The 144,179-nt window shown below is 37.5% G+C and overlaps 1 protein-coding gene across 1 annotated transcript; it reads left to right on the top strand.

The window, feature by feature from the left end:
* Nucleotides 1–33,013: 33,013 nt before the first annotated feature.
* LOC149167713 (semialdehyde dehydrogenase family protein) lies at nucleotides 33,014–112,642 on the top strand. Its single transcript, XM_089433110.1, has 11 exons — nucleotides 33,014–33,688; nucleotides 33,771–33,856; nucleotides 34,028–34,127; nucleotides 34,355–34,477; nucleotides 95,960–96,046; nucleotides 96,159–96,203; nucleotides 96,369–96,464; nucleotides 96,613–96,714; nucleotides 111,496–111,582; nucleotides 111,883–111,950; nucleotides 112,056–112,642. The coding sequence occupies exons 1-11, from the start codon at nucleotides 33,371–33,373 to the stop codon at nucleotides 112,135–112,137; spliced, it is 1,194 nt and encodes a 397-aa protein (XP_089289236.1). The 5' UTR covers nucleotides 33,014–33,370; the 3' UTR covers nucleotides 112,138–112,642.
* Nucleotides 112,643–144,179: the final 31,537 nt, after the last annotated feature.

The raw sequence follows: 144,179 nt of genomic DNA on the forward strand, positions 1-144,179 counted from the left end.
ACTGTCAGGTTGAAATATAGGTGCAATCTGTGACAAAATTTAACCAAATCCAAGCTCTAAAAACCTGCAATTCAAATAGTGGCAATGAAAATAAGGGAGTCGTGCGAAAGGGATGCAGGGTTTATTTATAACAGCGTAGTGATTACAGTAAGATCTCACCATTATCCTACAGGATTAGTATGCATTTATGGACAACGGGAGGTGGGTAACGTCTAGGAGGAACATGTATGAGGACAGAGGATGGAGGAACGAGTATAAGTGTAACAGATAAGAACGGGTAGGGATACGTGGAGGAAAATGATTAGCGGGAGGAAGGCATGGGAAATGACGATAGCTGTTGGTGGAGTGACGTACAGATGAGATGGGATGAGCGGATCTTCGAGAGGGGGTGTGAAGTGATGAGGAGGCGACATGTTGTAATGGGCTCGCTGAAAATGAAACCACTTTTCAGACACCCCACCCCTTGTCGTTAACGTGAAACAGTAGAAGGGGGTGCGAAATGGCTTCCCCATCTTTGATCTGGGTTGGGAAGAGGATCACCGTGGAAAAGTATCCGTTTGATAACACTTCACGACAAAATGCTTTTGTTTTTTTATGACTTTAATCTAAACTTTATAAATCTTTGTTTATACAATATTAATCGCTTGTAAAAGGTAATTAACCCTAATTAAAGAAAAAATTATCTATGAATTGGCGCATTTGATCTAGTGGCCATTTATTTTCCCTAACCTTATTCTAAATCTATTATAATACATCATTGGCTATGTTTTGAGCATATCGGGCCAAATTTTATTCTATTCTATCCTATCTAATCATGTTCTACCAGGATTAAACGATTTGTGAACTTATTCACTAATCTAGAGACATAAATTTAAATGATTTTATCATGGTTAAACTATATGATTTAAATCAAAACATCAGGCTATGGCATTTTAAACAAGCTGCACACAAAACCCTAGTTTATTTGCAATGTAATTTTACTCTTTTCTAGTGGCATTTAAATTTGCTCGCTAATACAAATTTTTCTTTTCATGGGGTTTCATTTCATCATTTTTTTATATTGCATTTTCATTTGTTATTCTATTTTTATACCCTATTTTATAAACAAAAACTAACTTATCAAAACCAAATATGTTACAACATTGGCTCCAACTGGGGACTGCTTCCTCCTGTAGGATGCAGAGAACTTGCAGATCCATGTGCCTTCTCCTCGGACTAATGGAATCTCTGTTGAAAACAATTACACAATGCATGTAAAATAAAGCACTTTAGCGATGTACAAATGATGAATGAATGAGGAACTCCTCAATATTGAATATAATGCTTCAAGTATTTCCCGTTGACAGCAACGAGGAATATTGTCCTTCCAAGTTCTACAAGATGAAAGTATTGTTGCCTTTAACCTCTGCAATGCTAAAAGGTATGAACCAAAGATTATCAAATTTTTCATGTTTCCCTTTATCCTCTCTCCTAGCATTCAATCTTAACACTAAATATACTTCTTTAAAATTTCTTTCTCTAGCCTTTCTATCAAACAAAATTTTCGTTTTGTTTTGATATTTTCAAATCTTGTAATGAACTTCATCTCAGTTTTCATTAAGTTCTATAATCTGATTTATTCTTCCGGAAAAATCATCAGGTTCTTCTTTTGCTTCTTGTAAAAACCTCATGACAGGAAAAGCTAGATGTGTAGGAAATATTGCTTCCTTGGCATAAACAAGCTGAAAAGGAGACTTACCTATTGATCTCTTTAAAAAGATCATGTTTGCCCAAACTGCATATATGAGATGGTTGTCCCAACTCCTTTTCTCGTCCTTGAGTGTTTTCTTAATGACTTTAACCAAACTCTTGTTTGAGGACTCTACCAGTCCATTTCCTTGTGGATGGTAAGGGGTATAATGATGCAACAAAAATTGATATTTCTGACTAGGGACTGCTTCCTCCTGTAGGATGCAGAGAACTTACAGATCCATGTGCCTTCTCCTCAGACTAATGGAATCTCTGTTGAAAACAATTACACACTGCATGTAAAATAAAACACTCTGCAGGCGATGTACAAATGATGAATGAATGAGGAACTCCTCAATATTGAATATAATGCTTCAAGTATTTCCCGTTGACAAGCAACGAGGAATATTGTCCTTCCAAGTTCTGCAAGATGAAAGTATTGTTGCCTTTAACCTCTGCAATGCTAAAAGGTCTGAACCAAAGATTATCAAATTTTGCATGTTTCCCTTTATCCCCTCTCCTAGCATTCCATCTCAACACTAAATATCCTTCTTTAAAATTTCTTTCTCTAGCCTTTCTATCAAACAAACTTTTCATTTTGTTCTGATATTTCCGAATCTTATAATAAACTTCATCTCTGTTTTCATTAAGTTCTATAATCTGATTTATTCTTTTGGAAAAATCATCAGGTTCTTCATTTGCTTCTTGTAAAAACCTCATGACAGGAAAAGCTAGATGTGTAGGAAATATGGCTTCCTTGCCATAAACAAGTTGAAAAGGAGATTTACCTGTTGATCTCTTTGGAGAGATCATGTTTGCCCAAACTGCATATATGAGATGGTTGTCCCAACTCCTTTTGTGGTCCTCCAGTGTTTTCTTAATGACTTTAACCAAACTCTTGTTTGAGGACTCTACCAATCCATTTCCTTGTGGATAGTAAGGGGTAGAATGATGCAACAAAATTTGATATTTCTGACAAAATTGAATCATCTTGACACTGCTGAATGTTGCTACATTATCTGTAACTATCTGTTGGGGGCATCCAAACCTGGACAATATATTCTCTTCAATAAATTTAATAACTACAGTGTCAGTTGCATTTCTAACTGGAATTGCCTCTACCCATTTGGTAAAGTAATCTGTGGCAGTCAATATCCATCTATGTTGGCTACTTGATGGTGGATGAATTTCCCCAATGAAATCCAATCCCCATTGTAGGAAAGGTGCTTGAACTAGTATTGTAACTAGAGGAAGTGCTGCTAATCTCTGTTTTCCAGCAAACAATTGACATTGGGTACAGCTTCTAACCTTTGCTCCTACTTGTGCAAACAATGTGGACCAATAAAATCATGCTCTTAAAATATTGTATGTTGTAGCCCTCCAAGCATAGTGTCCTCCGCAAATTCTTGCATGAAATTGATCAATGATTCCTTTTGTCTCACTTTCTGTCAAGCAGAGTAAAAGGATGTTAAGTGGATCCTTCCAATACAGATTTGCATTGATAATACAATATTTTATGGCCTTCAACTTCATTTTTTTACATTTATTCTTTGTAAATTCATATGGACACTCAAAATCTCTAAGAAAATGCACATTATCAGTGTACCATTCAGATAACAGAAATTTCTCCTCAATGTGAATCGAAGTTGGTTGAATTGAAGAAGAAGTTTATTGTGGATTCTTCTCTATTGAAGATGAAGGTTCTTGTGGATTCTTCTCTGTTGAAATGAAAAGGTTCTTATGGATTTTTCTCTGATCGAATTTCAAAAACATAATTAATTCCCAAGACTTTACAATTTGACTCAGCTGATAGTTTAGCCAAGCCTTGACCTTTTACTAATTTTGTAGTTTTGATAATAAGATCAAACTCCAATATCTTGGTAATCCATCTCCCTCTCCTTCCATTAGTATTAGGTTGAGTTAACACAGTTTTAACAACACTATTAGGAATATAGGCAATAATGGAAGAGTGAAGGACATAGAATCTAAAAGCTTTCAGAGCTTGGACTAAGGAATAAGCCTGTTTTTCAATGATATCATATTTAAGTTCAACATCTCTCATGACTTTACTGAAAAAGGCAATAGGTTGGTCATCTCCATCCTCATTATTTTGCAAAAGAACAACAACTAAGGTAGTTTCAGAGGCAAAGGAAAAGATGCTAAATGGTTCAGAATAGTTTGGACTAGCCAGTATGGGGGCTTCTGAAATGGCCTTTTTAATATGATCAAAAGCATATCTTGCTGGAATGGTCCATTTAACTTCATGATTCTTTCTTAACATATCAGTGATATCCTTAACTATTTCAGCATAATTAGGTATAAACCTTCTTAAAAAAATTATTTTCCCAAGAAAAGCCTAAATTTCCTTCTTATTTCTTGGTAATGAAAGTGCTTGTATAGTTGAAACTCTTTTAGGATCAATGATTACTCCTTCCTTGGAAATAATATGGCCAAACAATTTTCCTTCCTTGAGTGCAAACAGGGACTTTTTGGGATTAAGAGAAATCCCAAACTTCCTGCACCTGTCAAAAACTTTCCTCAAGTGCTTTAAATGTTTTTTTATCAAAATTAGAAAAAACAGTCAGATCATCAAGATAAATGACAACAAATTTGTTTGTCTTACCTACAAATGCTAAATCCATAGCTCTTTGAAAGGTAGCTCCAGTGTTGGTTAATCCGAAAGGCATCCTTGCATACATAAATGTACCCCAAGGAGTTGTGAATGCAGTCTTTTCTCTATCTTTTGGGCTCACCATGAACTAATTGTATTCAGAAAAAACCATCTAACATATAAATTCTATTAGCACCTGAAACTTTTTGAAGCAATTGGGATGGGTAATGGATGATTATCTTTAAAAGAAGATTTATTCAAGTTCCTGAAATCCACACATAGTCTAATTTCACGATTTTTCTTTCTTACTGGAACTAAATTAGCTACCCAATCAGAATATCTTAATGGAACTATAATCTTGGTATCAAGTAACTTTTTAAGTTCTTTTTCAATGGTAGGAAGAAGGATGGGATTAATTCTCTTTAACTTTTGCTTAAAAGGTTTAGCTTCTGGTTTTAAAGGGATTTTATGCTCAATGAGAGATGTATCATATGTCTCCAACACTATAAGACCAAGCAAAAAGACCCTTATAAGCTTTAAGAAGAGCTAAATATTTATCTTTGACTTCCACTGGCAATGATGCTGAGATTTTAATATTTCTGATTTCTTCTAAAGTTCCAATGTTACATTATTCTATATCTCCTTCTCATGAATTTGATAATGGGTTTTTAGGGACATCATTTTGATCAAACAACTTTTCAAGTGGGACCAAACCCTTAGGAATGAAATTATTGGATAACTGAATAATACTGTGATCACCAATTTTTGAGTCAAATTGAGAAGTTTGACTTTCCTTATTCGACCCATTGTTATCTAGTTGTTCTTCTTCAATTTGCAAAGTTGAAAATTCATCAATTAATTGAAAAAAATATTTTAATTGATGATTATCATCAAATATTTGCCAATATTTAAGATTGTCAAGTATTAATGGTGTATACTTAACTTGAATTTTATATTGGACGAGCATTTGATCAGGAATTTAAAAGAACTGGGTGAAATAGCTAAATAATCTGCATGAATATTTTCATCTCTAGGAATAACAATGATGTTAAATGCTTTAAATAAATTATCAACTAAATCCTACACTTCATTCCTATAAGATCTAAGTCTAGGATTCTTGGTTTAACAAGGACTCCTTACTTGTTTGACAATGAGTTTTGAGTCACTGAATACACTTAGATTATGCACTTTAATACTTTTGGCTAATTCCAATCCTAGTAAGAAGGCTTCATACTCCGCAACATTATTTGTCACATCAAATTCAAGTTTATAGAATTGAGTAATATTCTCTTTGTCTAGTGAAATTAATACAATTCCAGCTCCAGCTCCTTCCTTTGAGCAAGAACCATCTAAGTATAATCTCCAAATATCAGTCTTGATGGTTTTTGGCTTGTCTATAATGTTTTCAATACTAATCTATGTGTTTTGTGAATTATTTGATGATAATTGAAAGCATACAAAGTCTTGATCCACTACATAAATGGGAAAATTCCTTGCTTGATCATATTTACAAATAGTATTCATGAATCTTACATCTCTGTATAATCTGAGATGTTCACCCCCATATACAGGAATAGTATCATAAGACATATCCATTTGAAGACTCCCTCCTAATTTGTCACAGCATGATCTTGATAATAATATGCCAAATTTAGGAGGGATATCAGTGACTACAATGTCTAAAACCACACTCTTAGCAAGGATCTAAGCTAAAGTGACCACTAGATCCTTTATAAGTCCAAGACAAGGTACTTTCTTGGAGTCAAAAGTGTAAAGATCGTGATAAGTTCTGGTAACCTCTAATTGAAGTTGGTCCATGATAACCTTTGGCATCAGATTATGGGAGGCTCCAGAATCTAACATGCAGTTATATAACAAGAAATCATGAACCTTTAGAGTCACATAGAAAGGTGGTACATTTTCATCAATCATATCTGAGCTGGGACCAAAGACTACTGAAGGCTTTTCATCTTGTAAACTTATTACATCTCCTTCAGCATCAACACTAGATGACTGGATCCATTTAGAAACTTGGTTTTTGTATCCTGGATTCTTTGAAAGTTCAGATAAAGGAATGGGTATTTTGACTCTTTCTAATTGCTTTTCAACATTGAAAGTGATTAAAGCAGTTTTATCAATTAAAGTTGCTTCACTTGATTGATTCAATGGTTGAATTGTTGTTGTTTGAGATTCAGAAGTTTTGATTTGTGGTTCATTTACAATGGGATTTTTGGGAGGTCTACCAGGCCCTGACCTAGGTCTTAAGTCATATCTCCTATTAAGTTCAACAATTAAAAACTCATAAAAGGCCTGATACTTTGAAACTTGTGAGTCTTCTTGATCTTATTGACAAGATTGATTTAAAGGAACAGAGACAATAACATTTTGTACAGATGAATGATCAAGATTATTTATATCCTCATTAATAAAAGGCCTAGTGTCTTGAGGTTGTTGATCATCAATCATCAATGGAGGTTGAATTTGTTGATCAGTATTTGGTCTTTGTAAGATTTGGGTTTGAGGAGCTTTCCTGAATTGAGTTTGAGGTCCAACAACAGTTTGTTGAATTGTCCTAGGCTGAGTTTCTATTTTTGAAATTCTATTTGAAAGGTTTCTAAGTAATGAAGTGATTTCATCTATCTTTTAATCTTCATTTTTAGTTTCTCAGGAAGAGCCTTCTTCCTTAGATTTCATCTTCCTTCCATCTTTTTCTGCCTTAGCTTTAAGTTTAATTGATGTTGACCTATTGGCTTCAACTTCTATAGCATTTGTTTGCATGTCTTATAGGGTATGAGATGTACTTTCCCTAAGCATAACTACAAAATCATCTTCAAATGCTTTAGAAAATCTAACTTTGGTTGCCGCTACTGGTGTTTTACAGTCAGGTGGCATCTTATGATAAAGTTTATTAAATATATTTATGAAATCTTCCACTGACACACCATGGTTTCTTTTTAGTTCTGCAAATGTTGTGAGATAGTAAACATGATCCTTATTAACCCCCCATTGATTCTTAAATATGGTAGTTAATTCATTCCAAGAACGAATTGAATTATCTCTCTATTGTCTAAACCAAATCCTAACATTCCCTTGTAGTGATTGAACAAACAATCTCATATATACATCTTCATGTTCTATGTTCATGTTATTAGCAAAATCCAAGAAGACAGCTAAATGATCTTCAACAGACAAACCAGTTTCTCCATTAAACCTTGGTAGGTGTTTTAAATACCCATAAGGAAAATTATTGAGTACATTAGGAAGCTGTAAAGCAACATAGCTTGCTTGAATAATAAATTGAAAAGCAACCATAGTTGAATATGAATATGAATCAGTATATGATGAGGTAGAGGACACTGAAACTGTAGGTGAAGATGGAGGTGTAAAAGTAGGAGGAGGAGGAAAAGAGGGTGGAGGATCTCTAAAAGTTTTAAAAGGTGTTTTAATAACTAACTTCTGAACCTTTGTTTCAACTTCTTCTTTATTTTCAAAAAAAAGGATTTGAATATACAAAAAAAGTTTCCTCGAGGTGGGCAGAAGTAGATGGAAATGCATAATGAGTGGGGGAGATAAAATCGGTAGGTTTTAACTCCGGTAAATGTACATCCAATTCTTCTTCTGACTTGGGTGAATCTAAAAATATTTCAGGGATTCTATATGATTCCAATGAATGGACTAAAAGAGCTGACTGCAAGTCAAATCCTTTAGATAGTAGTTCTAAAACCCTGGGTGTTAAGTTAGCCAAATCCAATGGATATGGAACAGACCTAAAGGGATCAGAAACTAAATATCTTCAGGTTGTAAGGGTACAAAAGAAGAAGTAGAATCCTCAAGTCTCCTTCTTGAAGAGGCTTCTCTTACTAGTCTCTCTGGATTAGATAATGGTGAGACAATTTCAGAGTCAGAATGAGCCCTGGTATGTCTTGAAGAAGCTAGTTTGTGTTTGTGAAGTCACCAGGTGAAATATTTTAATTTACTATTCCCTTATTCACCTTAAAGGAAAAGTTGTATCATTGTCCCACAGAAAAATACTTCAATTTTCGTTCCCCGGCAACGACGCCAATCTCATGTTGTTCTCTGAGATAATTCTAGGTTAATTAATCATGCGAGAGCATCTAAAATGTTTTGTTGTTTTAAGTTTTTTTTGATGACCAATGTTATAACAGTTGAAGACATGTACTTAAACGTTAACAATGTTGAATTTAATGAAAGGGTTGTTTGTTTATTTATGAACAGTTAGTTGATTTTTAGTTGAATGAATAACATAGTTGAAAGGGTTATAAATTACTAAAATTCAAACTGAATATTTAGTTAATTATAAGACAGATTGCAGGTAAACAATGCTTACTTGCTCCCAAAATGTATCTAATTCTATGAAGATGGGTGTGACAATTTATAGATATAGAGGAGTTTGTAATAACAAACAGTTCTATAAACTAATCTCTAATTATTGATTATAACTTCATTATGGATTTCAGACCAAATGACATTCAATTTAATCTTACCCAAGGCTCTTCATTAAAAATTAAATTCATGAAGAATAACAAAATGAAATGAAAATGTGAGAAAAAATCACAAGGCGACAAACTAATTGAGGCAAATCCAGAATCTTTTCATTAATTTGAAGCAAATCTCCAGTTTAATTACAATTATGCTTTGAAAGGCTCATCCAAGGGTTCAACCATAATAACTTGAAGGAAGAGTTATTTATACAAAATATTGATTTTCTAGAAAGATCCATTAACAAAATATAAAAATAGTACAAAAATATAGGAATCCAAAAACTGCTAAGTTGTTGGCACTATCTTCAAGGAATTTGTTGATGATATGGCCCCCAAAATGTGTTGCCTCGTTGTCTGTCAGTTGGTGATGAAAGTTACTCAATGATTTCACACAAGTGATCCCATCTATCTTCACTTGGTATAGAAAGATTAATTAATTTCTTGTAGACTTCATCCACCTCGATATACTTTTCAAAAGTAGGCTTATTGACAAAGATATGTTTAATTTCATGTTTGATCATTAAATCAAAGTTCAAAGCCTCTAAGAAATCCTTCCCTGTAAGATGACCTTTGATACTTGCAAATTTAGCTTTATCAGTTGCAATTGTGTAAAGCTTTTGGCAATACTCCTCCAAACTAATCAATTTGTCATTAGGTGCCACTAATCCTGGCAATCCTCTTTGGTTGAGCAAGTTGAACTTAAAATGAAACCTTTGGACAACAGTTTTCAAAGTTTGGCACTTTGTCTCCAACTGAGTCATGAGATTTTTCTTCTGCAAAACTTTCTTAATCTCAAGAATGTTTTTTGTCCTATCTGCAATCTAAATTTCTTCTAATTCAGCTCTGCTTTTTTAATTGAGCACCTTAATCACATTTGTGGCCTCGCTTGGTTTATCTTTAAGGGCTTCTCTGACCTCTTCAATAGTTGTCTGACATCTAGTAATAAGCTCTTCCTATTCAAAAATAATTTGTATAGAGGGCCAAACTTCAGTTATAGCTTGACTTATATCTTCCCAAATGTTTTCCTTGGCTTGGGCCAAGGTCTGAGCCATTAATGACTCATCTTCCAACTCTTGAATCTTCTTGGTCAATCTGTGGGTCTTCTGCATCTCTTCAACATAAAGAGTATCATTCTTTATCTTTTGTGTCTCCAGATTTTTGAATTTCTTTTGAAGCTTTTCATTTTCCTGTCTCTGGAGAGACAACTCATGTATAACTTTATTCAAATCACCTGTAGTTGATGTAGACTCTGTTGTTGCTGATGTCAATTCCCCTATTGTCCCTACCACTATGATTGGTATAGCTATAATTGGAGCTATGGAAAATTGTGCAGACTGTTTTTTTTCTTTGAGCAAAGTTTCTATTTGTTCCTCCATCTTCTTTATTTGTATATTCTGCTCAATGATTAGTTTGAGCATTTCTTCTTTATCTTGCTCACTTTCTTCAATCTCCTTGGTTTGGGGATCCTCTATATAAGGTAATTTTAGCTACTTCGTTAGTGTTGTGATGTATGCATTCTTCTTCTTGATAATGTCCTCAACAGCTTTAACATCAGTAGGATCATATCCAATCTTGATCACTAAATCTTCAAATGATTTCACCCTATTATCCTTTGCTAAGGAGGATATCTTTTCTATCTTCAACTGTGACTGTACATTTGAAACAGTGGTTCTCAACTTTGATAGTGCCATGGCAGTGTTATTCATGGTAGAGAAAAGCGTCTCCCCAGACTGTCTATGCATGTCCATTTGGTCAATAGGATGTATTTGATTTGCATCAAAAGAAAATATGGTTTTCTTATAGTCTAAAGAAGCCGTTGGGAAAGGTAATTGAGCCTGTAAGAATGCCATGTACATCCTTCCCTTTTCACTGTCAAATGTTGTCAACAATATTTGCTGTGAAGTAGATGTCTGCTTCCAGAATTAAGCATAGACATTGGCCTTCAAAGATTTATTCTTTTGCTTAATTTCAAGAATTAGTCAAAATGTTTGGTTCCTCTTGTTCACCTGCTCCTGTTGACTGTGTAATTTCCAATAAATTCTATGAAACTGAAGAGGGAGATGGAGTGTTAAGGACAATTTCCTTTGATCCTGTAGAAACCTGTGAATCATCCAGATTAATAACTATGGGCTATTTCTGACCCTGAATAGTAGCAACTTTAGAGTCAGTCTTACGTTTCTTCTGATAAATGAGAAACTCCTTTGCACCCTTTGTTGAAGATGATGATTCTTCTCTCAACCTCTTATCCTGCTTACTTTGAGAAGTGGGAGTCTAGAGGGTAGAAGGAGGTAAAATTTGCTCTTTTGCTTCCTGAAGTGTGTTCTCCTCCCAATGTTCTTGATTCCTGTATTTCTCAATCTCTGGTCTTGGAGTGTGATTATAAGGTGTGGTTTTAAGTTCCACCCTTAAATTAGTGATTATATTGAATGGGTCATAAGACCAGGTAAAGCTTGGTTGAAATCCCATCTACTTGAGAATTGAATTTGCTTCCATTCCTGCTGCTCTGGTATTACAAATAAAGGGTCCCACTTGGGACTTGATCTTGAACTGAGATTTTCTTTTCCCTGAAACAAAATGTAGCTCGTCCATGTTGATCATTTGCCTTATATATTCCAGAGAGAAAATTCTCATTGGAACATATTTGGGAAATTTGTATGGAGCTAACTCATAGCCATATACCCTAATCTCTGTGTAATTCTGGTAAAGATACCAGTCTCCAGTTTTAGCTTGGTCACTTAGGTGCAGGATTCTTTTTATCTCTGGGCTGATTCTTGGTTCACTTTGGCTGCTAAGAATTTGTGCAACTGGATAAATGAAACAGTGAATGAAATCTGAAAATTTAAACTCAGTTGAGTTTCTCCTGACCAATGAGGTCCACTATGTAACTGATTGATTTATTTGTTGATCATCCTGCTTGTGTAAGGTTATTGGTAGCATGTATCCTTGTTGAAAAAGGAACATATGAACTAACACAGAAGAATACTTGAATACACCCTCAGTAGTGATTTTCATTAACTGTTCATGCATATTTTCAGCCAAAAATTGACTATAATTATACATGAATGTTGGCTTGTGTTCTTTGGAGAAGATGGATAGATAACCCAGGATAGGTTCATCTACCCATTAGTTTGTCTGGTAACCTAATAGGCAAGAAACTAGAGAGATAATGTGTTTAGCTCTTTCTGGGAACATTGAGGCTGGATATGGAGGGTTCTTTTTGGGAAGCTCAGCATCTTCTAGAAGAAATATCTAAAAAAATTGAGCTCTTTGGGGGAATGTAAGCTTATGGTATAGATCCATGAGGACAGTAGCAGAAAAATGCCTAAGGGAACCATTCTAAAGAATCATAAGCATTATGTTTATGGTTTCAAGTGTGATAGATATCAGAATGTCTCCATTCTGAGCTACCACAACTCTTTGTAGGGGATTATACCTAGTCTGACACCACATAACTAAATCAAGAAATGGATGGGTTTGAGGGAACATGAACATGGGAAATAGGGATTCCCATAGGTTAATTTCATCCTCTGAGTCCTGATAGGTCTGTCTTAACCAATGGTGCAATTCGAAAATATCGAATTCGCACTCTGTGTCCACAATCTTAAAAAATTGGTCAACTAAGGGGATGTGGTCAAGATCTAGGGTATCAGTGGCTTTTGGATTTTCCTGAGCATGGGTTTTGCTACTAGAGGGCTGATCCTTTCTTTTTGGTGCCATATCCTAATAGATAAGGAAGAAGAGTAACAGGATGCTAATGAAATGGATACCTGAACAAAGAGTAGCCCCTATAAAAAACTGGTGAGTGCATTGTCAGCTTGAAATATAGGCGCAATTTGTGATAGAATTTAACCAAAGCCAAGCTTTAAAAACCTACAATTCAAATAGTGGCAATGAAAACAATGGAGTCATGCGAAAGGGATGGAGGGTTTATTTATAACAGCGTAGCGATTACCATTAAGATCTCACCGTTATCCTACAAGATTAGTATGCATTAATGGACAATGGGAGGCGGGTAACGGGTAGGAGGAACGGGTATGAGGAGCGGGGATGGAGGAACGAGTATGAGTGTAACGAATAGGGGAATGGGTAGGGATACGTGGAGGAAAATGATTAGCGGGAGGAAGGCGCGGGAAAAAACGATAGCCGTTGGCAGAGTGATGTATAGGTGAGATGGGATGAGCAAATTTCGGAGGGGGGTTAGTGGTAGGTGGTATTGCGGAGAGGTGAGAAGTGATGAGGAGGCAACATGTTGCAATAGGCCCACCAAAAAGGAAACCTCTTTTCAGACCGCCCCCACCACCCTCCCCCGGACCCACCCCCCCTCCCCTTGTCGTTAACGTGAAATGGTAGAAGGGGGTGCAAAATGGCTTCCTCGCCATTGATCTGGGCAAGGAAGATGATCACCAAGGAAAAGTATATGCTTGATAATGCTTCATGACAAAATGCTTTTGTCGTTTTATGACTTTAATCTAAACTTTATAAAGCTTTGTTTATACAATATTAATCACATATAAAAGGTAATTAACCCTAATTAAAGAAAAATTTATCTATGAATTGGCGCATTTGATCTAGTGGCCATTTATTTTCCCTAATCCTATTCTAACCCTATTCTAATACATCATTTGGCCATGTTTTGAGCATATCAGGCCAAATTTTATTCTATTCTATCCTATCTAATCATGTTCTACCAAGATTAAACAATTTGGTGAACTTATTCACTAATCTAGAGACATAAATTTAAATGATTTGATCATGGTTAAACTATATGATTCAAATCAAAACATCAAGTTGTGGCATTTTAAATAAGTTGCACACAAAACCCTAGTTTATTTGCAATGTAATTTTACTCTTTTGTAGTGGCATTCAAATTTGCTCACTAATACAAATTTTTCTTTTGATGGGGTTTCATTTCATTATTTTTTTTTAATATTGCATTTTCATTTTTTATTATATTTTTTATATCCTCTTTTATTAAAAAAAACTAACTTATCAAAACCAAATATGTTACAACATAATCAAATATCAGGACCATTTTTACTAGTGGGAGCTAGTTTGGCAAATTGGGGTTTGAAACCTTTCGGGAACGTTTTTAGGCATCAAACAATGTATTTTTGGGGGGTAAAACTTTGTTACTTTAGCCCCACACCTTTTTTTTTCCTATTCTACACACATAAACATTTCTAATGACACAAGAATCATGTCAATTGAAGATCATATGTGAAAGTTATGCCACTCGGGGTTGACCTTCCTATTTTCACCGCCATGATTTGAGAGGATGCCACATCAACCCCCATTATTCATGAAAAAAGGGCTAGCCACATGATTATGATGAAGAAGACTCTAGAAGAATATACATTATAACTCTATTTAAGAGTTGAGGTAGTCAAACATAACCACTAATAGGCTATCATGTTGTGTTATAACCAGGACACTAGGAGGAAAAGGTGTTCCATTCTTTCGAGTGCATTTATTCCACGGATGAGCCAAAATAACCGAGAGGGATAGGAGATAGAGAAAACATATATCATTTGTGCACTATAGTACCCCATGGTCCACATGCCATACTTCCTTATACTCACAACCATTTTTTGTTTAGAGAGAGAGAGTAGAGCATCCTCACCTTCTAGTTGGGTTTTTTTCCCGAAAGGGTTTCTCAGGTCATATCTTGTGTCAAATGTGTTTGTGAGCTTTTATTTAATTTTTCTCTATTTTCTGCATAATTTTAATTCACATTCTTACTCTAATAACAATAATCTATAGATCTGAAATTCTAAAGGGAAATAAAATTGTAATAGTGTAGATTTCATATTTATGAATATAATTTTATCAAATCTATTATGATGAACCATCTAGTGTAATATCCATGGAATTTTACTGATCATATTGGTAACAAAGCAAATTTATTTGGGTATATTGTGAATATTTGCAGGGGATCTAGATCGGTTGGGCCATAAGTCATAAAAGCCTAATCATGGTTGACGAATATGTGAGTAGCCCTCGTGATCCTACATAGGAGAGGTTTTTGTGTTTAGAACAACAAATAACATATATAAACGTAAGGTAAATCTCCTCACGATGACCAAGAGCAATAAGCTTGGCATATTCAGAGAAGATGGGGGTTCTAACGTAGAGGATAGATCGAAGGGAAGATCAGGAGATCAGGAAGAAACAAAGAACCAGCTGAAGAAAGGACCCAAAAAAGATCAACCCAATTCAAGTGTCGTGAATCATTCATAGTTCTTGTTCAAAATGGAAGTAATGGTCGATATTAAGTCGTACCAAGGCGAGATCGATGCTCTGAAGCTAAATCATTGGTTGCAACAACTAGAAGTGTATTTTAGTGTGGCTTTCCCTAACTTTGCGGGAAAGCCACACGAAGACCTTAAGGTTGGAAGGAGAGCCACGTATGACTAATTAGGAGAACTTCAAAACCCTCATAAAGTCATAGTTTTACCTTATTGGGTATGTAGAGGACCAGTGGATTCGGTGGCACTACTTTAGCCAAAAGAAAGGGAAAAGCGTGCAAGAGTACGCCATAGAGTTCAAAAATATGGCCATAATTTTGGATATCTTACCAAAGAACCCAAGTGTACTCCTCAAGTATTTGGGGGGTCTACACAACCATCTTCGAAAGAAAGTGATGTTGTTCAATCCCAAATCGGCGGAAAAGGCTTCTGTATAGGCACAGTACTTGGAGAACATAGACTTGAATAAAAGGCAATCAAATGGATCGAAGCAGAGGGAGCAACATGAGGCTTCTAGGGAGGGGAAGAATAAGCAAACAGGGGGAAAAGATAAAAATACAATAACCACAACACACCAGTGAAAAGGTCCCAACAACCACTACAACATTGATGGCCAAACAAAGGAGAAGTGTTGGAAGTGGCATATAGAGATTAGCCCAAAGAAAAAAAAGAAAGACAATAAGAAGAAGAAACTCACGACCACTAATTCAAGCAACCAAGTTGAAAGAAACTCAGACATGGATGATAATATCGTCTATACATCAATGTAGAAGGAGGTGAACCTAAGAAGCCTCCAACAATGAGAAGAGAAGGAAATGACCAAACTCTTCCATATAAAGAGACAGGTAAAAAGGACAAAGATTGATGCTCTATTTAACTTAGGATCATAGGCGAATTTCATTACAGTAGAGTTGGTCAAGAAGTTGGGGTTGGAAGTTCGTAATCATCAAAACCCTTTTTTCCCCAAGGAAAAATCGTAACTTTCATTATATAATATATTGAAAATTATATGTTGTAGATGCTTCAAAGGAGCATATCTCAAAAAGGGTGATCATGGTTGACCACACCAACTGTAACATAACCCAAAAAATATATGATGGGACAGTATCAGTCCAATAAACAGAAATATACAAAGAAATACATAAACTATCATCATAATAGTAACATATGTATAATCAAAATAATAATAAAAGTCCATAATATGTTGCGATGGATCATGAAAGAGTTGCATCTTGAGGTTGATTTTTGTTGAAAGGTCGATGATGATATTGATAGAATTCATGTCCATTCTGTCCAAAAATCATCCAAGAACCAAATACTTGTTGCGCTGCTTCTTTGGATAAACTGTCAGAAACTTGATTTCTTTCCCTGTAAATATGACAACATATCACAAAATCAAATTGGGATTTTAATGATAAAACTTCTTCTAATAGATTCCTGAGTGTGTGCACGTGACAATTTGACTATTGATTGAACCAGTTAATAATGATTTTAGTATCTCCAAACATTTGAAGTTGTTGGCAACGTTCTCAAGGGAAAAAAGGAGAAAAATCCTAAGTCTGTTTAGCTCTGCATAATTGTTTGTACCCCTTCCTAGTCCTATTTTCATTTTGAAGGAATGTTCTTCATTTAAGACAAAACTATACCACCTCCACAACCATCTTGTTGCGTTGACCCATCAAAATAAGCCTAGGGGAGATATTTTTCTATAATTTCAAAGCGAATATTACGAAACCTCTGATTTTGATCATCCTCAATGATCATATTATAGATAGCCACGGATTGTGCACTGATAATAGCCCAGGGTTTGATTTTCTCCTGATTTTTTTTTTGGTTCTTGCCTAACCAGATTCCCCAGTAGGCTAGAAGAGGGAGATTCCTGAGTTTTGTAGGATGTGCCTCTTCCCACCATGCTTCCCAAGCAGTGATAAAAGAATCTCCCTGCCATCTTATATTAATTGTGAGAGCTTGATATAACAGGTTCCAAATTTGAGCAGAGAACGAGCATTGAAGAAATAAATGATCTACTGATTCTTCACTATCTTTGCACATCACACACCATGACGGACCCTGAAAATCTCTGTGTTTCAAATTGTCCCCTATTGGGAATTTATTATTTAGAAGGCACTACATGAAAGGCTTTGATTTTGTTAGGCTTTTAAGCTTCCATAATGGATGCCACCACCAAGAAGAAATTTCAGGTTCATGATCTACATAAATAAATGGATAACCTTATTTTGGGGAATATCTACCATGGTTGGACAGGGTCCATATGAGCTCATCTTCGCGGTCCTGGATTCTAATGTGCAATGTAGAGAGAGTATTGGGATGGGTAAATAAGGATGCAAAGTTGAATGTAATAAAACAATGCAAAATTATTTTTGTTATTAGTGTTAATTTGATTGATGAAGTAAAATTAGATGTGGTTTCCCTTGATGTATGCGGAGTCATATTTGTGAGTCCCTACATGTATATGAGAGATGCAATATTGATACGAAGAGCCAACCAATATTGACTTATCAATGATGGAAAATTGTTCATCATCAATGCGCACAAAGGCAAGTCAAAAACTTTGTTGTTAAGTACCAAGATAATAAATTGATTACTTCCAAAAAGAAGTATGTTTTATCGTTTTTAAGAGAAAATCAGTCTGTAGAAGAGTCAGTAAGAGGCAATGCATCCTTGGAGGGGTGTACCAAGAAACATAAACAACAATTGGAAGAGTTGTAACAGACATATGTGGATGTGTTTCAGGAGCCTAAAGGGTTACCACCTAAGAGGGAAGTGGAGCACGAAATCCAACTATTGTTGGACTCCCCATTGCCAAACATTGGGTTATATAGACAATTTATTATAGAAGCAAGTCAGGTGAAGAAATAATTGCAACAAATACTGAAACAAGGTGTCATTTGACCAAGTACATTACCATGTGCGTCACCCATAATCATTGTGCCAAAGAAGGATGGGAATTGACGAATGTATATAGATTATAGGTCGTTGAACAAGATCACGCTCAAGAACTGTTATCCCCTACTCAGGATAGATAATCTACTATATTAGTTATAACAATAAAAAAGCTTCACCAAGTTGGACTTAAAGTTTGGATATCGCCACTTTCTAGTCAAAGAAGAAGACACTTGGAAGATTACCTTCAAAACTAGGCAAGGTTTGGATGAGTGGTTAGTCATGCCATTTGGCCTATGTAATGCACCAACTACGTTTATGAGATTAACGAATGATGTATTGTAGCCTTTTATAGATTCATTTGTTATTGCCTATTTGGATGGTATACCGGTATATAATGCCACCTGGGAGGAGCACATCTCACATTTGACACAGGTGTTGGAGACATTAAAGAAGCACCAACTACTAGAAAATCGCGAGAAGTGTGAGTTTGCACAACAACCTTTGGCGTATTTATGGTATGTGATAGGCAGAGGAGAGTTGAAGAGAGACCTTGCTAAGATGGAGGCCATCATGAAATGGTCGATGCCTACTAACATTTATTATGTCAGGAGTTCCATTGGGGTGACATAGTACTTGAGGAAATTCATAGCCTCATTTTCAGTGGTATTAGCACCACTCCACGCCATAATAACAAATGGAAAGATTTTTAAGTCGGGAAAGGGTCAATAGAGGGCCTTTGAGGAGCTAAAGAAGAAGATTAGTCAAGTACTAGATCTGGCATTACCAAACTTGTAACAACCCTTTGAAGTGGAGATAGATGCGAGTGATCTTGATGCAGGGAGGAAGGCCTATATGCTACCACTACATAGTATTTTATGGGGCAATTCTTAACTACACTACCTATGATAAGGAGCTTTATTCCCTAGTGAAAGCTATGAAGAAGTGGAAGCACTATCTAATGGGAAAGGAAACAATAATCCACACATATCACCTGCCAGTATAGTACCTTCAGGCGTAGAGTAAGCTACAGTAGACCATGCATTACAAGTGGATGGGGTTTCTACATCAATTTCATTTAGTGATTAAGTACAAGAAGGGCAACACAAACAAGTTGCCCAATATGCTTTGAAGGTCATCCACATAAAATATCACAACTTTGGGAACTCTAATGCACATGTATCCATTAACCCATGAAGCATACAAAGAGGCATATTTAGAGGATGAGGACTTCAAGGAGGTTTTCCAACAGTTGCAGAGTTAGAGTCATGTGCATGGTGGTGATAACATTGTTGAATACCATCTCCGAGATGCGTAGCTCTATAGGTTGAATAAACTATGTGTTCCTAAAGGTGAGCAATTGCAAATGTTTAGAGAGGCTCACACCTCTATGGTTGCAGGGCACTTTGGTGTAGGGAAGACAACCGCCAACTTGCAGAGGTATGTGTATTGGCCCAATATGTAAGAGCAGGTAGCTAGGTTCATAAGAGGATGCATGCTTTGTTGTATTAACAAGCATAGTAGCAAGAAACATGGTATATATCATCCCTTACATGTACCCACTCGTCCTTGGGAAATTATTTCCATGGACGTTGTGGGAGGTTTATCAACAACCAGGGAGGGCCATGACTACCTATTCATTGTAGTTGACAAGTTCAACAAGATATGTGTTATGATGCCCTATAACAAGACTATTAATGGGCAAGAAGCAATGAACTTGTTCTTTGGATAGGTTTGGGTGCACTTTGAGATACCTAGAAGCATCATTTAAGATAGGGACACAAGATTTCTCAGTGCATTTTGGACTATATTTGTGGGAGAAGACAAACACAAAGTTGAAGAGGTCTACAACATTACATCCACAGATAGACGTGTTAGAAAATTATATATTACGAAGCAATGGAACACATAAAATATTGCATAAATATAAACACACAGAAAACGCATAAAACAAGAGAGACACAGATATACGTGGTTCACCCAGTTTGGGTTACGTCCACGGAGAAACAACCAGTCCTTCCTTTTATATTATCCAGTAAACTGAAGAGATACAACCTACAGCAGATCCGCTGTAACACCCTCTTCGCTCTCAATTTCCTCTCTCTTCCTCACTCAGAATCCAGATATACATAGACGAAATACAATTCCCTCATATATAGTGAGGGGTTGCCTTCTAGGGCAAAAAACCCTAAATTAAACATAACTTCTACCGTCAGATCATTTGCCTAATGAATGGCCTAGATTGACTAGAAATTACTAGACTTTTACAAGGTAATTTTACATCTATATTTGGCTTCGGGGGCGCTGCCCCCGAACTCCTGCCGGGGGACCGCTGGCCCCCGAACCCCCTAGCTGGGGGGGATTTACCCCCCCGGACCACTGCGGGGGGAACAAGTCCCCCTCGCACCCCCCCACATGGAGGGGTGTACAGTTTTCCTGGGGTATACATCCGGCTGAAACCTTTGAATACAGAAGATAATCAGGCTCCACACCCAACAAGATGGACAAATAGAAGTAGTCAACATGGATTTGGTGCAACTACTGAGGGTATATAATCATAATCACCTGAAGACCTGGGATGAAAATCTGGTATTATACAACACTATTACAATAGAACTGTGCACACTTCTACTGGTAAGTCCCCATTTGAAACTTGTTTTGGATGTTTGTCACCTTCACCTTTGGACATTTCATATGAGCAACAAGGAGGAGTGAGGGAGGATATTATAAGGGATGCCTTGAGGGTTGAAAGTTTGTAGAAAATATCAGGCAGATCCATATACAGGCACAAGAGGCATCGCAAAAGTCATAGGAGAAATATAAGGCCAGGCATGATCAACACATAACAAATAAATTGTTCAAGGTGGGAGATAGAGTATGGCTACAGTTGAATAAGGAGAGGCAACAAGGTCCTAGTAAGAAAATAAAGGCTATGCGGTATGGTCCCTTTGAGATATTGGAAAAGGTGGGTGATAAAGCCTATCGACTTAGTTTGCCATCATACATGTGCATTTACTCAGTTGAGAATGTAGAAAATCTAAATCAGAAAGAGGAACATGGCATACCTTTTGTGGAGGATGTGGCACCAGATGCTCATGCAGAGTTGACAAAAGATATAGTTTTACAGAAGAATTCCAGAACTACGAGACAAGGGCAACATGTATTTTGGAAAATTGGGTTGAAAGGATAACTTCCATGTAAAGCTAAATGGTACACCCTAGAGAAGGTGGAGGAAAAGTTTCCTCACCTTATTCAATAGAAGATTTTAGGGACCAAAAGCTTCCCAAAATGGGGAGGTGTGATCCAGACTATATCATTATATTGTTTTTCATCCATCTCGATGCTTTCATGGGGGAAAAAGTGGAGAAACCATCTCTTAGGACCATTTTTATCGGGGATACCTAGTTTAGCAAATTGGGGTTTGAAACCTTCTAGGAACATTTCGAGACAACAAGCGATGTTTTTTGGGGGGTAAAACTTTGCCGATTTAGTGTAGCACCCTTTTTTTCTTATTATACACATAGAGACCTTCCAAACGACATAATAATTAAGTCGATAAGAGTCTGTATGCAAAAGTTATGCCACTAAAAAGTTGACCTTCCTGTTTTCACTACCATAATGCGAGAGGATGCCACATGAACTCCCATTATTCATGAAAAAGGGGCTAGCCACATGATTATGACGAAGAAGACTCTAGAATAATTTATATTGTAACTCTGGTTAAAAGTTGGGGTAGTCAAACCTAACCACTAGTATGCTTTGTATTCAAGCTTCTGTGATCCATGGCAAAGCCTTTGCCATGGTCTGCCTCTTCATTTGGTCCTGATTATGAACCACACTTGTTTGTTCGAAACGCGTAGGCCAAAAAAAAATTCTCTCATGTGATTTCTGCCGAAAGACTTTGTTTAATTCACTAGTAGGCTATCAGGTTTTGTTATAACCAGACCACTAGGAGGAAAAGGAGTTTCATTATTTCGAGTGCATTTTTTCCATAAATGAGCAAAAATAGCTGAGAGGGATAAGATATAGAGCACACAAAGAGGATTTATGCACTTTAGTAGCCCACTTGTCACATGTTATACTTCTTTGTACTTGCAATCATTTTTTATTCAGAGAAAGACAACAAAGAAGCCTCACCTTCCAACTAGGTTTTTATCTTGAAAGGGTTTCCCAGGTCATATCTTGTGTCAAATGTGTTTGTGAGCTTTTATATTGTTGTTCTCTATTTTATGCATAATTTTAATTCACATGCTTATGCTATTAACAATAATCTGCAAATCCATAATTCTAAAGGGAAATAAAATTATATTAATTTAGATTTCAGATTTATGAATATAATTTTATCAGATATATTGTGATGAACTATCTAGTGGAATATCCACGCAAGTTTATGAATCATTTGAACTTGGGTTCCTTGGGCTCATTGTATTTCATAGTCTTTTAAGGATGCTTAAGCTCTGCCACCTTGGTTAGGATGTTATCATCAAATGGAGCAAAGTTCAACATTTGGGTAACGACTTCAAACTTAGCCTTGGCCACCTTGTGCATGAGTGTTCAACAATAACAATTGATAACCAAATGCATGTAGAAATGCAATGTCTTGAATAATGAATTCATTCCACTTGAGCCTAGCTAGCAAGTTCCAAACCCTTAGCATGACTTAGATGTAGGGTGGGTTATGCAGATGAGACACATTAGGAGAACAATGACCTTGGCACTCTCATTTTGGTGCCCAACAACAACCCCCTCCAACACACACACACTCAAGAAATGGAATAATTAGCTAGTGGTTGGAGAGGGTTTCCTTCCCCAAAACTTTCATTCAACCATTGCCACCATGGTGAAGGAAAAATGAGTTTTGGTTATAGATCACGACTTTGTCTAGTTGTTTTATCCCTTGCTTGAGGGCAAGACCCAAATTGGACTAGGTAAAGTAGAGATTTATAGAGTCACCTTATCGACATTTATTAGGGTCGTACAACTCAAACATGATCTCAAGGGCACTCTAAATAAAAATTCTCAAAGGTATGCAAATAAGTTTGATCCTGAATTTGTTAGATTAGGATTCAATAGTATAAAAATCATCATAAAGAAGCCAACATATTTTTTTTTAATTATTGGGCCATGGCTAGGTTGGGGCTAGTTAACATGTTGGATGGAAGAAGAATCTCTCCAATAATGGAATGCTATGATAGAGCCTAGATTCCCCATGGAACGATGCAACCCCACAATTGACTCTTACCTTCAACCCCTCCCTATAAGATTTGACATCGAAACCTAAGATAAACTAAACCCCACACAAGGCACAAAGCGGATATTGACAATTGAAAGATATAGGCTTCTCATGACTTCTCCTCTTTTTCTTGTTGATGATAAGTATTTGATCATATCTTCTTTCATGATCTAGTTGTCCTTATTTTTTTATATCAACAATTGTCGATATAAGTCAGTTATTTAATGACTATAAGTATTCGTAGTTTTTGCAGAAAATCATGGTTTTTTTGGACAATGTTGATACAAATGTAGTCTCCCAATAAATTTTCTCCTCCCTACAATTTTTCTTTGATAATCTGTAGTCCTTCAATAAATCATAGACACTTTGTTGAAAGTCTGATAAGTCCTTCCAACATGTATTATCATAGCTTTATTTAATGGAAATGCAGGTTTTTTCCTCTCTCGAAAAAAGACTAAACCCTACACAAACTAATTATTGAGTTGAGAGGCTCATTCTACAACCCAATGTGTAGACGATGTGTAAGTATGTCCATGCTCAACTTGGAGTTAAGATGTGTCCCTCTTCAAATAAAAATAAAATATTCTCTAAATAAAAAAGCAATGTGAACGATAGTAAAAAAGAAACAAGAATATGCTATGCATCTTTAATTAGTCGTCCATATAACCTAATATAATTTCATGTAAAGTAATTAGAAGTAAACAAAAAAATATGTGAATAAGATGTTTAAACCTTATACTTCTCAAAAATATTTTAACACATTATTTAAATAAATTATTTGAAGATCTATGTTAACCAACTTATGTGAATACCAACTTCATATGTATCTATATATAGAAAAAAAATGTTAAAAGAAAATATTTTAATGTTGTATATAATAAAATATCCAATGTAAGTCATGAATATCCTTCCGCTTGGCTAAGAGCTCGTCTTCCTCGAATGTAAGGAAACGGGTTAACGACCCAAGACCCAAAGGCATCTGGCAAGAGTGAAAGCCTGCCCCCTTATGGACCACCAGCGGGTTATTCCAGGTGGCATGGTTTTCCTTGAATAACGATGATGAGTCAGCCTGTATTTGCGAATAGCAGCTAGAGATGGTTGTCCTCACTGTTGGTTTGACAACTAAGTTATGATAGGTTTTCCCACCCTAAAAAAAAGAATATATATATATACGAATTATATATATATATTATATATATATATATATATATATATATATATATAATTCATATATATATATATGAATTAATATTGACGTATACTTAAAAATATATATCATTCAAGAATACAATTTAAACAATGAAAAATTACGCATCGTTTTCTTTCACTTTAAAATAAGTTTGCACATGAAGAAATTTGATCCCTCTCGGCTCATATTAGATCCATACTTAAGATGAATCTATGCTAATTCTATACCTCATAAATATAAACACATACTCAATCAACCAATCGTCCACCATACCTTGTCACACAATAATCCATCATACCTTGTGGAAAGCTCATTAGTTTTACAATAAGCTTTACTTTGAAGTCTGTTCTATCTCAAAAGAGAGTAATCATCAATGGGAAAGAATTTGAGAGCTCTTTGGTGAACAATTGCTTACTTTATGTGGGGCTTTCAATTTAGTCATTTGTAATGGTTTGACTAGATGGGAAAAGTCCGATTATTTCACTTGTAATACTTACAATGGAGCAAGTATAGTAGATTATGTAATTTGCTCACATGGTTTCTGTGAGAAAAGGGAGGAAGTTTTGATTAGAGATCAGCTTTGGGACTTAAAATCAGATCACAACCCAGTTTATTTAAGTTTCTCTTAGACTGGAAAGAAGCAGTTAGGGTCAAAAACTCAATGTGTTCAACAAAATATCCCAAAGGGAAGAATTCTTTTGACTTCAAAAAATTGTAATACCTTCAAAATAATGCTAGGGAGGCTCTTCGAGAAGGAGAAAATCCCAATTCACAACCTTCATAGTCACGTATTAACACATTTAATTCAAAGCGCACTTGCAAAGTGCAAAATAGCAAAAATTAAGAAGTTTGAAATAAATTTCTTTCCAGTTAATGCTTGGTTTGACGAGGAATGCAAAAAGGAAAGCACAATGTGGAAAGAGTCAAACAAGGTTAACATAAAGCTAAAAGCTTACAAGCAGGTATTAAGAAAGAAAAAAGGTTTATTTCATCGTTTCAAGGAGGGGAGAACTAATCTTCCTTGGGAAAAATAACCCCAAATTATTTCGGAAGGAGCTCCAACAGAGAAAGATGCAAATTGAAAATAGCATTACAACTTCTAAATGGTTCAACTATGCAAGATAACTTGATGAGCATGATCCCAAGGTTGACCCTCCTCTCTTGGTCAACACTGATACTGAACTCTTCACAGTGCAAGAGGTAGATATGGGTATCAAGAAAGTGGGTGTTGGAAAAGCGAAAGACTTAGCTGAACTCCAAGCAGAGTATCTAAAGTGGGGCTTAAAATTTCTTGCACCTCACATTACAAAAATTTTCAACAACATCATACAACAGGGGTTCCCCACAGATTGGACAACTAGTCTGGCAATACCTCTTTTCAAGAGCGGTGATGTCAATAATCCCTCCAATTACAAGAGCATAATGATAAACCCCTTGTTTGCAAAGTTATTTGGAAGCATGTTAGAAAATAAAATCAGCAAATGGGCAGAAGAAAGAGATAAACATGCTAAAGGGAAAGCAAATTTTAGACCTAAACATTCCACAGTTGATCATGGTATAACTTTAAGGCACATCATTGTAAAAGTTTGGGAGAAAAATGAAGAAGCCTTTTATTGCTTTGTTGATTTCAGAAAATCCTTTGACACAATTCCTAGGGATAAGCTTTGACATAGAATAGAGGAACTTGGGGTTCCTAGGCAATTGAGAGAAGTTGTGCATAAGCTATATGAAGAGGTGAAAGTCAAAAATAGAACTTCAACACACATTTATGAAAGTTTTAGAAGCGATATCAGGGTCAAGCAAGGTTGCCCATTGTTTCCTACCCTTTTTGGTTTATATATCTACAAGCTTGAAGAGTGACTAAATTCGCAAGGGGGTGACATTATCCATTTGGGCAAGTTTGTTATAAGGCTTCTTTTGTATGCAAATGACCTTATTTTGATTGCTAAATCTACGCTCGGTTTGCAAGAGCACTTACTTTCCCTTGAGCATTTTTGTAGAAGAGTGGGGATGCTAGTTAATATTAGAAAAATGAAAGTAATGGTTTTTTCTAACAAAATAAAACATAACCGACATAAGTTCTACTTTGAAGACAACATTCTGGAAGAAGTTGAAGATTACAAATACCTTGGAATTGACTTCAACATAAATTGAAGCTAGGATGATTGTAGAAAGAAAAGAGTTTCGGGGGGTTGGAAAGCATTTTATGCTTTTCAAAATAGGTGTAGAGAGGCAAAGTTATGGGACTGGAAAAGCACTTAACTCTTTTTGGGCTTTAAGTGATTCCGGTGGTTCTCTGTGGTTGTGAAACGCTTGATTATAAACAAATTAAAAATTAAAAGTGCAGTTTTTTTATGCTATATTGCTAAGTGAAACAGGAGCTGCTCCTATTAAAGCAATTGCTATGGTGCGAGTCATAAGGTATTTAAATTTTTTTTGAACAAATGGAAGATGACAAATGGCCTAAGGTTGTCTTTAATGACATATTGTGCAAAAGAAAGAAGACTTGAATGCAACAAAATAACAAATAGTTTAGTAAATGGGGTATTTGCTTGAACATGTGTCCCACAAACAGTAAGGAGATAATTTTTTTTGTTATGGATAAGTTCCACAAGTGTACTTGGGATAAGGAGCTAGGGAGAAAGAAAAAGTACTATATTGAAGAGTTTAACTCCACTCATAATCATCAACAAAAAGCGTACATAGGGGCCAAATTTCTTGGAGAGTTAAAATCCTTATTTCTTAGTTAAGGACTAATTCTCATCAACTCCGTTGTGAAATAGGGCGCTAGAAAAGGCCAAAAGAAGTGTGGGAGGAAAGAGTTTGTATTTTTTGCTCTTTCAGAAAAGTAGAAACAAAAAAACATTTCATTTTAGAATGTGAGGCCTTCAAAGACAACAAGGAAAGTTATGCAAATATTATGGCAGCTAACTCTTGGGATAATTTTTTAGCGAGGGGTTTGTCGAGAAGCTGGAAGTGTTTATTGTAAGGCTTCATAGGAAAATCGCCACATACAAGAACCAGATGGAGAAGAAATTTGTCCCATAAGTCATCTTTAGACTCGTAGACCTTAAAATAGTTTATTTATTTCTTTCTTTCTATGTATGACAAAAAATCTTTCAGTGAAAATCACATAGGAGAAAATCTCGTCGACACGTTTCGAACCAACTAGATAAAAGCTAACCAACCGTTAGAATATAACAACTAGTTTGACTCAAGAACCATTATTAATATTAATAATATAAAAATTATTTTATAGTAAGAAATAAATAATAATTTATTTATTTATTAATAATCTTTTGTTTTGATTAACAAAGGTGAAAATGTCAAACTAAGTTGCTCCAAAATAAATTTATTATAAATAAATTTATTAATAAATAATTAGTATTATAATAAATTATTATTATTATAAATAATATTATTAATAAAATTGATTTTAATAATAATATTACCAAACAAAAGCAAGTTTTTCTAACAAGACACATAAAGTAAAGACACCAATAAAGAAATAATAGTTTTATTATTATAAATATTATCAGGGTGAGGCGGAAAAAAATGGCGAGCGAGAGTGCTAGGGTTTCACACGCAGGCATCACGGGTTTGGGAGTGGAGGCTATGGACAGGCCCAGGGCCAGAGGGAACGATGATTCCAGGTATGCAGAGTCTGAAACTTGGCGGTTTTTTTCCTCCAGATGGGCATTTGTTTTATTGTCTATGATGGGTCGACGACCAATACTCTGGATTGCAGAGTACCAGATGCAACCTGAGGCAGATGTACAGGAATCTGCGGCGGCCACTATGATAAGAGCCATCAATGCTAAAAAACTGTGGTTTCGGATAATACATCCCATTAGGAATGGTTTTGAGCAATGTGGGAAGGCGACGACTGAGTGGGTATATGCAGATCTAGATTGTACATTGATCCATTACAGTATGCTCCTACACGACCACAACAAATCTACACTAGTTGGAATGTCCACGATCAGAAACCCTCTATTTTTCTTAGACCCACAGTTTCCCCAGCCTGCCAGCAGTGGTATGGGGGAAATGGCTTTTATGCAAACATATTTGCACACTATTACAGATGGGGGTTTTCTTTGTGGCATTGGGCCTACCAGACATTAAGGTAATTGTTAAACTATGCTTGCTTCTGGATTACCATACATACACGTGATCTTCATTGACTGAAATAGAGCACTTGGCGAGTCTAGCGATCAAGGAGTTTTCTCCTGTCATGCATCCACACAACAATTTGCAAAAAAGAGTACTTGGAGCAGCATGACATTGCAAATCTCGAGTGGACACAGATTCCCCACACTTGGTAAATTTTTATCGATTTCAAGTTATTATTAAAACCCCTTCAGGGACGTCTTTTTTGGTTTGGGTTCTCACAACAGATTGTGTTTTTCATCTGAAGTATCTCATCTCCCAACATATTGGATATCCTATTGGATTACAACATCTGATATTTGGGGGTAGAGCACTACAGGACACTAGACTCCTGAAGGACTACAATATTATGTCAGTGTCCACCATAACACTCAACCTGAGGCTGCGAGGTGGAGCCGCGACCTCTAGTAAAACAAAACATTCAGGAGGAGGCATTGGAAGTAGTACAACAAAAAACAACGAAACACAACAGAAGCACAAAAATGGAGGACTTTCTTTCAAGAATATCCTACAAGGAAAAAACACACCTACAACAACATCAAAGCAAGCTGGAACTGAACCCAGTCCATATATTGTGGAGCAACTGAATTATATTCCAGAATTAAACATAGATATACTAGAAACAAATATTCACTGTAATACTTTTGAATCACAAGCCCTAATTTATCGATTCCACTGTTTTTGGCCAAAACATGTTGAAACTGGACTGCTCACTGTGAAATACACCTATGCTCAAAGGGGTTTTTCATTGTCAAATCCCATTCATATGAGGCAAGAGACATTATACTACAACAAGGACCATGGTTATGGGGATCCATGGGCCTCTTCATCACACCTTGGTTTCTGGAATTCAATGCTAATACTATGGTTGTTTCCAGGATGCCAGTATGGGTTCGGTTGCATAATCTCCCATTACATTTTTGGGATCAACAGGTCCTTGCTGGTATTGGAAACTCCATTGGGCGATATATCAAAATGGACACACAAAGACTGGAGGAAAGAGTGTTTACTTTCACTCATATATGTGTGGAAGTAGATCTCAGCAAAGGCTTATCGGATCGCATACTGCTGAAACACCAACAATGGAGCTGGACACAGATACTAGACTATGAAAACACAACATTTAGATGCAGAATTTGTAGGCAAATAGGACACCTACAAAACTCATGCCCGGAAGCCAAAAAAGATATACGAAGAAAAAAGAAAACAGGGAAACAACCCAAGGGTTGGCAATTTCCCCCCATGACTCTGATGAGGAGGAGGAAGTGGTTGTGGAAGACCCCATACCCAATGAGAATAACCAAGCGGACAAAGAACCAAAAGCACAGGAGATAACTCCACAAGATCCTATGGAATTACAACTGGAAAAGATGCCAGATGCAATGGACTCCAGTGGAACAAAATGACTACATACACCAGACAATTCAGATTCTGATAAGGACAATCCTCGACCTGATGCTGACAATTCACTTGCACTCGTATCTTCGATGTCGACTCAAGGGGAGTGGCGCAAGGTTGAGAAGAAGAAAGGGAGAAAAACATGATTCTCCCATTTTGTACATTAGTCTGCTTATTTGTACATTAGTTTGCTTTCATTGAACTTCTGATCAACAGTCTTTTGACTTGCCTGATGTAATGCGTTTCAGCATCTGCAACATGTAATTTTGTTTTCACTAATAAAATTACGATTTTTCCATGGAAAAAAAATTATAAATATTATCATTAACAAAGAAATAAGAAAATAAATTAAAATATTATAAAATAAAAAGGAAGGTCTTTTGATCAAAATTAATAACAAAGTCTATTAATCAAAATTTGATAATATAGTCAGACCTTAAAAAAAAAAACCTAGGAAGATAGAGCAGGGATCCAACACTTGTTGATACTCCAACCAAAGTCTCTATTCAAATTAATAGGCATTTTTTCAATTTTCAAGGCCTCCCTAAATTTACGATGATGAAAATGGTCAATCCTTGCAATGACCCTAGCCTCTTTGATGTAGATGTGATGATTTGTCTTTTCCGCATGTTCTCTCAAAGTGGAGGAGAGAGACGTTCCATGCTTGATGTCAGCAGCGTGCCATAAATCCTTTGATTTATTGATTGACTAGTTTCACCAATGTATGGAGTCCCACAGGAGCAAGGAATGATGTAAACACCTTTCACATCATTGGGGTTCAGAGGGTCCTTAACCGACCTTAGAGAGCTTGGAATAGTGATAAGGGGCCTAAATGTTGAAGGAATCTTATGCTTTTTCAGGACCCTTGCAATCTTATCCGTGGTCCCTTGAATAAACGAAAGATGCACTCTAGAAAACCGATCCTTGGGATCATTCTTATTCCTAGGACCTCTTTCAGCCTTAAGGAAGGCTCTAAGACATTGGGACCTGCTATAACCATTCTTATTAAAAACCTTAAGGAGGTGGGTTTTTTCATCTTTGAGGTGATTTTCATCATAAACTCGTAACGCCCGAGTGGCTAAGGTGTTGAGAACACCGAGCTTTTGAGCAGGGAAATGATGTGAACTCGCATGAAGATATTGCTCCGTGTGAGTTTTCTTTCGAAACACTTGATGAGAGAAAGAACCATCATCCATTTTTGAAATAAGAACATCGAGAAAAGGTAAGTTATCATCAACTTCACATTCCATAGTGAACTTTATGGAATTAAATTCGCTGTTAAGATGTTGGAAAATTAGCTCCAACTTTTCTTTACCATGAGACTAGACGACACAAGTGTCATCCACAACCCTTTTCCAAAGTTTGGGTTGGAATAGAGATGATGACAAGGCGTTGGATTCAAAGTCCTCCATGAAAAGATTAGCCACCACGGGGGAAATGGGTGAACCCATGACAACGCCACAAATTTGTTCATAAAATCCCCTTGAAAACTAAAGAACGTAGAGGTGAGACAAACTAAATAAGCAGTATCTAGATCCGTAATGCGATCGATTACTTCAATGGCCTCATTAATGGGCATATTAGTGTATAAAGAGACCACATCAAAACTCACTAGATTATCATCCAGATCTATTATAATACTCTTTAACTCATTAACAAATGAAGATGAATCTTTGACAAAGGATTCAATTCAACCAACGAAAGGTTTAAGCTTATTTGCTACAAATTTAGCAAGAAGATAAGTTAGCCCTCCTATGGTGTTGACTATGGGGCGTAGGGGGACCCCTTTGTTATGGATCTTTGGAAGACCATAAATCCTAGGCGTGAGAGGGCTATTCTCAATAAGTTTCTTGTTAAGGGAGCTAACAGTGCTACTAGATTTTATGGCTAGAGTAACTGTTTTAGAAATATTTTTTAAGGGATTATTGTCAAGTTTTTTATAGCTCTCGCTATTATACAGGTGATCTAACATCTTTCTTCGGTAATCCTCCTTGTTTAGGATAACAACAACACCCCCTTTGTCAGCTTTAAGAACAACGATGTCCTTGTTATTGTTCAAGGCTTTGAGAGCCTCAAACTCAGATTTACTAAGGTTGGGCTTAGCCTTTCTCAGGATAACCGCACAATCTTGCGTAATAATATCTTTAGTAGCATCTGGTAAGTCCCTTATCTCGAACTCAATGTGGCAAATAATATCATGCACAAAGATTTTTCTCGGAGCTAAGGCAAAGTTTAAACCTTTCTCTAAAAGACTAAAAACATAAGGATAAAAAAAAATAGAAATTGCTAGAAAAAATCTTATTTTCATTATTAACACTATTATTATAATCTATAAAAATTAAATTATTATTATTATTACTATTAGAAAAATGATTATTATTACTCTTAGAAAAATGATTATTATTATTATTAATATTGAGAAATTATTATTATTATTATTAATTGCAAATTTTTTATTATTAAAATAATAATTATTACAATTAATATTCTTATATTTAAAATTATTATTATTATATTATAAATATTCTTATATTCCGGGAAAATTTTTTTTAGAATTTATATTTTTTTTTTTTATAAAAATTACATTAAATTTTTTATTTTTTCAACCAATAAATATGATTCATCACTAAAATTTAAACTCATAATATATACACCGTACATAGAGTGAGAGGATTTAAAAAAATTACGTCCGATGTTTGAAAGTCCAAATCCCCACACCATGTTTGATGTGTTCGCATGGCCGTAGTCTTTAACGCGACTTTTTGAAAGCCTTTCCGGCGATTTTTTCCGGTGAAAATCCGGCAGTAATTTATTGAAATCCAAGTTTGATAACTAGTTTCTGCACAATGAAAGCGTCCCAGGGGTTTTTCAGGGTGCTGAATCCGAATATGCAGTTAAAAAACCATTTTAACTGCAACAAATCATGATTTCATCTCAATTTCTTTCGCCGGATTCCGTCACCGGAATCTCAAAAAGTCGCATTATAGACAACTCCGTTAGCATGTGCTTAAGTGACTGCCAGCAGCAATTTGAATGAAATGCCTTCCGAGCCATGCCTTTTTGAAAAATAGGGAAGTAGTCGGCGTATGATGCCCATGCAGCACCCCGACCCCAAAACTATGCTGAGGGCTTTTTTCACTATCCAGGCGGCGTAGTCAACCAAACTTCGGGCGCCCGCGGGCCTTTTCACTATCCAGGCGGCTGTAGTCAATACCATCAGACCAAACTTCGGGCGCCCTAATCAATACCATCGACCAAAGTTCGGCTCGACTTATTTTCTACCTATTTGTTCATTTACGTTACGTTTTTTCGTTCCTTCCTGCCTTGAACCAAACGAGAGAGAAATTGCAGGTTACAGAGATTCATTTGTCAAAGGAATCAGGATCAAAGATGGCAATGGCAGTCACCCAGCACTCATACGCTTCCCGAGCACTGTTACAGCGCGATTGTGATATCAATGGCAATGGCAGCCAAATGTGGGGAAAATGCAAATGCCTCAGACCGATCCCAGGGGCGAGAACGAGGTTTCCTCCTAACAGATTGGTGAGAATGGGGTTGAGGGAGGATGGTCCATCGGTGGCTATTGTGGGCGTCACAGGTGCCGTCGGGCAGGAGTTCTTGAGTGTGTTGAATGATAGAGATTTCCCCTACAGGAGTCTCAGATTGCTGGCGAGCAAGCGCTCTGCTGGAAAGCAAATGACATTTGAGGTTAGTGTCAACATCGCAGATTGGACAAATCGCTGGCACAAAATGGGGACCTTACCTTTCATTTTGTTGACATTGTGTGCAGGGACGAGATTATGTAGTAGAGGAGCTCACTGAAGATAGTTTCCGCGGGATTGACATTGCTCTGTTCAGTGCTGGTGGCTCAATAAGGTCAGTTTATGTGCACGGTAAATATGCTTTCTGGGAATCAAGTTTCCACTGATCGGAGGGTTTAGGGTTTAAGGTTTATCTATTGTGCAGTCCCACTACTTAAACTCACCCACAGTACAGGGCCTATGCGAGAATTATCACCATTTGCTTACCATTTATATTGTTTTGCAGCAAGAAGTTCGGACCTATAGCTGCACAACAGGGGACAGTTGTAGTAGACAACAGCTCTGCGTTCCGTATGGACGATGATGTACCCCTTGTGATTCCCGAGGTACCTATTTTAATTTTTTAGCTGGAAAAGTTCAATACCAGTTTCATATTTTGTAGCCATTGTGATTCCCGAGGTACCTATTTTCGTTTTTTAGTTGGAAAAGTTCAATACCAGTTTCATATTTTGTACCCCTTGTGATTACCGAGGTACCTATTTTCATTTTTTAGTTGGCAAAGTTCAATACCAGTTTCATATTTTGTGGCTTATGAGTTTTATATTAATTTCAGGTGAATCCAGAGGCAATGTCTCACATAAAACTTAGTTACAAGAAGGGAGCGCTTATTGCCAACCCAAACTGTTCAACTATCATCTGTCTGATGGCAGCTACGCCCCTCCACCGTCATGCCAAGGTATCTATTTCTCTACTTGTGTTCTTAAATCCACATTCTACTGATGCTCCTTTTAATATTTCCAGTAAAAGACAGTCGACTTCCTTTTTTGGAGCAGACGTTTTTTTTTTCTTAGGTGTCAGGTTTGAGGCTAACCATTCCACTAAAATTATTTTCGAAAATTATTGGGACATCATCCCTTTTGGTTTCTACATCATTTGTGTGGCAAACCAAATTTACAATGTAACCCTTGTGGATACTTAGTAGTTAATTAACCTCAAATGTGAACCAATGTAATTTTGGCAAATTAAAGTATTATAGATACTAATGGATAAGAATACCTCATTGTGTCTATTAGGGTTGAAATACTCAAAAGAGTGTAATGAACGATGTTGAGAAATTAGGCATTCGAATAAAATTGGCAAGAGTTTCGAAAATGAAAAAATTGGAAAACCTGGGAAAAATTGGTAAATATCGGCAAAATTAAAAAAATACATTTTTTTAAACTAAAGAAAATTGACTTAAATTGCCCTTTTTCTGCACGTTGGTAATTTTTTGGATCAGATTGCGATTTTTACTATTATATTGTGATTTTTTGGGACTAAAAAAATTGCGATTTTTCGGCCGAAAAATTGGTGCCCAAAAGAATCACAATGTTTGCAACACTAGTAGTGAATAAAGACATTGAGAGATAGCTAGTGTACTTACCCTAGAAGTTGTTGGAAATATGGTAGCCATGTTTGGTATTTTCATCATGAAAAGAAAAAGGAAAATTTGAATTTAAATTTATGCCTCCAAATTACTCAAGTTGGCTGGGCCCCTAAGAGGCACCCATTCGACCCCTCTTTGAAGTCTATATAAAGGAGACCACCGCTCCTCCTTTGGCACATCGATCTATCTTCTCATGAGCTCTGTTCCAAGGAAGGAAGAAAGGAAGGAGGGGACCGAAAATCACAGGAGGCTTGGCACTTATAGATACTCTTGTTTCTGGTTAACTATTATGTTTTTTGTTTTTCTAGATGTATTGACGAATTGAACTCTTTCTCTCATAAGGAATGAGTTTTATGGGTTTCCCTGTTGTGGGTTTTGCCCTGGTCTCAGGCCTATTTTCTATGTCTCCTGTCTTATTGTTTTATGGTTATATTCTATTGCTCTTTCATGTTTAATGGTTGATATTTTCTTCTGTATAACTGCTTAATGATATTGTTAAAATTGGCAACTAGGGCCAAACTCCATGTGGGTCATCATCTTATTTATGGCAGCTGATATTTTTCTTGGATTCCTCTCGTCGAGAGGTGTAGGATTGATCTAAAGATCATCTGATTTCGACAAGTATTCATGGAAATATGATTTTTTTTGTGTTATGGGACAATTCGTCAAGGTCGGCCAGCAACCAAATTACTCCCACTTGTGCTCAATGTTTTAGTATGAATAGAGGTGTCTTGAAGGTCATTTAGACACACACTTCTTGTGATCTCATCCTCTCCACTTGTCTTGGGTTTTGGTGGGAGGAGAGATCCTAAGAAGACAATGTTGCCCTAATGGAGGTCTAGAAGAGACCTACAATGTTGATCTATGAGGCCCTAAATCAGCTGTCACAATGTGCCCTAGCCGCAGACTTATGACAAGATCTATGGTGCATAAAGAGCTTTGTTTTGGCTGCAGAAGAGAGGAGCCCAACGAAGGTGAAGGAAGGCATAGTTTATGCCTCCTTCTAGACTGTTTGGGAGCTGAGTTACTACAGGTAGGAGGCTGAGGTCATGATGGGAAATTCTGGGCAGAAATAAAAGAAACCTCACAAGTGAACAGGTCGAGTTTCCTTGGGTAATTACAGGTAGGAAGGGAGGCTTGTTTTGGAGGCTGAGATGTATTAGGCCCTCCAAAACAAGGCCGCATATTCCTGTAGCAGCAGCGAAGGAAAGGGAGCCTTGTTGAGGGTTTCTGCATTGAAGAAGGACAAACCTAGGTGGTTTGTGGAGCAACTTGTGCATGGAATGATGGGTATTCTCTCTGGTTGATGAGCTGCAGATTTAAGAGGACTATTGTAGCTGGAAGAAGGGTTGAACATGACTGTTTGGATGCCCTAACCCATGATCTAATGCTATAACAGTATGCACAAGTTCCAGGTATGTATTTGATATGTTGCTGCCTATGTGTGAGGGTTGGTAGGACTGTCTTGATGGCCTAACCAGTCCATGATGAAGGTTGCCCAATCTGCTGCAGCAAATAGAGAATCCCCTAAACAGTGAACTAATGCAGAACATGATAAGATGTGACAACGTTGCTATAAGGTGCAACATGATGTTGAATGCTGTTGCATAATGATGGGCATCGTGATGAAGTGTAGTGTAGCATGTTGTGTGCAACACTTGGTAACAAAGTGCAACACAGTGATAATAAATGCTACAGTGAGGTGCAGCATGATGGGCACAATGAGGTACAACATGATGTAGCACGGGTAGGTGCAGCAAGAAGATAAGGTACAACATGAAGATTGGGTGCAGCGTAGTGAGGTGCAGCATGGTGATGGAGTCACCTTGGATCAGTGGAAGCAGTTTGCCTTCACCTAAGCTCAGATCAACTACCTCATATGCCATCTTCCTAGAGAAGATCTCTGCTCTTATTTAGATAAGTCAAAAGGTTGACTTTTGATGTATATGTACTATCTCTCCCTCTGCTGAACTATTGAAGAACATATAAGAAGAATTGATCAAGGGTTTCCCCACATTGGGGTTTGTCCCTGGTTGGTGCCACATCTTGTATCCTCTTGTCTTGGCTTGTCTTCTGCGATTTATGTTTATGTTCTATCTGCAATTTACTATTATGCTGATGTGATTGCTAATTTGGAAAAGATATTGAGCTAATTGGAAAAATTGAAATAAATTGCTCTAAGCATAGAACATACCAAAACTTAACAGATATTGAATGAATATTAGGTGAAATTAATGCTAATTAAATCATTAGAAGTTGCTATCATGCTGAAGAAAATTGTTCTGGCTTGTGCTCTAGAAATATCAACAGAAGTCACATTCATTCTGCATGAATGGTAGTATTGTATATTGGCGCAGTCTTGTACATATAGAATGGTAAGCCTAGAATCAATAAATTTTACATTCTGGTTTGCAATTGGTGTTTCAGATGTCCCATGTTGTGGAAACATTTGTATGGTCACGAGAAGCTGTGTGACTATAAAGAAATTGATTGGTGACAAGCTTGACACAAAGTGTCACCAATGAACTACTAAATTCCATTTTTAAAGCCATCTTTGGAACTATTTCTTATTTGCCCACATTGAAATTTTAGTCTCTCCCTATTAGATGATGGCATGCATGTGGGCACTTAGCTCGCCAACCTTTTGTTGTGGCTTCGATATAATTACTTTGTCAAGTTGATTCCCCTAATCGAATAATTTGTAGGTCCCTAGAAATTTCAATTTGACAAAGGATGTCTAGGCAACTCTGTGAGACCCTCTATAAGGTTTTCAATAAATAGACAATTGATCGCATTTATTGTCATTGGTCCATTGTGTTTGCATTTATTTATGTTTCTTTAGAATGGTGCAATGTAGTAATCGTTGCTCCTCTAAGATCTTTAAGGGTTTGCCAAGGAGCATAATTTTTGATGGGAATACAAAATTGGTTGGTGTCTTTTTGGATTACACTAGGAGAAGATGGATACCAAGTTGAAGAGATGTACAACTTTCCATCTGCAAAAAAAGGGTAAATAGAAGTGGTGAGCAAGACATTGGTTTAATTTTTGAAGGGTTACAATCACAAGCATCCAAAGTCATGAGATGCGAATTTGATCTACATTCAATGCTCTTGTCATAGAGCACTCCTTAATTCCACAAGTAAATGTCAATTCAAAAATTGTTTTGGACATTTGCTGCCTTGACCTTTTGATGTTGTGGAAGGGTAACATTGAGTAGAGAAGGAAGATTTCGCAAGAAAAGCATTGAATGTTGAAAGGTTTATAGATAATTTGATAGATCCATTTGTAAGTGCAAGAGGCACTTTTAATTGCAAGAAAAGTACAAGGTTAGGCATGAACAACATAGCATTGAAAAGTCATTCAAGGTAGGAGATAGAGTTGGTTGCATCTAAATTAGGGGAGGTTACAGGGACATGGTAAGAAAATAAAGTCTTAGAGATATGGGCCTTTCGAACTATTGGAAAAGGTAGGCAATGATGCTTACAAAGTTTGTCTACTTCCATACATATGCATTTACTCAGTGGTGAATGTGGAGAACTTGAAACACTATCATCTATCCATGCACAACTAGCAAAAGGGGCAAGTCTGGCTTTCCCATAGAAGACTTAACAAGAGATGTGTAGTAAGAGTTAGAAGAAGATATGGTTTTGTACAAGAAGATTAGAAGGAACATAATGGGTTGATAAGAGCTGTGATAGGTTGAATTGAAAAGTTGAATGGGTCGATAAGAGCTGTGATAGGTTGAATTGAAAAGGGGAATGGGTCGATAAGAGCTGTGATAGGTTAAATTGAAAAGGTGATTGGGTCAATAATAGCCGTGATGGGTTGAATTGAAAATGCAGCTACGAAGCAAAGGGAAGTGATACTAAAACAAAATTAAGGAACATTTTCCTCATTACTTCAAAAGTAAAAGATTTTGAGGGGACCAAAAGACTTCGAGATTGGGGAGGTATGATATGAAAATGGGTCATTATAATTTTATTGTTGTTTTGGATGCTTTACGTTGTGGATCTTGATTTAGGAATTTGAATATTTTCGTGGCCATTTTAAGAATTAAATGGATGTTTTTGGGTCAAATCTTTGGGAGCAACGTTCATAGCCCCTTGATTTTGTTACACTCATCAAGAGCTTTCCAAAGGTCCAAGAGCACCTCAACTAGATTTCATATGAATGAGTTCCTCCAACAAGTGACCTATGCTTTGACCACTGTAGTAGCGATTGGATGTCATGTCAACTCCAATTACTCACACATGTGGAGTTAGTCATGTGTGGAATTTCAAGAATATTTTAGAGTCCAAACTTTTAACGTTAATTGAAAGTTTTGGCATGCAAAATCCCTAACCTTTACCTTAACAACTATTATAATATAGTAGAAACTGGGCCACAAGGGAGGAATGTGTTTATGTTCTCATTGTAGTGATTTACTGTTCCATAATTAAGAAAACCAGAATGGGATACCCTAGCATAGTAGGAGAAGGGGGAGATCTTGTGATAAGCATTCAATGTTAATGTCCATGTACTCCATAGCAAGTGATTATTGTTCTTTGTAATTTGCACTATAAATTTGATAATAAAGAGTAAGGCGTAATCCTTATTTCTTGATGGAGTTTTCCCAGTTAACATTGCGTGTTAACTGTGTAAATGGTGTGCCATATTACTACTATAGACTTTCTTGGTTAATTTCCATATTGAAAGAGGTATATTTCTAATTTTATAACTTGGTCACAAGTAAAAATTGCATAATAGAGTAACCTCATTATATTTGCAATAACATCTGAAGGTCAATTCTAATGAAATGTTAATTGGAATATCCGTGGGAGTTTACTCATATTTGTATCAGAGCTAATTTCTTTGGGCTTTTTGTGGAATAGTTGTAGGATGTTAACAACCTTTGTAACGATTATAATATAGACGATCATATCAAAGCTAAGTGTTGGAAGCTACATCCTTTGTTGAATATAAGGATTTGCAAGTAGGAGCTCAAGAAGAAGAACATGTTAAGCATGGATTAAGCAAATTAGGTTGAAAGCAAAGATGCAGATGAGAATACTATTTTTTCTATAATGTAGAGGGAGGTGAACATGAGCAATTGTCATCACATGGAAGAGAATGAGATGACCATTCTCTTATGTATTGAGATTCAGTTTAAGAAGGCAATAGTGGATGCTTTATTTGACTTTGGTTCACAAAGCCAACCTCATAATGGAGTTTCTTGTAAGTAAGTTTGGATTGGAAGCACACAACTATCCTCACCCATAGCCATTGGAATGGATAAATAAGGATGTAGAATTGCTAGTTACTAAGTAGTGAAATATCAAATTTGCACTTCGTGCAAAATATATCAATGAAGTGTAGGTGGATGTGGTCCCACTATGTTTGATGTAGTGTTTGGGATCCTTTACATGTACTTGAGGGATGCTATCTTCATTAGGAGAGAAAATGTATATTTCCTGGTCAAGGATGGAAAAATTCTCATCATCAAATGCACATAAAGGTAAATCCACTTTAGGAAGAGCTAACCAAGATATGAAAGTGATTAAAGCTTAAGTGGGAAGTTTGTACTTTGTACTACCCATATTGAGTCGAAATAATCAAAGAGATGAATTGATAGAAGTGAAGGCATCTTTAGAGGGATGTACCAAAGAGCATAAACACTAGTTGGAGAAGCTTTTATAGATGTACAAACAAGTTTTCCAAGAGCCTAAAGGGTTGCCACCTAAGGGAGAAGTGGGGCACATAATTCAACCATTCCTTGTGTTGGAAATACTGAGAGGGGGGCAAATTAGTATTTCTTAGCAATTAGTAACTTATTAATCTTTTCAGAGCATTAATTAATCTTCAACATTAATTCAAAGCATAAACAAGCAATAGACAGTAGACACCAAAATTTTAGGTGGAAACCCCCTCTTGGACAAAAACAACCGAACACTTTTCTAATAATTTTGTGAGTACATCAAATGCTTTAGTTCCAATTGAAAAGGGAAACCCCGACCCCCAACTCCTTAGTACTCTAGAAAAGCGTTCAATTTTCCAACTCCAACTAGAAGGACGCTTCAACACCCTGGTTTTATAAGCAACAACTGAAAGGATGCTCCAACACCCTTGCAAGCTCAATCTTGTTCTAGCACCACCCAACCACCTTGAAAAAGTTAATAAGGTTGACAATTATTGTGGGCTCTCGTACCAGGGACAATGACCCACTTACAATAAGTAAACTTTTGCAAAATATTTGTTTCAACAAAAAACTTTCTACCAATACCCTTCAAATGTACTATAATCTTCAAACAGTGAGGCACTTACAACTCATACTACGGATGAAAACCTTGCTGCAAGATAGCTGATATCAGATACTTGACTTATTTGAACCCTAACTGCTCCAGAAGAAGATCACTACTTGTGAATCCTTTACAGTCTGTTGTAAGAAGAGGAGACACCTTTTCAGACTGCTGCAACAACAATATGATATGAACCAAACCTTTTGATTGGTGCTCAGGATGATCTGTTGAAGGTTATGGAAACCCTTACGAACAATTTACTGATTAAAATCTTAATCCCTTAATTAACAACTTAAAATTGCACAACGAGATTTTATAAATCCCAAAATTAGAACTTCAACATTCTTGCAATAAGACTCTAATCATATTACAGAAAACCTTCTTAACCTCTATACTTTTATGTTCAAGATTGTTCCTTAGTACTGCTCAAACAACCAAGACATAATCCACTGTGGCTTTGGCTACAAGACTTAATGGGAGTAAAACAAACCTTTGCTTGAGTAATAGATTCAGATGCTTCAGAACAATGATCATTCAATTGTGTCAGTGTATTAGGACAACAAGCATATATGAATAAGCTTCTAGTGTTGGAAATAGTATGAAGGAGAGGTGTTACTAGGCATTTATCCCTTTTAGCCTAGTAGACACATTAATTACTTTTGCCTTGGTGACATTTATGAGTTATATTAATGTCATGAGTGGAAAATGTATTTAAAAGTGGTGCACCATGTACTTTCTAATATTAAAGTCACTTGTACTTTATAAAGGGACTTTATGTGTAAACCTGTGAAGTACTAAGTGTACTTTTCTAATATTAAAGTGAGTTGAAAAATCACTTTATGAGAAAAATAGAAAAAAGGTACACAACTTGAAAAAGGTACTAGGAGGCTTTTAAGTAATGAGACCAATGTGTGAGGGGGGTCAATTGGGAGAGTTAATCTCAACCACACATCCATTCGATCCTAGGTTCAGGGATTCAATCTTTTCTAAGAGACAAAAGGAGAAAAGGGAGGTTCATTCTTCACTTCACACTTGAGAGAGCATGAGGAGAAGAGGAGAGAAGAACTTGAAGGAGAATTTGCAGCTAGAGAAGGAGGGTTCAATTTTCTAGGAGGGAGGCAGCCATAGGAGGCATGAATTCCAAGGAGAGGAGCACGAAAATCAAGGAGACATTGAGCGCAAAAATTGAGGTAAATAACAACGCGAATTTCAAGGGTTGTGGCACACATTTTGAGGGAATGTTCAACGTGATTTTCAAGGAGGGTCTTTGCTGTCATTTGGCACAAATTTTGAGGCACATTCGAGTCACTTCCAATGCAGAAATTGAGGGGCAACAACACAAAATTTGAGGCAGATTTGGCACATAATTTGAGTTTGTTTTGGCACAAAAATCGAGGCTACTTCAACATACTTTTCGAGACAGATTTCTTGGGGAGCCGACCTTTGGGAAAGTGCAAAAAAATTCTGGGCATGAAAATTTGTAAATTTAAAATTTATCAGCGGGCACAAATTTCCAGAAATTGCATCTAATGCTTTAGCTGAAGGGAGATAAGTATTGTGTTTAATTATATGTACTTAGACTAATTTCTTAAGCAATAAAATCCTCCTATGAAGACCGGTTTTCCCCAAGAGGTTGTGGGGTTTTTCCGGGGTCACCTTGACAAAAAATAAGTGTCTTTCATGCTTGAATGCTTGCCTAAATTTTATATAAATTTCAGTTGATAGGAAAATTGAAAAATAGTAGAAGTACTCTTTGAATGTTTACAATTAATGCATTCTGAAATTTATATCAGCATGACAAAACATGTGGGTTGGGATAAATAAACACTTGCAAACTTGTAAATTGGGGTGAGGGTGCATATCATTAATTTTCTACATGGTATCAGAGGCAAGTTGAGGCTTACATCTTCATTTTCAGTTAACTGATAAATGTTGAAAAGTGTAACTAGGTTCGGTCTTCATAATGACATGTAATTATGATTTTATGTAATGAGATGTAAAGAAGAAAAATAAATTTATTGTATTGCTTGCTTCATGGGTTTCATGAGCAAGAGATTTTATTTTTGAGTCAAGACTCCCATTGAGAGTCTTTAGGAATTATTTGTCATCTAGTCATAAAATGATAGAGTCATTGTCATGTAATGAAGTCATGTTACACTTTGTATAGAGTCAAACTTGTCTATGTAAAGTATCCTCCAAGACCTTGTCACTTATCCTCTTCAAGTCGACCTACAACGATGAGAGAACATGCTAGAAGAAGTCGGCCTAACTCTTGAGATCATGTCGGCCTAAAGGACATGAGAAGAAGTGTATATATAGCCACACTCGACAAGCAACTTGACAAGCATTCGTTGAAGAAGAAGTGCGAAGAAGAGGCTACCAAGTGAAGTGCGAAAAGGGATAAGAGAAGTATCTTCTGGGGCAGCGAAGGAGACTTCTTCTGGGTAGTGCGAAGGAGAGATTCTTCTGGGGTTAGCGAAGGAAGGTTTCTTCTGGGGTATTTGTTCTGGGTACAAAAGAAGAAACGAAGGCATCAAGTAAAGATCGAAGAGAAGCAGTATAGAGACTAGGGTTTATGATCTAGAGACCAATATTCTCTAGAGATAGCCGAGAAGAGCAATGTAGAGACTAGAGACCGAGATTCTCTAGGGAAAGCCGAAAAGAAGCAGTGTGAAGTATAGAGACCGAGTTTCTCTAGAAGGAGCCGAGGAAAGCAATTCGAGATCAAGAAGAAAGGTGAGAAAGGGAAGAGGTAGAGCATCAAGGTTAGTGATAATGTTCTTGGGAGGATACTAGAGTCAAGGGGCTGTGTCATGGTCTTGGTACTCATCAATTGAAGATCTAGAAGAAGAATTTTGATTGGGTTTTCCTCTCAATAAGTGAGAGGTTTTGCCCTGGCTGATAAGCTTACATACTGTGTCACTTGTCTTTTATTGTGCATATTGGTAATTGTCTTGATGAAAAGAACACAATAATAACATAACAAAGAACAGACTATAAGATAAGAAGTAAAAGTATATCACAAACAATTATCAAGCAAAGAAATCTTTCAACTATTCATGCCCTAAATTTCTCAACAATAAAGAGGGCAGCGGGCTACGAAAGTCTTCAAACAATGAACCATGCCTTTGAAACTTTGCCAGAAACCCAAAGACTTCCGTAGCTTAGAGGAAGAGAGGTTCTAGCTTCCAGATTTGCTTCATTTTGTTGGTTGTGGGGTCATGGCTACTGGGTTGAGAGTAGAGGACAAATTGATGGGGACTGAAAACTTTGGCCCATGGAAGGAGAGGATTATGCTTTTACTGGAGGAGGTGGAAGTGTGGATATTGTTGAAGCAGCTATGCAAGCACCCACTGATCCAGCTCAGTTGGTAGAGTTCAACAAGAAGAATGTGAAGGCAAAGAGGATCCTTCTAGATGCCATCAAGGACCATCTATTCCCTCATGTTTCAGGGATGAGATATGCATATAAGATGTGGGAGTCCTTGGTCTCTTTGCACCAATGTTCTAGTGAGAACAGAAAGATGGTGTTGAGACAAAAACTACGCAACACCAAGATGACCAAGATTAACAATGTGACATCTTTCCTCACTAGAGTCTCACAGGTGAAGGATGAGTTAGTTTCTATTGGAGAGACTGTTCTAGAGGAGCAGTTGGTCCGGATTGCTTTAGAGGGGTTCACCGAGAAGTGGGATAATTTTATCCACAACTTCGTGGCTAGAGATCACTTTCTTGGTTGGAGGAGGATGTGGGACGATTTCGTCCAGGAGGAGATAAGGAGTATGAAAAGTGGCAGCAAGAGTGGTGGGGGAGGTGAAGAGGAGAATGTTGCTCTTGCGACACAGGGCAAGAAGATCAAAAAGGGGTCGTCTAGTGGCTAAGGATAAGGAGAAGGACACGAGCAAAGTGAAATGCTTCGCTTGTGGGAAGATGGGTCACTATGTTGTTCGGTGTCCCGGCGAGAAGGGTAAGGAGAAATAAGGATTTGCATCTTCAACATATGTGAAAAGATTTTGCGGCTATTTTTGATTCAGAGTGTGCTTTGGTGGTGAGTTTAGCCACTCATGTCACATCTTCCCGTGCATGGTTCATAGACAGTGGAGCATCCTGCCATATGATCGGAGTTAGAGAGCACTTCACGAGCCTTTTGGAGGATGACATTGACTTGGAGGTTGTGCTTGGCAACAACTCCAAAGTCAAGGCGACAGGTATGGGGACAATTTCATTTCAGAGGGAGTCATCACCTCCTCTGAAGGTGACAAATGTTCTTTATGTTCCAGGGTTGAAGAAGAGTTTGATATCAGTTTCCAGCTTGGAGGACAAGGGGTATGAGGTACTATTCTGGAAGGGACACGTGTTGATATATCCTAGAGGATTTGTTATTACTCCGTAGTTTCCCTATGTGTGGAGATAAACCTAGAGGTAACCACAAAACCACTTGTAAAGCTGGGATCTAGCCCTTCCAGCTTCAGAGAGGGATCTCTCTTTCTGATTTAGATTTTTGTCTTAAGATGTTATACTAGTTATAGAGTCATGAGTCTTTGGGTGATCAAACACAAAAATGACAGAGCAGTTGTAACAGGGCAGGATAGACAAACTTTTGGATCTTTTAAAGTATCTGTGATGTGGATGAGGATGAATATGATTTAAGTTCAATTAAATATAGAGCATGCTGGGATGAATTCTATACTTAACATCATAATGAAAACATTGATATTGTTTACAAGCCAGAGCAGAGTACACTTAAGAAAATTCGGTCCTTTATCTTCTTGAAACAATAGAGATAGAAAACATATGGAAAACTGAGAAAATAACAATTTCACATGAGAAAGTACATCACCAATTGCTTGACACAGGAATCCTGGAACAAAACTCTCTGTATTATTGTAAATTGATCACTTCAGTACAATGCACAACTTACATCAAAATATAGCTCCTTTCTTCATACAAGTTCCAACCTATACTAAGTCTTATTACAACATATTTATAGATTTCTTACTAAACTAACTTCAGATTCCAAAAAGGAACTGATTACAAAATAATATCTAACAATTTCTGGAAAAATATGAACAATAAACTAAAGATAAAATCAATCAATGGAAAACTGCTGGAAATCTAGATCTATTGGAAAGTCTTCAGCCTTCAAATTTGGAAATTGGTTTTTTAAATGCTAATCCTTTGCCTTTGAATTTGGAGAGGTTGAAGTTGTCTTCACAAAACCTGCTAGCTGCCCTCTCAAATATGATTAACTCTGCCACCTGTATCAACTAGCTGTCTCTTTGACTGCTATTTCTGAGCCAAAAATATGAAAATAATTGCATATCTGTTGATGTTTTCCACCTAGTTGATCAATAAATTATTTGTATTTTGGAGTTAAATCAAATTTATGTGTCGAACCCTTTTCCCATAGTCTTTGCCCTCATCATGTTAAAATTGGCAACTAGGGCCAAACTCCATGTGGTTCACCTTATTTATGGTTGCTGATATTTTTCTCAGATTCCTCTCGTCGAGAGGTGTAGGATTGATCTAAAGATCATCTGATTCCGATAAGTATTTATGAAGATATGAATTTATTTTGATTATGGACAAATTGTAAAGGTCGGCCAACAACTTATGTAGGCTCAGAAGCCCAACAATCATGTCTATTCAACCTCAACGTTTTGCATATAAGTACAAGGAGCATTCTCCTCATTTGGACACTTCACTCACACACATCTCTCTCTCTCTCTTGCGCAGAAAAGAGTCTCTCTCTCACACGTGTGGCTGAAAGGAAGACATCCTAGGGAAAAGAAGACGCAGAAAAAGGACAGCAAGTCATCTTTGACCAGTATTGACCAACGTTGACCTTCTAGAAGTGCGGATTGGGTGTAGTTGCCTCTCCTAGGCAAGCCACAATTTTTGGCACGAAAATCGAGGTGATCTGACCTCTGGTTTGATCGGTATTGACTGCCCTAGTTTAGGGCTGTAGTTGACTTCAGAAATCTGCACATTGGCTGAACTTTTGGGGCTGTTCTAGCGCTGTTTCTTCACGCTGTTCGAGGACAAGTTGACCAAAAATTGAGCAAGTATTTTAGAGGTCAATTTCAGCTAGTTTGACCAAGTTTGACTTTGCTGATCTAGGGTTTGCTGTTGCTGATATAAAATTACAGAATTCAGATTTTGTACTATCTCTCTGTTGAACTATTGAAGGTAAAAGAAGATTTGATCAAATGGTTTCCCCAAATTGGGGTTTGTCCCTGGCTAGCTGACACATCTTGTGTCGCTTGTCTTGGCTTGTTTCGGTTGATCATTTAATGTTCTATCTGCACTTTACTTAATGTATATGTGATTGCTAATCTATGGCTAATAAGAAGAAAAATAAGTAAATTGCTCTAAGCATAGAACATACCATAATTTAATATGGTATCAGAGCTGAGGTGAAGACAAAGGCCAAGCAAGAGCAAGAGCAATCATCGAAGAGAGCATTGGCAGAGAGTCTTAAAACATGGGGTCCTCAACACACTTCCTTGCTGAAGGCAAACTTCGTGAGAAATCTGACTACCACGGAGGGAAGATGTCTCTCGATCTAACATTAGAAGAGTAGGAAGTATTGGACCATGTGAGAGGCGGAATTGTTGAGCCTCCATCAAATGCATCCACTGCTGCTAGGAACAAATGGACCAAGGGAGAAGTCAAAGCAAGGAAGATCATCCGGGACTCTATCGACAAATGCTTTGTGGCCTATGTTTCCGAGCTAAACACCTCCAAGGAAATCTATGATAGACTGATGAGTTTATTTAAAGTTAATGATGCAAATAAAGTCTTGTTTCTTAGAAATAAGTTGAAGGAAATTAAGAAGGGCAAAGATAAAGTATGCAAGCATATTTCTTAAGGATCACCGAGATCAAGAACGATCTCCTATCTATTGGGGAAGTAATTCCTGACAGGGAAATGACACTCACAACTCTTGGAGGACTACCATCTGAATGGTATATATTCAGGACTACTCTTCTCAACAATAATGTAATTCATGGATTTGAGGAATTAATGGCGAGATGCATAGAAACAAGGATGGAAGAGCAAGAAATGCCCATACTTAAAGGTCATCCCACTGCCTTTTCTTCTCATGCTAAAGGAAGAAACAATTCCGGGGCTAAATTCAAAGGAAAGGCTACACCAAAGGGTGGAAGAAAAGGATGATGTTACAATTGCAATAAAACAGGGCACTATGTAAGGGAGTGCCCTGATAAAAGGGACTCACACTGGGACGATGATCAAAATCCCTCTCAAGGCAATCAAAGGAATGGCAGGTCAAATGGCAAAGGCAAAAGAAGTGCCGGAAATCAAGGAAGAGGACAACCATTCAAGAAGGCAAGAAATTCCAGGTATGAATCTAACACCGTTAACAATAAGCAAGATGAATACTATCTACCAGTAACTCTATCTACCTTTGCTCCCCCGGACTCGCAGGGAAATTGGCTTATTGATAGTGGTGCCTCAAGGCACTTAACTGGTTACAAAGAAGCTCTCTATAATCTGATAGAGAAGGAAACCAACTTGAAAATTGTTCTTGGAGATAATTCAAAATATCCCGTGAAAGGCGTAGGAAATGTCACTCTTAAATTGAATCAGGGTAATACAATCCACTTACAAGATTTATTATATGTATTATATGTACCTGATCTCAAAAAGAACCTGGTGTCCATTTCGGCTATGGAAGACAAAGGCTACAAGGTGGCCTTCAACGATGGCAAGGTACATGTATGGAAAAAGAATATTAAAAATGCCTTCACTCTTGGGTTTCGAGTTGATTCATTATATCAGGTCAGAGGAAGTTCGCTAGGTGTCATGTCTTGTGACACATCTCTTCAGTCCAAACTATGGCATCAGAGGTTTGCTCACCTTCATTATAAAGCTCTACCCGATGTGAGACAAATGTTGACAGGGATGCCCAAACTCCGAGTAGAACAAGAAGGTGTATGTCCAGGATGTGCCGAAGGAAAGCTCAAAAGGGGACCATTCCCCTCAAGCCAAAGCAAGACCTCCTATATATTGCAGTTGGTTCACTCAGACATATCTGGTATGATGCCTGTGAACTCCTTGGGAGGATATTCATATTACCTCGCTTTTATAGATGATTATTCTTGCAAGATTTGGATATACTTCTTGAAAAAGAAGGATGAAGTGTTCTCCTGGTTTCGACACTTCAAAGCCTTGTGCAATTATGAATCCAATGAGTTTCATGACTTTTGCAATGAGGCTGGCATTAAGAGGGAGACTACTACACCATATACTCCTGAGCAGAATGGTGTGGCGGAAAGGAAGAACCGTATGATTGTGGAAGGTATCCGTGCTATGCTCCATGATCAAAGACTTCCGAAATTTTTATGGGCCGAAGTTGCAAACACCACTGTATATGTACAAAACTGATGCCCTCATCAAGCATTGGGTTCCAAGATTCTCGAAGAGATGTTCATTGGTAAGAAACTTGACGGTATCTCATTTTAGAATTTTTGGAAGCCCTATATATTTTCACGCGCTGAAGGAGAAAAGGAATAAATTGGGTGCATCTGGAAAGAAAGGAATCTTCGTGGGCTATAGCGAAAATACTAAGGGCTATAGAATCTACATGGCTGGTTAAAGAGAAGTCGAGATTAGCCATGATGTCACTTTTGATGAAGATATGGCTCTTAGTAAAGTAGACAATCTTCCTACTCTAAGAGGATCTAAAGAAGCTGACACAAGGGAACCGAAGGAAAAGGAAGATGAGACGATGCCGGATGTGGAAGAACCTATGGATCCTCCTCTGCAAGAGCCTTCCTCTTCTAGGAAGAGGCCTTCATGGCTTAGGGGGACACTTGATGATGCTGAAGGACACATTGCACCCCGAGGAACCTTCCGTGAAAGTAAGAAGCCGAACAGGTATTAGAGATACTTGACCATCATGAGCATGATCATCCAAAATGAGCCTTCATCATTCACAGATGTTGTCAAGCATCAAGTATGGAAGGATGCTATGACTGAGGAATATGAGTCCATTATGAAAAACGATGTTTGGGATGTGGTCCCCAGATCCCAGGACAAAGCTGTTGTCACTTCAAAATGGCTTTACAAGATAAAGCGTGCAATTGATGGAAGTGCAGAAAAGTATAAGGCTCGTTTTGTTGCTTGTGGCTTCTCTTAGAAAGAGGGTATAGACTATGATGAGATATTTGCACCTGTTGGCCGATATACCACCATCCGCTCAATCATAGCCCTTGCTGCTTCGCAAGGATGGAACCTACATCGGATGGATGTCAAGATTGCGTTCTTACATGGTTCGATCAAAGAGGAGGTGTCTGTGGAGCAACCTGAAGGATTTGAGATTTATGATCGAGAATCTCGTGTGTAGGTTGAAGAAGGCCCTCTATGGGCTAAAGCAAGCACCCCGAGCATGGTATGAGAGAATCGATAGCTACTCGATGAAGCTGGGATTCACTACAAGTGAAGCCGACCCTAACCTTTCCTTTAAGGTTATAGATGACAAGCCTCTCATACTGGTGCTTTATGTTGACGACCTATTTCTAACAGGTGCAGACCCTCTCATTCACAAATGTAAGAGGGAGTTGGCTTTTGAGTTTGAGATGAAAGACCTAGGACTGGAAGTTTGGCAGAAACTAGGGGAGATTTTCCTATCTCAAGGAAAATATGTAGTGAAGATATTGGAAAGATTCGGCATGGTGGACTGCAAGCCTGTAACTACCATGATGGAGTTTGACTTCAAGAAGTTAAGCGGTAGTGCTGCCAGACCTATTTTACGAAATGCTATCGAGTATCGTCAACTCGTCGAAGCATTAATGTTCTTGGTGAACTCTCGTCCAGATATATGCTTTGCAGTCAACACTTTGAGTCAACATATGGTTGAACCTCACCACTCACATTGGATTGGTGCCAATCTACTGAGATATCTTCGTGGCACAATCACTCATGGGTTGAGATACACTGCCAGAGATGTGAGATTACTTGGGTATACTGATGCTGATTGGGCAGGCAGTGTCAGAGATGTGAGACTACTTGGGTATACTGATGCTGATTGGGCAGGCAGTGTGGTGGACCGAAAGAGCACTTTTGGGTGCTGTTTCTCTTTGGGATCTGCCTCGATATCCTAGATGAGCAGGAAGCAGAAGTCGGTGGCTTTGAGCACCGCCGAGGCAGAGTACATTGCTGCTAGCATGGCCTCCTGTGAGGCAGTCTGGTTGCGAAAGCTCTTCAGTGAGCTGTTTGGATTTACATTGGATACCACCGTGATTCTATGTGACAACCAGAGTGGGATCCGTTTATCAGAAAATCTCGTATTTCATGATCGCTCCAAGCATATCGATATCAGGTACCACTATATTCGAGATATGGTGCAACGAGGAGCAATAAGGCTCCAACATATCGGTACAGATGAACAGGTTGCCAACATTCTGACAAAGCCCCTAGGAAAGGTCAAATTCCTAACTTTCCGAGAACGACTTGGTGTCGTTCAGAGACCCTCTTATGAGGGTCGAGTATGATGTATTGAGCTTTGGGAGCTCTAGGGGGGCGCGGGGTACTTCTTGGAGCGACATGTGACCACAGGGCGACTCACCATCCCCTGGTGGTGCACTATGTACAGGGTAAAAGGTTCAACCTTCCCCTGTGACACCCCGTGGTGACTGTGGAACAAGATAAATAGTTCTCCTGTGGGCCAGGATGATTCGTTGTTCGTGGCAACTGTGGAACAGGATGATTAGTTCTCCTGTAGGCCAGGGTGATTAGTTCTCCGTGGCATCCACTTGATAGGATGATTCATTCTCTTGTGGATAGGATGATTAGTTCTCCTGTCGAGGCATCCTACCCATGCAGTCTGGGACTCATGGGAAGTACCTCTCATTTGATCAATGAGAAGGGAAATGAGGATAGGGACCATAGTAGTTCTATCGATGGACGCATCGTTGTATCTACCGTACTCCCCATGCTAGGATGACCTCCATTGATCTGGGATCAATGATAGTGATTTGGGATCAATGATACTGATCTGGGATTAGTGAGAGTGGTACACACTTTGAGACTAACTTCGAGTCAGTGGAGGATGGTATGATACATCCTTGATCATTTCTTCTTCTTCATAGTTCGAGCAGAGCAAAGCAGAGTGGGGTCAAGCTGTACAAGACAGTGCATTTGATGGATGGATAGCAGTGATGGTCCGACAGATTGCAGATGAAGTTCTCCCTAGTTGAGAGGGAGTGTTAAAATTGGAAACTAGGGCCAAACTCCATGTGGGTCACCTTATTTATGGCTGCTGGTATTTTTCCTAGATTCCTCTCGTCGAGAGGTATAGGATTGATCTAAAGATCATCTGATTCTGATAAGTATTTATGAAGATATGAATTTATTTTGATTATAGACAAATTGTAAAGGTCGGCCAACAACTTATGAAGGCTCAGAAGCCCAACAGTCATGTCTATTCAACTTCAACGTTTTGCATATAAATACAAGGAGCATTCTCCTCATTTGGACACTTCACTCTCACACACATCTCTCTCTCTCTCTTGTGCAGAAAAGAGTCTTTCTTTCTCACACGTGTCGTTGAAAGGAAGACGTCCTAGGGCAAAGAAGACACAGAAAAGGACAACAAGTCATCTTTGACCAACGTTGACTAGCGTTGACCTTCCAGAAGTGCGGATTGGGTGTGGTTGCCTCTCCTAGGCAGGTCAAAATTTTTGGCACGAAAATTGAGGTGATCTGACCTCTGGTTTGATTGGTATTGACTGCCCTAGTTTAGGACTACAGTTGACTTCAGAAATCTGCACATTGACTGAACTTTTGGGGCTGTTCTAGGGCTGTTTCTTCAGGCTGTTCGAGGACAAGTTGACCAGAAATTAACCAAGTATTTTAGAGGTCAATTTCAGCTATTTTGACCAAGTTTGACTTTGCTGATTTAGGGTTTGCTGTTGTTGATATAAAATTACAGAATTCATATTTTGTACTATTTCTCTCTGCTGAAATATTGAAGATAAAAGAAGATTTGATTAAAGGGTTTCCCCAAATTGGGGTTTGTCTCTGGTTAGCTGCCACATCTTGTGTCTCTTGTCTTGGCTTGTTTTCGGTTGATCATTTAATGTTCTATATGCACTTTACTTAATGTATATGTGATTGCTAATCTGTGGCTAATAAGAAGAAAAATAAGTAAATTGCTCTAAGCATAGAACATACCATAATTTAACACATCATCTTTGAATACTTCATCATTGTCGCAAAATATTTGGGAAAAAAATATATAATATTTCTAAATATTTTTCTTAAATCTGTAAATGCCTTTCATAAAATAAAATTTCAAAAAACTTGAATGATTTAATAAACCATCCTCTTGTTTTGAAATCCATGTCTTTTTTTTAATTCCATGTCCTATTTTTTCATTCCCATGGATTCTAAAATCCATGTCTTGTTTCTCCTTCCCATGGATTCTAAAAACCATGTCTTGTTTCTTTTTCCCATGGATTTTAAAAACCATGTCCTGTTTTGCCATGGTTGGTAAAGTATTTTTACTTTCCCCTTTTAAGTGTTTATCCAATTTTCATTTCCTGTGCATTTCTCCTCTTTATACCATAGCAAAAACATTTCTTTCTTCTCTGTCAAAATTTCGTTTTTACTCACCCTCCTTTTATTTTCACTTGTAACCTCATTTACTTGCACCTGTAAATTCATTTCATAAATATATGACCTGTAAAAATCCTTTCACCTCAGTCGCATTTTACTCAACCTCCCATCCGTAAACTCATTTCATAAACATATGAAATTTCCCTTATTTCCTTTCCCACCACATTTTATAAAATTTGAATGAATATGAATAATGGTTTTTGGGGGGTGGGGTAGGTAGTAAGTGGTTTAGGAGTGGGGGGTGTCCAAAATGAACTAGAAGCTAATAGATGTAAAACACGGTAAAGGTGAAACAACTTTTTCTGCGGGGGGGTAGGTTAAATGTCGAATAGGCAACCCCTCGGAAATCCATCAATACCATTGATTTTTTCATTCACACATCTCAAGGTATTTATATTGGGAAAGCTTAATGCATGAAGTGCGGGGTGGGGTCATAACTTAGTTTGACTTTTTGATTTTGACTTCAGAATTTATTATTGGCTAACACATGAAAGTAAATGTGGTTCTAATGTTTTAGAGATTGGGTTGCTAAGTTATTTTTGAATTAAGTTGAATATTTCAAATAAATAATTTTACAATATATATATATATATATATATATATATTTTGTAAAATTAAAACTCATTTAAAATAAAAACTATTAAACATAACTTAGAGACATTTCATCCTTTAGCAATGGAAAGGGTTGTTGACAACTGGCTTACGACACCCCACTGATGACCCCTTAGGGACCTTTGTACAAAGACAATTTAGACTATAAGAACTGGTGAATTTGTAGGTTAAATTTTACCAGCAGATTCCCACAATAAATAACATGGACAGATAGACTCTGATTACCTATATTATAGGACCCTAACAGTTGCTCCAATGGGGATGACATCCTCCCTGTGAGGTGCCAAGAACACCGTAGACTAGTAGCTTGATCCATTGGGCTAATCTCAAACCTGCAACATGCTATGCTCTGAAACCACTGCAACTGGAACCCAACTGGTAATCTATTCCAATCCTCAAACTGAACCAAATCCATTCTTCAAACTGTAATCTGAACTGTACACTGCAAACTAAAAACTCTGTTGCAAACATTAAAATAAATTAGAAATTTGATAAAAGTCTTAGGGCCTTCTCCTCGGGCTTCAAACTTTGATGATGGTGTCCACACCTGCTGAAAGTATATACACTAGGTGATCTCTTCTCTCCAATGTAGCCAATCAAGCAAATGGCTACTTGACTGAGTTCTACTCATACTTCTCATGAGCAGGCAGAAAATATATGAGACTGGCAACCCAAACTGCTGCTGAATTTGTTGACTATAATCCATAAACATAAGAACAACCATTTTCCTTGATGACTGCAACAGATTGGCCAAAGGATCTTGAAAAACATGAAAAGTTACATTTTGATGATCTGCAAAAGGACTGCTTTCTAAAGAAAAGGGAGTAATTTTTTCATCAATCTTGCCATCTTCATTTGAAACAACCAATTCATCCACAACAATAACATCCATAGGTTTCAGGACAACCTGTTCTTCTTCAACAAACTCTTCATTATCTGAACCTGGAGGCAGATTTTCAATTGAGGTAGCCACATCTTGAATAACAAAAAGGTCTACACCCACGAGGTTTAGAACAATCTGCTCTACTTCATAATTATCCTGAATAATTTCATTGCTGAGAATCTTTGTGCATGTAGTTTCATAAATTTGCTCTTCAGAAATTTCTGCATTAAGCTTAAAGGAACAAACTTGTTGCATATTATTGCTGAAAATAATGGATGGATCATGGATTTCTTGAGTTTCTATGCTAGCAAACTCAGAATTTTGATTTTCAGAATTTTTTTCCTGAATTAAAAACTCAGGAGAAGAAGGGAATGCAAGGCAACTAGAATGATCATTTTCATTTCTAAAAATCTAAGAAGATTGCTGCAAACTATCATCTGTAAGCTTTGTTTCTTCATTACAATTGGGCTGCTTGTTCAATTAAATATAGAGCAACTGTAACAGGGCAGGATAGCAAACTTTTGGATCTTTTAAAGTATCTGTGATGTGGATAGGATGAATATGATTTAAGTTCAATTAAATATAGAGCACGTTGGGATGAATTCTATACTTAACATCAAAATGAAAACATTGATATTGTTTACAAGCTAGAGCAGAGTACACTTCAGCAAATTCGGCCCTTTATCTTTTTGAAACAATAGAGATATAAAACAGATGGAAAATTGAGAAAATAACAATTTCCCATGAGAAAGTACATCACCAATTGCTTGACACAGGAACCTTGGAACAAAACTCTCTGTATTATTGTAAATTGATCACTTCAGTACAATGCACAACTTACATCAAAATATAGCTCCTTTCTTCATACAAATTCCAACTTATACTAAGTCTTATTATAACATATTTATAGATTTATTACTAAACCAGCTTTAGATTCCAAAAAGGAATTGATTACAAAATAATATCTAACAATTTCTGGAAAAATCTGAACAATAAACTAAAGATAGAATCAATCACTAGAAAACTGTAGGAAATCTGGAACTGCTGGAAAACCTTCAGCTTTCAAATCTGGAAATTGGTTTTTTAAATGCTGATCCTTTGCCTTGGAATTTGGAGATGTTGAAGTTGTCTTCACAAAACCTGCTAGCTGCCCTCTCAAATATGATTAACTTTGCCACCTGTATCAACTCGCTGTCCCTTTGATTGCTATTTCTGAGCCAAAAATCGGAAAATAATTACATGTTTGTTGATGTTTTCCACCTAGTTGATCAATAAATTATTTGTATTTTGGAGTTAAATCAAATTTATGTGTCGAACCCTTTTCCCATAGTCTTTGCCTTCATCATCTTTAAATACTTCATCATTGTCGCAAAATATTTGGGAAGAAAATATTTTGAATAATATTTCTAAATATTTTACTTAAATATGTAAATGCATTTCATAAAATAAATTTCAAAAAACTTGAATGATTTAATAAACCATCTTCTTGTTTTGAAATCCATGCCTCGTTTTTTCCTTCCCATGGATTCTAAAAACCATGTCTTGTTTCTCCTTCCCATGGATTTTAAAAACCATGTCCTGTTTTGCCATGGTTGGTAAAGTATTTTTACTTTCCCCTTTTACTCCTGTAATTTTTTTTGGATAATTATTTATCCAAATTTCATTTCCCGTGCATTTCTCCTCTTTATACCATAGCAAAAACATTTCTTTCTTCTTTGTTAAAATTTCGTTTTTACTCACCCTCCTTTTATTTTCACCTATAACCTTATTTACTTGCAATTGTAAATTCATTTCATAAATATATGACTTGTAAAAACCCTTTCACCTCAGTCGCATTTTACTTAGCCTCCCATCCGTAAATTCATTTCATAAACATACGAAATTTCCCTTATTTCCTTTCCCGCCACATTTTATAAAATTTGAATAAATACGAATAATGGTTTTTGCGGGGTGGGATAGGTAGTAAGTGGTTTAGGAGGGGGGGTCTGAAATGAGCTAGAAGCTAACAGCTGTAAAACACGATAAAGGTGAAACAACTTTTTCGCGCGGGGGGGGGGGCTAGGTTAAATGTTGAATAGGCAACCACCCCGAATCCATTGATACCATTGATTTTTTCATTCACACATCTCGTGGTATTTATATTAGGAAAGTTTAATGCATGAAGTGTGGGGTGAGGTCATAACTTAGTTTGACTTTTTGATTTTGACTTTAGAATTTATTATTGGCTAACACATGCAAGTAAATGTGGTTCTAATGTTTTAGAGATTGGGTTGTTAAGTTATTTTTGAAATAAGTTGAATATTTCAAATTAATAATTTTACAATATATATATATATATATATATATATTTATTGTAAAATTAAAACTCATTTAAAATAAAAACTATTAAACATAACTTAGAGACATTTCATCCTTTAGCAATGGAAAGGGTTGTTGACAACTGGCTTACGACACCCCACTGATGACCCCTTAGGGACCTTTGTACAAAGACAATTTAAGCTATAAGAAATGGTGAATTTGTAGGCTAAATTTTACTAGCAGATTTGCATAATAAATAACATGGATAGGTAGACTCTGATTATATATACTATAGGACCCTAACAGGATCCAGTGTCGAGTCTGCTCGTGTGATTGGAGTTCGCAGTTGGAGACTATACAGACTCATGTTTCAACCTCTTCAAGCTATGGTAGCGTAGAACAGTAGCAGTGATTTATGTGAGTTGTGGCATAGGTGGATGGCCCACTTACACCATGGAGCTTTCAGGATGTTAAAGGAGATGGTTAGCGGGTTGCCAGATTTCAGCACTGAGCATCATGAATTGTGCAGTGGGTGTACTTTCCCAGTCACCTTTCCAGAGATGTGACAACAAAGTTGTAGGTATCGTTGATTTGACTCATTCTGATGTATGTGGTCCTATGTCCCATGTCCCATTGAGTGGATATGAGTACTATGTGACAATCATTGATGACCACTCCAGGAGGACCTGGATTCACTTTTTGAAGACCAAGGATGAGGTCTTTCGACGATTCCAAGAGTTTAAGGCTCTTGTGGAGAACTAGACAGGGAGGAAGATCAGGGTGTAGAGATCTGACAATGGGGGTGAGTACACTTAAGCAAAGATGAGATATTTTTGTGGGTGTGTTGGCATCAAGAGGAAGCTCATTGTGGCTTACAACCCTTAGCAGAATGGGGTGGCGGAGAGGAAGAACATGACCATTGTGGGTGTAACTAGAGCGATGCTGCATGATCAAAGTTTACTTTTTTTCTTGTGGGATGAGGCGTGTAACATTGCTGTATATTTGTAGAACAGGAGCCCACATAGAGTCTTGGGGAGCAAGGCTCCTGAGGAGATATATACCAGCAAGAAGCCGAAAGTTGAGCACATCAGGATATTTGGGTGCCTTACATATTCACATGTCCCCGAGGAGAAGAGGACAAAGCTAGAACCCACTGCAGAGGGGTATTCTTATGGGTTACAGTGAGACCAACAAAGGCTACCACATATATCTACTTGCACAGAGGAAGATTGTCCTGAGGAGGGATGTGACATTTGAGGAGGAGAGGGCTTTGAGAAGGTCTCGAGAGGTTGATCAGGTAGAGCAGCAGGCTCCTTAGCAGGGGGCCACACCACAAGTTTCAGGTGCATCGGGATTAGGAGGTTCACCTTTTTCAGGTGTGACAGGTTCACAGGGTACAATTCGCCTGGCACAGGCTCACTTGGTGCAGGTTCATCAGACCCAATATCTCGGAGTTCAGGATCTCCTTTGGTTATTTTAGAGCCCTCCTTTCCTGGAGGAGAGGCAACAGTTGAGGATTTTCTCATACCACCACATGAGACTACTGTAGGGAAGAGGAAGCCAAGGTGGCTTCGGGAGACCCTAAAGGAGGCTCAAAAGGTAGTGGGGATACCCAAGTGGTCAGTGAGGGAGAGTAGACTGCCAGAGAGGTTGGGTGGCTTTGTGGTAGATGTTGTGGAGACAGAGCCAACTAGTTTTGAGGAGGTCGCTGGATAACAGATTTGGAGGGATGCCATGGTGGAGTATGCATCTATCATGAAGAATGATGTTTGGGAGGTAGTGCCACGACTTGATGGGAAGTTAGTTGTGGCTTCTAGGTGGCTCTACAAGGTCAAACATGCTGCAGATGGCAGCGTTGAGAAGTTCAAAGCTCGGTTTATGGCGCAGGGGTTCTCATAGGTAGAGGGAGTTGATTATGAGAAGAAGATCTTTGCACCATTTGCTCATTGTAGTTCCATTAGAATCGTGATATCTATAGCAGTTGAGATGGGTTGGAGGATTCACCAGATGGATGTGAAGACTGCCTTTCTCAATGGTGTTATATAGGAGGAGGTGTACATTGAGCAACCAGAGGGTTTTGAGTTGCATGGGAGGGAGTCTCATGTATGTAGGCTGAAGAACTCCTTATATGGAATAAAGAAGGTACTGCGGGCATGGTACGAGAGGATATATGCCTACTTGCAGCAGATGGGATTCCAGAAGAGTGATGCAGATCCGAACCTATACTTTATCCTTGTAGGTGACGATCCACTCATTTTGGTATTGTATGTGGATGACTTGTTTATCACAGGGGAGGACAGTCTCATCCAACACTGCAAGAGAGATCTTGCTTCAGAGTTTGACATGACTGATATGGGGTTGATGCATTACTTTTTGGGGTTGGAGGTTTGGCAAGAGGATGGGCACATCTTTGTGGGCCAGGGCAGGTATGCAGGAGATATCTTGAGGAGATTTCGTATGGATGGTTGCAGGCCTATGGCTACTCCTATGATCACCAACTGGAAGAAGTTTCATGATGCTGATTCGAGTTGGTGGATCCACTTTGTATCGTTCGCTGATTGGGTCTTTGATGTATCTGGTTAACACTAGACCAGATATTTGTTTTGCAGTCAACTCAATGAGTTAGTTTATGATGGAGCCCATGCGAGTACACTGGGTGGCTACAAAACATGTGTTGAGGTACTTATAGGGCACAATGGATTATGGGTTGGACTATGTCAGATGTGATGGGGTCAGATTGATTGGTTGCACAGACTCAGATTGGGTTGGCAGTGTCAGTGATCGGAAGAGCACTTCTAGATGTTGTTTCTCATTGGGCTTGGCAGTTATGTCATGGTTCAACAGGAAACATAAGACAGTGGCATTGAGCAGCGCAGAGGTAGAGTACATGGTAGCTAGTCAGGCAGGGTGCGAGGCATTATGGCTTTGCAAGATGCTTCATGGTCTATTTGGTCAGATGTTGAGACCAACTACGATTTACTGTGACAATCAGAGTTGTATTAAACTCTCTAAGAATCCAATATTTCACGATCGGTCAAAGCATATAGAGATCAGATACCACTTCATCAGAGACTGGGTTCAGTGAGGGGTAGTGAAGCTTGAGTATATATCCATTGATGAGCAAGTAGCAGACATTCTCACCAAGTCTTTGCCAAGAGGCAAGCATGTTTTCTTCAAAGACAGGATGGGAGTGGTGAACAACACCTTCCTCGGTAAGAGGGAGTGTTGGAAATAGTACCAAGGAGAGGTGTTACTAGGCATTTATCCCTTTTAGCCTAGTAGACACATTAATTACTTTTGTCTTTGTGACATTTATGAGTTATATTAATGTCATGGGTGGAAAAGGTACTTAAAAGTGTTGTACCATGTACTTTTATAATATTAAAGTCACTTGTACTTTATAAAGTGACTTTATGTGTAAAATACTAAGTGTACTTTTCTAATATTAAAGTGAGTTGAAAAATCACTTTATGAAAAAAATAGAAAAATATACACAACTTGAAAAAGGTACTAGGAGGCTTTTAAGTAATGGGGCCAATGTGTGAGGGGGGTCAATTGGGAGAGTTAATTTCAACCACACATCTTGAGATTTGAATCTCACCCATTGGATCCTAGGTTTAGGGATTCAATCTTTTGTAAGAGACAAAAGGAGAAAAGAGAGGCTCATTCTTCACTTCACACTTGAGAGAGCATGAGGAGAAGAGGAGAGGAGAACTTGAAGGAGAATTTGCAGCTAGAGGAGGGTTCGATTTTCTAGGAGGGAGGCAACCATAAGAGGCACGAATTCCAAGGAGAGAAGCACGAAAATCAAGGAGACAGTTAGCACAGAAATCGAGGCAAACAACATCTTGAATTTCAAGGGCTGTGGCACACATTTTGAGGGATTGTTCAATGTGATTTTCGAGGAGGGCCTCTGCTGTCATTTGGCACGAATTTCGAGGCACATTCCAGTCACTTCGAATGCAGAAATCAAGGGACATCAGCACAAAATTCGAGGCAGGTTTGGCACAGAAATTGAGGCTGCTTCAGCACAGATTTTGAGGCAGATTTTTGGGCACATAAATCGAGGAGCTGAGCTTTGGGAAAGTGCAGAAAATTTCTGGGTATGAAAAAAATTGTAAATCTGAAATTTATCAATGGGCACAAATTTCCAGAAATTGCATTTAATGCTTCAACTGAAGGGAGATAAGTACCGTGTTTAATTTTATGTACTTAGACTAATTTCTCAAGCAATAAAATCCTCCTTTGAAGACCGGTTTTCCCCAAGAGGCTGTGGGGTTTTTCCGGGGTCACCTTGACCAAAAATAAGTGTCTCACATGCTTGAATGCTTGCCTAAATTTTGTATTAATTTCAGCTGATAGGAAAAGTGAAAAATAGTAGAAGTACTCTTTGAATGTTTACAATTAATGCATTCTGAAATTTATATCAGAATGAAAAAACATGTGGGTTGGGTTAAATAAACACATGCAAACTTGTAAACTGGGGTAAGAGTGCAAATCATTAATTTTCTACATCCAGGACATCAGAACAAGAGAGGTATCACTGTGAAGATCACATAGGTACAAAATATGTCTTGTCTCCAACAAATGTAGGGCTGAAACGATATCAAATTCAAGATGAAGTCATGTCACTTCTTTGCTGGTTTGTGGAGGACATTTAATCCTGCAAAGATGAACAACCCTTATGCTGCCAAGTAGAATAAAAAACCTTTACTGTAGTTCTTCAGGTCCAAAGCTTTAGAGACTTACTTCAGAGAAAGTGTCTTTGATTTCCTTCAAAGAAAAGGCGGAATGACTAATTCTTCACAGTAGAATTAGGCCGCATATAGTAGTATTAATAATCCACAAAGATAAGGCTATTTGTAGCCACAAAATAGGTCTGCATCATCTATATGAGAAGGCCAAAAGTTTGCTTCATGGCTGCTACTTGCAATAGGTTTCAACAAATCAAACCCTTGCTGATTATGATGACCAAATCACACCGAGCCTTTGAGTTTTTCTCCACAAGACCGAATTTAATGTATCATACTAGGCCTAGGTCATCTTCAAAGGAATATGCCGAATAGTATTGTGCCAGATCTTAATGCTCTTTGCTGATCAACATGTGTAGGCTACAAGAAATATTTCAATAGAGCATAGACCCTCGCTGGTCTTGAGATGCCACAAAACTAAAACAGAGATATTGTTTCAAAAGAGTCGAGCTTAATAAATAACCTTTCTGTCTGTAAGAGCCCAATCGAATCACTTGAACTGTCTTGACAAATAACCATGTATCAAGCGAAGAAATTTCCTCCTTCGTTGATCTTCAGATTTAGTTATGACCTCAGAAAATGATGCCCTAATAAGGGTTGGGCCCTGCAAAAGATAATCAATGAATCTAGGACCCAAGACCAACACAAACCAACAACCCCCAGCTTTCTTCGTCTGATTTAGCAATCCTCCTCATAGTGTCGAGAATTACAGAGCTTGTTCACAAGAGATTTTGTGTTAAAGTGCATATCTTGGAGGATAGATCAAGTGCCTTTTTATAGACTTTGGAGGGGCTCCTAAGAGATGCAACGATATCCTATTTTGGAGGGAGGTTGATTTTGAAATTGAAATGCATTGGAAGGAAAAATCCATTAAGGTTTTTTTTTTTTTTTAGTTTATTTATTTAAATTTTGAAATTCAAAATATCTTTAGGACCAAAAACCCCTGCATTAGATACTTGATTTTAAAATTAGATTTTGAGGCTCTTTAGAATAACCCTTTTGCAATATCCTTATTTGTTGGAGAAGAGACATATGACTTGACCTTTTGACTTGGTCAAAAAGGAGCTGCCACCTTATTAATCTTTGGGGTTGTTGCCCACAAGATGGGGGCTTCATCTTCAAACGAGCATAACTCCCAAACCGTGAAGAGTCTCATGGCGTGCCACATACCACTGGAATCAACTCAATGAGGAGAATCCATCAAGGATGATCCTGACATGAAACACCATGAATCGCCATGTCGTTTTGGTCAACAAAAGGCAGGGCATCTCCTGGTGCTGCTTGGGTTGACATCAATACTAGAATTTAATCTACAAAGAGACGTGATTTAATTTAAGAGACATGTTTCTTGGATATCTTGGGTATAACATACACTTGAACTTTTTCATTTTACATACACAATTATCACCCACATATCTCTCTCTCTCACACACATTGTGATATCTACTTTCTTTTCATGGTTATTAGTTGAATTTGTGAAGTGTGATTGCTTGATAAAGATAAAAAACTATAATATATATTCACAAGTAATTACCATAGTTTAGAAAATAAAGTACTTGTATTGATTGTACTGAAAAATCAATATCCCCTTTATTCGAATCTCTTTGGGATTTATATTGATGAGCTCGAGTTTTTCCTCCATGAGCACATACAGGAGGGTTACAATTGCCCACGACACCATTTTTGATATCCTTGCTCCTCTTCATTGATGACTTGGTCTTGTTGGCCTCTACTCTTGACAATTACAAAGACATATTGACACGTTCGCCGGTTTTTGTGGCATTAGACAATTGGAGGTCAACCTAGCTAAAACCAAGGTTTTGATCTTCAATGCATCAAAGAACTCTATTGAAGATCTACACTTTACTACTGCGGTATAGAGATCAAGATTGCCACATCTTACACCTATCTGGGGTTATAGTTCACAGGACCCATATTTGGTAAACGACAAACACTCTAACCTCGTCTTAGTAAAGGTTACAGTTCCCTAGCCCTCGTCGAGTGACAATGCTAGGGAGTTGTAACCTTTATTGTGCCTGGGTAACCCTTCAGGTTGTGCTCATGTATGGTTTGTGGAGGCATCTTGGCTCTTTCAGTTGATGACCATCTCCCTAGATTGCCGTCATCCATTTAGTTTCGCCCTTGATGGACCAACGCATCTCTTACCGATTCGATAGATTTAGAATCAGACCATTACAAGGGATATCGACAGATTATACATTCAGGTCACTTGGACATCAACCTGGGTGAGCCTTGGCTCAAAGATGCCCCTCTACCTAGAGCACTTTTTGGAGTTGCAGGTTGTCCTCATCGCCCGCTCCCCTAATACTCGCACATTGGATGCACTCACTCAGGATCCCATTGGGGCAACTTCTAGTTGGGTCCCATTGACTTTAGGTGGAGACACATTACCATATAGTGCGATTTGATAGTGTCTACTAGTTGTACCACCCAGTGTTGCGGGGGAGTGCTCCCTCCCCACGAACCCGCTCCCAATTCGCGCTCTGCTCGGGACCTAGTTGGTAGCAATTTTGGGAGCGCGCTCCCTTTAAGAAAAACTCTCCCTGGTTTTTAGGGAGCAATTAGAGGAGCTCCCTAGTGTTTTTTGCAATTTTTTTTTTGCAGTGACATTCCAAATGCAATTTTTTTTCAAAGACAAATAATTTTTGAGTGGGGCAGCCTAATGATCAAGCCTATGGCCCTAGTATTGATATGCGATTCATATTAATGTTAAATTCTTAAAGTAATCTTCATTTTGATCCTTTTACTTAAATTTTTAACATTATTATGAAATGACCCGGGATGTTTGAGAGTGGTTCCGACCTCATTGGATTTCATATGGAGAAAGTAGAATTTTAGATCTCATTCGAAATTCAACAGACTTATCAATTTTTCAGGATTGGGGGGATTTCAATGTTTCCATTGGATTTTGTCATGTATTAGGGTATGGAACTCGTATTTAATCAAAAGCACCAATCCCTGTATGTACCTTGATGTTAGTGACATTGGTTGTCAAACTCCTCTATCATGACCCTACTAAAAATGTACCCATCACTCAAACAAAATCTTGACTTGACATGCTATGTTTTTTCTATCTTGTGTTAATGCTTAGAGGGTGATATTAATGACGAAGATCCCTATATAGATCCAGAGGTAATGACAAAGATACCTTTGGATATTAATGCTTAGAGGGTGATATTAATGACAAAGATCCTGATTTTCCAACAAGACTAAAAAATTAGACATTTCTCGTGGTGGTAAGAGGCCCAGGCATTAGCAATAGATAATAGATTTACTTGTCTTTTCTAGTTTCTAGTAGTTTTTATAACTGTTGACTCTTTCATATTTATTATGATTTTTTTGTAAACAATGTATGACAATTTAAGTTTGAAGTTTGAAGTTGGCAATTATAACTCATTGGTAATGAATTATCAATATGATGCTTCGTGAAAGTTGAAAGCTGTTTCATTTCATGTTAGATATTATTTGTTGTAATGGTTACACTTCGCTGACAAGTACAACTATGGTGATCAATGAGGGTAAATGTTATATATTGAATTTTGAAAGCTTTAAACTTTAAGATTGATGAATCATGAGACTCAATATGTTGTATGTTACTATGTTACTAACTTGTGGACATGGTTGATGAAGATTATAACTTCTAGATGATTGTTGTTATATGGTTCAATCTATGTTTTTTATGCTCTTTTATATCTAATTCATCATTCTACATTCTTTTGTTGACATATATGCATCAAAATATAAAAAATATAAAAATATATATATTATATGTAAAATCGCTCCCCAAATCGCTCCCAAATCGGGAGCTTCTGAAAATGTTGCTCCCGCTTCCCATTTTCGCTTCGACTGCCATGTAACCTTGGTACCACCTATAAGAGTTGGGGATTGAGATGCACCTCATTTTTCGGTGCCCTATATATTATGAAATCAGAGGACAATATCATTGCCTATATAGAGAGTCAGGAGGATCCCTCTCTACCTTATTTCGATATCCTAACCAAAGATGCCTAACCCTCTTCATTAGGGAGATATTTAGACACAGATGTCAAGATCCTACATACCCTGCCTCACTTGAGGACAATCCAGATGATCACATCGTACTCCAGGTTGATTTTGTTGATCAGATCAACAATCGACAAGCTGAGTCCCCGGGTGTTTCTGATAGTAGAGCAGTGAGACCTTGGGTCTCCCTTAAACCCACCTCCCCCCTTGAGACTATTGCAGAGTGCCGAATAGCACATCAGTTCACTCACACCCAGAGTATTAAAGAGGTTAGTACTAGACAATTCCCGAACAACCCCCTCGAGATTAGTCCTTCCCAGCTCCAGTGGAGCTACCATAGACTTCTACAAAGCTTCTGTCCTTTGGCCTTAGATGTTAGGAGTAGTATTCCTCGCATTAAAAAGGTTAGTACTAGACAATTCCTGAACAAACCCCCTTGGGACAAGTCCTTCCCAGCTCTAGTGGAGCTACCAGAGACTTATACAAATCTTCTCTCCTTTGGTCTTAGATGTTAGGAGTATCCCTCACTCCTACATCCCCCCCCAGGATCATGTAGCCAGACTCCTTATTGGATCCAGAGGACTTTGATAGCGAGCCAATGCCGCTGTCACCCCCCTTGCTGTCGATTATCAGACTCAAGTATTCTTGACATCATCGACCTCCTACCTTGGACATATTCACTTAGCCTTCTACATGATCCGTTATTTACATATTTATGAAGTGGTCCTATTATTATTGTATCCTTCTTTACTTCGTTTTATCCTAGTTTTAGCTTTGGCATTTTCTAGGAGTGGCATTTGCACTCCCACATTGTAATTGTACTGGTTGTATCCTTTAGTCCCATTGACCTATTTATCTTCATTCGTTGGACATTAATAAAATGATCTTATCTTAAAATAGATCCCCTCAGGCCATGCATAGTAGGACTTATGAAGCCCTTGCTAGCGATAATAATGATATCCAAGACAGGTCAGTAATAAGGTGAGCGAGAATACGACCATCAAGCCTTGTATTCAAAAGAAGATTCCTTGTATTGCTTCTAGTGGTTATCTATGCTAGGCTAAGAGGCATTGGTAGGGTAGGGTGGAGGACAATGAAAACAACTTGTGTGCTTTTCCTCTTTTAAGGATTTGAGTCTGTAGCGCTAGGTCGATTTTCATGAATGGAACATATCAAAAGGTGTCCCTAACAAATAACAAAAGGATTATTGCAAGAGCTTTCAACATTAGGGTTTTATCCTCTCCTTCCTATTTATCTTCTCTCTTTTTCCCTGGCCTTGTTTGCTTTAGCTTTGTCAAGAAGATTTGCATTTCCACTCTAATGGCCGAATGTTAGGATTATCACATGGGGTAACTTGGTCATTGTGACTAGCCAAGTGATCTTTTAGAGTATGAGTGTCCCCCCTTTTTACGTGCTTACAATATTTGCAATAAATCTCCCTATCAACAACATCAATATGGAGATATGTAGGGCCTTTGGTCTTAGGGGTCACGATAATTGCAAACAAATATGCAAAATGCAAAAGCACAAACCCTATCTGTTGTAGCAGCTACAACAACCCCAATTTTTTTTGACAAGAGCCAAAAATTCGAATTCCCCCTTTTTTTCAAACTATAAACATCTCTATATCTAACCCTGCTTCATAATCCTAACTCAACAAGGTCAAAAGATTTTTTAACTTAAGGATGTTTGGAAAATTGCTTAGCGCAGTGCACTCCTGCAAGGCAACACAACGCACCTTTGCAAGATAGCGGAACACATCCTTATAGTTTAGCTTAGCACACCGCCTCAACCCTGTCACTAAATCTTTTGCAAAAGTGCATTTATGGTGCATTAATGTTGCTTACATGTGCGAAATCCTATCCATACCCCCCCATTCATTTTCATGGTTCATTTTTTTGCATAACTACCTCTTTTGATCTGTGCATTGCATCTTGTAACACTTCCTTACCCCTCAAAGCTGTGTTGTGCCACATGCCAAGTAAGCTCTGCGCGCCTCTGTCCTCGCAATCATTTTTCGGTCAGAAGGTTTACGTTACCTTTCTTTGCGTGTGTTCATTGTTTTCCTCGGCTCTTCCCATTCTTCATATACATGCATAGCTTAAGACTGACCCTGCTAACGCTCAATTATTTTTCCCCTTTTCATTTGCATTTCACACTTACAATTTCCCTTAATCATTTGTATGCCCTCCATTCACTGTTGCAATGCGACCCCTCTTCATAGTGTATATTTTCCTTGTATGCTATGATGCACCCCACATGTGTGGACTACACTACCCTTTGCACCATGTCACGTATCTATTCATACCCTTATCCTTACATATCGCGACACAAACTAGTTGTCTAGCTTTCCCATCCCCTTGCACAACGACGTAACATGACTTTCTAGTCTGCCTTTACTCCTCGCACAACGACACAATTCACTTATCTAGTCTACTCACGTTCCTTGCGATGCGACGTGTTTCCTCATATATATTTCATTGTATTACACACATCTTTGCCTCATAGTTCACCCATTGCCCTCGCGCAATGAGGAAAGCCTATTATGCTAGCTACACTAACCTCTTGTGACACGATAACTATTTATCTCATATGTCACGACACATTGCTCATTGATAGTCTAGATCCTGTCCTTGCACTATAGTGCATCACTGATCATTAGACTATAATCATTATCTACGTTGCGCCACTAGTCATTCTTTTGTTGGTTAATTAATTTGTCAATATGAATATATTTGAAATGTCAAGTACAATGGACTTGTAATGTTTCAACATTTCTTTGTCATTAGGAGAGATGGCAACACCAAAGAAGAGACTGGGAAAAGAGATAGCAGAACTTAGAAGAAGTGTTAGAGGGAAGCTCTATTGCCTCAGTGCCAACATATACAAATATATTTTGTTTTATTGATAAATATATGTTGATCACATGGTAAAAAATATACCAATTGTTTGCTCGCGGATCTCCCTAATAAGAGGAAGATGGCGAGGTATATCATAATGTGAGGAGGTCTTGATTGCACAAAATTGCATCACATCCCGCAGTCTTCCCTTGTGGGCAGACTATAGAATGGATTATAAAGTGCATTGAGGCTAACGATATGACCATTCAAAACAACCACGGGGAAGGTATAGCAACATTCACATATCCCCCCATTGTCGAGTACTATAAGTTTCCTAGGTATCAAGTGGCACTCACGATAGAATGGTATAACAACTTTGGCCTAAGCAACAAAGATATCGTGAAGACTTGGTGGCAAGACCTTAGCAAGTTCTGAACTAAGAATGATGGGGTCTACAAAACTAAGTTGCTAAGAAGAGCATATCAACTTATTGTGGCTATGTGTTCCTGACGATATGGCAAACCAAATGCAGAGACATTTGAAGAGAGATGGGTGCCATTAATGGACACGTGTGCCCAAGAAGGAAGCATATTTAATTGGGTAGATATTTTGGTAGCTTCTATTCAAACAAGAGTAAGAGAAGCCGAAACTCCGCCAACGGGAAAACAACCAGAATTTTACATGGCCTCATACCTTCTTGATTGTGTATGCTCTAGATATGAATTCCAAATGTTGGGATGGAGATGAATTTTCTTTCTAGAGATTCAACCAATTCACATCTATTGCTGGGGTTTATGGGAGAATCGGTGTTGCGGGGGAGCGCCCTCCCCCCCCTCGATCCCGCTCCCAATCTGCGCTCCGGGCGGGAGCGACTGGGGAGCGTGTTCTCGACGCTCCCGAAAAAAATTTCCGCTCCCTGCCTATTGTCGGACCGAATTGGGGAGCGTCGCTTCGGGAGCGATTTTTATGGCTCGGGAGCAATCGGGGAGCGATCGCTCCCGATTTTTTTTTCCGCTGCTTGCCTATTGTCGGACCGAATTGGGGAGTGTCGCTCTCATCACTCCGGGAGCGATTTTATAGCCTAGGAGTGGTTGGGGAGTGATCGCTCCTGAACGCTCTTGTCGACATGAGTGACGCAAAAACAACACGCGGAAAAAAAATAAAATGCGCGGAAAAAAAATAAAACATGCCGGAAAAAAAGGGGCACCGGTTGGGGGAAAAAAGGGAGGGAGGGAGGGAATATAAATAAACCCTCCCTCCAATCAATTTCATTATTTTAGAAATTGTGAGTGAGAGTGAGAGTGAGAGCAAGAGGAGAGTAAGAGAGGGTGAGGAGCAAGAGAGAGTGAGGGGCAAGAGAGAGCAAGGAGCAAGAGAAAGCAAGGAGTAAGGAGCAAGGGGAGATTGGAGGCCAAAGAGGTAGGTTCTATTCTAGCAATTTTCTTTTAATGTTCATTACTAAATAAATAAATAAATTTTATTCTCCCATTCCCATTCCCATTCCATTTTTTTGTAGTTTCAAACATCATGGTTATATTTCTTGGCATTTTCTTCTTCTTGGTTCCTTTTTTGGTTATTATGGTGTTGGAGAGTAGAAAAAGGAGGGCTGAAAATGAAGAAGGGGATGAAGAAGGGGGTCATAGTGGATTTGATGAAAAACTCAGAGAGGAGGAGCTGGAGGAGAGTGAACATGAGTCTCAAAAAAATAAACAAGACCAAACTCCATTGTGGAAATATGTTAATAGGCCTGAAGCAAAGAAAGGGGGTGGAACCACTAAATTTCATTGCCCCCATTGCAACAATAATTACACAGGTTCATACACCCGTGCCAGAAAGCACCTCTGTGGGAAAAGGCCATGGGATGGAGATAAACAAATAGGAATCAAAACTTGTACAGGTGTGTCAGCAGCAGATAGAGCCAAATACACAAGGGAAGAGGAGGAAGCCCAATACAAATTTAAAAATTAAAGGGTTTCTTTGAACCAAGTTCACAATCACATGCACAAAGAACTCCTTCAGCATCCTCCTAAGGCAGTGGATATGGAGGCGCAGGGTCACCAAGTTTAAGGCGTAGAAGCATATCAGATTTCCTTGATGAAGGGTGTAGGAATGATGTGGATTCAAAAGTTTAAAGGTTTCACTATGCATGTGGGATACCATTCAATGTTCTTCGCTCACCTTATTGGCACGAAATGGTTTTTGCCATAAATGATGCCCCTAAAGGATACAAGAGCCCTGGCTATGACAAGGCAAGAATCGTTGGACTTGATCATGAAAAAGCAAAAATATCACATTCTTTGAATAGAATGACAAGTTCTTGGATTGACCATGGGGTGTCTATTGTATCTGATGGATGGACAAATGTAAAAGGCAAGCCATTGATAAATGTTCTCGCTGTGTCTGCTAGTGGTGCCATCTTTCTTTCAGCATATGATTACTCAGACAAGTTCAAGACCGACATCAACATTGCAGAACCATTACTTGAAACAATTGAGCGTATTGGGCCATACAATGTCATCTAAGTCATCACTGATAATGCTCCTATCTGTAAGGCAGCGGGAACAATTATTGAGGATAAATACCCCAACATATTTTGTTCTGGGTGTTTGGTTCACACAATGAACCTTTTGATGCATGATATTGTTAAGAACAAAAACGAACAATACAAATGGATTGGTGATTTGTACAAGAGAGGCAAAGAAATGATAAAATTTATTACAAATCATAGCAATACCCTGGCCTTTTCCGCTGTCACTCAAGATTGGAGTTGTTGAAGATTGCGAGGACTAGATTTGGTAGCTATTACCTTACCTTCAGGCGCCTTTTGAAGGTAAGAGAGTCATTGGCTAGCATGGTATCAAGTCCACACTAGCAGGTATTAAAGGAAAGGGTTACAAATGCAACTGACAGGCAAAGTTTTGAACAGGTGGAGGAGGCCGCTCTTGATGGTATGTTTTGGGCACGTGTGAGGCAAGTATTGGATTTCACTAAGCTCGTTTATCACATGATTCGGTTTGCGGATATAGATAAACTAGTGATTGGCGAGGTGTATGAGCAGATGGATACCATGTTGGGGCAAATAAAAGATATTGTTCATAAAAATGATCCCAACTTGTATAAACTGATTCATGATTGTGTGTGTATACGGTGGGATAAACTTGATGTTCCACTACATTGCTTGGCGTATATCCTTATGCCAAAATACTACTCTGCATCTTGGTTGGGCCAACCTGCATCAGGGGGTGGGGTTAGGGTTAAACCCCATATAGATGAAGAGGTATCTACAGGATATCTGCAAGCATTAGAAAAGTTGATACCTGACAGGGAGGAATGTGCTAGTGTGCGTCTTGAATTAGGCAGATACTTCAATTGCACTGGGTTGTTTGGTACCTTCCATGCAATGGAAGATAGAGACAGATTTGATGCTCTCACATGGTGGGAATCATATGGCGGCTAGGGACTTTTGCCAAAATTGGCAAAAAAAGTTCTTTCACAGGTTGTAAATACTTCTTCTGCAGAGAGGTATCGGAGCACCTACATCTTCATACATAATGTGAAAAGAAACAGACTCAATGAAAACCAGGCAGAAAGCTTGGTTTATGTGCACTACAACTTGAGGTTGTTGAGTCATTACTGTGATCGGGCTTATGAGGATCCAACATATAAAATTTGGGACAACCACCCAAAGGATGATAATTTGGAGGATGGCAGTATACATCTTGAAGAACTAGAAGCAGACCTTATGAGAGAGGAAGATGAAGCAATAAGCATGCCACCTCCACCATCCAGTAGTAGTGCTCGAGTTTCGAGTTTTGTTCCTTTGTTGTCGCCGCCTCCATCTACACTCTCACGTGGAGGGCATGTGCCTTCTGGTTCTGGTCGTTGGTCAGTGCGGGAGGAGACTTGTAGAAGACCACCACGACCTGCTCATACATCAGACACTTCTCGTGGCCAACTGTTGAGTCTTGAGTCTTGACTCTTTCATATTTATTATGATATTTTTTGTAAACAATATATGACAATTTAAGTTTGAAGTTTGAAGTTGGCAATAACTCATTGGTAATGATTCTGAATTATGAATATGAAGCTTCGTGAAAGTTGTTTCATTTCATTCCATAATTCATTTTATAACATTTCATTTCATGTTAGATATTATTTCTTGTAATGGTTAAACTTAGCTTACAAGTACAACTTTGGTGATCAATGATGATAAATGTTATATATTGAATTTTCAATTTTGAAAGCTTGAAGTTGAAACTTTAAGATTGATGAATCATGATTCACGAGACTCAATATGTTGTATGTTACTAACTTGTGGACGTGGTTGATGAAGATTATAACTTCTAGATGATTGATGTTATATGGTTCAATGATCAATCTATGTTTTTTTATATCTAATTCATCATTCTACATGTTTTTGTTGACATATATGTATCAAAATATAAAATATATATATATTATATAAAAATCGCTCTGGGATTCGCTCCCAAACTAGGAGCTTTTGAAAATGTCACTCCCGCACCGGTTTTCGCTCCCGCTCCCAAGTAACACTGGGGAGAATCTTTGTAGGAGACACCTTGTGTTGTTAATATTTTCGTGATTGACTATAGGTTGTCATCATATCTATGTGAGAGTTCTTTATAGGATAATATTTCCTTGAAGGGGAATATAGAGCGTCTTACTCGAGAATGGTAGGACTCTTCTCACCATTATTCTGCATCCTCTTTCACAGCGAAGCACCTTGCGTGTCTGACCGTGCCAAGGCAACATTGTAGGATGTAGCTGACTGTTTCACACCACCTGATGCCACATACATCAGGGTGTTCAGAGCGTACAAGTCCCCACATCAACTCCCACTATTCGTCACAGATAAAGTAATTCTACAGGAAGTGGCATACTAAGTGACAATGGGAGTTGGAGGCATGTTGGCTTGAACAAAGAAAGCACCATGGCCTGCCTACCCATTATGTGTTGGCACATACTGCGTAAATTTTTATAAAGAAGCAGAAGCCAAAGCCACTAACCTGGAACGCTTTAAATTTGGAGAACTCAATTTAAATATGATAGTGACTTACTACTCTTAGTTAAAATATAGATGGCCATACACATTGAGCACCGATGAAGATGAAGAGAAAATCAAGAACTACTACAATGCTGCAGAGGCCGTGGAAGTGCAGATAAGGGCCAATGACCCTCAACCGATGAATGGTGTTGAAACTACTGCTGGAGAGTTGTGAAAAAGAAAAGATACCAAAGATAAAAAGGTTGCTCAAAAGAGGGAAAGATAAAAGGAAGCAACCAAAAAAGAAAAACAAAAGAAATTGAAAGAAGATCAACAGCTCGAGAAAGAAAGAGAGAAAGGAGAAAGCCGAGGCGGAACAAAAGCCTAAAGAAGAAAGAAAAAAGGCTCGGAGGGAGGAAGAAGAAAGGAAGAAACAGGAAGGTGAAAGAAGAAAGCAGGAAGAAGAAAGAAAGAAACATGAAGAGGAAAGATTGGTGAAAGAATATTTGACAAACAATCTCAGGAGGAAACAAGACAAAAAGAGCAGACTGAGAAGGAAGCTCAGATCATATTGCCCAGCATGGATGTTGAGCCTTCAACCCTAGTTTCAGTACCACTCACAGGAGGCCACCTGCCACTAGGAGAGATGGGTATATAGTTGGTGAAGGAAATCAAGTCCTGGATCTTGCAAGCTTCCAGTTCAATTACAGCTCCACCAAGATTGTCCAAGAAAGACGAAGATATTTAGCCTGAGAACCGACAAAACAATCTCGGTGATCACTGAACAAAACATAGTGTCTAACACCATGGACAATCCATTAGCCATTGCTTCAGTGAAACCGACTTTCTCTGCTGCCACTGAAAGAAACATTGAGCACTTGATGGATAAGGTCAAGGAATTAGAAAGGAGCTTGAGCAATGCACAACAGGAAAATGAGAGGCTTCGTAAAGAGAATCAAGCTTTGTTAGCCTCAAGTTCCAATGATAAATATTTCCAATCAACAACACTAGAAGCAAACAAGTTATTATAAGATATTATGAAGCAACTGTACAAAGAACTGGCCACACTTCAGAAGGCAGCTTCCATACTCATGGCCATTCAAAATGCAATCAAAGCAAAAGGTACATTGCTGAAGGAATTTCTAACAGCTATAGACATAATGTATGGGTGGAGCACAGAGCATCCAACTGCACCGGCAAACTTTCTGAGAAAAGATGAGACAGGCAAAGAAAAGGATAAGGCAGAGATCAGATTGACCATCTAAGCCCAAGAAAAGCTAGGGAAGGATGTTATCAGAATTTTGAATATTTATCAGCAACTTCATAGCATGATGGAAGTTTTGATCAAAGCCCACAAAATAGTCCCCATTGGAGCATATGGACAAATAAGGCCAGAACAAGAGATCTAACGGGAGATATAAGAAATGATAGATGAATGCAAGGTGGCCACCATCACCCAGATGGACACGAAGCCTACCAAGGAGGCTATTGAACGACACGTCAACAAAGTTACACACGATGCTCACTATACTATTCCACGAATAGAGTTCAATCTGAAAACAATAATTCCCAGTACTTTCAAGTGTGAGATCACCTATGAAAGGTTGATATCAAACAAGTCTTGTACATAGCAGCTGATTACTAGGCATGGCATGTTTACCTGACCCAGGAATTACAAGTTCAAGCCCTACTAGCTTTGGCTATCTTGGAATTAGTGCCATAAAGGATGTTTATATTTATTATTTTGAATTTCAATGTAATTATGTGAAAAGAAAATACAAATAGAAATAAAGTAAAATAGAAATTAGACATGAGGGTAGTTGAAAAGTCATGGAAGGTGAAAGGTCAACTCACTTTGTATAAATATTAAATATACCCTCCAGGCTTGTAATAAGGACTTTTCGCTTTTAAACTCCTTGGAGCACTTTGAAAGGGAAAGCTTGTAAATTTCTTTGAATATCAAGTTACAGTTTTGCATTCCCACTATTGGGTCTCTTGGAGATATTGTGTGAATGTACATGGGATATTTCAACATCAATATTCAGAAGCTCTTTTGGGTCACAGTAATAATTTCTTTCACATGTTATTGAATGCTGTAAGACTATTCTTTGTTGCTATTTAATGGTATGCGATTGCTGCTCATGTGTTGAAGGTTAATGAGCTGTTTCGTTACTTGAAAACTTCTATCTTCCCAGCAATTGTTTGCTGATTTATATATGCTTTCATGCTGGATATTAGTTGAAGACTGTTTTACAATTGATAGCTACTACACACCTATATTCATGCGTCTTATTTGAAGTTTGCTATCATTCTTCCTTTGAGATTCATGTCCATTTACAAATCTGCTGTAATATTCTTTGTGTCTTTTACTTGAGGTATTTCCATAAGCTGTTCTAACTTGTATCTCACCGGGAGTCTTATTTGGATTTCTTTTTCCTTGCTCACTCCATCCAAAATATGATTTTCACCAACACAAGATGGCAGCCAGGCCAACATTCTGGATGGGTCTCTCATCCCAAATGGTGTGAAGTCTAATTGGGACATCATACTGGAGGGATCTCCTTAGACTGTCCGCGGTGCATTTTGCCCCGTCAACACTATCTTAATTCTATTTTTTTGTTTTTTTTCTTCATATTTCTGTATTTATATGGCAAATCCATTTGAAACAACCCACAAATAATGCAAAACAAACTCCTAGCTCACTTCAAATTGCAGCTCTTCAATGCAACTCCACAAACTTCAAATGCTCAAAAATGCCCAATGAGAGAGGTGTGATGGAAATAAAGGGGGCTTTTTTCTGTGGCTGGGCCCAAGCCTCTTCATATCAGAACTGAATGAATGAACTGGTCCTGTTGGGTAAGAACCAATGGCCGAACCAGTGCAAGGGTTGGTCCATTGTGTTGTAGCGTCAAATTGACCAAACCCACTGGCTTTTACCAGCTACAAATTACAGTCGAGCATTATCAAAACCTTGGATTACAATGGATAATTGTATTATATAAGTAATCTATCCCTAATAATTAACAATCATATTTTAATATCCCAATTCAAAGTTGTACCTGTATGGGATAAGGTCGGCATAAATTTAGGCCCAAAATGGATGGAAACATTGTCTGCATTGAGTTCAAAATATGAATAAAATAACGTTCCATGATCTTACAATGAGTGTACCAAATCTGCATCAACAAATGATATTGACAAGGTGCTAAATCTCGTTGCTCAAAATCATAAAAAATCACGACAGATTGAGCAAGCCTATGAAGATGAGTTGCGAAATTTCAAGATACTTGTGATAGAAAAAGATAAGGAAGTCTTGTCTAAATATTCGAAATGATGCCTTGCTCAGAGGTAAAAAAATTAAGGTGATCAAAAAAATCGAGAATGGAAGTACAATTTCTTTTCCAAGAAAAAAATTTATGCTTGATATTTCTAGCATAAATCAAACTTCAAACTTCAAAGTATATATTGACTAAGCCTCAAGGGTTTCATTTTTCAGTACCCAAAACAACCATTGTCCTATCAAAAGGCTACTAGATATAGACAGACTTAGACTATACAGAGATTTTCATAGTTGCTCACAGTACTGAACATACTAGACATAGAGATGACATACTGCAGTATTCCAACGACTTTTTCCAGGGTCTGTAAGTGTCAATAGTTTAAACATCAAAATCATGGTTACAGAACCCTATCAGGACTTTAGAACAATATGAAAACAAACACACTCAGAATTGAAACCAGATTTCAGGCAGGAGGTCATCACCCCTGAATTTTTGAGTCAGAAAAGAACCTTCCTGTAAGGAAACTGCATCTTTTGAAAGATAGTCTGCTTTTTGTGATGAATTTCTTGTAAATGTGGGAAAAGGAAATGAAATAAAAAAGAAGCTTTTCCTTTAAAACTCTTAGAATAATAGGTCCCAGAGCTAAGTTTGTTAATTGACATTTACTGTTTGCCCAATCTATAAGTAGCTTGGAGTCCCCTAACAGTTGAAGCTTTCTTATCCCTTTGTTTGCAGTTGTTTTCAGAATTAACCAGAGAGCAAGAGGCTCATCTCTATTGTTGGTTCCAGGACCTGCTCCATATTTTAAAGATAATTAATGCATTGAAGAAATATGAAGGATACCTAGTGCCACTTGAACCTGGAGTTCCTTGACAGTCTCTATCAAAGAACCCCATGCAAAGGAAATGTCTATGATTGGATGCAACAAAGATATGTGAATTTTTGGAGGGGCCTTCCAGCCCTCTCTATTGGACAGTGTAATAGAGTGAGCCAGTTGAGCTATGGGTAGAGAGATATCCTGGAACAACATCTTGTTTCTATACAACCATAGGCCCCACAGAACAAAGCGGAGAAGAGCTCTATGCTCTGAGAAGCCCTATCAGAAGTCCAGAATTGAAAAGAGTCTAGCAAAGTACCTTCGTTTCAAACATCTCTTGCCACCAACATGCCACCAGATAGACTCTTGTCACTTTTTTATGTGATGGCTTAGTCAATGAACAATTTGGTTCGTTATAGAAAGTGTTGCAAAAATCCCATCCATTTGTGGTCTCGCGCTTATTGAGGCTTCCTCTGGGTTTGGAAGCATTGCAGGGGTTGGAGGTCAATGTGGATGATAGTCTCCTTATGCATTAGAGGGTGCTTAGTCTCCTAATGATTCTTGATGGTTCCATTTCTTGACCCTCTAGATGTTGATTCATAATTTGATTTGGGATGAGATGTGCTTTCATGAGCTGGGCCTAAAGGTTTTTGGGTTACAAAGATGTTCAACATATGGGATAAGGCTAAACATAGCTTATGGCATACACCACCTCTTGTTGGGAGAATCCCATTGTTTTTTATCCTCAATGTGATCCCCTACTTTCTCAAATCCAACAAATAGACATGTTTCCCTCATAATGGTGGGGCCAATGTGGTTGATTATGTTCTTGCCAATAGGACTTTGGTTCCCTATATTTGAAACTTTTGAATTTCCCTCTTGCTTCCTATTGTCAATCAATTCTTCTTTCTTTTCACTCTTTTTGAGACCTTCCCCTCCTTCCACCCTTTTCTTGTAGTCTTAGACTTCACATATCTCGATTCATTTTGACACTTAATATGTTGCAACCTATGTTTCTCCACCCTTGAATATTTGTCCTATGAACCCTTGTATGACGAGGATTGTAAAGCTTTGCAGAAGCACCTTTAGTTTGCCCTTGCCCGTTACTTGTCTTCTGTTCCAATTACTCGTAGAGGATTATCACCCCCACTGGTGCAAGCAAGCAACATGATTTCCTTGTATCAAGAGGGTGTGAGCTTCTAGTGGCCATTTGCACCTTCTTTAAGACCATTTGGTTCACCCTCCTAGAGAAAGTGTCCCACATTGAAAATTGACTCCCAAATCTATGTCTCTGTTGCTAACTCGCTTTATGATGTTTCAAAGTTTGAACTAGTCCCCTATGCTTGTTTCCTATTCTCTAGCTTCTTGTCAATTTTTTCTCCCTTGCAATACTGGGAGAACTATTTGGAAGACGAATACTAACAAATTTGCAAATGGTGAAGATTTCTAATCGAAATTCCTTAAAAATAGTGTGGACTTTTTTTGCTTTTCATTATGATGGATCTCTTCAATGATATAGTTTGCTTGGTTTTCCTTCTTCTTGTTCCTAACATATCATCCACCCTCTGACATGGGGGCATGCTCTCTAGGTAGGGGCCACACTCCCCATGGTTCCCATGTTTTTGAGACAGGGAAGCTCAATTTGGGACATTTCCCCATGTCCCCCTCTTTTGGGGAAACTTAGGGAGACACATGATGGGATTTTTACAAAGAAATGGGGGCATTTACTTGGTGTGGGGGAATACTTGGGTGGTCTGCCTGAAAAGGGGGATACTATGATTTATGATTAGGTGTTGTGCTTGAAAAGGGGGATTCCATGTATGACTTTTGCCCACAGGCCTTGGAGAAAGTTAAAAAACACAAAAAATCAAAATCCTAAGGCATTAGTACCAAACTATATATAAAATCCTAAAGCACATGCCTATTTATCATTGTCATTACTAATGTGAATATTTATTTCATGTTTACATTTTTAATGTTTGTGAGTTGTCATTATTTAGGATTTTGGCAGTGGTAACAATGTTGGGGACCTTAATGTTTCCTAAAATTTGGGGGATGTATCAACATGTCCTTTGGACATGTTTCCAAATAACCATGCACCCCCATCTCAGAATTTTGGTGGAAGATTATTTATAAGCCAGGTGATGATTCTCATCCAAACAAGTGTGTGAACATTATGATTGTGCACACTTTTTCCAAGCTCTCTATTATAGTCTTGGCCATGTTGTTGTCTGAACAACTAAAAAGATGTAAATTTAGAGCCAAAGGTAAGTATGCTTCAAGAGAGATCATTGGGCTACAAATTTACCCTTTGAGGTTTCATTGAAGGAGCTAGGCATCAATCTTCTGAAGTCTACTATTGCTTTGTGGACTTTAGGAAGGCATTTGATTCAATACCTAGGTGTTTGATCACTTCGTGGACTTTAGAAAGTCATCTGAGTCAATGCCTTGGTGCTTATTGCTTTGGTGGTTGTATGATAGGGGCATCTTCAAGTTTTTCATTATTGTTATATATGTGGATTGATTTTTTATGGGCTATGATGTTTTTGACTTTATCGAGAGTATTATTGGAGTTACATAGGGATGCCCCCTCATGTTGACTTTATTTGGGATTTATGTTGAGGAACTCGAGGGGTTCTTAGGGAGAAGACACATGGATGATGGTTATAACTTACACCATGTTTTGATTGCATTGTTGATGACATGGTCCTCCTAATTTCTTTCCTGTATGGTTTCCAGCTTGTTATCACCAAATCTTTAACACTTTTAAGGATGTTATATCTAGGTTTTATTTCTTCTTGAAGGGGGGCTAGTTGACATGACTATGATCTAACTTTGTATTATAGTTTACTAGTCCTACATTCAACTTGAGGTTAGCATCCTAGTCACAACTTTGTAAAGGGTACAAATATTGATCTTTGTTCTAGTGTTAGTGCTTTTGGATGCCCTTTCAAATGTTCATTCAAGGCAACACCTTTTTCACATGATTATTAAACCCATGTTCTATGTGGTTGTAAGGTCTGGGTTTGTAGCTTATGGAGTGTTGATTTGGCAAGGGTGACATAATCTAATCCATTATGACCCCTTGAATGATTCATTGCAAATAGAGTGTTTAGGTCAAATTTGGTGCCCACCCACTTCATCTCGATAAAATCTTTGTGCTTATCTATTTTCTCTATAGATTCCATTCTTTTAGTGACTCAAGCTCAAGTTGGGAGAGGTATCTATATGTTTCTGTTTGTTCCTTAGAGGAGGAGAGCACTTCGATGGGTCTCTCAGGGAACAAATAGTGTTGGTTTCTTGAGGCTTTCTTGTTTCTTAAGTGTCTCAACATCTTCATTGATTGTTTTCCCCTTATAAGTACTCCTTGGATGTGCCCATCACCTTCCCGTAAGAGAAGGTTAAGAGGATGATCAAAGATGGCATTTATTGGTAACAATCAACTTGGGTCTTTTGCTCTCAGCTGCTACAGTACGTTGAACTTCTTCGCTGAACATTTCTTGCTTATGGTTGATGGTCTTATTGTTATCCAGGTATATTTACAACAACACTGATCGCCATATCCTGCACGTGGACATGATCTATGGGCTTTGTTCTCTTCAAGAAGTGGAGATTGAGGAACACTTCATTTTTAGGTGTCCCATCTACTATGAAATTGAGGGGATATTCTATTGTCTTTATAGACATTTGAGAAGGTCATTTGTTAGCTTTTTTGTTATCCTGTTTAGAGGTGCTTCGGTCTTGAATATCCAAAATCCACTAGGTTGATTATGTCATTATTTTAGCCGACTTTATCGGATGAAGGCATCAAGTGCCCAACAAATGCTTCAACCAAAGGCACCAATGAGTAGATTAGTGAGGTGGTGCCCCTATGTTGAGATGCCTTGGAAGTTGGGACCATCCAAATATTTCACGAGGCTATCCAAACATGCTAGTGCTGACACCCGATTTAGAGGGACAATTGTCCTTATTGTGTTCCTAGCCTAGATCTTGTACGCAGATGCCTATCCCCTTTTTGCTCCTATCTCAAATTTTGTAAGCAGATGACTATCATCCAGTTTCTCTCTTCCACTTGGAAATTGGGATCCATGAACTTTGTTTGTCAAATGTCCACACGTGTGAAATTCTAGTGTTTTTGGGCTAATTACAGGGCCAACAATTGCAGGCCAAAATTGCAGATTTGAGGTGGAGGCCGAGACCTAGTTGGAGCAGACTTTGAAGAGGTGCGATCTTTGTTGAATTTGGAAGATTTCATCTTGTTTGAAGAAGATCTTGTTGAAGGGTTGACTTGGTGCTATCCGGTGAAAGGAATTGGGTCTACTTCGTTGGAGCTAGAGACTGGTGGAAGCATTCATCTCAATAACATACTCTATGTTCCAGGTTTGAAGAAAAAATTACTTTCTATTTCTTGCCTAGAAGATAAAGGTGATAGGATTGCTTTTGTTGATGGCAAAGTTTTGGTTTGGGGAAAGGGATCTAGTATTGAACATGCTAAGATAATTGGGATTTGTGAGGGGACATTGTATAGACTTCTTACACCTCTCCCTCAAGCCCTAGTACACTTAGATGTTAGCCCTTTTGAATTATGGCATAGAAGGTATGGACACCTTCACTACAAGGTTTTGCCATCTCTAAATCAAATGGTCAATGGCATCCCCGAATTGAAGGAAGAACATGAAGGAATTTGTAAGGGATGTGCTCTAGGCAAGAATGTGAAGAAACCCTTTGCAAGAAGTGATACCAAATCCAAGGAAATCTTAGATCTCATACACTCTAATGTGTGTGGACCTATGGCAGTAAAATCTCTTGGAGGACATCAATACTATGTGACCTTCATTGATGACTACTCTAGGAAAACGTGGATATATCTTCTCAAGCACAAAGATGAAGTATTTGAGAAGTTTAAAGAATTCAAGAATGAAGTAGAAAATCTAACAGAAAGGAAGGTCAAGATCCTAAGGTTAGATAATGGTGGAGAATATATCGCCAAAGAGCTTATAGCATTTTTGCAAGGAAGCAGGGATCAAGAGGGAGCTAATTGTTCCTTATAATCCTGAATAGAATGGTGTGACTGAAATGAAGAACAAAACAATTGAAGAATGTGTTAGAGCCATGCTTCATGATCAAGATCTCCCTCAATTCTTATGGGGAGAAGCATCTGTAACAACTGGCTACTTGCAAAATCGAAGTCCTCATAAGATTCTCAACATTATGACTTTAGAAGAAGCTTTTATAAGAAATAATCCAAGTGTGTATCATCTTCAAATATTTAGATGTCCAGTTTACATGCACATTCCAAAGGACAAAAGGAAGAAGTTGGATCTTATCAGTACAAAAGGCATCATTGGTTATAGTACTTCGTCAAAGGCATACAAAATCCACATTAAAGAGGATCGTCGTATTGAAGTAAGTTGAGATGTCATCTTTGATGAAAATGTTGCTTACAAGAAATCCAAGGAGATCCTGATGGATTTTGATGAAGAAGAGGTACCCATTTTTGAAGAAATCTCAAGGGATGACAATGTTCAAGATCCTACATCAATTCAAGAAGATGTTGAAGGACCTAGTGAACCTATGCAGCAAATCGTTATTCCAGAAACTCGTAAGAGACTTGCTTGGTTGAGGACAACTCTACAAGAGGTAGAGGGACATGCAACAACAAAGGGAACCTTTAGAGAAAGTAAAATACCTAAAAGGTATTCTGGTTATGAAACCTATATGACTAAGCTCATTGAGGCTGAACCTTCCTCCTATGAAGATGCAACTGAACATCAAGAGTGGAGGAATGCAATGCAAGAAGAATACCAATCGATTATGAAGAATGATGTCTGGGAAATTGTTCCTAGACCAAGTGACAAATTTGTTGTCACTTCCAAATGGATATATAAGATAAAACATGTAGTGGATGGGAGCATTGATAAGTATAAAGCTAGATTTGTGGCAAGAGGATTTTCACAAAAGGAAGGTATCGATTATGAAGAAACCTTTTCTCCTACAACTAGATATACAACTATTAGATCGCTTGTCTCTTTGGCTGCTACTATGGGATGGAACATTCATCAAATGGATGTTAAAACAACTTTTTTGAATGGGACCATTGATGAGGAGGTTTACATTGAGCAACCTCTAGGATTTGAAGTCCATAAGAGGGAGACACACGTCTGCAGATTGAAGAAGGCTCTATATGGCTTGAAGCAAGCACCTAGAGCATGGTATGCTAGGATGGATGCATACCTATTAAGACTTGGTTTTGTCAAGAGTTCTGCAGATCCTAACCTCTACATTAAAGTGGTTAAGGATGAACCTATGATCATACTTTTATATGTGGATGATCTACTTGTTATAGGTGTGGAACATCGAATTCAGGAATGTAAGAAGCAATTGGCAGTAGAATTTGACATGAAGGATCTTGGGCTCATGCACTATTATTTGGGACTAGAGGTTTGGCAAAAACCAGGTGAAATATATCTTGGTCAAGGAAAATATGTGATCAAGATACTACAAAAATTTGGCATGATGGACAACAAGCCAATGACAACTCCAATGATTACTAATCTAAAGAAGTTGAGGAGTTTAGATTCTAGTCCGGTGGATCCTACTTGCTACAGACAGTTGATTGGCTCCTTAATGTATCTTGTGAATACTAGAGCTGACATTTGTTTTGCAGTAAATTTCCTCAACCAATTTCAGATGGAGCCAAAGCATGACCATTGGATAACAGCCAAACACACCCTAAGGTGTCTTTGTGGGACCATGCATCACTGCCTTCGATATGTTGGTAATGAAATCCAACTTTTGGGATATATTGATTCTGATTGAGATGGCAGTGAAACAAATGGAAGAAGCACTACTGGTGGATGCTTTAGTTTGGGATCTTCTATGATCTCATGGATAAGCAAGGAGCAAGATACTGTTGCTTTGAGTAGTGCTGAAGCCAAGTATGTTGTTGCAAGTGAAGTTTGCAGAGAAGCTGTTTGGTGTAGAAAGTTGCTATCAAATTTATTTGAAGGATCATTAAACCCTACAAGTATACATTATGACAATGAAAGCTGCATACGACTGACATAAGACCTTGTGTTTCATGCTAGTACAAAGCATATTAATAATAAGTGCCATTATATTAGAAGCTTGGTACGAGATGGGTCGTGAAGCTACATTATATTCCTATAGATGAACAATTAGCTGATATTCTGACAAAGGCATTACCAAACAAGAAGCTCGAGTACTTAAGAAGCAAGCGTGGTTTGGTGGACATCTCTTCCTTGATTGAGAGGGAGTGATGATGGACATTATATCCGTTTTTTCATGCATCATGTACTAGGCCAGGACTAACAACCGTAAGTCTAAGTGAAGGTCATGAAGGGAGAATGGAGTCTGGAGGATTGGATAAGCATCTGAGATTGGTACTTCTTGAGCATTAGAAAATCCAAGATAGAAGTAAACTCATAGATTGATACTCTTTGAGGATGAGGTAAGGCATCCAAGATAAGAGTAGTCAAAGAGGACTGATATTCTTTGAGGATTGGGAATCCAAGATAATAATATTTCTAGAAGGACATACCCAGTGAACATACAGATGGGGCATTGTGCCTTGAGAGGTAGTGTGGTGTCTCATGTAAAGCCTCTCAACATTATGCTCTCATATAAGTAGAGCTTGTCGGTTAAGGCCTTGTTGACAATGTTGGTTGTGATGTAGATGCTTAAAAGATGGCTTATCAATCCGACTCTTCTTATGAGAATACTTCAATTTGAGATTCCTTGTACTTTATGATGGGATTATGAATACCTCCCTAGTTAAGAGGGAATGTTGGAGAATGTAACTAGATTTGGTCTTCATAATGACCTTTGTAAACATGACATTGTATATTTTATATAAAAAGAGAAATAATTTTTTATTTATTCAAGCATGGGTTTCATGCTCAAAGTCTAGGTCAAAGCATGTTCTTCATGTTTCTAGGGCTTTTTGAGTCAAAGAAGAATTTATGTCATGTATTATAGTCCCATTTGGACTTGTATCAAAAGAAAACTATTATTTGTAAGTTTAATAAGCCAAATTATCCTCCAAGACCAAGTCGACCCTACAAAGGAGAATTCGGCCCAAAGGAAGCCTATTCGACCCCTCAAGAAGACTATAAATAAGAAGGAATTTCGACTCATTTGAATCATCGAGCATAACAAGTTCGATTTGCAATCAAAGAAGAAGAAAATCAAGTGCAAAGGACAAGAAGGTAAGGAAGAAAACGTAATGAAGGAAGGAAGGACGAAATCAGACTTAATTCTATCCACACGTGTGAAAAGGTAAGGTTTTTGGGCTAATTATATGGCTGGAAATTGCAGGCCGAAATTGCAAATTCAAGGTGGAGGCTGAGACCTAGTTGGAGCAGACTTTGAAGAGGTTCAATCTTTGTTGACTTTGGAAGATTTCATCTTGGTTGAAAAAGATCTCGTTGAAGGGTTGACTTGGTGCTTGGGAGGAATCTTGGCTTTGGTCTTTGGGTCTTGGAAGTCTCATTTTGAATTGATTCTATAATAAGAGAAGTATTCTTTCTGGGTTTTCCCCTTGGAGGGGTTTTGCCTTTGCTTGGAGCCTATATATTGTGTACTTTGTCTCTTTGTGATCTTCACTGTTTTGATAATTGCTTGATGAACAAGAAATAAAAAGTAATAAAAGGCCAACTAACATCACAAGTAATTATCAAGAAAGGAAAGTCATCTATAATCTACAAGAACTTTGATTTTCCAACAAGGGACTTCGTCCAACAATAATCTCTTCGACATCTTTCCAGAAACCGTCGTTAAACACAAGTGTTGCAATTTTAATGCCTTCTAGGGCCTTGGAATGTTTAGATGCCATCCACTTAGGTCCCAAGAACATCCTCTTTGGATTTATCTTTTGCTCAACCACAAATTCCAAAGATATGAAATTTGTTGCAAATCTGGTCATTGTAGTTCGAACAATTTCTTTACCTTTAGTGTATTTTATCATGGTGTTTAGGACAATAGTGTGATTGTACATATATTTGGTTATGGATTTTGCCTTCTCCACAATCTCATGTATCCAAGGAATATTTCATCTAGGCCTTTGTGAGTCAAAGAAGAATTTATGTCATGCATTATAGGCCCATTTGGACTTGTATCAAAAGGAAACTATTATTTGTAAGTTTAGTATGCCAAATTATTCTCCAAGATCAAGTCGACCCTACAAAGGAGAATTCTACCCAAAGTAAGCCTCTTCGAGCCCTCAAGAAGATTATAAATAAGAAGGAACTTCGACTCCTTTGAATCATCAAGCACAACAAGTTCGATTTGCAATCAAAGAAGAAGAAAAGCAAGTGCAAAGGACAAGAAGGTAAGGAAGAAAACATAGTGAAGGAAGGAAGGACGAAATTAGACCTAATTCTATCCACACATGCAAAAAGGTAGGGTTTATGGGCTAATTATAGGGTTGGAAATTGTAGGCCAAAATTGCAAATCTGAGGTGGAGGCCGAGACCTAGTTGGAGTAGACTTTGAAGAGGTTCGATATTTGTTGACTTTGGAAGATTTCATCTTGGTTGAAAAAGATCTTGTTGAAGGGCTGACTTGGTGCTTGGGAGGAATCTTGGCTTTGGTCTTTGGGTCTTGGAAGTCTCATTTTGAATTGATTCTATAAGAAGAGAAGTATTCTTTCTGGGTTTTCCCCTTGGAGGGGTTTTGCCCTAGCTTGGAGCCTATATCTTGTGTACTTTGTCTTTTTGTGATCTTCACTGTTTTGATAATTGCTTGATGAACAAGAAATAAAAAGTAAGGAAAGGCCAATTAACATTATAAGTAATTATCAAGAAATGAAAGTCATCTATAATCTACAAGAACTTTGATTTTCCAACAAGGGACTCTGTCACAACAATAATCTCTTCGACATCTTTCCAGAAACCATTGTTAAACGCAAGTGTTGCAATTTTAATGCCTTAGAGGGTCTTGGATGTTTAGATGCCATCCACTTAGGTCCTAAGGACATCCTCTTTGTATTTATCGTTTGCTCAACCACAAATTCCAAAGATATGAAATTTGTTGCAAATCTGGTCATTGTAGTTCGAACAATTTATTTACCTTTAGTGTATTTTCTCATGGTGTTTAGGACAATAGTGTGATTGTACAGATATTTGGTTATGGATTTTGCCTTCTACACAAGCTCATGTATCCAAGGAAGTTTACCAATGTCCTCAAACATTAAATCTATGCAATGGGCAACACAAGAGGTCCAAAAAATAGCGGGGTGACTAAGCTCAAAAAGTCTACCAGCAGCCATATAATTAGCTACATTGTTGGTGACAATTTGTAAATGTCCTTATCCCACTCCTTGAGTGACTTACTCCATCATTTCACAAATATGTTGGGCAATCTTAACATTGGTTGAGGCATCCAATGATTTGAGAAACATTGTACCCGATGGACAAAATATAAGGAAATTTATTAAAGTTCTATTCCTCCTATCTATCCATCCATCACTCATGATGATGCACTTTGCTTCTACCCATGATGAATGAAACTCAGATAGCACAAGCATGACATCATCGACACTATCTAACTAAAAAACTGCCCTAAGGCTCTCACATGAAGGGGCTTTGAACCCTAGACTTGCAATAGCAATTGCATCAATCATAACTTTCCAACTAAGTTACACGATACGGGGAAACGAGTACGAGTTTCCGAAATGAGGGTATGGGTACGAAACGTGAACCCCCCAAATTTTGGAAATGGGGAAATGCAATATATATATATATATATATATATATATTAGAACATTTAAGAAATATGTGCAATCATAAAGCATACATGATACATTCTAATTTATTACATTATGATTAAATTGTCCAATGTCAATGCATAAACTATAAGTCTCTAAATTTACATCACATTTACTCATGAATGATCACATAATGAAAATACCAATATCCAAAATCAGGCACGAGAAATCTCTAATTTCTTCTCTTGTGCTTGATTGGGAGTCTCCTCCTGCATAGTCGAACGACCTTAGTGCGCTTGATTAAATACAAGTTCCATACCCTAGTACCCTAGGTGCTTTTGATTTTTGGGAGTCTCCCTTGCATAGAGGGCTTGGTTCTCTTGATTAAATACAAGTTCCATACCCTAGTACATGACAAAATCCAATGGAAATTTTGCAAATCCTGAAATCCTGAAAAGCAAATAAGTTTGATGGATTTTGAGTGAGATCTAAAATTCTACTTTCTCCATATGAAATCCAATGAGGGCGAAACCACTCTCAAACATCCTGAGTCATTTCATGGTAATGTTAAAAATTTAAGTAAAAGGATGAAGATAAAGGAGAATGTCACTTTTACTTAAGAATTTAACATTAATATGAACTGCATATCAACGACAATATTTTAAAACTCCGACTCCGGTTCGGAAACGGCTAAGGGTCGGCTCCGACTCCGACTCAGTATCAACTCGGCCGGTTTGATTTCAATGACTCAGTCGTTGTAAAAAATACATTAAATATTTTTTTTATTTATAAAAAACATAATTTTAAAGATTTTCATTCATGTTTCCAAACACAAAGCTTTAGAATATAGAGAGAAGACAACATATGATCAAAGTAGGCTCATGAATATATCCATTATATCAAAATGGCATCCAGTGCATTGTCCGATACAAAGTTCATACTTAGCCACCAATGCCAAGATTCATTTCTACCTCAGCCCAAGAACAATCACTAGACTACAACAACAATAATACCAATTCTCTGCAACCAATCATAGCTTCTTAAATGATAAGCCAATGAACTGATCCACAAATGTCTTCAAGTTTGTGCCTTTGTTACAGGACGGTTTGTCTCATGCTTCTACCTAGACTGCTGGAGATGATTTCAAGAAATCTTCCCCTAATGAAGTCTCAAAACCCTTGATTTAATTTTGGTCAAACTGCAGAACAATCAGAGGTAAATATGTATCTATTAGTCCATTGCCAGAACATTCGCCTTTTTAAAAACATTGCATGGCTCAATGCATTGTTTCAGTTTTCTATTTCATTCCACTAGGATAACCATACTTTGGCCTTATAATTTTCAAAACTTTCTCACAGTGATAGATTACTTTAGGGCTATAAATATGCAATAAACCACAACCCAACCATTGATATGTAGGAGGCGGAACAACTTTTGACAAATGTGCTTTAGGATCTTTTTCAAAGAGTTGAGAGAATTGAAAAATTCAAGGCTTCAATCCTTCAAAATTGCTAATGCACTAGGGCCATAGGCTTGGACATTAGGCTGCCCCACTCGAAAAATTTTGTTTCCAATCTTCAATAGCTCCCTCTATCACTCTTGAATTGGTAGGGAGAGAAAATAAAATAAATAAAAACGAAAAATCGAAAAAAAAGTCACTTTGTCGCTGAAACTTGGTTGTATAACCTGGAAACGCGTTTCATGCCATACTGGGCCATGTTTCCCCCACATGAAACATGGCAATATGACCTGAAACACGTTTCCACTGTCTAGGCTGTACCAAACGCGTTTGCGCATTTTTGTTTCGTTTTAGCTCAAAAACGCCCTTAGGACCAGCATTTCTTGTAACATTGCTTGCCAATAAGGACTTTTGGTGAAGTGGAAAGGTATGTCAGAATAGTTTAAAAAATTAGCAATGGCCTTTCTTGCTTGACTATGGACATTTTTTCCCAACTGGTGGCATCCAAGGTAGGTCGAGAATCGGGTTTTGTGCAGGGTGCAAAAAAAGTGTTTATGTTTCCACCTCCAGTGATGAATGCAGGAGGATTCATTTGGCCTTGAATTTGACTTGGACTTTGAGGCATGTATGGGAAACTTGGGCCCGACATTGAGGATTCAATAGAGGGAGGTATTGGAAGAAGAATGGCCCGCTCCAGAAGTTCCTACTACACTTTGCTTTGCTTTCTTGGCGTTTTTCTCATTCAACATATCAAGGGCCAAGATTGCTTAGTGTTTGACATCTTGGTCAACGTTTTTGCAGATACCTATATCGTGGCCGGGTATCTGTGCAAGGTGGTACTTGAATCTATAAATGCCTCCAATACATTTTCCTTTGCAAAATTTACATAGGAGCCTAGGGTCTCCGAGAATCTTGTCTCAATAAGCCCAAGCAAAGTCGCTTTCCCTTGGCATTGTTGTTGTTTTGGACTTGTGTTTAATTTGTGGATCTTGTGAAAGACAATAAAAAATTAAAATTAAAAATGATCCAAAAATATGCTAGAAATATGAAAAACTAAAATGCTAGAGTCAACGTCAAGTAGGCATTATTAAAAAGCATGGTCAGTGAAAAGAATCCAATATGGGGGTTTTCTAAGCATGGTCAGTGAAAATAATCCAAGCAGCAAGACCATTGAAACAGATGGGGATCACTTTGCCTTTAAATTCTCTTGCCCTCTGATAGCACAAACTTAGATCATGTTGGCTGATACGCTGCCAGATATTCTATTGTCAATGTGTGTGTGTCTGTTTTGATCACTTAAGTCCAAGCCATGACCCCATACAAAGAGCACTACTACACCCTCAAACTAACATTTTGTGTACCAAATTCAAAGTACGATGGTTGATTCCTAGTGGGCGAAGGATAAACAATTTCGTTTTGTTTTTTTTTGAAGAAGATTTTATTAAATTTTTTTTTGTACACTGTAACCTGGTGCTCTCAAAAGTGGCCACTCTTCATTTGACAAACATAGTCAATCCACTATTGTCAGAATGAGATATCCACTGATCCCCCTTTTTTTCAATGGTCTTGTTGCTTGGATTCTTTTCACTGACCATGGACATTATTAGCTGGCCATATGGGGGTTTTCTACGACTTACCTAATATCTTCTAATTTAAGTTGCTAAATTGCAAAAATTTTGGAATTACAACTAACTTATCTAAATCCGCTTGACCTCCAATATGCTGCCGCCTTGCCTGACCTCCAATGTGCTGCTGCCCTTATGAATGTTGAAGCTTTGATTCTTCGTCGGTTCGTCCAGACTCCAAACTTGCGTGAACTTACCTAAACCCGCTCGACCTCCAATGTGCTGCTGCCCCTATGAATGTTGAAGCTTCAATTCTTTGTTGGTTCATCCAAACTCCAAACCTGTGCTGCAAAAAGTGAAATCACAAAAAAAATCACCGCGTGAAATCTAAAAATTGCATGAATCACCGAGTCGAGAATGGAATCACACTTAATTGTAGAGTCGCGTGTCAATCTCAGTCAACGCGAGTTTGACTCGCCCAAATTTGAATTGGGTCTTCTCCATGCCAAACCGACTTGGACTCGCGAGTGCTCGCCGAGTCTGGTAACACTTATATTAATATATAATCTAAATGTTATATTTTCATATTCCCCATAAATAAAATCCCAAGAAGCTTCTAGGCACTTCCCTCCCATTTTGAGGATGGTACTCAGTGTAATGTGGGGGGTATAGATTTAGTGCGTCTAACTTCATGTGAATTGATCCGGGGTGCTGCATAGTGTGCCTGAATACACAATGCTTTCACAATAATGGCATCAACTGAATGAGCCAACCCTTGGGGCTATCTTAATGTTATATTTATATAAGTAGGTTTCAAAATATCTATATATAATATTTTGTAGTGTTCCTTGGGGGAAAATTACCCTTAGGATTGAAAAGAGCACATGGCCAGATTTGTTTTTTTAACTAGTATCACAGTATTCTTTCAATTTTATCAGACAGAGACAATATTGAATGCAATAAACAGTGTAATTAATATTTAATTCCATCAACAACTCATAAACTTGAAGCCAATCCAACAGTACATAATGGGTTATAAATCCACAGTCCGTCCAATTTCACACTAAAGTTTGGATTCACAACAATTGCTATTGCATCAGCAAACCCTACTGTCCTAATACTCTTGGTCTGACGTTACAACCGGTCTCAGTAATCAGCCAGATTTTGCTGCGATAGTCCAATCAGCCAAACTTCATTTGCCACAGTTCATGCCACAGAGATGTGTTGATGCTACGAAAAAACCTCATGCCACAGACCTGCCTTGGATAATGTCATAGGGGTGATCTTCTGTCCAGATCAAGCCCTAGACTTAATGCACTGTCACAGATTTCCTTAGAAAATGTTATAGAGGTAAGCCACTGCTCCAGCAACCATTGATTCAGCCTACGTTGCCCCAAACAGTCCTTCACTGCCCATACCAGACCTCAGGAGGGTTTGCTGCCACGAATGCCACCTCAGACAGATCTGCTGCCTTCAACTGAACTTCAGAAATGACTTTGCTATCCCAGATTTGACCTTCAGGCTGAGCCGCTGCCATAAAGAACCCTTCAGGGATAGGCCGCAGCCACAGCAGGGTTTGTTCATGCCCTTGCTGTCACAGAGGGATCCTTTGAGCTGATCTGCTGTCCAAATGAGCTTCTGAATTCCTTTGCTGCTACAGATGAGTACTTGTAGATGGGCTGCTAGCTCAGATGATGTCTGAATGATAATTCACTGCCCAGAAAAAATGCCAGACCCTTGCTTCCACAGAATTATTCCTTTAGAAACCCTCATTGCCACAAATATATGAATGCTTTTGAACCATTGACCGGAGAATCCACAGTATGAACATTTTTATACCAACGTTTCAAATCCCAAATGGGATCCATCATCAGGGTTTGAGAATGCTGCCTCAGAGATTATGTTAAAAATATTAGAGAGAAGGGATTGGCTAGGGTGGAATCTTTCACCACCGAAACCAATGAGAGAGAAGGGGTCTTAAAACCCTCCAAGAGCCTCAGCTCAAAAATCAGAAAGATCCACAATCCATGATGATTAAAATGATTCTCCTCTCTCCTTTTTATAGATTCCCTTTGGTGGCTTCCCTTCTAATTTTACCTTGAGGGGCTAACAAGTTTCCCTCCATTTACCCCAAATTATTTAATGTTACCCCAGTAACATCAAACAATGGGTTCCCCCTTTACAAATGACTATAGCCTACGGGGTTAGATAGGCTACTTCGTGCTCTCTTTGGGCCAATTAGTTCGATGAGGACATTACATATTTATTGTATATTTTATAAAAAAAAATTGATTAAAAGTTAAAACTATAGATATATAAGCACATATATTATATGACAAATTATACAGCAAATGTTTTTTTTGGTTTCCACCACGTAATATGTCACGGGGAAACCTCGTAGGCACTTATCCTCATTGTGAGTATAGTACCTAGTGTAAACCCTAAATTCTATAGGGCACAAGGCATGGTCAACAACTCATGATTAGATCATATATAGCTCATCAACAATTGGCTCACTAAGAGCAAACCAATGTTGCAGACATTGGCATCGGAATAAAATCGGCAAGGGTTCAGAAAACCAAACAAATATAAAAATCGAGAAAATAATGGTAAAAATCGGCAAACATCGGCAAAATTAAGATACCACCAAAAAGTCGGTAAAAATTGGCAAACAATGTCTAGTCCAAAAAATCACGATTTCGTGATAAAATTGGCATGTTTGCAACCCTGGAGCAAACATGTGATAAAGTGGGATTTGAACCTAGGTGGGGAGTTCCTCACAACCACTCGAGCTACCCTCAATTGACATTATATGGCAAACTTTATTGCTACACAGTTTAATTGCATTTTATTTGACTGAATTTGAACAAGAACATGAACCATGTGACTTGGGCTCAACATTGGTGTTCTAATGGTGTTTGATGGGGCTATAGGCTTCTCCTCGGATTCCGGGGATCAAAGTCTTTTATTTTTGGCTTTGCTTGTGATCTGTCCAAGCTTCTCTGCTACAGGAATGCCTGTTCTTCCTCTCCTGCACAGGATTGCTCTCTGCTTCTTGTCTAGGGTGCTTTTCTTCTTCTCCTTTTGCACAGGATCTCTTTGTTTTGTTGTTTTGGTACCTTTTTCCAACGTGATGCTTGAGGCACTCTTGCATTGACATTGTCACTTGATGTAATTTTGGGTTCTGTTGACGTAATTTGGTCAACTGGGGACATTAGTAGAATTTCTTTCTTTCTTTGTGAAATATCTCTTCCACTCTTTGATTGAAGATCTCGGTATATGGGTGGATCTTCCAGATTCAGTAGACCCAACTATCCCAACTTCTGTCCATTTAAACATGTAGAAAATTATATCTACATTCACTAATGGTTTTCCTGTCTCAACCATCAATTAAATTTGATGTTCAGTGTAGTGCATATACCAATCCATGCAACATGAGTTTTCTCAAGTTCACTAGGTTAAGTTGAGCTATGGGAAGAGTGACAAGCCAAGTTGTGGCTCTATTGAAAGAAAATAGAACTGTTTATTTCTATCATGGTTGATCAATCCCTTAAAAGGATTTTCATAACAAAAACGTGTGCTTCATTTTTTGTATTATTAATTTGGGTAATTTTTGATAGGTGAAAAGAATGGTCGTGAGCACCTATCAGGCAGCTAGTGGAGCTGGCGCAGCAGCCATGGCTGAGCTTGAACAGCAAACACGCGAGGTTTACTCTCTGCATCTTACCACCAGTCTTTTGCTAATACTGAATATATAGAGATTGTTGCAATGCTTGATGTACATGTGGCTTTGTATTTCCATATTTGGAATGTGATCAGGTTTTAGAAGGAAAAGAGCCAACCTGTAAAATCTTCAGTCAACAGGTCAGTTTAGTTCACAATGCCCAATGTTTGACACAATTATTAATGCACACTTCTAAGTTCATTTCCAGGATGAAAGTAAGGCCTGTGATTATTAGATAGATTATAATCTATATGTTAATTTCTGAATCTTCTCAAATTATTTTTCCTAATATCATTGTCTCTCAGTATGCATTCAACCTCTTTTCACACAACTCAAAAGTCTTCCCAAATGGTTACAATGAGGAGGAGCTGAAGTTAGTAAAAGAGACCAGGAAAATTTGGGTGAGTATTTTTACATCAACACCTGATGTTAAAGATGTTTAGTCTGTAAATGTGACTATGTTCAAATTTGTTGACATATCTACCGTTTCCTTATTGAAGTGCAAAGAAGTTATTGCACATTAGATTACTTATGCTGAAACTGTTGCAGAATGACCCAGATGTGAGAGTCACTGCCACTTGTGTACGGGTTCCAGTAATGCGGGCACATGCAGAGAGTATAAATTTGGAATTTGAGAAGTCACTCAGTGAGGTAATGCGCCTAGCAGTACTTAGTTTTAGCACACTCCAAAGTTTAAATGTTCTATGCTTCTGCTCTTCTACTGGCATATTTTCCGATGTGTTTGTTTGAAATCTGGCCAAGAAAAGTCGGAAGAGCAGATTTGAGTTGTTAAATATGTAGAGACCAAGGTTACTTGGGAGCAGGAGCGGGAGTGACATTTTCAGAAGCTCTTGGTTTGGGAGCGAATTTTTAAATAATATATATTTTTCATATATTTTGATGCATATATGTCAACAAAAGCATGTAGAATGATGAATTAGATATAAAAAGCATAAAAACATAGACTGAACCATATAACATCAATCATATAGAAGTTATAATCTTCATCAACCATGTCCACAAGTTAGTAACAGACAGCATATTGACTCTCATGATTCATCAATCTTAAAGTTTCAAGCTTTCAAAATTCAATATATAACATTTATCATCATTGATCACCAAAGTTGTGCTTGTAAGCTAAGTGTAACCATTACAACAAAGAATATGTAACATGAAATGAAATGTTATAAAATGAAATGAAATGAAACAACTTTCAATTTTCATGAAGCATCATATTCATAATTCATTACCAATGAGTTATAATTGCCAACTTCAAACTTCAAACTTAAATTGTCATATATTGTTTACAAAAAATATCATAATAAATATGAAAGATTCAACAGTTATAAAAACTACTAGAAACTAGAAAAGACAAGTAAATCTATTATCCATTGCTAATGCTTGGGCCTCTTGCCGCCACAAGAAATGTCTAATTTTTGAGTCTTGTTCTAAAATCAATATCTTTGCCAATAATATCACCCTCTAAGCATTAACATAAGATAGAAAAAACATAGCATGTCAAGTCAAGATTTTGTTTCAGTGATGGGTACATTTTTAGTAGGGTCATGATAGAGGAGTTTGACAACCAATGTCACTAACTTGAAGGTACATAGAGGGATTGGTGCTCTTGATTAAATATGAGTTCCATACCCTAATACATGACAAAATCCAATGGAAACATTGTAATCCCCCCCAATCCTGAATTCTTGAAAAACTGATAAGTCTGCTGGATATTGAATAAGATCTAAAATTCTACTTTCTAAGTATGAAATCCAATGAGGTCGGAACCACTCTCAAACATCCCGAGTCTTTTCATGATATTGTTAAAAATTTAAGTAAAAGGATGACATCCTTTTACTTTAAGAATTTAACATTACCATGAATCGCATATCAATACTAGGGCCATAGGCTTGATCATTAGGCTGCCCCACTCAAAAATTATTTGTTTCTTTGCAAAACAATTGCATTTGGAATGTTACTGGAAAATTTTTTTGGAAAAAGAGCTAGGGAGCGAAAATTTCGCTCCCGAAGAGAGCGTGCTTTGGGAGCGGGTTTGGGAGGGGGGGTGCGCTCCCCCGCAACCCTGGTAGAGACAGAGTGCCCCAGGAGTTTTTCGGGCTCTGAATCTGTTTACGTGTTCAAAAATGCATATCAAGTAACGAAAAAATAGTGATGTCACCAATAATTGTATCACCAGATTCCAGATAAAAAGGAAAGAATGTAGAGCAGTTAGACTTAATTTTGTTTCTGTGAAAAGGTATGTAATAAAAGTAGATGGTGTTTACCTCAGGGTGACGTTTTTCCCTTTGTTTTTTAAAAAGCTTTAATATTACAAATAATAAGTTATACGAAGGTATCAGGGAGGCTGGATCTGTAGATCCTATTAGTTGCCTTCCTGTCTATAGATAAGAGCATATTTGCCGGCAATTGATTGTAGGAAGGTTTACTAACTTCAACTGCTGAACGGTGAACCTCATACTCTGAGGTTTGACAAAATACAAAAACTCAAGAGGGTTACAAAATGCGCTTTACTGAGCTGAGAAAAACAGCTACAAATACAATCTTCTTCTTACAATTCCTTGGTGATTCCTTCCTTTGCTTACATACAGCGTAAGCATAGTGCTGGCATTAGAGAAATCAGCAAAATGGGGCTGAGAAATCCTTTGGTTACCTCCCTTTGGGCCATTGCTGCTATTCTCTTCACTGGATTCTCTGTCCAGCAGGAAATAGAAAGTCCTCACCATTGTCATCTAGTTCTTTTCAATATTGCCACTATTTCCTAACTCACTGGTCTGATTAGTCCAGAGCTGGGCTTCTGCCCCTTCGAACAAGCAATCCTCCTCTCTAAAGCACCAGACTGGTATACTTTGGTCTGCTTCCCTTCTTTCTTACTACTCTTCACAATCTATTTCCAGAATCCCTGAACACTTCCTCCCCATCTCTTGCCATTGTTCTTCCGATTGCTAGGGGGATATTGTAACGTCTCCAAAATCCTGCGCAAGTCAAATATCAGCTCTCTTATTTTGACAACCTCTCGAGCCTCCGTGACATCTCAAATTTAAACTGAGCCGCTGGAGGATTTTGCTACCCTTTTCCCTCTGGTGGTGAAATGTCCTGTCCACTTGCTGAACTGCATGCTTATAGAGAACAAGACATACAGAAATGTGAATGCTGGATCCTGGGCAATCCTCCATGTCCCTTAACCTCCTCCCAAGGGCCTGGAATTAAATGCTTCTCCATAGTGGCCAACTTGTTAGAGTCCCCTGTACAAAATTGCATGTTTTTGTCCTTACTGGGGGCCACCCGTCCCAATCTCTTTCTTCTATCAAATTCCGCTTTCCATTAGCATTAGTGTCATTACCATGTGGTTATGTTGATTGGTTAATGCATTTTAGATTTTCTCAAGATAAACAATATGTATGCAAGGTAGGACAAGCTTACCTGAAGTAGACCATTGTATGTATTCTCAATCCTGTTTCCTCTGTACTACTTGGGGCTGCCTATCCCATCTTTCTCTTCGAACAATCCAACTTTCCTTTGGTGTTAGAATCATTGTTTTTGTATTTATGTTGATTGGTAAATGCATTTTAGATTTTCTAAAGATAAACAATATCTACTGCAAGGTCATATTGAAAGATATATATGATATATCATACATTTTCAAAACTGATAAATTCAGTCAAGCTAGACATTTATATAGATTCTGGACCTTAGATTTTGTTTTTTCCAACCTCAAAAGCGCAGATGTAATTTGATCCAAAAAGGATTCTGTAGAAATTCTGCAACTGCTATAAAGAACAATCTGATCACTAGTTTCTTTTCATTAAGACACCAAATTTCTCTACCATAGATAATCAGTGAAATAAAAGATTATGCAGAGATGAAGAACACAATCACACAAGAATACAATAATTTTTTCTTGGAACTCAACTGGGAAAGCCCACTTATTTGATTGAGATTTTATTGAAAGAGTTTTGAGCAGTAGATCTCTTACAAAATAATCTTATTTCAATCGACAACACACTTGTTCTCTCTGCTTGACATAATCTTGAAACACTCTGCTTGAAGGCTTGATCCTGCTCCCTAAATCCTTGCGCAGCCCTATTTCCTAGCGTAAATCCTGACAAGAATTCCTCCCTTTCTCAATTGCGTGTAGGCTTCTCCTTACACGCTCTCCTAGCAATAAGTCTCTTTCACAAAAGCTCATGCTCACGATAATAATACAAAGATGTGCCTTTGTCCTCATAAGCAATTCGGCCCATCTAAATCTGGCAAGTTTATGTTTGGAATTCGGTCTTGTGATTGACTAGTTAACTAAGTCTAACTGACTCTGGTAACTCGTCCTAGCAACAAATAAACATTGAGACTTGTCACTTGTCCTTTTCCAAATCTAACTTGCACTAGGAGACAAACACAGTGAGCCTCCAACTATCCACATGAGTTTAACTGCTTCATGAACTCGTCCATGCTAAAGAAACACTGATTGTGGTCTTCTTGACTAAGGCACAAGTCAAAGAAGACCTCTCTCACTACTATTTTCAACACTCCCTCTTAGTGAGGAAGGGATTCTGTACAACTCCCAACTTATCTCTGAAATGAACAAAATTGCTTCTTGCCAATGCCTTGGTCAAGATATTTGTTGTCTGCTCCTTTGTTGGAATGTATGGTAGCTTCACTATCCCTTTCTGCACACAATCTTTGAGATGATGATACTTGATCTCGATATGCTTTAAGCGATCATGAAACACTGGGTTCTTAGAGAGCTTGATGCAACTTTGATTATCACAATGTATCACGGTGGGCTCCATCCTCTATCTGAAAAGTCCCACAAGTAACTTCCTCATCCAAAAAGCCTCACATGCTGCCAAACTAGTAGCCATGTATTCGACCTCTGTTGAACTGAGTGCAACTGATATCTGCTTCTTTCTCTATGAAACAATTGCTGATCCAATGCTAAAGATGCCACTTGAAGTACTCTTCCTAGTAGTGGAGCTCCCTACCCATTCTGTAGCTGTGAAGCCCTCAAGCCTCACTTCATCTACCTGTTGGTAACACAATCCATGATCTGTTGTGCCTTTGAGATACCTCAACACATGCTTTGCAGCAACCTAATGAACTTTGGTCGGTTCCATCATGAATTGACTCAGCTGGTTCATTGCAAAACAAATATCAGGTTGTGTGTTGACCAAATACATCAATGACCCGATGAGCTGCCAATATACTATAGCATCCACTTGCTATGCTTTACCGACATCCACCTTCCTCCAATGTGTGGCTAGAGGCGTGGCCATGGGCCTGCAATCCTACATATGAAATCTCCAGAGAATCTTTGTAGTGTACTTCCTTTGTCCCACGAAGATCTCAGCATCACCTTGCCAAACCTCCAAGCCAAGGAAATAGTGCATAAGCCCCATATCCTTTATCTCATTTTCCGTTGCAATTCCTCCCTAGCAATCCATGTGGGTCTACTTATTCATGGCAGTTGATATTTTTCTTGGATTCCTCTTGTCGAGAGGTGTAGGATTGATCTAAAGATCATCCTATTCTGACATGTATTCATGGAGATATGAATTTATTTGTGTTATGGGACAATTCGTCAAGGTCGGCCAGCAACCAACTTGCTCCCACTTGTCCTCAACGTTTTAGTATAAAAAGTGGTGGCTTGCAAGTCATTTGGAACACACCTCTTGTGATCTCTTCCTCTGCACTTGTCTTTGGGTTTTGGTGGGAGGAGAGATCTTAAGATGATATGCTGCCCTAAGAGGAGATGCCCTAGATGCTGTCATGGGAAAGAAGGATCTACGCAGCCATTAATGAAGAAGCCTCCTAACGCAGTCATGAATGAGGGCTCTTCTCTGTCAAGGAAGGAGCTATATAAACGCTGTCCTAAAAGACGATGATCATCACATTGATAAGAAGGCTCATCACAAAGACATAATCTTCATGATGATAATCTTGGGATTAAGTCAGCCTGATCTCGCATGACAAGGAGCAAGTCTTGGCATATGAATCTCGGTAGTGTTCCTGTAGCAGTCTAGACAAACAACAAATTCTCGGTGATGATCATAGTGATAGAGAGGGTAGTGCTCTCCTCCTCAGTGGTGCATATCTCAACGAAAGGAAGCATGATGATTATCTTTTGATGGAAGAAAGGGATCTTCGAATCCTACACTAGCCCTAACAGTCTCGGCACAACTGTGACAGAATCTTGAATATATCACAGTGAGATTCAGAACTCTATGTATGCATCTCGGTGATCTCATAATAAGACAGTCACAATCCCACTATCTCGACATAAGGAGAGGAAGCAGTGTTACAATCTATTTATAATAATAAGGAGGTGTACTAGAGTCTCAACATACTGACAATGAAGGAGATCCAAAATGATATCTCTGTAGTAGTTTCGGTATCATAACGGTGATGAGGGTTTCTAGACGTGTCAAGTGGTGCAACATAGTGACAATGAAAGTGCAGCATAATGATAAGTGCAACATAAGCATGATGGATGCAACATAATGATAAGTGCAGCATAGTGACAATGAAAGTGCAACATAATGATAAGTGCAACATAATGATAAGTACAACGTGATGATTGGGTGCAACTCAGTGATGGGAGCAACACAGTGATGAGAGCAGCTTAGTGACTGGGTGCAGCATAGTGACGGGTGCAACATGATGATGAGGTGCAGCACATTGACGGGTGTAGCATAGTGATGAAATCACCTTGGAGGATCAGTTGAAGCAGTTTGCCTTCACCTGAGTTTAGATCAACTACCTCATGTGTCATCTTCTTAGAGAAGATCTTTGCTCTTATTATGACAAGTCAAAATGTTGACTTCTGATGTATATGCACTATCTCTCTCTTTCTGCTGAACTATTGAAGAACATAAGAAGAATTGATCAAGGGTTTCCCCACATTGGGGTTTGTCCTTGGCTGGCTCCACATCTTGTGTCCTCTTGTCTTGGCTTGTTTTCTAATGTTTATGTTTATGTCCTATCTGCAATTTACTATCATGCTGATGTGATTGCTAATCTGTGATTGATATTGAGCTAAATGAAAAATTGAAATAAATTGTTCTAAGCATAAAACATACCTAAAATTAACAACTAGAATGAGCAAAAGCCCTCCAACCATGATATAGTACAGGTTGACATCCACCTCACTCTTAGTGAAGCCCAATCCTCGAAGGTAGCTGTCAATACAAGTGTACCATGTTCTCGGAGCTTGCTTGAGCCCATAAAGAGCTCTCTTCAGCTTGCACACGTGTGTCTTTGTTGAACTGCTAAAACCCCTCTTGATGCCCCATACAAATATTGTCCTCAACCACTCCGTTGAGGAATGTTGTCTTCATGTCCATTTGGTGGATCTCCCACCCCATCTGTGCTGCAAGCATAGTTTTAAAAGTTGGAACCGGTGATTGAACCGGTCCACCTATCAAACCGGATTTCAAACCGAAACCTGTAAAATTGGGACTGGTAAGATCTCAATGAACTAGTCTTTAAAAATTACATGAAATAATTAGTTTTTATTGAAAAGAAAACTATTTTGAAGATTTTAAACAATGATTCCAAACCAATAGAGATAGAATATGCAAAGTTTGCTCATTTGTACACAAGGTAAAGGTGAATATATCAAATTCACACCGAGTGCAATACATATCAGCAACAAAATACATAATCAATGAGGCTCTAAATGGCTTCTAGAGTCCAAAAACAATGTTATGAGCTAAGTCACTTGACACGGGGATTCGGGATTCGTAGGATACGGGGATTCAAGTGTTAGATTTGGACACGTTGACCCCCCGGAACAGGAAACGTAGGATTCTTTATATATTATTTTATTTAAAATATATATATATATATATATATATATATATATATATATATATATATATATATATATATATATTAAAAATTAGATATTTCTTACACAAATTCTAATTAATGATACAAATTCATTGATTTCAAACATAGATCTTCATCTATAGCATGCATAGTACATACAAAATTCAAATACATGTCAGTGGTCACATAAATCATGATTCATAATTCATAAATGAAAGACAACTTACAACTACAAGATAGTAAGATAAAGACACTGACAACTGTAGTTTTCTCATTAAGTCATCAAATCAAAATGTGTTACATAGGTAGTGTTGATAGAAATAGAAAATATAAAACAACTATAGGTATACAAGCCTCAAGGCAATAGGTAGTCATCAATCCTCAGAGTCATCATCAGAATCAACATCAATGTCCTCATCATCATGGTCACCACCGCTCTCCTTTGCATCCTCCTCCCCTGTATCCATAGTCGCCTCTGCATCTGCTGGTGTGGAAGATGACGCTCCACACCCTTAGCTCCTTGCTCCGAACCCTTAGCTCCTTGCCCACAGCTCAAACTATGCAAAAATGAATGAGAAATAAGGTGAAAAAGAAAAGGAACAATGTGTATTTTAAGTCCGCAGAATGCATTTTAGGGGATTCGAATCCTAGAATCGGGACACGATGTTCCCGTACGGACACGTTGTGTCCCGTTCTAGGATTCGAATTCCTAGCGAATCGTGTCCGATTCGTAGGATTCAGATTCGTAGGGGGTTTAGGACGAATCCGGTTACTTAGGTTATAGGCTATGGAGTCACTGGTCTACTACAAGTCTAGATATCAACGATCAATATGATCACTCTCATCATGATCAAACTCATCACCACTACTAGACAAGGGATCATCAACATGAGCGATATAAATAATCTGGCTGAGTGTTTGAGGACTCCTAAAAATCCTCTGCAACCTTAGTAGTAGTGTTAGTAGTAGCAGCAGAAATAGACATCAAAACTACAAATCACTGATCAACATGATCACTCATGAAACTCATCATTGATTCAATGCTACTAAAAATGGGATCATCAGCAAGAGATATATAAACATCATCTCACTCAAAGTCTTCTCACTTGGATTTCTCAACCTTATAATATGATAGAAATTGAAAAAGTTTAACATGCCTAACTAGTGATTTTCATTTGAGTGAAGGGTTCATCTCCTCAACCTTATTATTTGGTAGAAAAATCTTAGCATCCCTAACCAATTATTTTCCTTTGAGTGAAGGGTACATTCTTGCTAAGGCCATGGTAGAGGAGTTAAACAATCAATACTACTAACATCTACAAAGGTCAAAAATCAATGCCACCAACATCAAGGTTCTTAAAGGGCTTCATGTGCTTGATCAAATGCCAATCTCATACCCTCACGCATGATAGAATCAAATGGAAACATTGCAAACCCCCAAACCATGAAATTCTGAAAACCATTAAGTCTACTGAATTTTAAGTGAACTCTAAAATTCTAGTTTCTCCATATGAAATCCAATAAGGTCGAAACCACTCTCAAACATCTCGAGTCATTTCATGGTAATGTTAAAAATTTAAGTAAAAGGATGAAAATGAAAAATAAAAAAAATGTCACTTTTACTTTAAGAATTTAACATTACCATTGATTGCTAGTGTTGATATGTGTGAGGTAAATGAGAGGGGAGGCATGCTTTTCTTAGAAGGGTTGTTTTTGGAGAGAAACAACCCCAAATTTCCCTCAAAATGACATCAAAACTCACAAAATGCATTATGTGGGGTCTATAGTTGGCATGGCAATAAACCAACTGGTTTACGAAGGAATCGGCTGATTCATGAGAAAAATAGCTAGGTCCTTCATAAACTGGTCGGTTTATGGCAAGCCAAACCAAAAAACTGGTGTGTTGCTCAAAAAAGCGGGGTTTTCAACCAGTTTGATGGCCAGGGCTAATGAATCCGCTAATTTTGAAAACTATGGCTGCAAGTGCTAGAATATTCTTGATGGATGAATATCGTGCTACTGTGGCAAATGTCTCATCATAGTCTATGCCCTTAATTTGTGAGAAGCCCTTGGCCACAAACTTGACCTTGTAGTTCTCCACACTCCCATATGCTCCATGCTTCGCCTTGTGCACCCAGCATGGGCCTACTATTGATTTGCTCTTAGGTTGTGGCACAATCTCCCAAACATCGTTCTTCATGATGGAGGAAAACTCCTCCACCATGGAATCTTGCCAAACTCGTTGAGAAGTTGCCTTCTTCCAAGAAGAAGGCTCAGTGTACACCAACTCTGTTATCAGTGCCATATATCCTGTGTACCTCTGTGGCTGCTTGCTTTGCGTGAACATGGTGCTAGGAGTCTCAACATGGTCTTGTGCGTCCTGAATCAATCTGTCAACCCACTTGGCTCTCTTCCTCCCTGTGCTAGGAGTCTCTAATTGAGTAGGTGCCTTTTGTTGTCTTGGTCTATCGTCATCATCTGTGACGCAGGGGTACTCGAACCTAGGGGTGGGGTACTCGTACCCGTACCCGATATGCGCACCTAAGTACCAAAAGCTGGTTTGGGTTCTTCTCAAAGGCACCCTTCCGACGCCAGTTCAAGTATGGAGAACTTGATACTCTGAAAATTAAAATGGGTTCTTTCTTTGTGACAAGTACTCAGTACCTCTTAAAAGGGTGCATTGTTCCCCAGTTTTCACATGGCTGAGGTGTCTTTGGTTCACATGATTCTTGAGTTGCAACAATTTGCGATATGATTACTCAGACATGTAGCTAGTTTTTTATATTGTATTAAATTATTAATTAATTAATAAGCTAATTTACATACCTAAAAGTTAACATTGCCTTCTCCTAACAATTTTGAAATTTTCCATTAATGGTTTTCCATACAATTACTTGGGTAGGTAGCTAGTTCCTCAGCTTGTGAGAGGAATTGGAGCACATATGCTTTCATCCATTCAGTGAAGAGAAACAGGTTGGGATCGAAGAAGGCTGAGAACTTAGTCTACATTCATAACACACTTCGTCTCATATCTCAGAAAGACCCAGGGTACAAGGAGGGTCCTTTCAAGAGATGGGACCAATACATAGATGATGTTGCATGTGTGGACGAGGAGATACAACCAGATGGTCTTATTGAGCTACCTCCAGTTGCTATGGATGAGCAGGAGCCTCTAGATGAGAGTGATCCCTCCCTAGAGAGCCTGTTGACTAATGAGGTTAGTGATGTTGATCATGATGACATGGATGTTGATGAGTGATGACATGGCTTGTAAATTGGAAGATTTTAAAATTGAAAAGTCATAATCTGAATTTCATATATATTATTTATATAAAATATAATATATATAAACCCTTGACAAACCCATGCACCCTGTTTCAAAAAGTGATGTACCCATCCCCGTTCTCATACCTGAACCTGCGTTTCTTGGCAACTCAGCTTATCATCCTCTTTTGCATCCTGCTGTGCGGCCCTCTTGCCCCTTGTTTGAGACTCTGTCTGTGATCCTACTTGAGGCTCTTCCTTAGGAGTGAGTAACTCCTCCATTTGAGGTACTGCTATTTGCTTTCGCTCTAGGGACTCCCTCAGAGCTCTGTCCTCCTCGAACCTCACATCTCGCATGAGAACTGTCTACTTGAGTCCTAGTAGATACACCCTGTATGCTTGAGTTGTCTCACTGTATCCCACAAATATACCCTTTTCTGCGTGGGCTCCAACTTCTTCCCGCTATCGTTAGATACATGGCAATAAACTTTTGTGCCAAAGATCCAAAAGTGTGAAACATCAGGCTTCTTGCTTGTGAAAGCCTCCTTTGGTCTAACTTGTCCGAGCACCCTGTGTGGACTCTTGTTCTGCAAAATTACTGTAGTGTTGCATGCCTCTACCCACAAGAAGATAGGCAGTCCTTGATCATGCAACATGGCGTTGCCTGCTCCAACAATACCACAATTCTTCCTCTCATCCACCCCATTTTATTGAGGGTTATGGGGTGCTATCAACTCCCTCCTAATGCCCTCCCTCGCACACAACTCCTTGAAGGCATTGGAGACATATTCTCCCCCATTATCACTCCTCACTGACTTGATCTTCTTCCTTGTCCAAGTTTTATGAGAATGATCATCAATGAAAGTAACATAATACCTGTGTCTCATAAGAGAAGGAGAAGAGAAGGGTCTACATACATCTAAGTGCACTAACTCCAAAATACCTTTGCCTTTGTTGTCTTGTCTTTGAAAAGAAGTCTTGGCATACTTGTCAAGTGTGCAACCCTTGCACACTCGATTCTTGTCAAAGTTGTGTGCTGGTAGTCCTGTGGGTATTTGCTGAAGAATCTTTAGCGCCCCATGATGCAAGTGTCCCATGTGCTTGTGGCTAAGTTCTCCAACATCTCTACTCTGCTCACCACTTGCCTTGTTGCTCAAGGTTGCGCAGGTCTCTACTTGTAGCCTGTACAGGTTTCTCATCCTCACACCTATCTGCTTCACTAATCCAGAAGCTAGGCGATTGAGTTATGCCTTACCTCTGCTGAAGATGATCCCTTGTCCTCAAGGGTTGCCACTAAAACCAAGTTCTTCTTCAGCCATGGAACATAGAGAACATCTCTGAGATGAAGAGAGCTCCCATACTCCCTCTCAAAGCTGGCAGTACCAAATCCTTTGGTTGTGTACTTTCCATTATCTCCTAGCTCAATATGAACCTCCATGTCCTTCTCCTCCAATGGGCTGAAATAATCCCTGTTTCCGGTCATATGGAAGGATGCACCAGAATCAATATACCATGTGTTGCTACCTACTAAGTTTGCCATGCAAGCTATCAATGAGAAGCCTTTCTCAAACTGAGAAGCAAACCCATCTACCTCAGCTGATGTAGCAACACGATTTTTACCAGATCCCTTCTTTCGTTTTGAACACTTGTAGCATAGTGCCCAAACTCATGACAATGGAAGCACTTGATCTTGCTCAGATCCTTCTTCTTGTCGCATTTTTGATTGGACTCGTCCTTCTCTTTGGCTTTCTTTCCCTTGGCTTTGTCTGCAAGAGCAAAATTCCCCTCGTCATCTGTCTTTGCTGATCTACCTTCCCTGGTCCCTCTCCGGATCTCTTTTTGAATGCAGTCAGTCCATGACCTTTCCCAATTGGGAAAATTCTCTCTCCCACTGATAACAACATGAAAGCCATACCAAGACTTGTGAAGTTCAAGTAAGGCAAAACTTAGAAGGTCATGATCAGATATAGTGACACACACACCACCTAGGTCATCTCAAACTTGAGTGAACTTCATAAGATATGTGATGATGGGCTCTCCTCGTTTCATCCAGATACTCCTTAGCTCCTCCTTAAGAGCAAGCTTCCTGCTATCATTGTAACTCTGATATAAATTTAAAATAGTCTTGAACATCTCAAAACCTGTATTCTTCTCATGGATATGAGGAACTATGTGATCTTTGACCCCTTCTAGAATAATCCTCCTTGCCTTGATATCATTCTTATTATGTAGGGCCAATTGTTGGGGATCTTGTGGTGGTGGAATTGTGTTCTTGACAAACTCTCTCATCCCATTATCCTCCAACACTATCGTGATCCTCCCTTTCCAAGAGATGAAGTTAGAGGCTCCCTCTAAACAGTGGTCTGATCTCAATCCTTGGAATGCCATCCTGCTTGCTCAAAGAACTCTCTTCAATCTAGCGCTATCCTTCTCGACTGATCTACGCCGGTCATGAACTGATCTTAGTGCTGGTCTTTATTCTGATCTCTGCTCTGATGCCATGTAGAAATTCCTTGAAATTCTGCAACTGCTATAATGAACAATCTGAACACTAGTTTCTTTTCATTAAGACAAAATTTCTCTACCATAGATAAGCAGCGGAAATAAAAGAATATGCAGAGATAAAGAACACAATCACACAAGAACACAATAAATTTTTCCTGGGAACCCAACTGGGAAAACCCACTTCTTTGCTTGAGAATTTATTGATAGAGTTTTGAGCAATAGATCTCTTACAAAACAATCTTGTTTCAATAGACAACACACTTGTTCTCCCTATATGACATATCTTGAAACACTCTGCTTGAAGGCTTGATCCTGCTCCCTAAATCTTTGCCCAGCTTGAGCCCTATTTCCTAGTGCAATAGTGGCTCCTATTCTATAGGGAATTCTTCCTATTTCTGAGCGCAAATCCTGGCAAGAATTCCTCCCTTTCTCAATTGCACGCTCTCCTACCAAGAAGTTTCTTTCACACAAACTCATGTTCACAATAATAATACAAAGATGTGCCTTTGTCATCCTTATAAGCAATTCGACCCATCTAATCTGGCAAGTTTAAGTTTTTAGAACTCGGTCTTGTGATTGACTAGTTAACTGAGTCTTGTAACTTGTCCTAGCGACAAATAAACATTGAGACTTGTCATTTGTCCTTTTCCAAATCTAACTTGCACTAGGAGACAAACAAACGAAGCCTCCAACTATACGCATGAGTTAAACTGCTTCATGAACTTGTCCTAAGTTTTAGGAACTCGTGCATGCTAAAGAAAGACTGCTTGTGTTCTTCTTGACTAAGGCACAAGTCGAAGAAGACCTTTCACACTACTATTTTCAACAGATTCTAGAGTTCCATTGCAACAGTCTACAGAGGAGGCTCCATTTAGATGTCTTACTTTTAATGTTCTGTGTTAATAGTGCACTTACCGTATACTTAAAAATTTAAATCAAGTTAAATCTCACTGGGGGAATACTCATGTATAATTAATAGTGTCTGATAATCTTCATTACCTGGTTACTTGATCTCCAAGAAAATTCACTCAACCTTCCAGAATAATTTAACATGGGCAAAGCTTTCATGTGACGATTTCCTTAAAATCTACTGTCAGCAGATATTTGATACTTGTTCACCGTCTTTGCAATATGTATTTTTAAATTGACTTTCTTGAATACCTATATTAGGAGTTGATTGTTTAGAGATGTTTAATATTCACATTGTCAATAATACTCATCATGTTTAATTTGCTAAATGGTTACTGCCTGTCTCTGATTGCTGGAAACAAACCGCATTAGCTGTTTCAACCGTCAAGATGCCATACATTAAAGTTCCTGTTAGGATGTCAATCTATTCTATCTAGTTCCACTGTTAATTAGTGCAACATTCTCTATTTACCTTTCAAATTCAAGTTTGATTATGCACTGATGTTAATTAATATTTTAGAAGTGGGTAAAGAAAGGAAAGGCGATGGCTTGGTCAATGGTGTTGTCAAATTGCATTTAAAGTGCCTATCTGCAATTTGTCTGCCTAAATCTGTGGTAGTTTTCATGCTATAAATGATTCTCACAAAACTGCTACACAATTGGGTAATGATTTGATTCATTATGGATTTTAGATGCTTCGATTGTGCAATTTTTTTTAATTAAAATGGTGGATTCATTTTGTTTCTTTCTCGGTTATATGTCAAATTTCAACTTGAAGGAACCATATGCCTTGTGTTTTCAGTGTAAAATGGCAAACAACATGTAAATCTCAGATACTGTAGATATTACTGTTTCTGACTTCACATAAGGGAGATGTTGGCTGATGAGTATTGCAACGTTGATATGCAGGATACTGCAAGAGAGATTCTTAAGAAGGCTCATGGGGTCGTTGTCATTGATGATCGAGCTGCAAATATCTTTCCCACACCCCTTGAGGTCATTTCTTGGCCTCAACAATTTTTAATGTTATGAAGTTTTGATGAGCAGAGATCAGTCTGATCTTTTACATTATTTACCTGGGTGGTTATATACTGATAATTTTAGATATCTATATAAAGTAAGATGGTCTTGGTCGTCAATTTTATAAATTACTTTTCTAATGAAAAATTACTAAATTAAAATTTTATTGATGATCACTAGAATTTCATGGTTGGCCTTTCCTTCAGTAATGGCATTTTCTACCCAGAGCTTTTTGGTTTGTAAGACTTTAACACAAATTTGACCTCTGTTTCACAGGTTTCAAATAAAGATGATGTTGCTGTTGGTAGGATAAGACGAGATGCTTCTCAAAATGGTGATTATGGGTATGTCTTCATCAGCCGCACGCCTCTCAATAAAATAGGTCATGTAGTATTATTGTTTCACCCTTTCATCATTTCTGACATGTTAACCCATATTTTGATGATCAGATTGGATATTTTCGTTTGTGGGGATCAAATACGCAAGGGAGCTGCTCTAAATGCAGTACAAATTGCAGAGAGGCTACTATAAGAACTTTAGGAAGTGAATAATATTTTGATGATTCGTTATCCCATTCAGTTCTTTTAGTAGTTTGTTTCACAGAAGAGATTTTTCTTGTATGAATATAGAGCATTTAAGAACGGCATTACATTTGATTAGCTTCTTGGCTCAATTTTGTCTTCTTATGATACTGGTAACAAATGGCTTACTTCCGAGGAAAGAGAGTATATTGAGGATAACCATTCTACTGTGAAATGGTTTTTTGGGGATATAGTGGACCTCGTTCTTATGATACTGGTAACAAATGGCTTACTTCGGAGGAAAGAGAGTATATTGAGGATAACCATTCTACTGTGAAATGGTTTTTTGGGGATATAGTGGACCTCGTTTAAAATGGAAATTCAAAAACTGATGGAAGAGAGTGATGTGATTGTACGCCATCTCTCTCTCAGAGGACTGCTCTGTGTTTCTCGTGTAACATGTTTTGATGGAAATTCTTCCGAGTTTTCATTCTTAATGCTTTATATTTATTTTACATGTTTTTTAAAAACTTTATGTGAGTGCTAGAATGTTTCAAAACAATCGAGGATATCAAAAGTATGATGGCTGCAATTTACAGGATTATGGATCAGTGCCTGACACTAATTTTTACCTCTGATGTAACTAAGTGAAATTTGAAACTAGTAGTTAGAGTGATGACCGGTTTATGACCTGCTGCAGTAATCTCCACTTCCAGTATGCACACATCTGGATTTGTTTTCAATGTGCAGACCATGTGATAGCTAAGTGTTTGAAATTTGAATTACTATAGGTCAATGTGGTCCCATCGCTAAGAAATATTGCCCTGTACGTTTAGAAGTTTATTTCATCTACATTACTGGGAAAAATGCAACAGCAGAGGGTTTATTATATTTTGTTGTGTAATCTTCATTTTGATTATGTTGGTAAATTCTCTGGTCATAGTTACAAACTTACAACATTTCTCCAATATCATTGATTTATGAAAAATTGCCTGTGGATATATTAATCCCTTTGTAGCCCCGAGGGAAAGCTCAGCTGGTTTAAAATTTAAATACCATGCTGTCCTACTGCTGACCTGGGTTTGATTCCTTTGGTAAGGGTCAATGGGTTCAGCAGCAGGTGGCTGTGGGGATGAAAGTCCATGGCTGGGTCCCAGAGGGTGAGATGTAGCAATGTATGCTGAAATGAATGCCATCTGTAAATGTGGGGGAAGTGTCCTTGGGTTTTCCAATAGGATTGTTTCCTTGGAAAAATAATATTAGTCCCTTTCTTTATATTATGCCTAGTATGTATCTTCAAGTATATAATGTTTTTAAAATAGTACCTATTGCCCAATGGAAAACCTTAAGCACCCGACAAACTTGCCATAAATACCTGCCATGTAACTTTGATATACAAATTGTCTTGCCCAGAATCTTGCGAAACATCAAACTTCTTGTGCTGAAGTTTTACCATGTCTAGTAAGGACATCGTTGTTTTCATTGGATCCTTTTTTTGGTTGTCTTTTTGTTTGGTTCTGTTAATAATTCCTTTCTAGATAATGTTTTCCTCTGAGTGAAATGTATCATTTTCAATCTTTTCTTACCTTGCCTAGTTTTAAGAGATTGGTTGGATTGGTTGGAAAGTAGTCATTAATAATTCTGTATTTGTTTTTAACATGCACACCCATAGACCTCTTGTATGCTATGTACTCCTGATATTTTGGTTGTGCAAGGTGTTTACTGGATGGGGGAAGTTATGTCCATAACTTAACGAAATTACCACTGACTTTTCAAACAGAAAATTGCTTATTATCATGTTGAAACCATATACAAGATTTGATAATTCTTTTCACGTGTAAGTAATTTCTCCATGTCTGCTAGCAATCTATTTATTTGTGGTTAAAATTTGTTTTGTAAAAGGTTGTAACCATGTGCAAACCTATCACGTTGGACTATTCGGTGCCAAACATATTCTTTTCATGCTTTTGAGCAGAGCGATGTTTATTTTTATCTTAGAACCATATATGGTGCTGAGTTCTTTATCCATGGATGTCATATTGGTTTTCTTCCCCTCTACGAGGGGACTATTGTGTAGAGGCCATCTCATCAACTTAGGTAAGGCAACGATTGTATGAAGAAATATCTACTTCACCCCAACCAAGTTTTATCTGTGGATTATGTCATGGAATATCAGGGGACTCAATTATCATACTAAAGAAAAGCAATTCAAAGAAAAAATAAACAAAAGCAATTCAAAGAAAAAATAAAGAAGGAAAACCCTGACATCATTCTTTTTTAAGAAAACAAGTGCTCAAAGTTACATTTAGTCACGTAGAATATCTAGTAGGGCAACATGGTAATTGGTCAAAGTGCGTAAGGTCGGTCCAAACTTTGTTCATCTCAGCAATTTAGCAGCTCCTAGATGGTGGCTATTGCTCGATTTTAGGGTATTGGATCCTCTACCTTTGGATCTCTCACCAATGTTTATGGATCGACCATCCTCTTACAAGGAAGCTTTTCTTTCCAGTCTCAACAATACTCACCTAAATGCTTTTAGTAGCCTACGAATAATATGTGGAGATTTCAACATGATAAGAAGCCAGGAGGAAAAAAAGGGACTTCGTAGGCTGATGGAATTTACACCAGATTTGCAGACAAGATTGAAGAGCTTCAATTAATAGATGCCATTCACAGCACAGTAATGCCATCTATACCTAGACTAACAGAAGAGAAGGGATCCATCATGTGGTGGGAAAAAGAGTGCCTTCTTCTATTATAAAAGTTTATGGACAAAAGAACACAATGGGAGTTCCCCACCTTGCAAGCATACGCTTCGACCACTGGCTAATTCTCTTCCATTGCATACCTTAGAAAGCATCCTAGAGAACTTTAATTGGGGTCACAAATCATGCATATGTTGGTTGAAGGATGGAAATGAAAACTCCAAATTCTGCAAATTATGAACTTGCAAAAGTATAATGGGTAGGAGCTCTGTGACTTTGAAGGACCTAGAAGTAGACTCACTTGAAAAATTGCCTTTCAAAGCCATCCAATGAGAGGTAGGAAGCCATAAATAATATCATAGTGAACATTCTGACGCCAATCACTAGTGAGAAAAAACAACTCCCTTACGCAGCCTGTTAATATGATATAATAAGCTATGGAGGGGTGAAATAAATGACACTCGGGAAAGCCCCATGCGTAGATGATTTTTGTGTATATTTCTTTCATGAAGTCTAGGATGCTATTAGGATTGATCTTTGGGCCATGGTTGAAGACTCCATAGCCTCCAGTAAATACTAACAACACTCAAATGTTACTTTTCTTGCCTTCATTCCTAAGGAAAATGGTGGTAACATGCCCAATAAATTTCGTTTTACTGTTTTATTAAATGTAGCCTATAGAGTGAAAATGATCTCAAAACTTTTACACAATTTAATAACTTAACCATTTCAATTGCATATCAAATGTGTTGAATAATCTAGATTGGATCATTATACTATTTTTTCATCCATTTGGGTTTTTCCTGAGAGTGGAACTATTGAAGGATTCAACTCACAAGACCATTTTTACCAATGGTTCTCAGTTTTGCAAATTCGAGTTTGGACTTTTTAAATGGGTTTTTTTGGTGGGTAAAATTGTCTTTCAAGCACTTCACACCACTAGTGTTATTCTACATGCAAATGCCTTCTAAATGGTACAAGAAATACCTCAAACACGTTTCCATATGAAAAAGTCATGTCACTCGGAAGTTGACCTTATTTTGACCACCATGATTTGAGAAGATGCCATGTCAACTCCCATTATTCATGGAAAATGGGCTAGCCATGTGATCATGATGAACAAGACTCTAGAGGAGTCAATATTGTAACTCTAGTTAAGAGTTAAAGGAGTCAATCTTATCCATCAGTGGGCTATCGAGCTATGTGGTAATCAACCATTATGAGGAAAAGGGGTTCCATTTTATTAGAGCACATTTTGTTCCACAGATGAGCAAAGTCACTGAGAGTGGATATAGAGAAACCAAACAAAAAGAATTTGTGCATTGTAGCAATGCACATGCCACATATTGCACTCCTTTGAACTTGCATCCATTCTCCATTCAAAGAAAGAGAGAGCAAAGTAGCTTCACCTTCCAACTGGTTTTTGCCCTTATGGGTTTTCCAAATCATATTTGGTCTTATTATGATTGAGTGATGCATGTTCTTTGTTCTGTATTTCTTGCATTATTGCACGCTAAAAATAGTAACTTAATTAATCAAAAAGTCAAAGGAAAATAATCCCCATAGTATAGGTTTCGAATTTGATTATAATTTTATCAAATATGTTATGGCGAACTGTCTAGTGGAATATCCATATCAGTGTATAGATCCTATTAGTATCGTAGTAAGTGTCTTTGGGTATTTTTTGGGAAGTTGCAGGGGATTTAAATCGATTTAAGTGGAAAGTTATAAAACCCAATCCATGGCCAATGAATCTATTAATAACCCTCGAGATATAGTAGAGGATAGGTTCTCAAGGCTGGAAGAGCAGGTTGCAAGAATCAACTATAATATGAACCCTTTTATGGTGACTATAGTAAACAAGAATGTAATCGAAGGAGGAGGTTCCAACTTGGAGGTCAAATTAGGCAAAAAGTCAAGGGATCGATAAGAACCAAAGAGGGACTTTAAGAAAGAATTTGAAAAGTAACAACCCAACTTGAGTTCCATTAACTATTCATACTCTTGCTCAAGATGGAAGCAAAGGTCTACATCAAGCCATATCAAGGTGAGATTGACACTTTGAAGTTAAGTCATTGGTCACAATAGTTAGAGGTCTACTTTAGTGTTCACCACATAGAGGAGGAACACAAAATTCCATTTTTCTCATATGAAACTAGAAGGCCATGCCTTGACCTAGTGGGAAAACCACACAAGAAAACCTGAGTGGAGAGAGACCTTTTAGTGATTAAGTGGGAGGATTTCAACACTCTCATAATGCCCTAGTTCTACCCTATTAGGTATTTAGAGGACCAATACATCCAGTGGCATTATTTCATGTAGAGTGTATAAGAGTACACAAATTTTAGGAAGATGACAATAATGTTAGGTATCTCCCCTAAGAACCTAGATGTACTATTTAAGAATCTGGGGGGTCTACATAGCCATATGTGAAAGCAAGTGGTGTGGCTCAAAACCCTAGTGGTGGATGGGATTTGTGTATAGGTACAATATGTGGAGAACATAGGTAAGAAGAAAAGGAAATCAAGTGGGTCAAGGCAAAAGGAACACCAGGAAGTTTCCAAGGAGGGAAAGAAGAAGGAGATAGGGGAAAATGCAAAAATACAATAGTCATAACAAACCAATGTAAAAATTGTAACCATTGCAACCATTATAACATTAATGACCACACAATGTAGAAGTGTTGGAAGTTGCATCCAAAGCTCAACCCAAAGAACTGAAAGAAAGATACCAAGTAGACAAATCTCATGGATATAGATTCGAGGAAATAGGGGGAAAGAAACTCAAATGTAGATGAGAAGATTCTCTCTACATCAACGCAAAAGGGGGCGACTCTGAGTAGCCTTAAACAATAGGAAAAGAAGGAAATAACCAAACTCTTTGATAAAAAATATACAAGTTGAGAAGACAAAAATTGATGCTATGTTCAACTCAGGATCACAGACAAATCTCATAGCAAAAGTTCTGGTCAAGAAATTGGGATGGATACCCATGACCATCCTAGCCCATATCTAGATGGATAGGTCAACAAGGAAGCAAAGTTAAAGGTAACCAAATAATGTAGAATAAAATTTGCTATCAATGTTTATTTTATTGATAGAGTTGGATGTAGTTTCACTTGATGTATGTAGAATTGTGTTTGAGAGTCCCTATATTTACATGCAGGGTGTGGTCGTCATGCAAAGAGTCAACTGATATTGCCTTATCAAGGATGAACTGTGAAAATCCCTAGACTCGAAGGAATCCCTATTGCAGCAAATCTGAACCTACTTCACCTACTTGATTTTAATATACATTAACCAAGTTATTCTTTTGAATATTGAAGCAAATTACTTCTGCAGCCTACACTAATTAAATATTTGATCTAATGAAACAGAAAACAAAGCAAAGAACAAGATACATAGGACACACTTATTTTTGGACATAATAGTTATCAGAAAAACCCAATGCGGGAAAACCGGTGCAACAACTCTGAGGGTTTATTATTATTGCAAGAGAAATATCTGAATACAAATCTAGAATGCTCATCTAGCAATACTTTACAAATAAATACCGGGGAAAATCTGAGTGAGTTTTACCTCACTTCACCCGACAAAATTTTGGCTGATCCAACACAAGACTGGCTAACCCAACTATATTTGCGCTAACCTTGCGTCAACCTTTCAGGCTCTGCGTCAGCCCTGTGTCACCTTTCTTGCCCTCTACGTCAGCTACCCCGGAAGTTCCCAACAGTTTCCACTGTTCGCAACAGTTCTGGATTCTGCGTGACAAACAACTTTTCTGCTCTGTGTTGGTCCTTCTGGCTCTGCGTTAGGACTGTGTGGGCCCAGACTGACCCAACGTCAGCTCTCCCAGCTACTGTGTTGCCTCTCTGCAAGCGCTCTCTGCCTCTCTGTCAGTATTCTCGGGAAAGTCCTTCTCCCAGATTCTCATTGCCCCTCTGTTGCAGAATGATCACCTAGTTCGAATTTCTTAGCTTCCTAGCTCAAGAAGTCGAACTCCAGATCTATTCTCTCTCTCTCTCTCTGTTTCCAAATGAACCCCAAGCCCCCATTTTATACTTTTCCTGTTGAGTCTTCAACAGCCGAGATTAAGTTTCTAATCAACGGCTAAGATTAAAACATGACTTGATCTTGCCTTCTAGTTCATTCTCACCCATATTTTGATTAATACACATTAATATTTTAATTTTCCTAAGTTTATACTTAGGAACCCCATTAAAAATATTAATTATTTTAATAAAATACAATCAGAATGGGATTTCACCCAATGGTTTCTTGGATCTTTAGAACTCACGTGCCTTAGCCTCTCCACCAATTTTCAAGGCTAGAGCACTTCTGATGCTACCAAAAACTAACATGAACACCCTTTATTATCAATGCACGCAAGGGTAAGTTAAATATCTCAATGGTAAGTGCCAACCAAGCTAAGAAATTGATAAGTTCTAGTAAGAAGTATGTTTAGTTTCTTTTAAGAGAAAATCAGTCTATAGAAGAGTTAATGAGAGGAAAGTGATCCTCGGAGGGGTATACTAAGGAACAAAAAAAAAACAATTGGAAGAGTTGCTATAAGCATATAGAAGAGGGTTCCAAGATGCTAAAGGGCTACCACCCAAGAGGGAAGTGGAGCATAAGATCCATCTATTGTTAGAGTCTCTATTGCCAAACATTAGGCTGTGCAAGCAATCCATTATAGAAGCAAAGGAGGTGAGAGGCAATGGCACTAACTGTTCGAAGAAGGTGCCATTCAAGAAAGTACCTTACCATGTGCGTCACCCATCATCGTTTTTCCAAAGAAGGATTGGACTTGGTGAATGTGTATTGATTACAAATTGTTAAACAAAATTACACTCAAAGAGGTTCCCCCCTACCACGGATAGATGATCTATTGGACTAGTTGCAATAAGCAATTACTTTACCAGTCCAGACTTAGAGTCAAGTATCACTAGGTTCAAGTCAAAGAAGAAGACACCTAGAAGACCACCTTCAAAACCAAACAAGGTTTATATGAGTGGTTAGTGCCATTTGGCCAATTCATTGCACCATCTACCTTCATGAGGTTGATGAATGATATACTGCACACTTTTATAGATTCATTTGTTATTATTTATTTGGATGATATAATGGTATACAATTCTACCTAGAAGGAGCACACATCACATTTGATGTAGGTGCTAGAGACATTGAGCAAGCACCAACTATTGGAAAGTATCATGAAGAGTGAGTTTGTGCAACAAGGATGGGTGTATCTAGGATATCTGATAGGTGGAGGAGCGCTAAAGACATACCTTGCCAAGATGGAGACCATCATGAAGTGGACAATGCCATACTAATGTTTTTGAGGTCAGGATTTTCATTGGGGTAGCATAGTGAGGAAATTCATAGTCTCATTTTTAGTAGTAGTAGCATCACTCCATGCCATAATAGTGAGTGGAAAATTTTCTAGTGAGGAAGTGATCAACAAAGGGTCTTTAAGAAGTTGAAAAAGAAAATTATTCAAGCATCAATTCTGGAATTACCGAACTTACAACATCTCTTCAAAGTGGAGACAAATGTGAGTGGGTATGCTATGGGAGCTATCTTGATGTAGGGAGGAAGGCTTGCATCTTACCATTTTGAATTATTCCATGGGGAAGTTCTTAACTACCATACCTATGATAAGGGGCTCTATGCTTTGGTGCATGTTGTCAATAACTAGAAACACCATCTAATGGGAAAGGAGATAGTAATCCACACAAATAGCTAGCCACTATAGTACATACAAGCCTAGAGTAACCTACAATAGACTAGACATTACAAGTGGATAGGGTTTTTACAGTGGTTTCATTTAGCGATCAAATACAAGAAGGCCAGTGCAAACAAGTTGGCAGACATGCTTTGAAGGCTACCCACATTAAAGATCATAGCTTTGAGAACTCTAATGCACATGGAATCTTTCACCCATGATACATACATAAAGGCATATATAAATGACAAGGGCTTAGAGGTATTTTAGTAGTTGCAGAGCCAAGATCATGTGTACGATGGTGACAACACAATTGACTATTGTCTCCAGAATTGGTTACTTTATAGGCCAAAAAAGTTGTCTGTTTCTAAAGGTGAACAATTGCAATGGAAGAGGTTCACACCTCCAAGGTTGGAAGGAATTTTGGTGTAGGGAATATGGTGGCCAACTTGTAGAGATATGTGTACTGACCTAAGATGCAAGAAGTGATAATTGGTAAGAGGATGCATGCTTTGTTGTACCAATAAGCCTAGTAACAAGAAATAGAGTTTATACCATCCCTTGTCCTTGGGAAAGCATTTCCATGGATTTTATGGGAGGTTTACCAACAACTAGGAAGGGACATGACTAATTGTTCGTGGTAGTCAAAATGTTCAACAATATATGTGTTCTTAATCCTTGTAAAAATATCGTTAGTGGAAAATAAGTAACACAATTTTTCTTTGGACAAGTTTGGGTGCATACTGGGATACCAAGGAGCATCATTTCAAATAGGGACACAAGATTTCTCAATGCATTATGGACTACATTGTGGGATAAGATGGACAAGAAGTTGAAGAGGTCTTCAACATTCCATTTACAAACATATGGGAAAACATAAGTAGTCAACAAGATTTTGGTGCAAATTTTGAGGGGTTACAGTTAGAAGCATTCATATAAATGGGATGAAAATATGGAAAATATACAACATTTTTATAATACAGTAGTCCACACTTCTATTGGTAAGTCCCAATTTGAAACTTGTTCCGTATATTTTCCACGTTCACCTTTAGATATTGCATATGGGAAACAAGTGCAAGTAAGGGATGATCTCACAAGGGATGCCTTTAGTGTAGAAATATTTATTGAGAATATCATGCAGATCCTCTGCAAGTACATGAGACACTTAAGAGGTCATAAGAAAAGTACAAGGCTATGCATGATTAACACATAATAGATAATTAGGGTGCATTTTGTTCCATAGATGAGTAGAGTAGTTGAGAGTGGATAGAGGGAGAACAAACAAATAGAGTTTGTGCATTGTAGCAGCACACAATCCACATGTCTCACTCCTTTGTACTTGAATCCATTTCATTCAAAGAAAGAGAGAGTAGAGTAGCGTAACCTTCCAGCTGGGTTTTTTCCCGTAAGGATTTCCTAGATCATATCTTGTGTTGTTATGGTTGTGAGTGATTGTAATTTTGTTTTCTTTATTATTATATATTTTCTACATTTTATATATTACATGCATGAAAATAGTAACTTAATAAATCTAGAAGTCTAAGGAAAATAACCCTCATAGTATAGATCTCAGATTTCAAGTATTATATTTTATTTGATCTATTGTGACGAATTGTCTAGTGGAATATCCAAGGTAGTTTATAGATAATTGAAAGGACAATATCATTGCATTATGAAGCATAAATTTCACACTTTAATCCACGATTAATTACATGCATGAATTACTCTTTCATTTCACTATTTCCCATCATGACAACTCCATGCACACACATATCACTAATATTTTTACTGAATCTTTGTGTTGGTAGTTTTTTTACTTAACCATACCCTACATAGGTATTCATAAATCATGTGCATTTAATCATACAACTTAATCCTAAAGGAATTCTTACCCATGCCTTCAAATTACCTACTAATTATGGTATGACCAATCCATACCTACACAATTGCATTCATTATTCTTTATGTTACCTAACTTGGATGATACTCCTTGGAAGCTACTTGTTCCCTTCATCATCCTTTTGATAAACATCTTTTTTCCCTCATCCTTTGCATGAGGTTGCTAGGAAACTACATCATCCTCATCTTCAACCACTCCTACTCACATAGTAAATTCAAAATTACATTAGCTTATGAAGTCAATCAAAAACATTGGTCTTAGCACTTTTAAACCCTCATTCAATATCTTACATGCCTTAGCACATTTGCATGCAGTCTATTAATCATTCTCTTGATGCATATATTAGTGCAATTCTCATATTCAATTTCTGGATTTCATTAACATTCTTAGGCTTATATAATTTTCACATTCCAACTCTTTCATACCTAACAAAACATAAATAGGGAATACAGTTAAGGGTTCCCCCCCTCTATAATATAATTTAGAGTAGATCTGCTCCATTTCTCTTGAGTATCTACTGTCAATTAGGCTTGCTATTTCCTCTTGGTTTTAGCCCATCATTCTGCACAACACAAACAATTCACAAAGCTAGATTAATATCCAACATATCAACATTGTGCCAATATATTTGTAGCCAATCGATCAATTCTAATATAACAATGTTAGACTATTTAGCTATTGTCTTCATCATTGCATAACTGTACTTCTTTAGTCAAAGATTTCTTATAGTCCCTTGATAAGTGACTACATTAACATGCAACTCTCCTTGGTTGCAATATCCAGAAGTCCCTGAGATTGTCGTCGTTTCACGAGTTAGTATCAACTTTATCATTTCAGCTATTTACCTACCAAATTCAGGTGAATATTCATAAACATTCATTCACACTATGCATTCAAATAATGCCTCAATCATGCACACTAACCTGCTTGTGCATTGCCCACACCTTTTTTCTCATCATTCATGTTCATCTATTAAACACAATATTATCCTTCCTTATTAAAGATTGCAATCATTCAAAAGACATGTCCCGCAGAAATATGCATAACATGTTTCCCGCATCCATTTGGAAACAAATAGCAAGAAATCATTTATTCCAAGTAACATGGAATTATCAGGTGATCATTAACATCACCCATAACATAGGTAGTACCGACTCTTGATTCAATTTCCATTCATAAGTTCATATCATTGCCAATGTTAGATTTTCACTTAGTTTTACCTAATTCCCTCTCAATATTTTGTGCATGCCAAAACCATATTTATCTAGTTGTCAATAGCCTAGTGGGTGCTCGTGATCAATTGGTACTTCAGGGAGGGTTCTTGTGACTACCAACCTCTTGATTAACACTTTGTTATCCATAAACTTATCTCCACAAGACTATATGCATAATCCTTATTAGATTCCCCATCCATGCTGTTAACTTGTACCTTGTTACATGTTTATCATTAACCGCATTTAACTATCATAACCATAAAGGGATAGAATTTTAGTATGTAGGTTCCACAGTTCATAATTTGATGATGATGCTGAAGATTTTTTGACAATTGTGTGTTCTCAACGAGATGATCGACGTTTCAGGTGAACACTTCATCCATCTTCAGAGACATAATGCTTAATTGATAATACAAAGAGTGCCAGACCATGAATAAATAATGTAAGTACATGACCGTTAGAGAAGATATATATTCGTTGACAATAAAGAAGGATTTGAGTGCTAATATAAATTAATTTAATTTAATTTATTATTAAACATTAAAGATTAAGTTATAAAATAATAATAATGAATAAATTATGGTATGGTCAAATTGAAATTATTGTTACCAATAATATAATTTTTTTGGAATTGAGAATAATATAATTTTAATTTAATATAATTTGCTAGTGGATTGGAGTAAATTATGGGTAGGATAAGAGGAGAAATATATAGAATATTCAAGTTGGATTAGGATATTATAATTAATTATATATAATGTTCAAGTTGGATATATATAGAATAGAATAGAATATAATAGAATAGGGAAGAAATTAAAGAAATAAAATATAAGATGTTAGAATAAAATAGGGAAGGAATTATAAAAGTATAATATAATAGGTTTAAATTTTGGTAAATTATTACAATAAATTATGTATATTATTATAAATAAGAGTTAGATTGATATATTCAAGAATTGGTCAATTTGATATTAATGGTTGAATTTTATATTAGAATAGAGTACACGTCGACAATTTGTTAGCTATTGAATTTTAAATAATATTAGAAAGAATTTAGAAAGAAATTTGATTCGAGCTATAAACTAATATAAACAATAGAATATAATATAATAGAATCAATTCAGAACAAAAATTAGATTATGATTTAGAACATTTTTTTAATTTATAATTCGATTATATATTAAAATATGGTTAGAAAGAGAAAGATGGGAGGGGGAGAGATAAAAACATTATAAATAAGAAATTATAGGGATTAATAATACTAATAAATTAGAGATTACATGGATTTATAATATTTATAATATTATAAATAATAATAAAGGATAGAGAGGGGTAGGGTTAACAATAAGAAAGAAACTTGAAAAAGAGAGGGGGTTGTGTGGCAGCAAGGGAAAAAGGGGTTAAGGATGGTTAGGATTGATATTAGATGATAAAATATGTATGGTAGGCTTCTAGAATTGGCTTAATTGAAACCCATCTTCCCGATTGAAGTTATTAGGGTGTTTTTCAATTTCAAGAGCTTCCTTGATGACCCGATTTGAGTGGAAAGGAACCGAGGCTAGAATTTTGGATTTGTTGAAACAAATTAAATGCTTAGTATTGTGGGAGTGTTCAATGATGATAAATTTAATGATTCAGTTATGATAGGTGTCATCCATATGTTCCTTTAGGCGGGTTTTGAAGGACCTCCCAGTTTGTCCCATGTAGGACATTCCACAAGAAAAAGGTATCTCATAGACTCTAGAGCTAAGCATATGGTAATTATTGTCTTTGGCCATTTTGAAGAGCTGGATAAGAATTCTTTGGGGTTTGAACAGGGTTTTAATGTTCCGCTTAGATGGGATTTGGGAGATATGATCAATAACTCCCTGAATGTAGGGAAGGGATACTTTCGCTAAGGGTGAGTTGCTAGAATGGTTTCCCAAAATACTAATCATTTAATATGTTTCAACAAATCCAAAATTTTGGCGTTGGTTCCCTTCCACTCGAATCGAGTCATTTGGGAAACTCTTGAAATTGAAAAACACCCTAATAACTTCAATTAAGAAGATGGGTTTCAGTTAAGCCAGTCCTGGAAGCCTACCATGTATTTTTTGTCCTCTATTATCAATCCTAACCATCCTTAACCTCCTTTCCCCCGCTCCCCACACCCTCCTTTTTCAAGTTTCTTTCCTATTGTTAACCCTACCCCCCTCTATCCTTTATTATTATTTATATTAAACAATATTATTATTCCCTATAATCTATAATTTATTAGTATTATTAATCCCTATAATCTTTCATTTATAATGTTTCTATCTCTCTCTCTCCCCTCTTTCTCTTTCTAACCATAATTTAATCTAATCTAATTATATATATATTTTTATTCTAAATTATAATCTATTTTTTGTTCTAAATAATTCTATTTTATTGTTTATATTAGTTTATAACTAGAATCAAATTGTTTTCTAATATTATTTAATAATTTGAAATCGAATGGCTAATAATTAGCCGAGACTTACTCTATTCGAATATAAAATTCAACCAATAATGTAAAATTGACTAATTCTTGAATATATCAATCTAATTCTTATTTATAATAATATACCTAATATATTATACTAATTTACCAAAATTTAACCCTATTATATTTTATTTTTATAATTTCTTCCCTATTCTATTCCATTTCCAAATTATAAATTATATATATATATATATATATATATATATATATATATATATATATAACTAATTATAATCTTCTAATCCGAATTGGATATTCTATATATTTCTCCCATTATCCTAGCCATAATTTACTCCAATCCACTATCAAAATAATATAAAATAAAAATTTATATAATTCTCAATTCATTTTTTTTATATTCTTAGTAACAAGAATTTTAGTTTGGCCATACCATTGTTTATTACTTAATATTTAATCCTTAATAATAAATTAATTTAATTTAATTTATATTAACGTTCAAATCCTTCTCTATTTCCAACGACTAAATCCATTCCCTAATGGTCATGTTCTTCTACTATTTATTCGTGGTCCGACACTCTTCGTATCATCAATTAAGCTTTCCATCCCTGAAGATTGTTGAAGTGTTCACTCGAAACGTCAAACATCTCATTGAGGTCACACAATTGTCCAAAAATCTTCAACATCATTATCATAACCATTTTATGAGAGTATTCCATTGTTATAAAATGGTTATGATAGTTAACTGTGGTTAATGATGAATTTGTAACTAGGTACAAGTTAACAACATGAATGGGGAAGCTAATAAGGATGTTGCATATAGTCTTGTGGAGATAAGTCTATTGATAACAAAGTGCTAATCAAGATGTTTGTAATCGAAATAATCCTCCCCGAAGTACCAATTGATCAGGAGCAACCACTAAACTATTGACAACCATATAGATATGGCTTTGGCATGCATACAATATTGAGAGGGGATTAGGTAAGCATCCCTAAGTGAAAACCTAACATTAGCAATGATATGAATGCATGCATGGAAATTAAATCAAGAGTTGGTACTACTTATGCTATGGGTGATGTTAATGATCACCTGATAATTCCTTGTTAATTGAATAAACGATTTCTTGCTATTTGGTGCCATATGTATGAGGGAAACATGTTATGCATATGTCTATGAGACATGTCATTTGAACATTGATATACCTAGCAAATAATTGTCCTACTTCCTATCAATGCATATGCATTCTTGACTATTCAATCTCTTGCAATTCTCTCATGCCTATGCTCTTATTCATCAACATATAATAAAATTTCCAAAACTTAAGAAACCATTCAAATTAGTAAGAGATAATTTGAGAGATTCTCCATCATAATTATGGCTACACCACTTGGCCATGTGCTTCTACAATTATCATTTTATTGAGCTAATTAGGGTAAGCTAGTCAACATACTGACTGTATCCTTCACAACTTTAGTAGTCAATACTCCACTGAATTTATTCATTTATTACCTCTTCAATAGTCTTGTCTCAAACTCTCAATAATGATCTACTACCCATGTCACAAATCTTATGACATTCAACAAGATTGGGTCTATATAACCCTTCTGTTGTATCCAATAATATTGGATCCCATGTCGTACCACCTTACTATAATTCTCCTTGCTATGGAACCTCTACATTGTGATTTAATGCGAATATACGATGGCTCAATTCTCAATTAATGCAAGAGCATCTCATATTTAATTTTTATGTAATTATTTAATTGAAGAATCTAGGATTTTATAGAATTAATAAGTCATTTTAGAATTAATTAGGAGATAGGGAAGTTAGGATATAATTCTAAAATGAGAGGATAGCTCTCAACTTCCTCCAAATATCTCGGAGGAAGTTTCTCTAGAAGAGATACAAGAGACTTCTTTCCTCTAAATAAATAGCCATGTAATTGGTAGTGATGCTCATATTTTGGAGTGCGATTTAAATTTAATGAAGTCTATATTGATTTAAGTTCTGAGAGTTGCACCAAACTTTGTTATTAGAGGTCTAACCATAGGTCTCCACATTAATAATTATCACACACATTTAATTCTGAAAATTATAGACAATACATATGCACACCAAATCTCTGAAATAATTAATTAAGAAATAAAATAATTACAGAATAATTGTTGGCCCAATGATTGGCCTTTCATTCCTCACACTCACTCAAACATTTATACATATACATGCCTCATAATCTCACCTCAATTTATACAAATGGATTAGAACCCAAGATAGGTTCTAGATCCCTAAACTACCAAAATATCTATTTTGATACCTAAAATCTCTCATCCGATCCCTTATGCCTAGATAAGAGCTAACTAATCCATAATCTTCTCAAACCTTCCACAATACTCTCGAATCTTCTTCTATTTACAATAATCATCATTCTCTCTTAAAACTATTAGAAAAATACATTAATTAATTAAATCCTAACTTTTCAAACTAACTCCTCCGATAAAAAATTGACCCAAGTTAGCTGCACCTGTATCATCAATCCATTTCTCTAGAAATTTTATCTTTTTAGTTTACTCTAGCTCATTTGGGCATTATGTTGAACCTATACTCTGAAATTTTTATCTCAATGGTCTATTTCTTGGCCCATCCAAGTCCAGTGTTTGAACCAAAACTCTAATAATTCACATTCTATATCTATATTTGTCCCATCAAGGTCCAGCGTTTGAACTTTGCCCTTACACCAGTTTGTAACATATCCAATCCTTTCTGTACCTTGCTGAGGGTATGGGGTATACAATTTTATCTTTCTCACCAACTCAAAAATCTTTTTTAAGATCACCATCACCTTCTACTCATTAAGAGGTTTCTCGAGATATAACATTTATTAAAATCAAAGTCCAGATCATTGAAATATGGTTGTTTGAATATTTTCACCTTTGGGGCCATGTTAGCACTAATGAGAAACTACCACATGGTAGATATTGTGGCACCCTAGCCCATGTGTCATCATGTGGTGACTTCATGATAACAACAAGGCCACTTGTCCTACCATTTTCATCCATTGGCCCAATTAATTGTCTTTACCTATATTTTGCATGAGTGGGATTTAAATAAAAAATTAATTCATAAATCCCATTAAATATTTATTTTCCACCATTATTAAATAATAAACGAATGTCGCATATAAATAAAAATCAATTATGGCATAATCCACATGCTACATTTCGAAGATCCCAAGGTTTTATTGTCCATCACGATAATTTATAATTTGTATGTAATGCAACCCAAAATATTTCTTTGATCAATGATGGGTAAAATTCCAAAATTTTTGCGAACTGCTCATGAGGTCATCCCCAAACCTTTTGCCTCTCCATGAATGAGGTCAACCCAAATTTTTTTGCTGATCCATCAGTGAGGTCAACCATTTTTTTTGATTGACCATCAATGGGTTCATCTGTGAAATTTAGGATTTACTTTTAGCAACATTTTGAAATTCGCCAACTTGGATTGACATTTTGGCCCCAAAATTTAACATATAACTTGCAGGGAATTTAATTGTATTAAATTAATAAATTTAATTTGTCAACCAGATCTCATAATATTATGAAGCATAAACACAATATTTGTAGGAATTAACATATTAAATGAATTGAAAAGACATTCTATTTTAAGGGATAACCTGCTCCCATGACTCAAATCCACTTCACATTTAATTAAAAATTTTAATCTAAGTAAAAAGAAATGTTGTAGCCTCCGTAACTATGTGAAAACATCACACTCAATTATCAATTTTAATCTAAGCACGGGAAATGTTATAGTCTTTGCAGTTGTGTAAAAGCAACATAAAACATGTTGAAAATCTTATCCACTAGATTTACTAAGAAAATGCTTCATAAATAATTGAATTCTTTGAACAAAATAAAATCACATCACGCGACTTGGAATTATAAGTACAATTAAGCTACATGAATAGAGTAATGGAAAAAATAAAATGGAATGGATTAAACTATAGGACCAAACTAATGGAAGAACATAGCTAAAACAAAATGAAATGGAATGGAAACAAAAGCTCCTATAGAATGGGCCCTGCTTGCAAGGTTTTTCGTTACCTAAGAACTACCCAGAATAACATGATCATGTATGCTCCAAATCAAAGTCTAAATCTGCTAAAGCGAAATGGAACAAAGGTACAACAATTTATGAATATCACCAAAATAAAAAGATTACTATATTTCAAATATCCTTAGTATGTTTATATAGACATAGTTACAAGAAACACTCTAAGATCATTTTGGGATTTGAAATTGAATTATTCCTATAGCTGGAATAGGGGATCTTCTTTAATGCATATCTCGTGCCACAAAAGAGGGGATATAAGCCACAATATCTCAGATCTCAATTCACTCCTTAATACTCTCTTTTAACTGCTTTCATTAGGATCCAGTCACTCAACACATCAGTGATCAACTTGGTTGCATTTCCACCTGCATGTTCAAGCATAGGATCATGCATGTTGAATTTTAGCTTTGACCACCCAAAACACATGTCTTCTTGTGTCTTTTCCTTGTTGTCTAAAGAATATACCATCCTCATTGATCCAATAGCCTTCTTCAATTTTCATTTTGTCACCTGGTTGGAAGCAACTACCTTAAGCATCAATCCTTGCTCTATTAAGTTACAAGAACATGGTCACTACAAAAACTAATAAGTTACAAGAAACATTTTTAACACAAATTGCCAAATCATAAGACAAAATATGTATAAAATCTTAGCAAATTTACCTTAAATTCATTCAATCATATGGAAAAATCATCAAAAATACAAGTGATTGGGTGATAAAGGGTATGAAAGAATTGGTGTTTGTAGGCTTAATATGATGATATTGGAAATAAAAAGTGACTAAATTCTTAATCTCCATTGTTCAAGTTATTAGGCCAAAATTGCTTGACTACAATGTACACTACATAGGCCTATTTGCCAATATGTGGATATATCAATTCAAAACCTTGTAATCCCATACTCATGAATGAAATCAACCTTTCTTCTCCCTGGTCATCTTTTTGTATATATACAACTACTAGAGAGAAATCAAAGGCAAAGGTATATAGTGAAAATTCCTTATTGAAATATAGATTGTATAAGGTAATAACATTAGAAATGGCCTCTTTGATTTTGACAAAGGACTCTTTTTTTGCAGCAGCCCACTTGAATTGTGCATTCTTCTTGATCATCAGTTGTAAGGGCTTCAAAATTTGAGCAAATTCTAAAACAAACCTCTTAACATAATTTATCTTTCCTAGGAAGGATTGTATGGAATTTTTACTATTAGGGTAAGGACTCTATGTAATTACATTAATTCTCTCATGATCAATAAATATACCCTTTTTGGATATTACATGCTCTAGTAGGTTTCCTTCATCAACGATAAAATTTCTCTCCATAGTGTTAAGGGAAATTCCATATTTAAGACACCTTTGCAAGATCTATTTCAAGTGGTGGGTATGATATGTTCTTAATTTTAAATAGGTTGTCACATCTTCTAGATAAACCACCACACTATCTTCAACGAGGCTTCTAAAGTCAATTTCCATTTCTCTTTGGAAAGTATCACCAACATTAATTAACCCAAAAGGCATCCACATATATGCAAAAGCACCCCATTTGGTATGAAGGGTGGTCTTAAGTCTGCCTTGTTGAGCAACCAAAACCTGATTATAACTTGAGAATCCATCCAACAACGAAAACATTTATGATCCTAATACCTATTGGAGGAATTGTTCCACGAGAGTTACTGAGTAGTTATCCTTCTCTAATGCTCAGTTAAGGTTTGAAAATCCATGAAAAGTCTTATTTCTATTGATTTTTTCTAGACTAGCACCATATTGGAGACCCAATTTAAGTTCCTAAATTTGAAGTTAATCTTAGCATCCATTAATTTCTTAAGCTCTTTTTGTATTAGTGGTTCCAATGTGGGATGGAGTTTGTGAAACTTTTTCTAAAACGTTTTGATGCCCTCTTTGATATGGATGATATGTTGAATAATACAAGAGTTGTATGTTTTCATTTCTTCATATGTCCAAAGTGAAAACATATTTGTACTTAGAAAAAGGGTGGAGATACGTCTATTCCTCTATTGGTGAACAAAAAGTAACTGGGTTCACAAATTTTGGATCCTTTTTAGCCCCTAAATTGACCAATTCACACATCCGAGTTGGATTGTGTGTCTTAAGATTAGTTAACACTCAAAACCTTGATTGCAGATCAAAATATTTCTCAAGTGAAACCACCCCTTTGGGGACGTGATTACCTTGGTATACTTTTTTTTTTCTTACCGCCCTTGCTTCTAATGTTGATCTTCATCAATAACAATGTCCTTAAAGATATCTTCATTCATAATGAATTGCATCACTTGTTCATTATCGTTAAACATTTTCTAGTTAGTTATATTGTCAGGAATAATGAGTTTAAAAATTAACTCGATTGAAAAACATTAATATAATGGGGTAAATCTAGTGGATTATTTTTTTCCAAATTGTTAGCTGCACCATTCATTTATCGAGGAATGTATATAGTTAAAATATTAAAAAAATTAAATTAAACTCCATACCTTTTACTAGTAACCTTTTAAATGTGGAAACACACAATGAATGGAGTTCTTGGTGTATGATTATCTCCAAGTCCCCCATAACTTTCAAGTACTCTACTTTCATATCAATGACCTTTTTTTAGCTTGAATAAGAGTGCTTTATATTCTACGATGTTATTGGTACACTTGAATTCTAAGTGGTAGGACATTAGGGTCTTTTATTTGTATAAATTGATTAAAATACACTCAAACAAACTCCACTCTATGTCTTAGAACCATAAAAATACAAAGTCTATGTGTTAGTATTTAACCCTAATTTATTAGAACAATTATTGTTTACATCTAAAATAGTGCAACCACCACTATTTACAACTAAATTACAAGAGTCATTATTACTAGTTTGTGAACATTGAAGGAGATTAGACTAGGTTTCTGATGAAAAATAAGATAGTTAGGCTTGATAATAGCCAATTTCAATTTCCAAAAAATAATTTCCCAATGTGGAGGGTGCAAAATTAATTGGTTCATTTGGTCACTCTAGCTCAATCACTATGTATTTCATATGTGGCTCCTTTTATACCTTTATTTGATTTCTCTTTCCTTTATAAGGTAGCTAGAGGTGGGACCAATCTATAGTGAAATATCCATGTAACTTCTTTGACCAATCTCTCCTCATCAATAGGCCATATGCTTTAGGTATATCAACCGTTATTATATCGATTATTTTGTGTACCCTAGGGTCAAATGATAATGTAATCAATACATTCTTTAGTTCACCAATGACCTTAACTTTAGTCCTATCCAAATGAATAATCTTGATTTTGGTCTTTGTTAGTACACCATTAATCTTATGACATATAGAGTAAGAAATCACATTGGACGAGGATCCCGAATCCACTAAACATTGTGAACATTATGATTGAAAATTTTGAGTTTCAAGAGGAAAAGTGGAGTCTAAAAAATTACATGAGATATAATACCAACAAAATTCACAATAGATTTGATGACATTTTCACTACTCTAAGTTAGAGTATTGGTTTTCCTTGAATTTTTATAATTCGATGTTGTCTTAGATTGGGTTGGAGGAGACATAAAGTTTTCATGATAAGTTCTCTTTATTATTGTAAATTTCAGATATCATATAGAGATACACTATCCCTAGTATTATTCATGTCCTCAATCACATTGTATTCAAGTGTGTTGCCATAGTAGGGATTGGAGGCTAATTACTCTGTATTGAAGAGGATGACTTGGTGTTTTGAGCAGGTGCTAAAAGGTTCTTAGTGCTCTGTGAGGGACTAGGATCTATTTGTATAAATTCCCATTGTAGATCACCTGATAATGCAATATGCTAAAGCAACATACTTGATCTACTTCTACAAACAAAATTGCAGAAGCTTAATCGAATATGAGCAAGATCAAATAGAACACATATAACTAAGAATGAGAAAGCAATCACACATGAACATAGAAGAATACTCTGGGGAAAGCCTTAGCCTAGAACCTCGATCTCTGTATTATCATACAAGTGGAAATATGTTCGGATTACACAAAGCATTAGCTCACAAGCTATCATTCTCTCAATACAATCCCTCTGCTGCTCATAGACAATCAAAGGGTTCTCACAAACCTTCTCCTCCGCCCTCCAAGCATCCTATTTCCTTGCGCAATTTCTCCTGGGGTCCAATGCTGCCACCTATGTGAATTTACCTCTCACACAACACATCAAACTCAAAAGTAAATGCGCAATCCTGAAGGAGATAATTCCTTCTGCATGGATGAGTTTCCTATATAGGAAAAATCCTACAACTGATAGTACACTGTCCCATCACCTGATCTCAACTGGGTCTCTGACTGAACTGGCATGCATGAGTTATTTATGAGAGAATATTCAGTTATTTGAAGTGCATCAGTTACATGCATGCATGCATTAACTAACTGAACTCACAATCAGTTCCACAAACTGTTGGAACTAATCTAACTGGACTTAACTCAGATAACTGAGCTAACTAATTACAACTCAAAGTACAACTCATCCTGATCTCCTTTAATCAAGGGATAACTTCCTCAATCAATGGAGAAACTGTTGCATGTCTTCACATAGACTTCATGTTTGATTTTCTACAACTAATTAACTCAAGATGAATTAATTAATTATTTTACAAACAACTGCTAAGATCAAATTCGAATTTTACTTCTCAATTTTAGTTCAGGGACTAACTAAAATTGGAATCTATCCCGAAATGCTATTTATAGTATTTCCATTTTTCATTCCTTATTGCTATGTCCAACACTGGTACCTGAAATGCTATTTATAGCATTTCTTGTTGCCATTTTCAACACTCCGTCTCAACAAGAAAGGCATTCAACTCGAAACTAATCCTGAACCTTTGGAATGTTTTGTATGCAACACTTCTCACTAGTGTTGTTGCTCCAGCAACTCCAGAACCAAAAAAATCTCCCAACTGACCTCCCTGTTGGGCTAGAAACACCCTCTGATGCTGAAGCTCCCTCTGCCACTGACAAGTGCTCCCTCTGTTACCTTTGAGTAGCTGCAACACTCCATGCATCTCGCACTGTTGCACACCTCTCTGTGCCATCCTGCACTGGTGCAACACTCCTGTGCCTCTCGCATTGCTGCAGCCTGCTAGCTCTATGCTGTCTTGGGACTCCTGTATTGTAGCTCTCTCTACCGCTCCATTCGCATCTGTCTCTACCCACTTAGCCAGTCCTGCTACTCCTCGTCGGTGCTCCCGTAGCAAGGTCTAATCAAAGAGGTTGGTTATCTCAATGATCCTGCCCCTATTCTAGCCTTTTTGGGACTGTCACTCCACATCGCCCCACCTCCTACCTGGTGGTATGGATGCATGTGATCCCTCTGCCCACTTGGCTTGAAATTTCCCCCTACTCGAGGTCTTTGCATGAGTGGATGCCTTCACTCGGTCTCCTCTCGGCATCTCCAATTGTGGCTGCTCCACAACCTCCTAAAGCTGCTTCACTAATTGTGGCTCCTCCACAATTGTCTGAGACTTCTTTTGACGCTGCATGTTGAGAGGTAATGTACTCTCCCTCTCAACCACCAAGTCTCCAACAGTTGCCTTGCTCCTCAAGGTTTTGCATGCATCTTGAACCTCAAGAGCATACAGGTTCTTGACTCGTGAACCGATCTGCTTCACCTGTCTTGTGGTGATGTGTCTAAGGAAAACCTTTCCCTCATAGCCTTTGTCTTCCAACATCACGATCGATACCAAGTTTTTCTTCAGTCCTGGCATATACTTCACATCTTTCAAAGTAATGTGAGCTCCACACTCCCTCTGAAAAGAAACCGTGCCCACACCTGAAACACTATACTTTTCATCATTACCCATCGCTATGAGTATCTGGAGGTCTTTCTCCTCCAAGGTACTGAACAAACTCTTATCGCCGGTCATGTGGAATGAAGCTCCACTGTCAAGAAACCAACTGCAACCCATAATCGATGAAACCAATCATGCAATGAGGGTGAAATCCAATTCGAACTGAGAGGCCAATGCCTAACCTTCAGATCCTACCTTGGATCCCTTCTTGGATTTCTTCAGTGGACAATTTGTTGCATAATGGCCCACCTCATGACAATGAAAGCATCACACTTTCGATTTGTCAAACTTCTTCCCTCCATGAGAAGAACTCAATTTGGGATGAGAATCCTTTTCCTTCCCTTTCCTTGCCTTACTCGCTAAGGCGAAATTTTCTTCATCCTCCTTGGATGAAGAACCATCTCTAGTGCTCCTCCTGAGCTCCTCCTGCATCAGATCCGACCACAGTCGTTCCCAATCTGGTAGTTTCTCTCTTCCATTCATCGATTCCTAGTAGCTATGCCAGCCATTAGGAAGACTGAGGAGAGCAAGACTCACCATATCATCATCGTTTTTTGTGATTCCTACACTTCCAAGCTCATCTCTGCAAGTGGTGAGCTTGTTCAGATATGTAGAGATCGTGTTGCCCTTTTCACACTTGATTTTCCAAAGCTTGTCCTTCAGCGCCAGCTTCCTCTGGTCGCTGCTGTTTTGATATATATCCTTCAATGTCTTCCACATTGAAAACAGAGTCTCCTTCCCATGGAGACTCGAGCCAATATGGTCTCGAACTCCCTCTAGAAGAATCCTCCTCGCTCTCGTCACACATTTCTTCCATTCTTCTTGGGCATTAGCTGTTGCTGGCTTGGGGACTTCTTGATCAAAGAAGTCCTTCAAACCATTGTCCTCTAATACCGCTTCCACGCGATCCTTCCATGCTATGTAATTCGAGCTGCCATCCATAGCATACTCAAGTCTCAAGCCAGAGAACACCATCGGTGAACTTAGAGATGTGATAAGAAATTGATTTTGTACCTACAATCAAGAACTTCGAACTTCGAACTTCTCCCTTCTTTGTATATTGTTCTCCGCTTTGATCACCTTTGCTCCGCTACCATGTAGAAATTCCCACTGTAGATCACCTGATAATGCAATATACTAAAGCAAAATACTTGATCTACTTCTACAAAAAAACTTGCGGAAGCTTAATCGAATATGAGCAAGATCAAATAGAACACATATAACTGAGGATGAGAAAGCAATCACACATGAACACAAAATAATATCTGGGGAAAGCCTCAGCCTAAAACCCCGATCTTTGTATTATCATGCAAGTGGAAATATGTCCGGATTACACAAAGCATTAGTTCAAAATCTATCCTGCTCTCAGTACAATCCCTTTGCTGCTCATAGACAGTCAAAGGCTTCTCACAAACCTTCTCCTATGCTCTCCAAGCCTCATATTTCCTTGCGCAGTTTCTCCTGGGGTCCAATGCTGCCACATGTGTGAATTTACCTCTCACACAACACATCAAACTCAAAAGTAACTGCATAGTCCTGAAGGAGATAATTCCTTCTGCATGGATGAGTTTCCTATATAGGAAAAATCCTCCAACTGATAGTACACTGTCCCATCACCTGATCTCAACTGGGTCTCTGACTGAACTAACATGCATGAGTTATTTATGAGATAATATTCAGTTATATGAAGTGCAGCAGTTACATGCATGCATGCATTAACTAACTGAACTCACAATCAGTTCCATAGACTGTTGGAACTAATCTAACTGGACTTAACTCAGATAACTGAGCTAACTAATTACAACTCAAAGTACAACTCATCCTTATCTCCTTTAATCAAGAGATAACTTCCTCAATCAATGGAGAAACTGTTGCATGTCTTCACATAGACTTCATGTTTTATTTTCTACAACTAATTAACTCAAGATGAATTAATTAATTATTTTACAAACAAATGCTAAGATCAAATTCGAATTCTACTTCTCAATTTTAGTTCAGGGACTAACTAAAATTGGAATCTATCCCAAAATGCTATTTATAGTATTTCCATTTTTCATTCCTTATTGCTATGTCCAACACTGGTACCTGAAATTCTATTTATAGCATTTATTGTCGCCATTTTCAACACTATTCTAGAAGTAGACTTAACAATCTTGATAGTAGTTTGAGGGGGGAACACCTGCTTAATAAAGGAATTTCCTTTGGTAGGCGACATAATATCAGATGCTAGACATTTACTATGAAGATTTTAACTCTTTGGGGCTATCAATGTGACTTGTGCTTGTTAAATTCAAATTCCCCCAACCGCTTGTGTATCTGTATCTACTACTTATTCCCATAGGAACATGGTTGACCCTTCAATTTTTTCTTCGTTTTCCATAATGGATTTAGTTTCAGCGTCTTGGGCTAGCTCATTAGACAAAATTCTAAGAGGTGATTGATGACTAGAGTCATGAAATTGACCAATTGTGGGCATGTCTTTTTAGAATGGTTGGCCTAATGGTATGATCATAATTTTTCCAATCATCTAAATTTAGGTTCACGGTGGAGGTTTCGATAAAATTTGGATGGTTATTTGTCTTCTTTTGGAAGGGTCTAAATGATCTGTGTCTCGAGGATATTTCCCCCAAATTCTTCTTTAGATCTACAACTTTGTTTGAATTTTTTTAACAACTTGAGGACATTGTCCAAGTCTATAGTCTCTTTCTCTATTGGTCTTGTTGATAACAAAGGCTTCTTCCCATTGGCCTTTAATTATTATTTTATTGAGTTCCCAACCAAGGACAACATTTCCTTTTTCATTATCAAAACTTCATTAAAGTTTTAATCGAACATATTCTTTCTTGATCTCTTCCCAAACATGGCTATAGAAGAATTAAGAGTTTAAGTGTAATATTTTATTGTCATAACATCAACAGATTGAGAATCAACAAGAATATTATTCATTATATTAGTGAAATGTTAGTTGGAGTCTTTGACCTTCTCCTTCTTTTTCATTCTAATTGCAATGAGCTCTTTAAGGAAAGCGATATGGGACTTGTGTTCTCCAAATTTACTCAAGAAGTCCCTTTCAAAAGCATCCCATGCAGATATTAAGGTGGCTAGAAGATTTAGTAACATGTGCTTGCTTTATTCTTAAATGTATATGGAAATAATTTGCAGACCACATCTTCATGTTCCACATCCATCAAGCGCAAGGCCAAATATAAATCTTTAATATGATATTCAAGAGTGACACCTTTGTTAGGATCAAATTTTTGCAAAATCATCTCAAGGTTATTGGGAAGAGGATGAAACAAGGAATGCCAATTAAGTGTACCTCGTGATAACCACCTAGGTTGGGTTGATCTTCCATTCCATAAGCATGATATAATTATTTAGAATTGAAATAGGTATCAACAAGGTCATTATGAGTAATGTGAGGGAAGATCCATATGGAGTAAGGGATATTAGATCGAAAGCTTAAAATATATTATTAAAGGATAATTAAAAAAGGTCTTTGAAAGACTCGACCAAAACACCTTCTTTGGTGATAGGCCTTCAAGTGGCTTTTCACCTTGAGAGGAGAGGAGTTAGAGACATTCATCTAAAGGTGATTACTTTAGAGAAACGAACATAGTACAATTGTTCTTTAGGGTGGAGAACTAGAGTGTTTCAGTTGATAGGGAATGTATTTGTAGCTTGTTTCCCTTTTGGTATGGTTTGGAAAGATTAAAGGGTCATGTGACTATTAGGCATACATTTCATCTCTACTAATATTGGAATGGTATGATCAAGGGATCCTACCAATGATGCAATTCAGGCCCTTATTCTAATTCTAAATTAATTATTGACAGGTGTAAATTACTCAACAACAGTCAAGGGATTCTCTTTGATATGAGGTCCTAATTAGACCTCACACTATTTTGGGTAAGAGACCCATACAGATCTTGGCTTGGTAACCATTCTTGGTTTCTCAAGAATGATGTGAGACATGCATAATTGTCATAGCAAGGGTATGAAAATTCTAAACTAAAACTACCTAGTGCGTTAAGATAAAAAGGGTAAGCTAACTAGTGGTGGAATATAGAGAAGAGGTACAAAGAAATGATCCAATAAACATATATCTGCATAGTCAAGAAAACAATTAGCTAGATTTAAGACAACAATGTATGCTTAACTTACTAGAAAAAAACTAATATAGTTAGTATCTTCATCCAATAAGTGCTCATAGTATAGAACTGAAATAGTAAGCATGTGAGAGAAACCATCTATTTACAGAATAGTCTGTAACCTAGCAGTATACATTCCATAAAGTACATACATGCATGAACTATTCAAGAATAGTAAAAAACAAGGACAATGTGCATGCAATAATATAGGTCCAACAATGGCCTCTAAGGCTTCTTATTATTGAAATAATGAGTGCATAAGTACCAACCTCCTAGTTCTAATTTACATGTACATTAACAAAATTAAAAAATTTCAACCTTTTCTACTGAGAGTTTTACAACAATTATAATTTGAGTTAGTAGTTGCCTCCTGTGATTGTTGAAATCCTCTAAGGTTAGTTGAAACTCTTCGACTTCCCATATTTAACAAATATGGTAAAGGGAAATATTTAAAAACTCTCAAAAATTAGCCAGACATTAGCCCTCGTTTGATTGGGTCTTTAATTGGGAGTTCCTTAATGCCTTGAATGCCTACCATGAAGTATTCATAGTATGATGTAATAATCATGACTATTGTGTAGTAGGCTCTCTGTGGTGACATGGCATTCTAATGGGGCTTGGGAGATGAACATGATATTCCTTTGTAGAAAGAACATATATGGATTCAACATTGTTTGTTCCATAGTGAGAATTGCACGATATGGATTCAAGTTATCTTCGTGAGATTATTAATGAAGACACTAAAGAAAACTCTTCTATGTGCAACAACGTTTTTGATTCCCCACTTCTTCTTCACTTGGCTTGATATTTCTTTGGTTTTATGACTTTGCTCAAGGTTATTTGTTAGAAAACATGTAAGAGGCCCAACCAACTAAATATTCCTCCTTTGATTTATATCTATTATCGACTTTTTATATCACCGAGTTTGGTTCATGTGGGTAGATCTTCTCTCTAAAACAACTAATATGATTCTAGTCATGTATATCCCATAACTATTGGTTAGCTAAGTTATTAGTTTTTGTTTTGTCCAGGGACTGAGGCAATGAAATTTAACAATTTTTCCTCTTATACACACGCATTTATTCTGTAAAACAATGAATTAAAATAACCCATTACGTAGTTGTTTAAATGTTGCATGCAAATAACCTAGAGGTTTGGTTCTATGATCACTTTACCTATGTACATATAATAGGCTTCAATGCTAAGGAGAAAGGCAAGTCTGATAGATCTAGACTAGTAGTACTATTAATCATTATAATTAAAACAAGTTTACCAGCTTGACGAAGATATATGTTTATCTTCTCATGAGAAATTTCCTATACAATTGGGAAAAGAACTGAGGTTTCTTGGCATCAAAGTACTAGTTCATGTTCCTAGTTTTGAAATCAAATAACATATTGAGATTAATTCTAGGAATGAGTTGAGAGAATTAGGATATCTCTGGACATGAAAACCATGATGCCTGGGCCAATCAAACCTTATGGAGTTGAAGGGATAGAAACCGAGGGATACTGAACCATGGTAACAGAGTTCCTAAGATTTTGTGCATCAATCATTCTAGTGTCCTTTCTCTATCTTTCCTTTTATCTTTAGTAAACTCATGTGTTATATGAGGGAAACCTGAGAGAAACCACCTTGCAAGAGAAAGAGGCTTGAAAGAGTGAAACATGACTCTAAATTGAGGCATAAAGAGACATTGTAGTTTTTGAAAGAGAGACAATGATGCACTACAACAATCAAAAGAGGTCTAATGTTGCACTATAGGGAGGAAAGGATGCCAGGAGTTGAAACTAGGAAAGGGAAAAGGTCACTATAACACTCCATTGAGGGTTATCTAGGTGCTACGGCACATTCCATAGCCTTAATGTGTTAATATAGGTTGTCATTGATGTCAATGCTCAGTATGGAAAATATTCTTGGAGATGCCAGAGGATGATTACAACTCTTGTTTAAGATGTCAAGACACAAATGAGGACTACATAATGATGCTGCATTTGATTGATGAAATATCTCTGCCATATTGACCCTATGTTGAAGAAGGAAAGGACATGATGATGGTGATCCTATGTTGAAGAAGTCTAGGACATGATTATGAAGACAATCAACGAAGAAATAAAACCATGAAGAAGCCCTACACTCAAAGGCATTCTACTTTGCCTCCATTTTTGCACTCAGAAATAATCAGTCACATTAAAAAATAATTTTTGCTATCCTAGAGGAAATTAATGACACCTACACCATCTTGAAGAGCATAATTTTTCCTTTCCAACGAGCTATTACTCAGCCCAAAACTCCAAGCGGTTTGAAAGTTATTGATTTTACAAGTTAATGATGTAATTCTGGTCAGTAAGCCGACTTGAGCTTCTCTCCCATGTCGGCCTGCCCTTAAGGCCGGCCTGCATGTCTACTCCTATATTGATACAAAATATGTTTACAGAGAGGCAGATGCCTCGAGAGTTCTAGCCCAAGAGATGGCATGCTTACAAAAAACGCTTGATGTACTGACTAGAGGACCTGCATAGTGACTTACTTCAGGACTTGAAGTTTCTGAAAACCTTAAACTCAGTACCATGACAATGACCAAAATCTGACCCAGACATTGACCAAATCTGACCTGTGAACAACATGCACCTAAACAGAGACCAACATACAAGAGAATGCCGCCCACACAGGGGAAACCGGCAAGTAAAAGTTGAAAGAGACCTAATTCTGGGAGCTTAAAAACATGAAAAACTATGTATCCGGAGGGGATTGAGCGACTTCCTTCAACAACTGACCAAAACCAAAAGGCGCAGACCTGTTCAATCTTCATGCGAGGTTGTTGGCTGTTCTTCAACAATGCGGCACCCGAACTGGTCTGGGTCATCAAACTCAGAGGGATGGCCCTCTATACCTGAAGGACCACCTCCTGCTGGAGCGCTCGGGCCGGCGTGTGTAGTAGAATCCAGTATTGCTGAGCCACCTGTATCTCTGCGTTGAGAAACGTTCTGGTCTTCCATCCTGGGTTCCAGAGGAGCCCCTGGACTGACCTCCCCCGAACCCACAACATCCTCACACAACTCTACGGTGACTGACACGATGAAGGATGAATTTCCTAGAGTACAGGGGAAGCGGAAGCGAGCTGTGTGCGAATGTGAGTGGTGAGAGCGAACTTCTGTTATGAATTGCCCTCTTCCCCTGCCCCGACCACTTCTAGTTGCAGGATATCTATTACAGCAGAAATCCGAAGCCTCAGACGAAGGGTCCGAGGTTGTGGAGGAAGGCTGGCGGGATACACGGCCTCGAGAGCTGCCTCGTCTGCAACCCATCCTTGTGCGCTCTCTGGGCATTTTAAAGTGAGCAGAACAAACAACCGAAGAGGGAATGGCGAAGTGGCTACAGAGGAAGATGCAAACCAGATGAATAGGAGCCTGAACGCACTGATAAATGTCAGCACCTTGAGCCAGAGCCCGACAGTGCCCTGTTCTGTTTAGAGAGCGAGGAGCTTCCACCTTGCTGGACCAGAATGAGCGCAGAGGGGAAACAATAATGAAGACCAGGCCGAGCGCCATTGCAAATAAATCATAATCAAGGGAGAGCGGCGTTAATGCTGCATTTAAGGTGTTTGTGTGAAACCATAACTCATACCTCCTGCGTATCCATCTGGCGGCTGTGAGTGGCCACGCGCCCACCCTCCACGCCACCTTCATACTACTATCTGGACTACTCACCCGCATCCGGGAGTGTATAAATATGACGTTAAACACTTCATTCTTATCAATTTTTCGGTGATCATTTCAGAGAAAAGATACAGAACAGAAAGGAGGCCGAGAGGACTTAGTAGTCTACTGTTTGGGCAAATTTAAGGAGGCCGAGGAGGAATATTGCTGTGATAAGCTAGCTGTGTAAAGGAACAGTGGACAAAAAATTACTTCGAACCTGTTCTCATTTACCTTACAGCTCAAATTTGTTGTTTAGTAC

The sequence above is a fragment of the Pinus tabuliformis genome, chromosome 5_1 (assembly GCF_031772625.1).
Source record: "Pinus tabuliformis cultivar Carrire ecotype Pingquan chromosome 5_1, CPIR1, whole genome shotgun sequence".
NCBI lineage: Eukaryota > Viridiplantae > Streptophyta > Pinopsida > Pinales > Pinaceae > Pinus > Pinus tabuliformis.

Excerpts from the sequence above, each read along its gene's own strand:
- LOC149167713 (XM_089433110.1), top strand. The coding sequence starts at position 33,371 with ATGGCAATGGCAGTCACCCAGCACTCATACGCTTCCCGAGCACTGTTA. Across the intron at positions 33,857-34,027 it reads AGTGCTGGTGGCTCAATAAG|CAAGAAGTTCGGACCTATAG; the intron begins GTCAGTTTATGT and ends ATTGTTTTGCAG. Across the intron at positions 96,465-96,612 it reads AAGAGACCAGGAAAATTTGG|AATGACCCAGATGTGAGAGT; the intron begins GTGAGTATTTTT and ends AAACTGTTGCAG.